The 144,179-nt window shown below is 42.9% G+C and overlaps 1 protein-coding gene across 4 annotated transcripts; it reads left to right on the top strand.

The window, feature by feature from the left end:
* Positions 1-52,860: 52,860 nt before the first annotated feature.
* Positions 52,861-133,023, top strand: SGK1 (serum/glucocorticoid regulated kinase 1; the record flags this gene model as incomplete). Of its 4 annotated transcripts, XM_081997136.1 has the most annotated exons (14): positions 52,861-52,929; positions 78,621-78,836; positions 104,138-104,213; positions 127,210-127,285; positions 127,729-127,804; positions 128,253-128,357; positions 128,805-128,888; positions 128,992-129,123; positions 129,409-129,521; positions 129,715-129,838; positions 130,198-130,293; positions 130,412-130,567; positions 130,674-130,763; positions 131,505-133,023. In XM_081997136.1, the coding sequence occupies 14 exons, from the start codon at positions 52,861-52,863 to the stop codon at positions 131,670-131,672; spliced, it is 1,581 nt and encodes a 526-aa protein (XP_081853262.1). In that variant the 3' UTR covers positions 131,673-133,023. The 4 variants fall into 4 exon arrangements, with proteins under 4 accessions (XP_081853262.1, XP_081853263.1, XP_081853264.1 ...); XM_081997137.1 differs by lacking the exons at positions 52,861-52,929; positions 78,621-78,836; positions 104,138-104,213 and adding an exon at positions 124,392-124,623; XM_081997138.1 differs by lacking the exons at positions 52,861-52,929; positions 78,621-78,836; positions 104,138-104,213 and adding an exon at positions 127,027-127,105.
* Between the last annotated feature and the right edge of the window lie 11,156 nt (positions 133,024-144,179).

Below are 144,179 nucleotides of genomic sequence, written 5' to 3'. Positions count from 1 at the left end.
ATGAGACTCTACCTCTCACCACATGAGCTTGCATCTGTAATAACTGGTGTCAGTGTATTGATCAGATGAGGTGGCTGGAATAATGTCAGGCTTTACTGCACATGGAAAATCTGACAACAAAGTTTGCGGAGGAGCTGGGCTGGGCTCTGCGGGGCACAGTCAGAGCTGAGTTATGTCCCATGGAAATGCAGCATTGTTTCCCCATGCCATGCAGGGGGTGCGTGGCTAACACACACTCGCTGTGGGAGAGGGAGAATGGGAACATGCTCTGGGACTTGCAGTCTGGCTGCATTGCTGAGGAAAATAAAACAGGCAAAGCAATGGCATAGCTCCTGTGAATGACGGTGCTGAAAGAGTCCTAGTCTGTCTCAGTTACCTGACTGCAGTCCCACATAAACAGCAGAATGAGCGTGCTGGGAAAAGAGATCCCGGTGATCTAATAAAGATGACCGCACAGACGAAATCAAACAGACCCAGGCTGGGATTTAACCATATTATGAAAGCAACCTGCAGCCTGTAAACATCTGAAAACAAGTTTATGCAGGGTTCATGCTGACTTCTGCCAGTGGGGAGTCTGGCAGGAGACCCCGGGGAAGGAGAGCCTGCCTGGGGTTGCCCAGAGGGGTGGCAGGAGCCATCTTCCCTAGCAGCACGCTGTCCAGAAGAAGCGCAGCCCCGGGGCAGGGGAGGGCTCCTCCAGGGCTGCCAGGGGACGTGCTCATTCAGGGTCACCCCTCAGCCCTTTCCTGCCCATCGGTGGGGCTGCCGCAGGGCAGAAATCTCAGCAAAGATCTAACAGCACCATGGTACTACTGTGAAGAGTGACTATGCCTTGAGTGCATGAAGGTGAGATTAGCTCCAGCTCTCTACCCTGCTATTAGTGCATGTGACACCAGACCTGTAGCATACTACAGCAATGTGTTAAGCCTCCATAAGTACTGCACTGGGTGACTCACACATAGCCACTGTATATTCAGTGCATCTCAGAAAAGAGGCTCATTCCTTTGGAGGTTTCTCGGTTGCCATTTTTAGTTTATGATATAAGAATTCAAGGAGAGTCTGACATCAGATCATGAAGGCAACCTCCTTATGCTTTACATGTAAATAAAGGGTGAGGTTTTTCTTTTTAAATACAATTATTTTTATTACTGTAAAATCAGCGTGTTCCTGTTTGTCAGACTTTTGATTAGCATTCTAGAGTATGTTTATAAAAAGTCACATTACTACCACTAATATGACATCGCTGTGATAAATGCTATTAATTGGCCAAGTCACTATGACTTTATACTGCTTGCAGCTTGGAGATTCTTCAGAAAATCTATTCACTACTCATGTCAACACTGCTTGAAAGATCTAAAATAATTAGATGTAGATCAAAGCTCACGTGCCAGCTCAGAACTTACTGGCGATCACTGAGTTTAGTTCATGTTCTTAAAGAAGCACGTTTAGAAATATTTGTCATTTAAAAATGTTTCAAAGTATTAATTCACAATAGGAGTAAAAAAAACATAAAATAATAATGGTGATAAAGAATAATACATTTCCTTTGAAATCTATATTTATACAGTATCTTTTATGTAAAGACTAACCCAAGACTGCTGAATGCTATGATTTAACAAGCAAGAATCACTCTTCCTACAGCCTCGGCATAGTCACCTATGCAGGAGAAGGAAGGAGACCTTTAACAGCATGTCACAGTACTGTGAGTTTGGATGTAAAATACAGGGTCTTTGAAAATGTGAGGGAATACAGACAAAGGGAAACTAATAACCCAAAATAGAATTTGGCCAGGAAATTAGGCGGACTCATTGTCCCAAGAATTATATTGTCTTCTTCTAACTTTTCCTACAAAAGATTAAAATCGAGTGCCTTACAAGACATCTGGTTTTCATTCTCATGATATGCCCTTATCAGGCAGGGAAGTTGGCATTTGAAAGGACTGTCAAACACAGGGCAAAATAAAATGCAAAAAAATTCCAGGAAATATCTATTTCTGTTGTGTCTGTGCCTCGTGTCTCAAGATCAATCCTACTTCCACTTGATGCAATGGTAAAACCAACTCTGATGACAATATTGCAGTGTTGGGCCCTAAGGTTCCTCTTCCCCTATTACTCTGCTGTTGGGAGAAGGGTCCTCTTGAATGGGAGTTGGACTACATGACCTTTAAAGGTCCCTTCCAAACCAAACTATTCTATGATTCTGTGATTCTATGAATGTTTCTGTACAGGGACGTGCACAAAACTACAGATGACAGCGGCAAACACCAAGGTGACTGTGTCACAAATCTTCTTTCAAAAAACATGAATGGCCTGGAGATACATAATCTTCAAAGTTGTTTCCAATACAGCATTCTCTTTCCACATGCCTGTGCACATTGGTTGAAATCTTCCAAGCACTGCCATTGCAAGATGATCTTTATGAACCTTAATTCCATATCTGAATGGCTAATACAGCATTTTGGTCTCTAACAGAGTCCACATCAATGCTGAAAATAGCAATCTTAAAACATGTTATCTTGGAGCCTGTATCTGAATCAATGCAGTGATCCAGTTCATTTGTTTGGAGCATCTTGGTCACTGAGCTGTGAAGCTCTGGCTCCAGCTTCTGATACATTTTTTATTGGAAATTAAATTCACCTTGGAATGTATACACAATTGTGTATAGCGAGAAAGGTTTGCTGTATCTTTATGATGGATGAACAGTGAACAAATGAAACAGTTTATACAGTGTTTCCCTTATTATGATTAACAGAATAATTTAAGCTCATTCATTTGGAAGTGTATTCTCAAAAGTAAATCTGTCTCTAGATTTTTCTTCTAACACAGAAGACTTTGTTGACAGAGACACTAAGACCATTTAAGGCAGGAAGACTGTTAATCTTAGATTTAGTAGCCCAGTTAGATTACCAGAGAGGAAATTGCTCATCTTTGCTTGTGGGGCTCTAGAAATAGCCCAGCCCTGATGCAACTAGTGCTTAAAAATAAAGCTGTTTTCACTGATAGCAGACAAATCGAGTTATCATTAGGAAAGGGGGAACCCCTCTGAGGAATCCCTCACCCTCTATACTTGGTGTGACAGAGGGATTCCCTACACACAGAGTGAAAAGGAGACTCTATGTGGTCCAGCTTGGCTCCTGAGAAACAAGCAATATAAGAACAAGAACTAGCTGAATAAAAATTGCATCAATGGTAGAAGACTATTTCTGTGCAGCATTTGCGGGGGGATTATACTGAAATAGATCAGTTCCTTGCACACTTGCTGCAGAGAGGCTGTTTGCTATCACACCTCTCTCCCAAGGCATCTTCCCCATTACCACAAAAGTCAGCTATTCATGTCATGTCCTTTCATGCCATTTTTTAATCTATTATTTAGTTAAGCCAAATATTTAATTAGAGATTTCAATAGAAATGCAATTAGCAAGCTTCCTATATATAAGCAATAATTATGAAGCAGTTTAATAATAGAAAATGACTAGTGAACAACATTTTGTTGAAATTCTGTTAAAGACTTTTGAGATATGTTTTAAACTGCTGGTTTATTTTTGACCCACCAGACCTGGTTAAAAACAAACAACAAACAAAATCCTCCAAAATCTCTTATTTTGGGTTGCAATTCTTCTTGCTTTGCAAATGCCAGCGTGTCACTTTGCAACACAGTGACATCACAATGAAACAGCATGTGGTGATGGCATCGCATGCCTAAAACATAACATTGCAAAATAAAGTTTTTGTGAGCAAGAAAATAGTTTCCAGGGCATTAAAGCACAATTGCAGGACCCAGGATGTGGACTCGCCTGGGTAAAATCAGGCTGATCCTATGAAAGCTGAGGCTTCAGCCAAAGCACTTATTTGTAGCAGAGTACTTCGTAAGAACAGAACCAGATAAACAGGAAACACTCTCTCTGTCATCTAAATAATAAGCATCCTCACCAGATTTCTATTCGTGTAGAAGTCATCTTGTAATTAATGGATTTATGATTATGGGGTTCAGGTGAGAGGTAAGAGCCACTTTGTCTGACAACTGAGAGGTAAGATTTTGCGGAGTAAAATGAAGAAAGAGGGAGAAGCAGCAGAGTCCCAAGGGAGGGGCAGCTGTGCATGCCTGTGGCTTCTTGTGTCACTGGAACAGCACAGCAAAGCAGCAGGTAAGGAATTCAGCTGTGCGTCATTTACTTTATATCCGGTAGCATCTCAGAAAACTCTCCCCTTGGAAGCAATTTCAAAAAACACTTACAGCATTTGAATGAAGTATCTTAAAGCAATCACAAATACCAACTTATAAAGGAGTTAGTAGACACTCAAAAACCTTCCAAAAATCTGAGATAAGGAAATGCTGGCTATCTTAATTTCATTTCTGCCTCCAGAAATCACCTTCTCCAGCACACAACTGTCCAGTCTGCCAACTGTCCTAACTCCGTTTTCATATTTGTTTTAGCCAAGGGATAGCAAAGAGTTGGAGCAGCCATTTTGTTCCCTCCACAGGGAACAGGAAATATCACCTGAGTCAAAATTATTCAAGGGTATCCATGTGATCAGCAAGACTGGAGACAGATGGAAGCTGGATGCTGTGCTACAAGCCTCCCTGTTGCTGCTGTCCCTTCACCCCTGCCTCCCTCTCTTCCACTCACAAAACTCAGGCATCCCCAGCAAAGTGTGAGAAATGTTCTCCAACAAGGTGGTGAAATACATAAGACCATCACTTTGCCTTTATCTTTGTATACTTCACCACCCATGGATACGTAGCCTGGTTAGGGTGGACCAAGGTCATCTTCACATATACCCTACCCAGTTTTCCCACAAGTAATACCTAGTATCCCAGCTGCTATTATAAAGCGGATTTCTAAAGAAGCTAGAGACAAAGTCTGTCCTTCTGGGCTGATATACTTGATGCTATAAAATAAGAAAATACCGGCTTGTTCCATTCTCAGATGCTCTTTCATTATCACTTTCACAGAAGGGAGCTAGGCAAAACTGAATGTAGGTAAAATGAAGCAGAGGCAGGCAGAAGAGAGAGTCATTTGTATGCCAAATGCTCATGTATCTAAGGTTAACTACATTTGCATGTTATTCTTGGATGGAGTCTTTGTCTGCTACAGCAGAAAACAGCCATTTCTTGTGGTTTTGTGGGAGCTATGCTTGAACAGAGTAGTGGGTCACTTTATCACCATAACATTACTTTCACTTCAGTGCTTTAAGTAATCTGAAAGTCAGATAGGAAAAAAGAATAAATACAAAAATAAATAGTGAAAATTGTAGCCTATTTTATCCTGCACAGAACTTGTTAAGGTATGTGTCCATTCCTGGGTAGTGAGCTTAAGTAAGCTTTGGAAGCAAGACCAAATACCATGGAGTTGCTGTGTGGAACAGGGCTCCTTTCACAGTTTGAGACAAAAATCATAAAAACCCCAGGAACCTTTAACTGGGTTGTGTGTCAGGGCAAGTTGGTATAATTTTCTAATAAAAGACCTAAATCACTTAGAAATCCCTCCTAAGCTTATTGGGGAGAGGATATGTCAGAGGGTCTGGATGTGTCTTGTCAAGCAAATCAGCCTTTTCACCTTCAGAGCTAAATACATAGCTGATATCTCTGATTTGCTCTTCCATAAAACGCTATGGAAATACAAACTAGAAACAAAGACTTCTAAGGAGAACTAAAGGATTTGGTTTTGAAAACTCTTAACTCATAGGAAAGATAAACAAACTAGTGTATTAAGCAGTGGCTGGCTGGTATTAAGCAGTGGCTGGCTGGTAGGTAGGCCGACAATCTGACAGGAAACATTTGCAGTTCAGATCTGTGTATCCAAATTCCAGTGAAAAGGACAGTACAAGCCTGGGGACTATGACAGACTGAGTACTGTAAACAGAGAGAGCATGCTCAGTGCGACTGAGAACACCGAGATCTACAAACTAGGAGAAGCTGCACACCTTAATGTTCTGTTTAATGAAGAGCAACCTGCTGCCTAATCACTAATTTTGGGAAAGCCTGCAATTTCTTCAGAGAAAGAGGAGAACTGATGTAGGGCCAGACACTGCTTCCACTGATATTAATGGCAACACATTTAATTATTTCAGTGGGGAAAGGATCAGGCCCTTAGGTGAAGGCATGAAAATGTATCTACATACTAATGAACCAGCATCAGCAGGAGAGAAAGCCTGTTGTGTCAAAACAGCTAATTGTAAATGCAAGTCCAAAAGACATTCTGCATTTATGTTTGGAAAAAGACAGGCAAGACATGAAAAACAAGCCTTTTAGCCAAGGAAAATGGATATTAATTCAGTTTCCCAGCTAGGGCACCTGTGCAAACAATACCATCCCCAGGCAGTTAAAACATAGAACTCCGTAGCTAATAGGGTAATGTTGATTAACACCTGACCATTTCACAGCGAGAGAAAAATAGATTTGGCAGATTTGCAAAATGAAAGGATGTCACCTAAAAAGCCATTTCACCCTCAATGTTTCTACAAGAACATTCTAGATTTGAATGCTTTTCCTCAGCCAAAGTGGAACTTTTGACTATTTTTGTGAGGTTAGAAAAAAAGTTTTGATTCGGTAATTCTAGATTTCCATGAATATAATTTTTAAACTAACTTTGCTTCTAACCATTTAAAAGTCTGAGAATTTTTGGTGTAAGCCAAGCTAATTTTTTAACTAGAAAAAAATTTTGGCACAAGTCAGTATTTTAATAGTTTAAAAAAATCCTCCTAATGTTTTTCCAAAGTAGAAATTTAATTAAATCAACGCATGCTCATGAGTAATTTCAATATCAACTTTTTTCAGAAGTTCCGTAGAAAGACTTCTCACCCGGGCAAGTCTGCTCCAAAAACTCTAGGACAAGAGGTTTTGACAAAGTTCTGAGAAAATCAGTTACAGAGCCTGGAGACCTCACTGCAGCAGATTATATCACATCAGGATCTCACAGGTGCTATTTGGCTCTTCTTTGGAAGACTAAATTTGGAAGTGACCCCTAGAAAGGGTGAAAGTAGGAAAGTGAGACAATCTCTTTTTTTTCTCTCTTCTTCTCTCTCTCCCCCCCCACCCCCCCACCCCCCCCCGCAGCAATTTTCCTTGTCTAGGAGCTTCCAGTCTGTGGAAAACATGCTTCATTTGTGTTTGCATTCAGCTCTGGTGGTTCAACTTTGGGAGGGAAATGATCATTATGTGCTGACCTCTGATATTAAAAAAAAAATCCAGTATCTAAAAAAATAGCCGAGAGGCCTGTTCTTATCCTATTGCTAGGAAGACTAGAGATTTGTGGGCCCAGAATAGTTTCTCTCTTATATTAAGGTCTGTAACTAGATTGACAGGAGTTAGAGTAATCAGAACCCTTTAGATGTTTTTAGTATCACGCACGTGTATCACCTACCTAGCCTCAGATTGACCTCAGTTTAAGGTTAACTTGAAGTTTATTACAAGTTAATTTAAAAGAAAAAGAAAAACAAACCCCAAACTATTAGGTAACTGCCAACAGCTGAGCAGGGCAGCAGCCTGTCATGCAGACTGGGGCTTTTCTGAGCCTCTGACAGCCAGCTCAAGCCATTCCTTGGCTGCTCAAAGCAGCCTATTCACAGTCCAGCAAAACACAGACAGTTTTTATTTACAGCTTGCTGGTATCATCCAGACCAGCAGCTAATTGTGACAGTACTATTTTCACGCTTGATCTTTGCTGAGCTATAAATATGAGCCCCAAAAAAGTATTTTCACACATACACTTATATAGTGCACCTTATACTTGCACGTCTCAGATTTCCAAGCAATCACTGAACAGTGCCAAAGCTCATTAAAGATTATGGACCACTGAATCATCATGAAATGATTTTTGAGTGACCTAGGAAAGCATTTTATATAGGACACTCTGTGGATTGAGGGGGAAGAACGTAAGCAAGCCCTGTTAGCGCAGGTTTGGACCTAGGTGTAGGACATTAGGATTAAAGCTTGGAAACTATTCGTTTCATAGAATAGAATTATAGAATCATTTAGGTTGGAAAAGACCTTTAAAATCACCAAGTCCAACCAACCATTAACTGATCAATGCCAAGTCCACCAATAAGTGCCACATCTGCATGTCTTTTAAATACCTCCAGGGTTCGTGACTCAACCACTTCCCTGGGCAGCCTGTCCCAATGCTTGGCAACTCTTTTGGTGAAGAAATTTTTCCTAATATCCAATCTAAATCTCCTCTGGCACAACTTGAGGCTGTTTCTTCTTGTCTAATTGCTTGTTACTTGGGAGAAAAGACCAACACCCACCTCGATACAACCCCCTTTCAGGTAGTTGTAGAGAGCGATGAGGTCTCCCCTCTTCTCCAGGCTAAACAACCCCAGCTCCCTCAGCCGTTCCTCATAAGACTTGTGCTCCAGACCCTTCACCAGCTTTGTTGCCCTTCTTTGGACGCACTCCAGCACCTCGATGTCTTTCTTGTAGTGAGGGGCTCAAAATTGAACACAGTATTCAAGGTGCAGCCTCACCAGTGTCAAGCACAGGGGCACGATCCCTTCTCTACTCCTGCTGGCCACACTAGTTCTGATACAAAATTTTGATTTGTTCCAATCCCAGCTTTGCTGGGTGAGCCAGTGAAATGCTGGCAAGCAGCTGTGTGAGAGACTACCCTCACAGCAGATAAGGAAACACTGCAGGACACACTGAATACCTCTATCAATTTGATTTCATCACTGCTTAAAAAAAAAATGCCGTGCAGAAGCCTACCCCAGCTTTTACATGTGCTGATTTCTTGCAGGACTTTGCTGTTAATTAGGTTTGCAGAGTAGGATAGAAGAGAGAATTCATATAAAGCTGTGGATATGGAGATTGAGAAATTTGAATTTGCAGGAGGAAGGAAAGAAAAATAGGAGTGTGGAATGATCATGCTAGAAAGATTGCTATGTAGAGCTACGTAAGGCTGCTAGTGGAAGATAAAAATACAAAACATGTCTAAAGTAAAATAGGCATGGAAGGATCCCGCTATAGGAGGACACAATTATTTTCCTTCATATAGAGAGAGTTTGGGGTGCAAGAATCGTCCTTCTTTACCATGTCCTGTCTAGATGAGTACATTGTCCATTCTATTTACATACTTGTTATTCACGTTGTTAAGGATCAACTGGGCACGGGGATCTACTGTCCTAGGCACCATGTGGATGAAGAGAAGGACACAGGCCGCACCCTGAATTGCTTACAGTCAAAACAAACAAGACAGACAAAAACTAGGGAAAGGAGATAAAACACAGAAATCCATGACAGCAAACACTATGGTACTTTCACAGCCCTGGTTTCACTGGAGGCAGGGACAGGAATGTGATAAGTAAAAGGGAAAGACAAAGCAAAGGAGGGAGAGAGAGAAGGAGGGCAGGGAGCAAGGACGAGAGTGGAATCATCAGGGGAAAGTCCAGGGGGGACCGGCAATGCCTTGGACAAGGCAGGCATCACAGCAAACAGCTGCTTGGCACCAGCTAGTCAAAGCTGTAGAAAAATATTACCAGTGTCCGTGAGGCTCATCTCACGTTCTCTGTGGCTGTTGGCACAAATGCCCAGTTATGCCCCTGAAGGCCACACATTTGGAAAGACAACAGGTCCCAGTCCTACAGACAGGTATGATTTTTCACTTACATGTTTCTAAGCACGGAAAGAATTAGAAATATTTTTGTCTGTGTATCTTATTCTCCAAAAGAAAAGGTTCTTCGGTCAGGCAAAATTGCATGGAAATACTTAGTAAATTAATGAAATTGTTTCAGCTAGGGAAAAAAAAAGGAATTTATTTAAGTTCAATTACTTTACTTTGACATTTTTAAACAAAAAATTACCTGGATTTATTTTTTAAATTAATTAGATTAAACTGTACCTTCATTTAATTGTGTCTCAATTGATTTTTCTTAATATTGACTAAACCTGAAAAGTCATTATGCAGTGTCCTGGATGCAATATGAGCCTAATGCTATTTGCCAGCAAACAGAGGAGTGCAATGGAAACTTTGTAGGTGTGCTAAGCACAGCAGTCAGAATTTATCTTTAGTGCTACCTTTTAACATGTATTTCACATAATACGTTTCTTTTCTTGTTCTTTTTTAAAGATGATCTAGACAAATGTACACCTGATCAGATCCAGAAAATTCTCCTTCTTCATCACTTAGGTATGCTTACTTACCCCACCCTCAAAACACACACACTTAACTTACTTTCAGTTTTTCAGATACTGCACTTTTTCCCTCAAACATAGGAGGAAACAGAACTGGATGTCTGTTACTCCACAGGTTGGCTGGTTCAAGGTGAGAGGAAAGTGAGCTCTGGAGTTGAGCTCTTTCTGTGGAAATTACCTTTCCAGAAACAATCTTGCGTAGAAAATGAAGGCTTCCTATGAAGCATCTCAGCAGTCCTCTATTCCCAAGGTCTCACACAGGCAAAGGGGCAGCCTTTAAGGAGCCATTTCCAGATTTGGTTTAAGTTTAACAGTCAAAGACAATATCCTAATTTGCACCCAGGAATGAAATCGAAACAGGGCATAGCACAGGCTGCATCCTTCAAGAAAGTCTGGCCAGCAAGCCAGCATCAGCACGCCACCTAAGTAATCCTAACCCATAGCCAAACTATGTAGGGCTTAAACTGTGCTCTACACTTGGCACAGTAAATAAGCAATCTAATGGGCAAAGAATTTACAATCTAAATTTAGATATGCTGCTACAATATGAACAATCAACATGGTGATTATGGACTAAAGGAGTATGAGAATCACAGCCTTCATCTCAAAAGGTAACTCCTTAGGTCTGGTGGAAGCAATGTTTTGTTGATGTTTCTCTTAATTTTAAAGATACCATTGAATAAGCTTGATAACAATAGAAACAAATTTTACTGGGCAGTGGAAAGAGGGGAGGACAATACCTCTGTGAGTAAGAATTCAAGAGCACTTCCGCTACGAACAGATTAGGAATGGGAAGGAGGTCACGCATGCTCAGATCAAGGATGCAGTCATTGAGACATAACTGTGAACAAGTACAAGAAGAACTTAAAGTTGCAGTCTAGAGAGTTACAGAAAGACTTTCAAGCCAGTACAAGGAGTTTGAATGTGATATGTGGTCATTAGAAAACCAATGAAGGATTTAAAGAGAAGAGAGGCTTGGATGAAAAAGCTTTTTTTTTTTTTTCCAAACTGAGAGGGAACAATAAGGAAGACCATAGAGGAAACCACTGCAGTAATCATCCAACCACCAATGCATTCCTGCACCATATCCAACATGGTTCCTTGCACAGTCTAATCAGAGAGGCTCCGTGGCAAAAATCCCTTTCCAAACATGGACCTGGGGCAGGAGCTTGGCTCTTGCTGTGCTTGCCATACAGAGACAGCAAACAGAAACAAAAAAAGCCAGTTTGTCTCACTACAAGAACTTTAACAGATTTTTCTGATATTCCCTGCCTGAGAGGAGTCCAATAGAGTGACAAAAAGAGAATGTCTGATGCCACCGAAGCTTCAAACACATTTCCCTCATGGCTTTTCACAGTTGCTGTTTGAGGTGTATATATAATCCTCTTCCTTATCAGACATATGCACATGCTTCTGCCCACACACTTTCAAACTACAGAAGTATTTAGATCAGTGCAAAGATGTAGATGAAGGTGAAAAATGGTTGTAGAAAATGAACAAATTGTGTACAGATTGATTCATTGTGATTCTGTTCATGTTTTGCAGCTTCAGAAACTCAACTTACATAAAAATGTTAGGTTTAGCTACTTCACAGCAGGCTAATGTTCAAAATGGCAGCTGAGAATGAAGTGAATTATTAAAATTAAATTATGGGAAACATAAGTCCAACATAAAAACCAAATACATACTTCCAAATACATAGTACCTACTGGCAGAAATAAATTTTTTTAAGATAGGTCTTCTATTATATAACATGCAGGGTTCCAGTAAAATTAAAAAACCTAAACAAACCGTGGATTACCTCCTCAGGTAGTGCACAGTGGTGTAGCTGTACTCGTCTTTCAATCACGCACAGTGATAAAATGTGTCTAATTATTCCAGAAAGAAAACTAGTTCTCTGGCAAGACAATTGTGAATTACACTCACAAAAATATTTGGTGGGGTATACACCAAATGTGTAGGGGTTCATCATGAAAAGTAAGCAACTGAGAAGTCTTTTTCAAGCGAATGAGCAGCTTCTGCTTTTTCATTTGCCAGTCCTCAGAAATGGTCATTGTGAGTTAAACTGCTATTGCTGGAGTTTTATGTTTTTCAAAGAAGTATCTCTTCTACCTTACTTCTAGCTATCACTTTATTTCACTCTTTCTTTAAGATCAGATTTTGTCTGTCCTCTGAAGGAGTAACAGCCCGGGGGAGCAACATCTGACTTGAGCAAGATATCTACAAATGCTGTCATCTGCATCTGATTCAGTTGTTTTAACTCACCTCAGAGTTAATGGTGAGGAACAGCACTTCCAGAACCTGATTCTCCTCGTCCATATATAGACTTCTAAAAGAGGCCAGATGCATTGTGTCCTCAAGAGTAGGAAAGGGCTCCTTTCTTGCCACTGACTGAAAAAGGGGAGGACAGAGAGACTAGCAAAGAGACAAGAGAGAAGATAATAGTTAAGACACTAAATATTTAAATTGTAGATACAAGACAGAGGCACAATGTCTTGAAAAAACGATTTTCTTCCATGTTTCAGAAGCAGAAATTTTTTTGTCCCTGGCACTGTGTTGTTGGGGGCTTTTTTCTGTTATAATTCCACAGCATTAAAAATTAGACTTCTTTTTTTCTCAGGGAGAACAACTTTCAGGATTTCAAAATGGAGATGAAAAGGTATCCAAAAGGAACAAATCTGAAATAAACAGATGTTCTAATGATATCATTGGGTTGAATAGAGGAAAAACATGATCTAAAGAACATCTAATGACAATCAAAATCACATCTGCAGCATTTTATTCATATATCTGCTAAGCAGAGAGAGAAAACCTGAGTCCCATGAAAAACAAAAGAATTCTTTTCTATTGTCTTTTGTGTAAATTGGATTCGATTCTTGGTGCTTATAACAAAACATCCAGTTTATTAGAATATCATCTAGAGAAAAAAGAAATACAATGGCAACATATGTGCATTTTGTAAAACTGAAAGGCCCTTCCCCTTTCGTTTCAGCCTCAGGGTCTTCACTTTAAATAATGTTATTTACAAGCAATTATAATTCTCCAGGCAACTAACATGTTGCAAGCATTGGCTATTAAATAAAAGTGTCAGAGGACAGAAAAGGGGGAAAAGCAGACAACCTGAATGACAAACCTCTCTTCATTTATCAGGAACCAGAGAAACATTTCTCTGGACTTTGTACGCACTTACCAAATATCTTAATGCAGTTATTAAATACAAGGTCATGACAATATTAAATGTGAAGTGCTATGGTACCACGCCCAGGTGATATCTCTGGCATGTAAAGGTCTCAAGCAATCTGCTGCTTATCAGAGCTTTGAGCAGGGCTGGACACTGATCTGAAGGAGGGGGTGGGGAGCTGCAGGGTGCCTCTTCCAACCCCATGAAAGCCACGTTTACCACCTTGGGCAGCACCACTTGGAAAGAAGATATGAATTCTGATGTCTCTAAACCTTCCTGGTAAATCAAAGCTGCTTTTCTCAAATCTGAGCTTTGTTACCCTGTGACAAATAGCATTTTGGTAAAATTCTCAGTTTGCAGCCAAATAGGTTGTGTAGTATCCTGTCAATGTGTGTTTTTCCAGCTTATCTCAGCAAAGGAAAGTATGGGATGCACTTCTTTAAAGCGTGGAAATTATGGAGATGAACATACAAAAACTTATAATCTGGAAATACATCACTGTGATGCACTGAAGTACAGTCTAATAATCTGCAAGCAGGTTGGTACAGCATGGTGGTGATGTGACATTTTCTAAACATTAATGAATGTAGTCATATTCCTGTAAAGCTCTAATTCTGCATGTGAATTTTAAGATTTTGAAATGGAATGTTCTACTCTGTGGTCGCAGGCCTTTCCAAAAGGACATCTGCTTCCATTTATTGAAAGACAGTCTCTGCTTCCAACCTGAGTATTATAGTTTTATATGGAGAGAGAATGCATCTGGAAAGAGCGGGTGTTTAGATCACAGTTCTTGGCTGAATCACTTTCAGGGTATGGTTCAGAATTTCATTTTAGTTCGGACTGAATAAGGATTAATTTTGTATAGTGTTTTACATGGCTTTGTGGTATTTGTAAGGATCATTCATTCTTATTTCTGGTCTGATAAGACAAGTAGTCTTATGAGATCCTGTCTTCAGATTAACCAGCTGAAGTCATGTATCTTTCACAGTTTGAATAATACATGTCACTAAAGGCACAGGGACAAGTTCTTAGTGTCTTGATGATTTATATTGCTGCACACCACTGTCTTGGCACATTGAAATCTACAGCACACAAAATGTGACAGTTCTGTCTTTCACATACTGATTATTACTTTAAAATTCTGTAAGATAATCAAGGAAGTGTGAGAAGTCATAAGGCTACCTTCTCGTCACATGATACAAATGCCTTTTTTTTTTTTTTAATGTCTTCCTGAATGGTCTGTCCCTGGAGCAATACTTCTCTAACTAAACACTTGATGGAGAAGTGAGAAACTCAAGAGAGTTCTCAGAAGTTTTCATATTACTTGCCGATTTTCCCTGTTTGGAAGACACAAATCTGCTGTTCTACATCAGGTCAGGCCTGCAGCAGGTTTGAACAGCCACCTGTAGCAAAGGTACTGTCTTATATCATGCTCTTTCCCTTCCAGTGCTCTAAGAGGAGACATTGAATGCTTCGTGAGAATATTTCCTAATACTCACACCCTTCATGATTTTTCCCAATTAAATAAATTATTAAATGACTAGCACACATTTTAACCATATGACTAGATTTCTCAAGCATTGGCAGAGGTCTGTGTGCTCATCTGAGTACATCTCGTTAATCAGGAATCACTGAAGTTGTTTGAGGGCTACATGGTACCCCTGTGAAACACCATGTTTGTTGAGCAAATATTCTCTGTTTGACAGCTCATCTTCAGAGTTGTTGCTGGAGTCCAGATCCTTAAGTGCACTGAGGTGCCTGACTTCACTAAACTGAGGATTAGGGTCTAACTGTCTATTCTGGAAGGCGTTTCTAGCCATAAACCAGAGAAGTGGGTGCAGATGGAGAATGAGTTTATCTTCCACTTTTAGAACTAAGCATTTGAGACGAGGAGGGAAGCACACTAAAGTTTCTAAGACATTCTTTTGCACAGCTTAAGGATTTATCTCTCTGCTAGAGAGAGTCTAATGCATTTCACTATGTTCTCAGCAAAACACAGTCTTGGTTTTGTCCTTGTGCACTTTGGGAGCCCATGGCTTCATTTTTTCAAGCCCAGTGATCTGTCTGTATTTCTACCTGAGGCTTCTGATGTGCTTCTGATAAGCTACAATTACAGGTGAACAGGTAAAACAAGAATTCAAGGGCAGTGCTGAAATGCTGGGCTCAGCATCCCTTACTCCTCCCCCTCTACCACCACCTTTGTTTTTCTATGTTAAGAACATAACAGCAGCTGAGAAAAATAAAAATTCATAGACCCATACCATTCTCACTTATCTGGAACTCATGAGAGAATCTGAATACTTTCTATTCACATGAGAAAGAGTAATGTTAAAGTCCATTGAGAAGTGTGAGTTACATAGTAGTAAGATGTATTCAGATGCTACGCTAATGATAGGGAGGGATGGATGGATGCATGGATGCATGGATGTATGGAAGTGATTTCTGCATAGTAAAGTTAGTGTTTCCAATATGAAGCTTTATTTTTCACTCTCATCCCATAAATTTATCCTGAAGACTAGAAAAGGATACATTTTCCTGAGATAATACGTTACAGAAAGGACATATATTTCATGGTCATTTTAAGCCAGAAGTGCACCAGAAAGATACAACCCTGTCTACCCTCACATTCAATTCCTTGTTACCGCATTTTTTCCTTTCTACTGCACCTGCATCCGTGCAGCATGCACTAAACCAAGTCCCACAGGTGATATGGACTAAAACGAACTTGCAGAAAAAGAAAGAATGCCCATCTTTCCCTCACAACTCTGTCCTCCCAATCTAGTTGCGCATAGATCCATAGTGATTTTGCTAGCACTGAATGAGAGGTAGTAGTGGGCAATCAAAAGGCAGAGGAGGATAGATAGGGGAGAATGATTTTTCAAGCTATCTGCCTACATATCTACCTATGGTAGGACCCAGGGAGGGTCCAGCCACAACGCCCACAGTGGGGAGCCTCTTTTCCTGCTCTGCCAGACCTCTGCAATTCTTTTTCTTACAAAGCTAAAATACTGCTTGGTTTCTTTTCGTAGCTGTGTGTGTATATGCCTGTGTGTGGCAGTGCATAAGTGTGTGGACACCTGATATTTCAATAAGGTAAATATTTGTGACCCATACCTGGTGAGAAGTTCATTCCAGTACCTCAACACGGTTGTTTGAGAGATTAACTAGTCATTGCTGAAATATGAGGGCCATTGCCAACTGTTCTGAAAGTAGGTGCTTTCCCCAGGAAAGCTGGGGTCATCATGATACCAAATGTTAGAGTGATGCAGATCTAGAACACAAACATGAGGGCTCTTGCCCTTTTCTGCCCCCAGCCTGCTTTGCACACATATTCCCTGTCACACGATGTGGCAGTTTTGTAACAGCACAGCTTTCTTCTCCCCCACATCCACACTCAGGTTTCACTGAGGTCTGTAATCTCCATCTCCACCAGGACACAAAAGGTGAAAAAAATGCAAGGTCAGCTACAATGGTAGTCCCAAACCAGCTGACTTATAAAATAACATAAAATGGGAGCCTGCAGAGCTCAGTCCATTCTGTCTCATGAATTCCAAAGGAAGAGTCATTAGGGGGACTATCAGGGTTCATTTCATTGTCACCTTTGGTGTCTTTTCATATAAGACTGGAGTTTAGCTGATTTCTGAAAACTCCAGCCACAGCTGACAGGCCCGCAGCTCCTTCCAGGGGAAGATACCAACGTCATTGTGAAAGCCTGCCTTATGTGCACTACTCCTCAAAGGCTGAAAGCAAAGTATACCTGCATGCAAACAGCAGCACTGAAAAAGTTCAGATGATGCTGACTGATTGCTTTCAGCTAAATGATCCCAGGCAGGGTGTCCTGGTAGCACTTATTCTTGCCCTTCTAAGTCAGAAAAGAAAGCCAGAAAGAGCCTTTTTTAACAGCCTGTGCCTCTGCTTGGTGTTTGAAGTGATGAGAGCTCTGAAATGTATTCCTGCTACAGGTAGGAATCAGCAAGAGATCAAGCATGCCCAAAACTATTCATTCAGTGACATGAAATTCATGCAACAATTCTTGTTGCTACCCTTCTGGATAGGCTGATACACTATGTGAATAGGCAGGCAGCTTGAAAGAGCAGACATTGATATACACACGTGTATATATACATCTATCTAAAGTTTGTACTTACTGCAAACAGAGCTCAACAAATCATTTGCACTAAGTGCTTTTCAATGAGTATTATTCTTATCTTCTGTTCACTGCTTACCCATTAATGCTTTTGCTATGTGTTTCCTAAATTCTTCAGTTTTTGGACGAATGATGTCTACTCAACACTTACATTGTGCTACTTCCTTGGAGCTGCATGGACAAGCTACCCGTTCATCCTCTGAACCAAACAAGAGACAGACAAATGACCAGGACTCCAGATATAAGGCTGTCTGCAGGAGACAATTCTTCAATGGGGAGGACAGAGAGCAGTAGTAAACCGATGCTCAGATGAAGCCATCTTCCTATTCAGCCCCCTACTTACTTGCTTTCTCAAATCCAGAATCAGACAAGGAAGATATCCTCTACCTTAAGACATGAGGAATCCAAATAGTGGCTTTCATTTCTTGTTGCCAGGTGGGCTGGGGGAAAACTTAAGTTTAAGAAGCTGACGATTGTAAGAAAGAGGAAATGCAATCTATTTGTTTTAAAAAATCAAACAATGACTACTGAAGAAAAAAATTGTAGTGTTTCCTCAGGTCTGTTTTCAAGTGCAGTCTCACTGACGGACTTGGTTACAGCACAGGCCACTCCCTGTACTCTTAAAGAGCATTTAGGTCATTACCTCATCTGAAGTGCAAGAGCTTCTTGAAGCAGTTTCAACAGCAATCTCATTGTCCGATCACGATGTCAGCTCCATTTCCAGAACTCAAGAGGCTGTAGAAACTGCCCGCATGTACTGTTGGATACTTCATGATTAATCAATGTTACTGAGATGACCTAAGTCAGCTTGCAATCTGCAAAATCACACAAAGAACAGAAAGAAAAAAATAACAGTGTTTACAGTAAGAGAAATAATCCCTAGATATTGCCCTACAGTTGCCAGCACTAGCCAGGGAGTTTTCCACACAGTCCTCAGTTTACTTCCCTCCAGCCAGCTCTGCAGTTTACCCTTTGTGCAGCCCCACAGACTTCCCCCAAACCTTGTATCACTTCTCTCCCAACCGCAGGTGTGGTCCACAGTCCACCTCTGATGAGTCCACCACCTTTCCACACAGTCCTACAATCCACTTTATCCCATTCCTATGATCAACTCTACAGTTCATCTCACGCCTTGAATGTATCCTTAGCATATTTCCCCTTCAGTACATGCACAACTCTCTGCAAAGCTCAGCACCCTGTCTCCCCAAGTCCTACCTCCTCCACAGTCCTCTTTCCAGTCATGTCATTGCCACAGCAACAGCTAGGTGCCAGGATATTGGGGGCTGTGTATGGCCGGCCCTTTTTTGAAGTCCATGATTTCTAGGCGCTTGGTTTCTGTGTTGCCAATTGAACAAGCCTCCAATGAGTGCTCCGGGGATGCTCAGACAAAGCATTTAAAGGCATCCTTAACTTTTAAAAGCAGAAGTAATGGTATTAATGGCAACAGAACTATTCACACACCTACATATATTTGCACCACTGCTTTTCCAGACTGGGGCTGATTTCATTTGAAAACCAGCCTCGCAGACGAAGCCCTTAATGTCTGAACCTTTCTCCTGCTGTTTTTAATAGAAAATGTCCTCATTTAGAAACAGGTTTTTCCCATGCACACCACAGGGAAAAGTAATTATATGTGATAGAAGTCATGACTTCTAAGAGGAGATATAAGGTATCTGATTCCTGCCGCCTTTATAGACTTATGCTTAGATCATTGCTGGTTTAGTTAACTCTTGAATTTTAATTAACCTGTGGACTATAGATCTAAATAAATGATCTGATGAACAAAAGTTAGCTTTTAGGTCAGCATAACAAAACTATTTTTAACATAAGAAGGAGAAATTGCTTAATTTAACTACACATTCTCAAATCCCACTTGTCTGCTTTGACTATCTGATTTCATTAAAAGCCAGAGCAGCTCCCAGTGAAACAAGCCACACGCTCAGGGTGAAGGGAGATACATGACTCTTGTGGACCTTCCTGCAGGACCTGTATCGTCACAGTCCCTATGTAATAATGCTGCCAACAACTGTCAGGTCTCACATGCTGAACGTGGGACTGGAAAAGCAGATGTTTTTTGCTTTGCCTTTTCTCCCCTTTCCCCTCTTTTCCCTTCTCCCAAATGCCCTGTATCACTAACATTTTGCTGCGCAGCAGCACCCTGCTGTTGTGATCCCACCCACCAGCTGCAGCTGGTCAGTGGATCACAGATCAGGTTGACCAGCTGCCTACAGCGTGGGCAGCTGGGATGTGTAGGAGAGGCCTTGGCAGCTGGGGATTTGCCATCTGAGAGACCATGTGCCCCTGGGACTTTGCAGGAGGTGGAACCTGCCAGCCACCGCCTTGCCTGATGTGACATGGCTTCACCATCCTGGGGTGATCCATGGGGCCAGCTGCTTTCCCCTTCGGGGTGCTCCAGGATGGAGCAGCCCTGGACTCCTTGGGGCAGTGGTATTTCCCTGATTCCCTTTTCATACCAGTGTCATCCCACTGGTCAGCAGAGCACAAAACCAACAGAAGGAAGCTGCAGTCAAATCTATTGTCTTCTCCTGTACCATATATATTTATCCTGTCTGTATTAATTTCTGAGCAGAATGAATTAAATAAATAGAAAGAAATGAACCCCATGTACTAAATGTGTCCAGGAATTTAGCAACCCAGCTTGTGCTTCCAGTGAGATTCTGAGATACTAAAATTGTAAGCGTTTTGATATACCTGCCTTAAGACCCTACAGAAAAAGCTGAAACCAAAATTAAAAAAAAAAAAAACTTTAAAAAGAAGAGGAAGTCTTTTTAAAAGTGTCTTTTCTTAAATGGGTTTCTAGAGACATATGAGGAAGAACAGGCTGCATTCAGCTGAGATGTGAGTGGCAGTGGCAGATAGCCTGTTGAGGTGATGGAGGCAAGAGGCATGAGGCTACGTTTGGTGCTGATAATCTCACAGGGAAAGATAAACAGGTGCAAGTGGGTTGAAGTAGAAAACTAGTGTGACTTCCTTCAGATTTGGTATGCAGGGGTGTGTGCAAACCAGGACAGCTTATGCATTCAGGGACAGGCAGGTCAAGGAAAAAGACTTTGACAGGACAGAAAAACTGTCTGCTACACATATTTGAGTCTTCTTTTTGCCTTGCCCAGCATCCCTTGATGGCAGCTTCACATGCTAACCATACACAGAGGCACAGCACGATGTAGTGTAAGAGCTGGCCGAGGACTCTGGCCATCATGGCTGTCCAGAGCAGCCATGCCTGTGTAGGTGACCTATGCACAGGCCAGCATTTCCTGACAAAATGCTGAAAGCTAGGCAATTTTTCACAAGTCACCTGTTTCCAGCAGTGTCACCCTTGGTGAAGTCTTGATGAGTTCACCGGGAGCTGGGAGTGCTCACTACTAATGCAAACCTGTCCACTTTTGTATGAATGTGTCTGTCTCAAAAAAGAAACCCTGCTCAAAGACATTCATAAGATATGGCTGTCAGTTCCATAAATAATTTTGCTGGGGTGATTCAGTTAGCCTAAGAGAAGATGAAAATTAGGGCTGGGATCCCTCTTGCAGCTTTGCACACAGCTGCTGCATGCCTCTGCATCCAAGACTCGCCTTGACTGTAAGGGAGAGAAATGATTGCTCCCAGGACATGACTCCCCTCGGCCCCGAGCAGATGAGGATGAGGAGGTGCCATCAGCCTCTCAGCTGTCCCCATCCCTGCAGAGACCCGGGTGGAGTGGCAGGGGCACCTGAGCTCAGCCCCTCAGATAACACTCGCTATTACCTCCCACTGGATCACAGCGCTTTTATCTGATTGAAGAGGCCAGGCTGCTAAGAATGCCACCGGTTCCCAAGATGGCTAATTGAGGCCATACCCAGCCGCCTCCCTGCTCCCCCCCCACCACCACCCACCATTGACAGCCCCCATGCTCCCTCCTGTCCCTGCCATGGGGATGCTGAGGGAAGCAGATGCCCCCCAGCAGGGCAACTTGCACTCACGCTGTGCCACGCAGGCCTGGGCAGCCATGGACTGGCCCACAGCACAGGCTGCCACCACGTGGGGTGCAGGGTGGTTTGGGCAGGCCAAGGTGGGTGCCAGGCCCTTGGGTGCAGATGCAGGGCCAGCCTGGGGGAAGGCCCTCCCTGCTGGAGCAGCTAGGAGAGGGGTCATTGCTGCAGGGGGTCAAAAAAGCCACATAGAGCCGGCCGGACCCACTGCTGGGCTTCCCGCCGGTGTGCCGTTGTAGAGTGCAGCTGTGCAGCCTCCCTGCACGCCTAGCAGCACCTCCTTGGCCCTCCGAAGCACTGTGGAGGAGAAGGCAGCCCTGACGGGCCTTGAGCTGCTGCCGACTCCCCTCGGCCAAATGCTTCTTTTTAATAGCTGAACTAGTTGAATTCTAGCTAAAATCACTGTGACCAGGGGCAGAGATAAACTGATGGGCAAGTGATCAAGTGATTAAGACCAGAAAACAAAGCCGGGCCTGCAGCACTTTGGGACAAGTCACCGGCAGCCCGACAAGTTGCTCTTTGTGCTCTGCCAGGCAGCACCATCAGCAACCCTGCCATGCCGCGGCGGAGCTGCCGTGTGCTGAGATCTCCAAAAAACAAACCTCTGCCTGGGGGTCGCAGCTTTGGGTTTTATTAGAGCATGCTGGTATTTCTATGGAGGCTTCTCTTCTCTTCTTCCTCCTAGTTCATGTCCATGGCTCCCCGCTGAGCTGCACGGCGCGCAGGCGGCACAGCAGCCCGGTAGCCTCACCTGCCAGCCCCAGCAGCTACGAATTTACCTCCCAGGCTGCCCACAACCTGTCAGCAGCGCGGCTCCTCACTTTTGGTAAGTTCCAGCTTTTCAGCATTGCAACTTTATTAGCTCAGTCTGCCAGAGAGGCTCGTGATCAGTAAAAGGAACAGCTTTTATTGCAGTTGTCTGTCCTTTACTCGTAAAAATCTTCTCGCTGTGCTGCTTGTCATGTTGCTGGTCAGGGAGTGAAGGAAATGCCTACTTAGATGTCAGGGAAGGTGGCATGGCTGTCAAATATGCAGGCAGTTCAACATCATGGGGAGCCACAGGCTGGCTACAAAGACAGAGGGAAGTGTGGATGCATTGTGCCAAAAGTAATATTCCAGCAGTTCAGAGCAAAATGTTAAATTGATTTAAATTAAATTGAGTTAATCACTGTGGAACTGCTGTACTGCCATGTACACTCACCTTTCTTCATACTTGCTCACAGTCCTTGCCTGTTGCTGCAGCACTGAGGATCTCCTCTGAGGTCAGGGGTTTCCCAGACAGGAATACAGCATTGCAAAGCATCTGTGCGGAGTCTGATCCATCTGCTGTGTTTGCGTACTTGCTCTGCGTACTTGCTCTACCGTGAGTCAGACCTAGCAGTAAATCCAACATGCCAGCATATACATGACTACTGTGCGTGCAGAGATGATCTGTGCTGCATGTGTGCACTTGCAGGGATATCATCATCATCTGCATGAAAACATGCAGATATTATTGACCAAATCTAGATATGTAGATTACAATCACATAGCTCAGGAAGTGTGAAGGGATTCAGAGGATAGAATATGAAAAAACTGTACTCAGTTTAAGGCTTCTTTTCCCTGCCTTACCAGTGTAGAAAGCCATTAGTGTAAATGTAAATAGAGCCTGCAGAAATTTCCTCAGCAGTCTAATAGCACACTGCAGTCAGACACACTCCTGAGCAAACGCTTCATGCCTTAGCTGACATGTGGCACCGAGCTAACGTAAGTTATGCAATTACCCACCAAATCATTATCACTGAACCGATAGCTTGTACAGTAGTAGCTTTCATGGATAATAACTGAAAATAGAATTGGACCTCACATGAAGTGTGTAACTGTGCACTTTTTAATATGAATTTCTGTTACATGGTAGGATAGGTTATATTTACATCACAGAAGCAGATACCAAACATAATTTTTGTGAAAATAAAATTATTATAATTATTTTGATTGTGTTGCCTAGAAAATGAGAGTTTTCATTTTTGTAAGATCTTAAGCGTTTTTGAAATACTTAAGGGCACAGAAAAATTGGATAAAAAGAACAAATGTGCCTTTTTTAATGAATGGTCATTGGCCATCATGAATGAATAGGTTCAGTTACAAGATTCTCACCCTGCAATGTTGGACAGAAAAGTTAATTATCACTTTGCAGCATCTTAAATATGTCTGTAATATTCATACAGTCAGGATATAGTGATCTCTATGTATGATAGCATGTTGCAGATGTTCCTCTCCCATGCCTCTCCACATGCTGATCAAATGACGCTTGCTGTCCTGGAACTATATTTCATCCATATGTTCCCTCCATCCTCACCCACTCTTCTCAAGAACAACAACAGAGCACTCTGCATGGATATATTAACAGTGAGAAAGTGATGACTGGTTACATGAGTCTGGACTTGCTCAGGCTCACAGCTGGCCAAACAAACCTCCCTGCATGCTGTAGCCCGCTCTTCTATTGATGAATCACAAGCAGCAATTGAAGCATTTAAAAGCAATAAACTAGTTTCTACTAGCCCGCGTTTCAACCTGCTATTTTAAGGGGGATATGTTGGATTGGGTAAAGTAGCCTGAACCCTTGTTCCCCTTTCATGAGTTCTGGCTGGTATCAAGCGGTTTGTTCATGGCTGCAGGGCTGATGATAAGCTTTCCCATTTCTATCGGGACTGCACCCTGCATATATTTTCCTCTCCAGTAGTCACAGAACTTGTTGGCTGATTTGAACCAAATTTGACAACCTTTCAAATATATTGTTCCTGCAAAGTTCCTGCAAGGGTCACAAGAACAGGCAACTATTGGAGGGATTTATAAGTGAGGCTCAGACCTTCAGAAACTATGGATATTATCTGCAGAAAGAAAAAGTCAGATAAAAGCAATGAGTACAAAACATGAAATCAGGTTTCTTATAGGACTGTGTCTCTTGGCTGATGTAACAGACCAATATTAAGATTTTCTGTCCTCTCTCCAGATTCCTCTGCACTTTTTCACCTTCCAGCTCCCCTCCAGAATAATGTTCTGGCAGTAAAAACTTTTGAGGAATTATTTAATTTTTTTATTTGGTCTTATCTCGAATTTGATTCAAATCAATGAATAGGTTCAAATGCTAAGGGGAAACAGAGTTACATATACAGACAGATCATTTAGCTGTGTTTCCATTTTTAAAAAAAGGATAAAAATGTGAATGAAAGAAGCATGCCAATAATCCTTGTTTTACACCATTTTTTTTTCTTCTGCTCGCAGAATAACTTCATTTGTGACAAAAGGTTTTGTAAAAGCACTGGTATGTCTCATGGGCAGTTTACAGAAGTGACCATATACTGAAAATAGTTTTAGGTTTCTTCTTCTGGCATAGCTTTTGTCTGTTTCTCTCTTATCTGCATGGAAATTCCAGAAATCTTTAAGCTTCACGTTCACAGAAGGACTACCGTGCATAGGCTCATTGCTATTTGCTAGTCCTGGGATAAGTTCCTCATACAGTGCAGGGGAGTACTGCATGCCACGGAGTGGATAAAGCAGGAGGGAAGACAAGCTGATGGGGCACTCTGACAACAAGGCTAAAACACCTGTATTCCACTTCTCCTTGCAGGCCGGTATCTGAGTACTTTCACTTAGCATTCCCAGGCCTTCATTTACATTCAAAAGGATATGTCAGTGCTCTTCCTTCAAATACACTGAGTAGACATTATACTTTTCTTCAAAACCATGACTGATGTTGGTGTTTACCTGCTTGTAAAATGTCCTTTTAACTAGAGTGCTCAAGGGAGTGCCAGAAGCAAATCTTTCTTCCTCTGGAAATCTGGGGTTTAAATTCCCCCAGGCAGAGAAAGGACAATTAAATCTGTGTCAACTGACCATAAATTGGCTGGGAATTTTCACCCTTTACCAGGTACATTAAGACCTTCTCCTTCTCCAGCTGTGTTTTAAAAGCAACTGTCATTGTATTTTGAATGCAGCGTACTTAGTTTGGGATCTTCTCAGAACACCTGAGATTAAGTTATTAAGGGAAGATGAACAGAAAGAGTTCTAGTCTATTGATCCTGATGGGGAACAGAAATGAGACAGGCTTCAAGCTGCTCATGGCTGCCAGCCTGGGGGACTTGCCTGAGGAGTTTGGGAATTGCCAGGACAGGCCAGTGGCTGAGAAGGACTTTCTGGGATTTTGTTTTAAATGCCTAACTTAGGTAGTGATGTCCTTTTACTGGCCTGAGAGAATTGTTTGAATTCCTCCATCTCCCAAAGGCTACAGTTATACTAAGTGTTTCAGCTCTTGTGAGAAAAAGCTCTGCACCAGGTGCAAAGAAGAGACAACCAAGTATCTGCACCCTGAAGGCTCCTGGGACAATGGTGAATTCCAGCCTGCAAACTGTACTCCTTGCTGAAGATAAAGGAAAAAAACTCTCAAGATCCCTGCCTGACCGTCTTTCGGAGTAAAATACTTGTCTTACCCCATATCTGGCCATTCTTGTGACTCTGAGCATCAGAGGATATCAGAAGATACACAAAGCAGAAAACTGAGACTATGTAGTGCCTTCTGTCAGTGATCTCACCCCGCAGCTGTCCCATTTCCAACCGGTGACCAAGGTCTGATACTTTATAAATCGGTAGGTGGCTAGGGAAGTAATCAAAATATACCTTGGAGGCAGAGAGAAGGAATTCTTTCATAGCCTGAATGCAATCATGTGAGGTCCTCACCACTGATTGCATGCTGTGATTTGGAGTTTCTCCCACCGGAGGACATTTATCAGTGATTGGATCTTGTTGTGCCTTTGTCAGTAAAAGTTTAAAAGCTGTCTACTCTCAGATATCCATCCCATGTGCTAACCCTAATACAAAACACCCAAATCACCTCAGGCTTCTTTTTTTCAGTAACTGAATAAATTGTGGTCCTTATGTCTCCCCTCCTACAGTCTGCTTGGCAGCCCACAAGTCAGCTTTGTGGCTCCCTTTTGAAACCTCTGTAGCATTTCCTCAGCCTCCCTTAACCAGCAGGGACCAGAAATGTAAGCCAGCTTCTTGCAGTGGGTAACTAAAGCCATACGCTCACATCTCTACTTCTGCTTTCTAAATAACTATTAAACACTTATGACGGAGTGCTTAAAGCACTCCTTATAGCAGCAATAGTGTTCCTGAAGGTAACCTCCACTGCACTCGCAGTTACTCACCCAGGATTCAGTAGGTGCCGGGGTTCAAAAGCTGGGTTTGGCACAGGCCTCTTGGGCAATCTTAAGCAATGAATGTGACTTTTCTGTGTTGCCATCACTCTTACCTCATCCCCATTTCTGTAGGACATGTACAATACTTGCACTGCTCTGTTTCCACCTGGTTTATCTGCAGGCACATCTATACAGACGATAGCTCTGCCTGCACTCTGAGTCAGCCGAGTGAAAGCCTTCTCCAGGCTAGAAGCTGTTTAGACGTGTTACTCAAGGATGTGTTCATGTTAATGTTTCCTGCTCCCCCATGGAAGCACGTCAAGGAGTTGAATTTACTGTTGTGGGTCTCTTCAAGTGTAAAAATCACTAGTGCTTTCCAGCACACTGGGAGATGCAGAACCCTGGTGCTGAAGCAGTCTCTGGTCTCCCGTTTCTTCTGTCCAGCATCTAATTCCCCCCTGTTTGGGCTCAGCCTGCTTTCCTCCCTCAGCTTCTCCCCAGCCCTCCTGGAGCCACACAAAGGTTGTGTTACTGAAGACAGATCAAGATACCAAAAACCAAACGGGCTGGCAGAGGCAACCCCTCCCGTCAGTGACCCCACACTAGAGGAGAAAGCACTTCATCTCCCCAGGAGCTGGGAACATGCTGTCCCTGTGTCGCTGCAGGGGAATGCTGTCGTGACACAGCAGCATGGAGATTCCTCGAGTGGTGTAGCCGCTGGATCAGGTATCCCCTGCGTGCCCGGCTGCCCTGAAGCTCTCCTGAGAGCCACAGCTACTGCAAAGAACCAAACCTCTCATACACTGTCCCTCGCCCTGCATTTGCAAACTTTTACCTTGTAGTGAGTTTAGGGTGAAGTGTTGTGCATACTCATTCTATAAAATTGCAATTAATTACATGATCCACTGGCAGTGTTGTGGATTTATTAAAGCTAGGTAATAAAATGGTTATCTGTAGGTGGAAAGTGTTAAAAGCAATCAGCCTTTCTCCTAAAGCCTTCGTCTTTACAAATAATAAATAATAACGGTGTGAACTACAAACCCTCTTCTCCTTCCATCAGCACTAGTGGTGGAACAATGTTAAATTTATGTCTTTAATTTTACTAATGTTAAAATGATAGCTAAAATTCCTGACATATCTGACTTAAAATAGCCATAGGAGATTCATGATAATCTTTCAAATTGTGGGTATATCACATAATGCCTCCTATGACTTGCTGTGACTTCCCTGCACTCTCCCTGCGTGGACTTCTGAGCCTGGGATAGCATTACAACAGGGTTATGTCCCTGCAGCAGAGGGGATGATAATTAAAATGGTAAACTGGCGACAGGACATGTAAACTAGTAAAATGCTAGGGAGAAGATTTCAGTATTGTTCCTGAAGCATGGCCTAAACTCATTTATTCCTTCATTTATCTATTTAGTGATTTATTTCTAAGGTTTAAGCCTGGGATTTTCCTGTTTAATTCCTCTAAGCAGTCAGCCATCAAACAGTCTCTATGATGCTTGTTGTTATAAATATATGTCTAGACATAATTTAGATTAATTCACCATTACGATGCTGTCAGTTTGAATATATTACAATGCAAGTGCATAATGTGCAGTTGAAATGTAAACTCCAAACAAGCTTTGCTCTGACCTGTCTGGTGTGTCTTAATATACTGTAATTATTCTAGTAGGAAAAGAAACAGGGAGCATGTTCTTCCCTCAGTTAGAAGGGGAAGCATTTACTGAGTTGTGTGGAGTTTAATGAGCTCAGACCATACACGTTCAGGGGCTGATCCTACAGTGTTGCATGGCTTCCCCTTTAATAACCACAGATCCTCTTTGATTCTTCTTTTCAGAGGTGTTATTGAGAAAAAGCAGTGAACATCTCTTTGGTACTCATCTTCAAGAGATGCTCAAGACAAGTCATCTTCTTGTGCAGGCGTGACAGCCTGAGACCGTATAGCTTCCTATCCCAATCTTCAATAGTTTTTTCACCACTTAAGACTTGTCCCTGGGTGCTTGGCTTGAAAGCAGCATGTAGGGAGTGATTGCTTTAGAAGGCACCCTATCATGGTATGTTTATACATAACTGAACATTTCAGAGGTCCTTTTCCATGACATTTTCAGAAAAGTCTCTGTGTAGGGTCTAACCCTCTTTACTGAATTGGTCTGAATGTGTGTCTCTGAATTTCTTCCTCCTTCTGCTATTATTTAACAAAAATAAGATCACATAAGGACAGTGAGTTACTTTGAATCAACTTGAGTGAGAGCCAGGCCAGGCCCTGTGTCTGAGAAAATTATAATCTATAAAGTATTTTAGTGTACCTTTTAATGATTTTTTGATGCTTGTGTCAAACTTATTGTTACAGAATGTAAGAAAGTATTATAGCTTATTATGTATGGGTAGTTCCCATCTAAAGATAATTTAATTGCCATACAACCAGAGACTGTATTCAACCCGCCACATGTGCAAGACACATTTATGACTGAGCGGAAGAGACAATTAAAGCCCTTTGTAGTAAGAGAGAATGGGAGTTTCTAGCAGTTGCTGCCCTGGGCAACTAGTCACATGGCAAACCATGGCCACAGCCAAGACACATGGTCTGAGAGGTCTCCTTATACCTCTTGAAAGCTGTAGTACCAGAGGCTGCGAAAGAAGAAAACAGATGGTAAGGAAAGTGTAGTCACCTTGATCTGGGGTTGAAAGTCAGAGCTTCTTATAGCAACAACTGTCTGGAAAAGCAATCCTGGGAAATGGAGGGCAGGGAAAGGGCTGGCTGTTCTTTGCTCCTACTGTACTTAAGGGGATAAGCTTCATATACGTTCTCTGACAATGACTGGGATTGCAAGGAAGGGAAATGTCTGATTTATATAGTCATTTCATACCCATAGCTAGAACAATTCTGCCTGAATGTTAGCTGGTTTATAGAATCATAGAATTATTTAGGTTTATCAGGCTAATTGGCTGATATGTGTACATAGACGTGTATATATGCATGTGTGTATGTCTGTCTACACTGACTGCTCTATAGTATGATTTGATTCTCTGGGCTCTCCCAAGAGATGTTCAGTTCCCTCTGCTGCCACTTCAGTTAGTGGAAGATGTGGCTGCTTGGCATCTCCCAGAACTATGTCCATCCCAACTTACACCTTAGGAACTGATAATTTCAAAGTGTGATACAAGCAGTGATGAAGAGAAGCTACGAGCCCCCTCTTGTCCATACTACATGTCCTGTCCTAGAGTAAAAGTAAGTTTTAATATCAGCTACCTACTCGGGAGATGAACAAATTTTACAATATCAGAGAAAATGAATCTGAGGCACATAAGAAGGTAGATGACAAGCTCCAGGCCACACAGGATCTCTGTGCTAGATACAGACAAAGAATCTAGGAACTGGGAGTCTGGTCTTATGCTTTGACCAAAGTCCTTCAATGCCCTTTTGACATCCTCCTTGAAAGCATATGGTTCAAAAGGTGTGAAGGTTAAAGAAAGAACAAGTCTAACCTCCCCCAGGAGGGTTTCTCACAAATTATCTGTCTTGAAAAGAGCAAATAAATCTGGTCCAAATTCAGTCTGATGGCACGAAATCACTACTGGCTTTGCAGGTATGAATCTAAATAAGCAGTGCATGCAAACCCTGCACTACTGCAGATTTCTCACATGCCTGCCTACATAAAACCCTGCAGGTAAAAGAGTTGCTTTACCCAGAACATTTTGTAAACCATTAATCTAACTTATCCTTGCATGAAAGGTTAGTCTTACAAATGCTCTTCCCTTCACCTTTCCAACAATGAGCAAACCACCCTACTAACTAGCTGCTTTCAGGTACTTGAAAGACATAGTCCTCTTCCACATTTTGTTGAACTTCTCAAAAATACTAGCTAGTTTTCGTACAGTTGTCCTCAACTTTTCCCTCCAAGTAGTCCAGTAATTGTGGAACAATACTAGAACATGAGTGCATTAGGAATTCTACAAGAAATCGAAGAGCTATATTATTACACATTATATTATACATAAAGTGCAGGCTTGGTCTAATCAGATTACCACAGAGCCATTTGGTTATATTCTTTGCTCTGTTTTTTGAGACATAGGGCACTACCACAGTCTAAATCTTTTGGCTGTCACAGTCTGAATCCAATAGAATACTTCTGAGCGGTCTAAATTCTGGAGATCACTTCTGAGCAATTATTTTGCGTAAATACAATTTAGCATGAAATTTTATACAAGCCTTCTTTTGTTCAAAATGAGAAACAGGGAATTATTGGGGATGCTTACTAACAGGAGAAGATGGAGGGATCCATGGGGTCCAGGGAGTGAGCTGTAATCAGCTAATGTATTTTGTAAATGTGCAACCCTCTCTTACCAAATTCAAGTTTGTAGAGAAAAAAAAGAGATGGAAAAAATTGCATTAAAATTAAAACTCGTTTGGGTTTTTTTAGTCATCTATTCTTTTTAAGTTCTTAAACACCTGGCAAGCACTACCAGAAGTAAAACTTCTTTCTTTTCTAGACGTTTCCTTCACTAGGACAACTTTACAATTAAATGAAACAAGGCTTATATGCTCTGGTCCTTCTTATAGCTGGGCAACTAAGCTATCGAACATTAAGCTAAAGATATTTATAACAACAGTTCTTGCCCGGTTTTCCACGGCTCTTTCTACCTCTCTCTCCTCACACAAGACACTTGACAGAATAATTACCAAGCATGACAACATATCAGATTGATAGTCATCGTTTTCCACATCTCTTGGCATGCCAACTCAACAGAAAACGCACTGGCAAGCAGCAGTGCCAGCACTCTGTGTGCCAGAGGCCTTCCCATAGACAGAGTTTGTACCAGACCACTCAAAGGGTTAAAAACCGCACCATAATCTCTCCATACTATCACAGGCAGTTAACCTTACTTAAAGGAACACATTTTGCCTGTAGACATTATAGCCTTGGGGTGTGACTGGGAGAAGAGAACAAGAGTGGCCAGAGGCGCTTTGCTAGTGCAGGGCACAAGCGAAACGCCTGGGAGATAGCTGCCTGCTGCCTCCCCAGGCAGGGACACAGCTCCTGGTGACCTCCTCACCCAGGTAAGGAAAGGAGCACCTGACGCTGTCCCCACAGACCTCACCGCTCTCCCCCTGCACAGTGTAAGTGAAGCCAGTTCCCCTGGCTGGGGGAGTGGCTGTCAAAATGCCCACGGCTTCAGTGAGACCAGGATTTCACCAGTGTTTCTCAAAGAGGAGGAATGTAGTCTGCTGCAGGGAACTGATGCTGGTGCCTCCTGGTAATGGTTTAGAGCCCCCCACCCTGCAACCTTCCTTCTGATGATACAAGAACTATTTACACTACGATGCCTGCAAAATCAGCCTGAGTGTTACAGAGAGATTTCATTCTCTAGAAGGTGATTATGAAGTACTTGCTAATTATAGGAAATGCATTAAAGTGTTCTGAAAGAATATATCAGCATAAGGGCAGAGAAAGCTATTCCCAAGAAGTAACATATAAGGCTACTGGGCTTTTCATTTTTTCTGCTTGCTGAGCATCCTCCAGCAATATGCATTTACTTTAAAATTATTTATCTGAATGCATTTGAATTGATTATTGTTAGTATACTTCTATCATAGTGAATTATCATGCATAATTGTAACTCAAGCTGTGCTGCCTGGTTAGAAGAGGTCAGACAAGATGAAGATTTTATTCCCTGAGTGAAGAATGTAAGTATTTCCATAGCAAAGCATCCATGTTTAAAGTAAAGTCTCCTTGAGTGTGGGTGTTTATAATTCAAAATTCCTTTAGACCAAATATTTGTGGCTATAAAATTAATTTGCAAAAGATTTGACAGGATGTGTGCAGAAAATAAAGGTCAAAACCATAAAAATGTACTGAAAAGAATAAAAGTCCTTGAAGCGTGGTGTGTGAGTGTTGGTGTGCGTATGTTACAGGTATGGACTATTTTGAAAAAATAACTGTACCTGTGTGGATATAAACGTGCAGTTCAGAAAATACATGCATTTTAGGTTGCTTCTTCCATAGGCCATAGTGAGCATGTGTGTGCGCACGTGCACATGTGCATAAAGGCGAGGGAGAGGGAGAATGAGGGGGAGAGTGGGAGGAAGATAGGTATAGAGCCAAAATCCTGTTTTTTTCTCCCATCAAGATGATTATAGTGTCCTTAGAAATTGGAGGGCTCTACTGAAGATTTTCACTTCAAAGAGAAGTTCTCAGTGAAAATTTATTCTCTCCTTCTCTTGTTAGCAGGCAGAGAAGTCTTTAACATAATTGATGATCTAGCATAAAAAAGCAGATGATTGTATTTCCCTCCCAAGTCAGGCAAAACATTTCACAGGTATGTGACTGTCTGAAGTTAAAGAAGAAAAAGAAATAGCAAGACTTGCAGAACACTATAAACACAGTCGTGCAAATATTAATGCAACTTGGAGATACTTCTGACTATTTGGGAGTAACCTTTAGTATAAGACTCCTGTGGTAATTTCATTTCTAGTGCCAGTGTCATGTTTTCTCTTACCAAATGTTTTTGGGTTGGCTTTTTTCCTTAAATCTGCATTTTAATCCCCCAAATAGACTGGCTGTGTGTGAGAGGGAAAATCTCTTTTATCTGCCTGTGTCTAGATGTTGATGGTGGCTCTATGTGCTCCGTTGTGCCCCAAAAGCTCCCAGTCATCTGCTGAACATGCCTGCAGCTTTGGCACACCTTCTGCAGTTGCAGGCGTGCACTGAGGCAGATCTCACAGCTGCCCACCACTTATCCGTGGGATCTGCGTTGAATCCATCCTGCACCCTCAGTGTGTGGTGAGGAAGATGCACATCTGAGCAATTTAAAAGAAACACGAAAAATGCTGAGCTCCTCAACCTAGTTTATCAAATCACATCCAGCAGCTCTCACTTCTATAGTGCTTATGAATGATTGAATCCTATTGCAAATTAAATGAATCCATGTTGAATAAATATTATAATGATTTTAATTATCCTACTCATGTAGGGCCAAGTCATAACCTAAGAGGTTTGCTTTGTTCAATACATCAGAGCCTAGAGAATTTCCATAGCCTATTGAATCTTATCTAAGAGATTCCACTGGTCAAGTTTTATTAATTTCTCCAGTTACTCTTGCTCTTTTCCTTTTAATATGCTGTGCACACTGATTTTGTGGCAGCTTCCTTTTCAGCACTGAATATTTTACAATCCCTGGATTATTTGAGCTGCATTTCCGTGTTATAACACAGAGGTAGAAGCTACAATTTAGTGACAACAACAAAAATAAAGGTTAAAGAAAGTAAAAAAAAAACCAAAACCCTATTTTCTTCTCCCCCTTCAAGGAAGACTCAGCTAGCACAAAGGGGAGTTGCAGGTCCTTTTACTGCCACAGCCAAGAGCATAAATCAGACACTGATGCTGACATAATGAGTAATTCTGTACACTTGGGAAACTATCATTCAGCTAGTTTGCATTACAAAAGAGTTGAAGTTATTTAATGGACAAATATGGGTTGAGAGATGCTAGGTCTAAGGCACTACTAATCTGTGTCAAATATGAAATCAGCTGTTTAATACCAGATGACAAGTCTCCTAGCATAAAGCAGTGTGAATATGGGAAGACACTTTTCCCTGTTTTCCAATATCATCCCTGCAGTTGCCAAAATATGTATGAACTGTAGAAATGTTATGTGCCAGAACAGAAGAATGAGGAAGGACAGATTGATTTACTGCCTGTAGTAAGCTAACAGATGTATGGAATGCACTTTTATGAAATATAACAAGAAAATGTATGACATAATTTTTACAAAGCCAAGTGTCTTGTAAACATGCTGTCATTCCTAACCTATAGTGCCCCACCTTTTGCAGCTCCTTTGTCAATCATATCACAAATGTAAGCTGCATGCTTACTAGTTTTGTATCTTCCCTAGTTAGTATCTGAAATGGTATCAGGTCAGAACAGTAACAATTTACACCTGTTTTAGTCCAAATGCAAAGCTACAAGGATGGGACAAAGCAAAAAACCTTGTGAATTGGACACACCAAGTGTTTTTTAAGAAGTTCTTTACTGCATTTGCTTTTTGGTTTGTACGAATAAATGCAAACAAGCTTTCTGCTGTAAATCCATAAAAAAAATTTTCTTTCAGTTCACTGTGGTACATGAGAAATCCTCAGTGTGAGTAATGCCATGAGTTAACTTATCCATAGGCAAACTCTTGAGGTTTCTACCACTTAAATCCAAGACTCACTAGTAGCAGATATGTCAGCATATTTACACTGCATTAATTTAGCAATTCTGATTTAGCCTAGAAGAGGGAAATGATACCTCTGTCCAGTCACCGGTCCTTTACTGTAATAAATTATGGATCTTTGACAGTTACCAAAATATTCCTTAAAGACTGATGAAATAAATGCAATAAAATTAAAATAACAAAATGTAAATTGTCTTAATTCTTCTGAAGTCATATAGGACTCATAGGAAACTATATATTTATTTCATTTCAAGTCTGCAAAGTTGAATAGCAGGGCTGGCTGAATAAAAAAGGAGTATTTTGAAAAACATAGCATATAAAATGTAGTTTCATTTGGAGTGGATCAATTTCTGCAGGACTGCAATGCCTTATTTCACTTGGTACCGTTTCGTAGCTCCAAAAACAGGGGAGAATTTTAAAGGTATGACGTAGAATGGCAAAAAGAAAATGTAGTAAAAGAGGATAAGTGAAATACAGGCAAGATTTTTTCTACCTGTATTTTTTCATTTCGGTCAGTGGTAAAAAAAGATAACATAAAATGGGAGGAGGAGAGGTATTAAGTCCTTTCCTGCCAGAATAATTCACAGAATCACAGAATCACAGAATCACAGAATCACAGAATCACTAAGGTTGGAAAGGACCTTCAAGATCATCAAGTCCAACCATTAATCCAGTGCCACCGTGTTCCCTAAACCATGTCCTGAAGCGCCACATCCACACATTTTTTGAACACTTCCAGAGATGGTGACTTCACCACCTCCCTGGGCAGCCTGTTCCAATGCTTGACCACTCTCTCGGTGAAAAAATTTTTCCTAATATCCAATCTAAACCTTCCCTGGTGCAACTTGAGGCCATTTCCTCTCATCCTATCACTAGTTAGTTGGGAGAGGAGACCAACACTCACCTCACCACAACCCCCTTTCAGGTAGTTGTAGAGAGCGATAAGGTCTCCCCTCAGCCTCCTCTTCTCCAGACTAAACAATCCCAGTTCCCTCAGCCACTCCTCATACGACCTGTGCTCCAGCCCCCTCACCAGCTTCGTTGCCCATCTCTGGACATGCTCAAGCACCTCAGCATCCTTCTTGTAGTGAGGGGCCCAAAACTGAACACAGGATTCAAGGTGCGGCCTCACCAGGGCCGAGTACAGGGGCACAATCACTTCCCTGCTCCTGCTGGCCACACTATTTCTGATAGAAGCCAGGATGCTGTTGGCCTTCTTGGCCACCTGGGCACAGTGCCGGCTCATGTTCAGCCAGCTGTCAACCAGCACCCCCAGGTCCCTTTCCACCAGGCAGCTCTCCAGCCACTCCTCCCCAAGCCTGTAGCGTTGCATGGGGTTGTTGTGACCCAAGTGCAGGACCCTGCACTTGACCTTATTAAACCTCATACAGTTGGCCTCTGCCCATCGATCCAGCCTGTCCAGATCCCTCTGCAGAGCCCTCCTACCCTCCAGCAGATCAACACTCCCACCCAGCTTGGTGTCATCTGCAAACTTACTGAGGGAGCACTCGATCCCCTCATCCAGATCATCTATAAAGATATTGAACAAGAACGGCCCCAGAACCGAGCCCTTGTGATCGATCGCCAGCCGGATTTAACGCCATTCACCACGTCTCTCTGGGCTCGACCGTCCAGCCAGTTCCTCACCTAGCGAAGAGCAAACCTAAGCCACAAGCTGCCAGTTTCTCCAGGAGAATGCTGTGGGAGACGCTGTCAAAGGCTTTACTAAAGTCCAGGTAGACAACATCCACAGCCTTTCCTTCATCCACTAGGTGGTCACCTGGTCATAGAAGGAGATCAGGTTGGTCAAGCAGGACCTGCCTTTCATGAACCCATGCTGGCTGGACCTGATCCTTTGGTTGTCCTTCATATGCCCTGTGAGCACTCTCAAGACGAGCCGCTCCATGATCTTCCCCGGTATGGAGGTCAGGCTGACAGGCCTGTAGTTCCCGGAATCCTCCTTCCGGCCTTTCTTGTAGATGGGCGTCACATTGGCAAGCCTCCAGTCTTCTGGGACATCCCCTGTTAACCAGGACTGCTGATAGATGATGGAGAGTGGCTTGGCAAGCTCCTCTGCCAGCTCTCTCAGTACTCTCGGGTGGATCCCATCAGGCCCCATAGACTTGTGGGTGTCCAGGTGGCTTAACAGGTCCTTAACTGCTTCCTCCTGGATTATGGGTGGGTTAATTGTGCTCTCCATCCCCATCTTCCAGCTCAGGAGGCTGAATACCCTGTGGATACCTGTACTGACTATTAAAGACTGAGGCAAAGAAGGCATTAAGTACCTCAACCTTGTCCTCGTCCTTGGAGACAATGTTCCCTGCCATATCCAGTAAGGGATGGAGTTTTTCCTTGCCTCTCTTTTTGTTGTTAATATATTTAGAGAAGCATTTTTTATTATCCTTTACAACTGTGGCCAGACTGAGCTCTAGCTGGGCTTTTGCCTTTCTAATTTTGTCCCTGTTTGACCTAACGAGATCCTTGTACTCTTCGTGAGTTGCCTGTGCCTTCTTCCAGAGGTGATAAACTCTCCTCTTTTCCCTGAGTCCCAGCAAAATCTCCCTGTTCAGCCAGGCCGGTCGCCTTCCCCGCCAGCTCTTCTTACAGCACATGGGGACCACCTGCTCCTGCGCCTTTAAGAGTTCCTTCTTGAAGACTGTCCAGCCTTCCTGGACTCCTTTGTCCTTCCGGACTGTCTCCCAAGGGAAATACCACATAATACCAATACCACATTCAATACCACATAAGCACTGATATGAGGATTTTTTTAAATTTGCAGCCAAAAGCCCCTCAGAAAAGGTAACCCTATCCCAAAACTTTCAAAAGCCCAAGCAGATCAAAGACAGAGAGACCACTGGGAGAGGGTAAGACTCTTTGCCAGCTGGAGTGGCTCCCAGGTCATGGGGTGATCCCGGTCCCCGCTCCTTCACCCATCTGCCTCCCCCCTGACGGGCGGAAGCGCCATCCCCTGGAGCACTGCCTGCTGGGCAATGCCATGGGGAAGGGACCCTGCCCTTCAGGCAGCGGCTGGCATCAGGTCAGTGAGCACCATGGGGCAGCGAGCAGCTGAGCACATCTGCACTTCCTTTTGTCTCTCTCGCCCGCAGAGTAGTTGCTCTCGCTAAGCTCCCTTATTCGCTCTTACTTATGAATGTGACCTTCTCAGGGTTCAGCTCATAATTGCTTCCATTGAATTTCCGTAAAGATGGGCAATGATCGAGACTTCATTTTTCATGTAGCTCCCGGGGGAGTGTCTAAAATTGACATTGAAGCTAAGTACACTAGATAAAAGAAACAGCAGTACGTAGTAAGTCCTGAGTCACATTGTTGTAACTGAAAACAAGAAAACTTTCTTGAACTCTGCAGAAGTTTATGGTTCAGTATTTATCATCACTAGGTGGAATTTTCATGCATAATGACAGGAGGCAGCCAAACTTCAGTATATTTCACCCAACCACATATAGAATTTGGATTGTATTAAACATAATACAGCATAACACAATGTCTGTTCTGGATGAAGCATGAACAGTTGCTGATATTTTCTGCTATTGGTTTTTTGATCCTTGTGGCTCCTGCTTGCCCTGACATCTGGATCTGTATCAGGTGGCAAACTCCCTTTTTCACTACAAGGTTGATCTGGCCTTCTTTGACCCAAATTTTGGATGCACAGTCCTGAGGCTGGTGTGATAAGGTTTAACCTTTAAACACTGAGCACCATCTAATGCTAGATAGTTATCTAGCTAGATAGTTATCTAGCATTAACCTGAGATATACCAAACTTTCTTACCCCTTCACCTTGTATTTCAGAGAAGACAGTACTGAGCAAAGGCCAGATAGATCCATATCAAAATTCAGGGGTAGAAGGTGGGTGGCGACTTTCAGTCAGAACCCTCTTTGCTTGGACATCTTTCAGATGAACCTGCTTGGAAACTGATGTATGGATGTGCACACTAAGCCTCTAACAGCTCCTATGCAGGTACATGCTTGAAATAATTTTCTTATGTCTAACATAACCTCAAGGCCATGGCCAAACTTGTGTAAAAGAGTCGTCTGTGTTGAGTGTAGCTTAAGTGTAAGGGTGCAAAATCCTAGCTCCCGTAATAGCAAGCTGGCTAGCTGGAGGTGGGCCTTAGTACTACTTATGGTAGGGCAAGAAGACATCTGCCTTTGGATTTAGTTGTTAATGTGTTGCTGCTGAATGAGCTTCTAAATTATTGCTGTCCTTAACTCTGTCATGAAGATGTCATTGTAGCTGCATGTTCTCCTTTACACTCAGCTTTATCTCATTAAGATAAATGTCAATGTATTTTGATTTTATTTTTTGCCTGATTTCCTAGCTGGTGGGACAAGGAATATTAAAAACAGCAACTGTAGAGCTGCGAAAGGCATTAGAATATTTTTGGCCAAAAACTGGGTGCTTGTAATCTGAAGGAGGCTGTTGTGGTGCCTCTTTCTAGGAAACAGTATACTGAAAGTGTGAAACTTTTTACATAGAGCCATTCCTTTTCTGAGAAATTAAGTTGAGAATACAGTGTGTTAGGAATCCATGTAGCATTCAGGGCAGTTCAGGGTCCCTTTACAGGCCATCAGAAAAAAGTCCAGGATGATGAACTGGATGGTTGTTCTTCTAACAGCAGATAAGCAACTATGGGATTTCCTTCTTGCGTATGCTACACAATCAATTGATTTTAGTTATTTTTAATTTATTTCTGAGAAAAGTGAAGCAAGATTGGGACGTACTGGGTTTTGGTTTATCCTGTATAGTGGCAGCCAGAGTCTGAGCAACTGCATTAACTTGGACATGAACATCCCCCCGAGCTACACATCATCCTGTGTCTTCCCTGCCCTGTACTTGTCCATCTGCACTCAGAAGAGATGGAGGTCACCTGTTACTGATTTTGTTAATAATTCTCATCAGCTGTTACAGTGCCAAGAGGGCATTTCTCTCCCTCAGGAGTGACTTGCAGGAAGATTTGGAAGGTTATTTAGTGGGCGGGAGTATTTTAGCATAAATTCTATGTAGCCCCCATTCAAGCCTGCCCAGATCCTGCAGAAAACTCAATCAGACTTGAATACTTTCAGATTAAGTCTGAGGTTTCCACTATGAGTGATAGAACCAGAGACCTTGGTCAAAGTCAGAGTTAGGTTCATTCAGCTAAGTGTAGCCATTGGTAGGATCTGTCAGCAAGTGACAAGGTGGCCCTTATTGGTTCTCAGTAGGATGAAAGACTGATGATTTGAAGGCTTTGCTCCTTTCCTTGTTAAAGGTCTGAGAGGGTCAGAGTTTGCCTTAAGAGCACTCTCATGTGGCATGTGTCCTCTCAACTGTCCTGTTGAACATGGATGTGAGTCTTACTCCATTAATAAGTGGTAGATACATAGCAGTATGTTAACGATTCCTGGCTCCGCATGTCATCTCCTCTGACCCATGCCACACACCAAATAACATGGTGCCTGCACGGATTTAGCGTCTGCCCTGCAAGCACTAGATGGCTGAACCCCCCCTCTAGATAAAGCATGAGTAACATTACGGATTTGGTGGGACAACTGTTGATAGTTTCACTGTGTCGCTGGTCCAGAGGCACCAGCGTTTGCATTTAGTGTCTGGTTCTTTTATACTTACGAGGATCTTTGCAGCTGCTGGTTGTGAAAGGGGTACAAGCCCTCCTTACAGTCACTTTGGATAGGTCTACATGGCATACAGGGAGATTACTTTGTCTGCGCTTTAAATAAACCAAACACAGCCGTGCACTCATGGAGCTCAAAGCCAAGATGTTGCACTGGATAACAGTGCTGGTCCAGAGCCTCCAGGTGTCTGCCAGCCATTAACCCTGAACATGGTTGTATCTTGCCTGAACACACAGTATAGGTGTTGCCTCACTCACCAAAAGTCTTTGGGAACAGGTTGCTCTTGGGCTCACGACAAAAACCTGCCGTCTAATTCCCTGCGAACTTGAAGCTGATGAGAAGATATCTGCCTCTGACTCAAGTCTTAGTACATTGAACTAGTGCTTTGACGCTGAGGTTTGGCTGATGATAAGGATCCGTGTGAAGGTTATTTTTGCTTTTATCATATAGTCCCTGCACTCATTTCAGAGCTGTTGCTGAAGAAGCAGTTTCTCTTTGGCTATGATGACACCATAGTCTTAACTAAAGACATTCAAGTAAACAGTGAATAAGGCGAGAAGCTACCTGCATGGATATTATTTTTAAAATTATGTTTGAATGTACCTAATCCCAGATTTGCTGTCCTGCTAAACATTATATGAATTTTAACATTCCTCTTAGCACATGAGAGAGCAGAGGTCAAAAAGTGGTATATTAAATGCTTTTATGTAGAAAACTCGGTCAATTACTTGTAGTTACAAATTAATTTATTTAACATCAAAGGAACTGCATCTAAAGAATCATGGAACCAGCAATGGAAGTGTATAACAGAAAATGAAATGATTTGCACATGAAATACACACTGATGGATCAACTGTCTATCTCTGGATGATAGAGAAAGGCCTAACATCACGCAATAGCTATTTATATCATGTAATAAGTTTGAGGGGGAAAGAAGAGTGCAAAATTGTAAGCATTTAAAACTTATACCTGTCTGAAAAGACACGCTGAAAAAAATATGCCCCCAAATAAGGAATTCGGAAGTTTGTGTAGGTTTCACATTGCTGACATTGTCTCATGACTCCTAACTAAAACCAATGGTACAGTATGCTGAGATAATCAAATGCTGACATGTATACAAGAGCTGAATGCAAAGCAGGTTTTTGACCTGTAGGAATATTTGAGATTTCAAAGCTCACTCAGGAAAAAGAGAAAAAAAGTTCTGTGTGATGTCATAATAATGAAAAAGACTTTCAATCAAAACATGATTTTTTTCTGATAACTGACTTTTATTTTTTAAAGCTTTTTCATGATATATTAATGAAAATTGCTGAAGACAAAAGGAATTTTATGCCAAAAAAGAACACTTTTCCTTTAAAGAGCCAAAAAGAGGTATTTTGACAATTTGGAATTTAAATTATCCTGACACTTACTAAAATCAACCCTTTTCTGTGAATAGTTTCAGTTTTGACACAGGGAACTTTGTAATGAAAAGTGCTTTTTACTGGAAATGCTTTAATTAGTTTTACCTTTCTTTCCCTTCATGGCACTGTCTGGCTTATGACACTCTAACGTAATAAGAATTCTCTTTAAATTCCTAAAGCATTATCTGAATCATTTTCCATATGTTAATTTGGTTTATGACAGATTACAATCAAATTTGCTAATTATATTTTTCCAGCATCATCAGACATCTTTGTATGTTTGATCAAGAATGCAATTTGACATAATCAATTGCGGGATGTGCCTCAGCACTAATGTTAATTGTTAATGGATATTTTTGACATCATCTGAACCAAGTCATTTATTATAACTGATCAAAAGCGCTTTTTAGTCTACCTGGAACTCCATGACATACTGAGAGATGCAGATGTATTTACCATAAATTCAGCCTCTATGAATGAAAGATTACTGAAATTTCAAGGAAATAAATAACAGATTGCTGAAAAACCTTCAGAGAAAAACAGAAATCACAAGAAGAAATTTGAAGACAGATTTTTTGATGGCACCAGGCTCCCATTATTTAGATTTTCAGAAGACTACAGGTCCTATGTAGGGGTGAACAGACTCACAGAAGTACCATTTTCTCCAGCTGAGAACCCCAAGATCTTCTAAAACATCTTGTTCAGTGCTCTGCTCAAATATATAGAAGGGAATGCCTATGTCATGTGGACGATTTATAACATAAGTAGTGAAACATGTCATTAGTATTTATAAAATGTAAGCATAGGAAATGATTCTAAGTAATTCAGGTTAAAATGGTTCCACTCTTCAGTGCTAATACTGTAGTTTTTCCATCCAGAGGTGTGTCACGCATGACAATTCATTAGTAATGCCAGATAAATGCTAAAGCATATTGCTGCTGATGCCTACAGTTGTTACTCAGAAAAGTGTAAATCTTATTGTGGAAGAGTGTTTAATATGAAAAGGCTGAAGTCATCTGGCAAAACAGCTTCATTTGGGGTGTTAATTTTCTCATACCTTGGAAATCTGTTTCATTTTCACAAAAGGATGCCCAAAAAGTGGCCTGGCACATTTTCCTCCCACTTTCAGACTACAGAGAGTTGACCTTGAGGAAATTGAATGCTTCTCACTCCGGTGATGTGAATATTCACTTCACGTTCAATCCTGGTATCAATGACATGGAAACAACACCCTTGGTCTCAGCTGCAAGTCTCCCTGCTTTGGGCCACAGTTACATGGTGTTGTCAGTCACTTCATGCCCCTATCTGTTGACATTAATTACAAATACTTCTTCACTGTGCTATGTGTAACTACCCTAGGGTTTCTATGGAACTAGAGGTGTAGATTTGTTCCCCTCCTACGCCACCCAAAAGCTACAGTATTCCTTTGCAACAGGAGAGGACGTTGGGAAAGTTGTAAAGGAAACACAGTTGATAAATTTCAGGTTATTATTATTATGTATTATTCTATAAAGCTCTCAGGCCTGTATACACTGGACACAGAAATCCAAGAAAATTAGATCCCTGCTACAAACAGTTCAGAGTCCTAAACCACTGTCTCACCAGTGCAAACATACAGGAGGAATACCAGCAACTGTAACATCCAAAGTTATACCAATAACCACCTTGGCGGTGATCTTCGTGAATAATTGTGAAGCAAAACATGTTACAGGAGGGAGATGGTCATGAGGAATATGATTTATGCATTTAATTACCTTAGGAACAAGTTCATGAAGGTCTTTCCAATGATGTTTTTTCATTCCAGATGTTCAGTGCAGACAAGCTCATACTTTGTAGACAATTACTAGATAAGCTCTGGTAGAAAGTGGCAGAAGCACCTTCTGCAAGGGAACAGTGTCTTTATGTATGAGGAAAAGCATTAGAGGACATGTAAAGTGCGGAAGTGTGCCGAGCAAAGTAAAAACCATGAGTTGATATTTCCCTGGGATTCTGCACAGGACAGTCAGGCCTTATCAGGCTATCCAAAACACTGCATTTCTGTTTGCTTTTCCACCTAAAGGAGAGTGTTTCTGCTGAGTTTGTCTGGATTTTGTGAATCAGGCAAGATGAATCACAATTCTGGGAAAGCCTAAAGAGGTGTGATTGCACGATGCTAGACAAGGAATATAAAAACTACTGCAGACACGGACACAGTCTGAAAACACAGCAGAAGCCTCTGCAAATGAAGTCATTTTTCTGCCAGAACAATTATGGTGTAATCAAAGTTTCATTATAAATGAAACTACAATTCCCACATTGCACATATGAAACAATTAGTGACTTTAATTTGCTTTTCTATAAATGGAGGTTTGCTATAGCTGGTTTACTGCGAAAATAGAGTCAGGTAATTCAGTCATAATGTTATCTGAATGTCTTCAAATTGCCTGCACACAAATATTTTCTGGTATAAGCCTCTTTTGTCTTTAAACCACCAAAAGCATAGTCTTCTGGAGAGGCAACTTATCCCCCTTTCTTCCTGAGAATATATCAAGTGTTCATGTGGACCCCACTGCTACTCAGCCGGGGTCTTCAAAGCAGACAAACGCTGGCAGACCTGGCAATATAATGCAAAAATCAGACAAAATTGCCACTCAGTTTGCCCTTTTGAAGGGCTAGATGATAATTTGGATTATCAGAATGTGTGTGTCAGTGTTACACTGCGCCTTGGAGAAATACCATTTGCAAACACTCCTACACAGACAGCTCATACCTTGGGTCTGACCGCAATGGGAGTCAGCAAAGCTACAAGTTTGGGGGGGAAGCGATGGAGGCAGGGTGGATCTTGGCTCTGTCTCCCCTACACAGCAGCCACTGTAACTGAACTGAGTGTGGGTTGTTGCAATTTTTAGATGTTATGAGCCAATATTAATAAGCTCTTTCTCCATGTCCCCCTCCCCAACGAACTGAAGGAGCAAATGAGTAATTGTGACTCATCTGATACTTCTGAGGGATCAGCTTTCTTGGGACTATTTCGAAATTGGTGTTGGTCCTATCAGAGTCTTTTCCTCATCTGTGTGCCAAAGAGTCATAAGCATGCCATTTTAGATGGACTACATGCTATTGGCTACGTGCTGTTGGGTTTGTACCTTTTGGGTATTTGTCTTGTTTCCATAAGGCAAGGCAGAGTGAAACAAAGGAATTTTAGGTCCCAAATTAAATGTAGTTATTTACTTGACTGGAGTAGCTGGAAAACTTCCATTCTAGTTAATTGCTTTTTTAAATAAACAGGGGAAAATTTGCTACAGTACAGGGAGTGTGGAGGCACTGACCTAGAATACACTGTGAAGAGGAATCAAGAGGGACATGTCAAGAGGTACTCCCCCCGAGGGCTGGCTGGCAAGGGAGGGGAGGCAGGAAAAGCTGAGCGTGGTAGTCACTGGGTTTCGTAAGGGCAATCCAGTACAGTTCATGGCTAATGGCTCTGTGGTATGAGTTAAAAAGGCGATGGGGCTGAAACAACGCCCTGAAAAGTGAGCAGGTGATAATACTAGCCGACCTGCAGACAAAGAAATCCCCCCAAAAGTGAAGGACAATGAGAGCTCACACATAAGTACTGTGACAATCGGTAGATTTTTTTTGGCCGAGACGGATGGTTGCTATAATTTTTTTCTCCACCTGCTAGTCAGAGCGAGCAGATTTCCACAGCATGAGTACTCAAGCATGTGTGCTGAGCCTGCTGAGGAAAACGAACAGCATCTCCACGTAGGACCTGTGTATACCTGCCCATAAAACTGCCCTTGACAGCACTGGAAAATGTCCTAGGTAAGTGTATGTCCTGTGATTTTTTTTTTTTTTTAAGGAAAAGACACACATTTGAATAAACCTGTAGTAGAAAGCTTAGGCTACCAAACCTGTGCAAAATGACCGTGTCCTCCACACAGCTTGCTTATTTTCAGCATCATCAGAAAACACTAATGATTCCACGTTCAAAATGTCGGTAGTGGAAATGGAGACCAAGTCTTTTGTGGGTAACTAGGTATTATTCATGATTTCAGTCCTCTCAAATAAACAGGGCGGCTGCTAACCCACCCACAACACCATGGATTTGTTTAAATCTGTCCCAGCTTGGACGTTTATCAATGTCTGTCTACTGAGGACACACAGCTCCTAAACCCCCATCCCTACAGATGTTACGGCACGGCCCTATCCTGACAGATAGCAGGGGAATTAACGCGTGAGGGAAACAGTCATGATAAGACCTTTATTTCAATATCAGTGCTTTTTTATTTATAATTTGCAAAGGTATTTTGTAGGGGCTTTACTTCCCTGCCGGCCTCCTTCCCCCCGCCAAGCTCTACCGCTCAGCCGGGGTCGCAGGGCCAGCAGCGCTTCGCTGGCAGCGGGGAAAACCCCGCTGAGGCCGGGCCGTGCCGGGCCGTGCCGCGCCTGCGCCGGGCCGTGCGCCGCGGGAGGGCGGGGGGGAGCGGCAGGGCGCGCGGGCACAGAGGGCTCGCTCAGCCGCGGCGCCGGCGCGGGCAGGCTCTGCCGTGAAGGCGCTGCTGGGGCTGAAGGGAGGTTTCGCTCTGTGAATGGATTCAAGGAGTGAAAAAAAAGGAGCCAGGGAAAATTATTGACTCGATAAGGTTTCCATAAAATTCAATTTTTCCCCCTAACGCTTTTTGGCTCCCTATCTCTAAGAACCCTACAGATCAATCAAGATACAGTTAGGAAATCAAATTCAGTGCCTGTGGTAATAATGATGACCTTCCTCTATCCTGTTTTTTTCTAGATAGGACTTTTCTGGAAAAAACAGTCCTGGCACAAAGAAAGCATCTCTTTTCTGGCTCTTCCAGTGAAATTTTGCTTGCTTTAGAATCAATCTCCTCTTTTGCTCTCTTTTGTGAATGTCAGTTTTATTTTATTTCATGGTTTCATGTGTCATTTTATTTTCATCCCTCCTCTAAGTAATACTTGAGGAAATGAGATGCCTGAAATAATCAAACAGCAAAAGTCAAGTATGCAGAAATTAAAAACCAGATACACACTTAGGCTCTTTAGCTAAACTGACTGATCTTGGTCATGGAAATTTTCATAGTTTGAATTCTGCTCAGGTCAGCAGCAAGCAAAACTCATTATTTTCTGGTGATTGTTTTGTGGCCTATAGGATATAGATGGATGTTTTCTTCCTGTGGAAGAGGTTTTGTATCTCCAGCTCTCTGTAGGCTAGAAATGGGAGCTACATGCGGCTGCAACAGAAGGATGTTTCAGCTCACCTGTGAAATACAGAATAATCGCTTCCAGGCCTGGAAGGGTGTCAGACTATCAGACCTTCAAATTGCTTCTGATACTGTGTATGAATAAAAATTGTTGTATGCCATTTTTAAGAAGTTTGAACGCCTGGAGCGTGGCTACATCTCCTTTCCTTTTCAGCCAGCACAGGCCGGCATAGGCAGGCGAAGGAAGGGCTGGAGTGCTCTGGCAGAGACCAGCCCCGTGGCCCTGCATCCTTCTGAGCAGCACTCTTCAGAAGGATCTCTCTTCATCTCTCACAGCTGAGGAAATCCCCATACTCTCTTCCTTCTGCCTTCCTACAGTACTGTGGTTGTTATGCTACCGCAGGAAAGTACCGTAACTTCCCTAGGGTCCCATCATGTTTTCATTTTTCCCTAAATAAAACCAAGTTTGACCATCACAAAGTTTTGTCAGCACTGTGAAGAGCCCTTCAAAATAACTCTCAAAGAAGAGGGCTGAAACACCAAAAGTGGATACAGTGCTAGTTTTGAGCAAGCTTCCAAAGTGTTAAACACGTTTTTCTTTCTTCACAACAGCTTTATCTATGTTAGTCTTTCATTGCTAGGCATCACGTCACCAGCTTTAATTTCTGGTGTGTGAACATGGTGATTGCATGCTGGGGCTGTTACTGCGTCACTCCCTTCCCCATTCCTCGCAGTGACTGGGAGAGTGAGGAGCAAGCACAGATGAAGAACTGCAGGAAAACCTGGCCAACAAGCAGCAGCATGGAGTCCATATGGTCTCGAGTTGCATATGGTCAGGAGCAGGGGTGGCAATGTAGCACAGTGGCAAACACAAATAGGAGCTGGGGGACAAGTGCTGCTTGTGAGTGATACAAGATGCAGACCACACGAGAGCTGGCGTAAGGGAGGTGTCCACACAACAGGGTCACAAGGTAGATGCTGGCAAGGCTGGTAGCTAGAGGAGCAACCAAGGAAGTGTCAAGAACGGCAGAGCTGAGATGAAAGCCATATGGAGACTCAACTAGTTTCATTTCTGGAGATAGAATAAGGACTGGAAGGGTCAAATGCTCATTCTTCTCTCTTCAGTTTTCGTTCTTACTCTCTGAGCGGTTCCAGTGGTACTCCATGAAACGAGCTGTCTCCTTCTTTGTCGTTGGATACCAGGGTAAGATGTCAGAGCCATAGTTGCTGGAACCTATCCACCTTTTCCTGCCCACAAAGGAAGGGCATGGAGGTGCACTTGCTGACTGAGCAGCTACCTAAGAACCCATAACTGGCAAGACACTAGACATTTTCTGCAAGACATTTAGGCTCAAGCCAGAGGTGTAGGCAACTTTGAAAGCACAACAAAAGGAACCACACAAAGGGCTCTGATACTAAAACCTGAGACTTCACATTGAACATTCTTCTTAGGCAAGGGGAGAAGAAGATGATTTAGGTGGTTAAGGCTGTAGCTGATCAAACTCAACCATATAATTTACTTGTTCCCTGATATACCCTGGGCTATCTGTTACATTGTGCTTGTAAGCATTTAAAGGCAACACCAATTATTGGGATGCTGCATTTGTAAAAAGCGTGGCAGAGTAAGATTTCTGGTCTGTGCTTAGACCCCTCTGCATACTATGTGAATTGAAGTTTATACTACTCCTTCAAGAAGATCATGCTCTCCTGTGGGGCTGCCTCAACAGGGATTCAAATATTACTGTGTGCTTTGCAGCTCTCCAAAATTTTGCAGCTAGAATATTTGTGCATTTGTTTCCTGACTGCCCTAATAAAAAACTTATTTTATCATTGGGTGAGTATATAATAGTTTAATGGAAACTGCTAAAGGCCGTTAAAGCATGAAGTACCTGTAGGACTTGTTTAAAGTGCTTAGTACATCTGGCAGGCCACCAAGTTGATGAAAGCCCTTGGTGTTTCATGACAGTCACAATAAAGCACTGCTGAGGGGGTTGGCTTGGCTCAACTTCTTATTGTCCAACTCAATTTTTATGCCTTTTGATTGCAGTTAAATGTAGTGAACATGAAGCTTTACGCTTATTTCAGGTTTAATTATGAAGCTATATTTTTGGCACCATAATAAAGTAGAACACTTTTCCTTAGGAAAATCTCTCTGGCAGTAGGTAGCTGCTCTCTCTTAGGTAGCTGCTCAGTCAGCAAGTGCACCTCCATGCCCTTCCTTTGTGGGCAGGAAAAGGTGGATAGGTTCCAGCAACTATGGCTCTGACATCTTACCCTGGTATCCAACGACAAAGAAGGAGACAGCTCATTTCATGGAGTACCACTGGAACCGCTCAGAGAGTAAGAACGAAAACTGAAGAGAGAAGAATGAGCATTTGACGTTTGATTGATCTACAGGTGTAGCAACAGATATGTAGGGTTCCCTTTCTGCTCCTCTTGAAGGTTTTTGACCCCTTGTGCTAGATACAGGCTCCACAGCCATCAAGTCACACTTCTGATTTCTGTGGCAAAAAAAAATTTCAAATAAAATCCTTTGAGGTCACAAAGCCAAAGGGATTTCAGCTGAGAAGAATTCTTACCAAAATATGGATACCTTGGAGAGGCCACCTGCATGATGCAAGGATAGTGTCCTAGCTCATTCCCCTCGCAGTAATGCACCTGCCTCAAAAAACAAATCCTACAGTACTTTACAATTATCAGGCTTCTTTAAAAACAGTTGGAGTTTTTTTTCTTTCTAATGGAAATACGCTTAAGTGCATAGTTTGTCCAGCTGAAAAGAGGACAACACCCAAATAAAATAAATAGCAAAAAAGGTCTGGAGGCCAAGGCCCTGGCACCAGGACCCATGAGATGATACATTCACAGGGGCAGTTGCCACCACCAGCAGCACCCAGGGTGCCAGGTTTAGAAAGCTGGAAGGAGAACAGCGTTTCAGCCAGCAGTCTGGAAACCTTATGGAGGAGATAGAGGCAAGACAAATGCTTTTGTGAAAGAAAAGATAGTGCTGAGCCCTCAGGAGAAATATCTGAGTCTGAGAGACAGATCAAAGCTGTGGCTGAATAGATCAAAGATCTAAAAAATAAAAGTGCGTGCACAGCAAGCTGCCTGGTTTGCCTGAGCACAAGCCATTTTTCAACAATAGTTTCCTTGCATATCAGATTAGCCAACAAAGCACATGGTGCTCAGAATAGACTACTGGGAGATGCCACCAGTAAAAATTGGACTCTCACCATTATCTACTTTACTATCTATAAGCACCAGAATATAGGTCTGATGGCTCTAAAGCTCAGGAGAGGATTAATGAGAGATTTTTCCAAAATGGCTGGAGACCATGGAGGTCTCCATGGTCTCCAGAAAATGGAGGGATGGGCTGCAGGGTGGAGGAGGAGGTGCTCAGTTCAGGGAGGTCTGGCTGAGGCATGTTGAGAATTCCAGATTTTCTGAAAATCCCTTCAACGTGCCTCTAGCTGCGCACTCTGAATTGCTGGTCATTTTTCAGAAACTGGGCTGCTCTGCTCTTTGGTGAAATCCATTACCCCCAGACAGAGGAGCAGAAAGGGAAATTCCCTCTCTCCTTGCTCCAGTGACAATTAGTTATACAAAGTGGAACAATTCAGATGAGATATTGTGTCTTCAGCCCACTGCTTTGGACAGTCCTCTAAGAACACCCAAACTCAAAATTATGTCTTTTGTGAGGCTTGGACCTTGAATTTGCAGCTTCCCAAGGGAATATTCTGATTTCTGACCCAGGATGGGGCTGTACCTTCCCCCTGCAGTTTTGACCAGAATTTTCATCCTAGACCCAAGAAATATTCTTCTATGAAGCTGTTATTGTGACAGCTGCAACTGCTGCAAGTAAAGACAGAGGAGAGGAGAGGAGAGGAGAGGAGAGGAGAGGAGAGGAGAGGAGAGGAGAGGAGAGGAGAGGAGAGGAGAGGAGAGGAGAGGAAAAAGGAAAGGAAGTTTTGAATGAATGACATGACACTTACTGAGAGGATTGTTTCCTTAAGAAATTCCAAGTCTAATACGAGTGCGGCCAAATTAAATTGTTTACAAACAGTGAATGAGGGCTAGAGGCGCAAAATGGGGAAATACATGTTGCTGACTTGAAAAAGGTCACAGCCTATAAGTGCCTTGACATGGGGTCTCGGTGAGGTGCACGGGTTGGAAGACCAATGGGATTCTCTGGGGAATAGCCATAGCGGTAGGTGTAAGTTCATAGTTTCACCTCTACAAGCAATGAGGAGAAACCTGTGCTGGGGTAGGATATACAACGTAGGTGCTCTTATTTTTCAAGTATCTTCAAAAAAAGGATGAAAGGGGCAGGGAAGAGTGACAGAATCTCTTCAAGGACTAGTGAAAATGGTTTCCACTGAAAAATGTGAAATGCTCTGTCTATTTACCTAACCATAGAGATGCTTGAAAAGTAGCTGATTTACAGTAGACCAGTATCCTCAAATGGGATAAAATTCTTTGCACTACAGGGCTGACTAATCTCACAGAGGAAGGCTGGACAGGACACTCTGGCTAGAACCAGAAGACAGATCAGTATTAGAAATAAGGTCCTTTCCTGAAACCGAGGTTTATTAACCTGGAACATAGGATGAGAAGTGATGAAGTCTCCATTTTATTTTCCAGACCTTGCTGGAAAATACAGCTTAATTGAAAGATATTTTACAGTTTAGTGAAACACATGTTATTGGATTCACTGGACTCGGTGAGATTTAACTCAATTGAATTTCATGAAAAGGAGGTTAGACAAGGTGTCCTTTCAAGATCCCTTTCAGCCCTGTTTTTCTGTAATGCCTTTCTAGTTTTAAAAGCTATATACCTATGTTTCTAGGGGAGGGAAGGGGGGAAATACCTGAACAAATTTGCCTGTGTCTGCTTGCTTTACATTTATCTGCATCACATGTGGTAAATGTACTTTATTAGGAACTCTGGTTTCCTTTAAGTTTGTTGAACTTCACAATGAAGCTCCAGTGCTTCTCTGTCTACAACATGTCCTGTCATATAACCCTGTGTTGCTGATCATCAGATGGGCTTTTTTCCAAAGTACCACTGTCTAAATTGTTGCAAGGAGAGCAGCATAAGAAAAACATTTTTGTAATTGACCTGTGTCTCTCTTCTTTTTACTAAAAGACTGCCTGCATATAAAACAAGAGGTATCGCTGTCACTCTCCCAAGGGAAACATATTGCCTTTCAGCACTTCTTTCCCCGAGCCTTCCTCCTATCCTTTGTATGGTTATTTGTGCTCGGCTGCTCTGCCTGTGCATCTCTCTCTCCCTCTCTCTCTGCTGCTGCCGAACTGCAGCTCCCACTGGAATTTGCACAATCAAAACCAGTTCTCATCTCAAACAGCAGTGAATCACACCACCTGAAGAAGAAGAACAGCAAATCGAGCACAGTAGCCTCACTGCTTATATAGCAAGAGGTACCAGTAACACCCACACGATGGAAGGACCTGGGTTTATGTGAGACCCGCTTAGCCTGAGATCTGCTGCCTGTGATCTGAAAGCTGTCACAGGGTTTTATAGGAGTGCACGCATTTAGGGGACGTTTTTAAGAAGCTAATAGCCTGCTGCATCTGAAAGCTGGAAAAGGCTGCTGTTTGCTGCTGCTGCTGCAGTAGCTGGTGCAGCAGGATGAATGTCTAAGGGACAGCTGCCCGAGCCGTGCCGGTGAGCCTCCCCGTCCTGCTCCGTCTTCATTAACTGAAGGGATACAGAAGAAAACAGATGCACTAAGCAAGTGCCACACTGGATCTATCACTGTGTACCCTTCACTGTGGAAAATGGTCAACAAAGACATGAATGGATTTCCAGTCAAGAAGTGCTCAGCCTTTCAGTTTTTTAAAAAGAGGGTAAGATTTTCCTTTAATTCTTTCTTTTCACTTTCTTTTTCTGTTGTTGCTGTATTTGTTAATGTGCCGGAGCAAAGAGAAAGTCATTGAAGAAGGAAGGTGTTTTAATACTAGTCTCCTACTGTAACGAGCCCATGGCATGGGCAGTTCTACCGACCACCAAGGGCAATAGCACCACAGGCGAAGGGGAGCTGGGGAGGGGGCAAGGGTGGGGGACCGAAAGGCATTACGTCAGCAGTCTTTGCTGTGGAATGTATACCTCAATCACAGCTGACCACAAGGCTTGACGCAATACAACCAGCTCTTCAGATTGGGATAATGCACTCCAAAGCAGAGTGCAGGGTTGTTGCAGCTTGTCTCTGACTCCCTCCTCACACCCGCCTAGGGGTATGAGCCCCCCCGCACCTTTCATTCACTTGCCTGAAGTGCGGCATTACCCATGGCCATTCAATGTCTCACAGAGGGGGGAAAAAAGAGAACAAAGAGGCATTTGTGAGCTCAGCAAAATATTTCACAGCTTGTAATTTGCCTGTAATCACAATTAATGCAGGAGAAAAGAATAAAGCTGAGGTACACCTGCATTTGATTTTCTTTTATATTCTTTAACTTAGGCAGATATTTCAGGATTTAGAAAAGATCTGCTATGTATTATATTTGACTGATGATTTCCTTTAGGAGACATAAATGTAATGCTCTACCTCATCACTTGAGTTAAGTCCTTTCTGTTTCTTTGACTCTTTTATAGTGACGGTGCAGCACACTCTCTATTTAACTTGAGCAACAAAGTCATTTCCATGTGGCAGCAGGACAGGTATTCCGAGTATGTCTGGGTAGACCCAGGCAGGAGAAAGCATCAGAAAGAGATTGGCAGCAAGGGCTCCCCTATGCAAAGGATTTCCTGAATGATTAAAATGACAACCCTCTCTTTAAACAGACTGGAGTAGGAGCAGATAAGCTGCTCCATTCACTTGTTCGTTCATTCATTCATTCATTCATCCCCATTCATTGTCCCTCTTCATTATGCCAAGAATATGGTCAGTCCACTTAACCCTTCAGGCAAAGAAAGTAAAGCTACACTAGCTACTAATCTGAAAGCCAGGGTCAACCCTTTTTGGGCACTGAGATGATGGATTTAAGGGCAGACCTGGAAAATACTAGCAGGGTCACTCAGAGGAAAAAAGTGCAGTGTTTGCTGGCATTTTTGAAAACCATTGTTTCCAAGGTGGTTTGTGGAAGCCTCAGATAGATAGCCCAAATACCATGTAAACTCAGCCCATAAAAACGGTTCTCACCTCAAGCTGCTTCTCATTTAAGTGTATTACTATTGGCACATGTATGTTTGATATTCAGCTCACCAGAAGGGTTTATCTGTTTTTCAAAACTGCTTGAAGGTTTGAATACAAATGTATACTTAAAGACGAAACAAAATAGCTTGCAATTCCTGTATGAGGTTAATAATTGGCAATTGTCTTCCGTCTCTGTTTAGAGGAAAGACAAGTTATCACAAGCATCTATATCATTGTGCTCTAGAAGCAGGGAAAATTGGTTTTCTTCAGTGCTATAATGATGATCAGTGAACTTGTCATTGGAAAAGATTGTTAATTGTAGTCATATTTGAAGAAACTGGCATAGTGTTACAGTCCTGGACAGCGGATCAGGACAAATAGCCATTTTTAGTGTCTGAGGGTTTTTATTTTATCAGATGTTGCCTTTTTGCTATTGTGATGAAGATAGATGAAATCAGTACAACCAATTTAGAGACACAAAAGAAGGAAATTCCCTCCTTATACCTTTCTGTCAATAGATATATATGTTCATTGACATTTCTCTTACCCCCATTATCTTCCTCCCAGAAAATCCTCTGCATTTAAACATTAACCACATTGTTCCTACATCAGTGTTTGAAACATGTACAAACAAGAAAAGCTACATATTCATAATGTGTTGCTGGCTCCCAGCAATGTATCTTGCATTTGCTGGACCGGTGACATGCTGCATTTAACCACTGGGAGGATGGGGAGGGACAGTTAAAGACAGTCAATTTGGTTCCCTAACAACGCTCTGGACACTCTTGTCTGAACAACCACCAAAATGCTGTACAGAACTTAGCTGCTAGGTTTCTTGATTAGAGTCTAGTGTGTGATGTTGTTGTTTGACAGTTTGCATCACCACGGCACCAGCACGGCATAACCAACACCAGCACCCTACTGGTTGCATCCTGCATTCGTAGTGAGGTAAGTCTTGCCCTGCAGAGCCCAGCAGACCTGACTGCAGGGTGAAGCATTGCTATCCCCACGTTACTGGCAGGTGACTGAAACCCAGATTTGTTGTCTGTGCGCTGCATAGGCTTCTCCCAGATCACCAACAGGGTCTGTGATGAATCAAGGGATGGACTCCGACCTCTCCAGTTTAAAATCACTGTGTCTGTCTCCTCAAAAAGGTCACATATCTAGCACAGGTGCTTTTCAAGTCTAATTCTAAAAAATCCATATCAATCTAGATTAAAACACCAAAAAAATTCAGGAAATGCTACTATTTTTTCAACTTGGTTAGGTTTTTTTTGGAAGAAAGTACCAGATGTATCTATCTTCATTGTTTTCATTTTCTATTGAGCCTTATGTTTTCATTAAATTGCAATCCTCTTTGTTGCTCTGGCCAAGAGTGCAGAAAGGACTGGCAGAGTTCTGTGGATTTAGGCTAGGCTGAAAGTGCATTCAAACATTGACTTGAATTTGAGGACCAGATTTTTTTTACGCCTGGTTTATTCTCTGATGACAAAGCACTGACCCTCTGGGATGCTGCCTGCTGTGTCAGATGATTCAGGGTATGGGCTAATCACGTCTGGAGGTCAGAGAACAGGAAGGAAACACTGAAATTAAAAGGCAACACACTTAAATGAAATAAAAGGGAAAGCAGAAACTATTGGTTTTGCAGAATAGCCTGTAGCACTCACTGCTGGCAGGGTTGGAACAAACAGGCAGGGACTTCGTCCACTTAAAACCAGTGCAGTTTGAAAGAAAACCAAATGATGGTTTAAAAAGAGGTGTAATGACTAATTGCATGTAGGATCAGGATGATATTTTAATAATTAAATATTGTTTTTTAATTAGTGATGACACTAATCTGAAAAGGGGAGAAAAGGAGATGGGACCTATATAGGCACAAGGAGGGAATCTGAAGTTACTCCAATGAGAATAAATTATAAAAAATATTGTTCACATAATCTTAGGTCATGGCATAAAAAGATCACCTTCTGACAAGGCTGGGAAATTAAAAGACATTATCATCTCATATCATGCAATTACCTTCATTTTTGTACCATCCCTTTCCCTGTCCACTGGTGTTATATACTGGATACCAATATAAATAGACCATTGACTTGGTTTGGCTACAAATGGCTGGGAAATCTCTCTTTTTCATATACTCACAGCATTTTTACTCTCCCAAAGCTCAATTAAAAGGTTTCGTTAATTGGCAGAAATCACATCCCTCTGTTGTAAGGAGCTCACAGGTCTCATCCTTCAGAGCTGTGCAGGATTAACCACAGAAATGAACCGTACCGATTTGAAAGATCACTGAATGTGGTAAACCTGCAAATATGCTATTGCTCTTCAGCCAACAGCATATCCCAGGGCAGAGGGGCCTTTCATTGCCACCTACTGCCACCCCTGCCAGATGGTTTTGGGAGGTTTGTGGTATTTGCATTGCCGCCTTCTGCTGCATTTGCCTCACTTATAAAGACTTTTAGATAACATTTTGCAATACATGACCTCCCTCATCTTGAAATAACATACCATGTCATATAACACAGCACAACCAACATGGTTAAAGCAGGACGAATGATGAAATGCCTATGCTACTTAAAAGCTGGCTGATGATATGGTAATCTCAGTGAACATGGAAATTCATTGCCCTCTTATGTCTGGACCAAGACCAAATACAAATTTATTCAGAAAGAAGATAAATGACTGATAAATGGGAAAAGAAATAGCTGTCTTCCATAAAAGGAAAAAAAAAAGAAACAGGACATGTCTTAGAGAGGAAGTTTATTGCAGGGATTAAGGATTTGCCAGTCTGAAACCTGATAAGGGAAATAATATCCATAATCTTTTTTCACTGAGAAAATTTACATTAATTAGCAATTTAGGTCAAGCTAAAGTGAATGCGCAAGAAGGAAGAGAAAATCCCTATTTTTGCTTCTATGCAGTTTTTCCAAATACGTAGTTTGTGGAAACCATGCCCTTCTTTCTAGGTTGATATTTTATGGCACTACACACCAGCAGCTTTCTCCAAGCTGAAGAGGCTAACTCATAAACATCATCATGCATGAAGGTGACAACTTAGACTGCATTAGAGTTCAAGGCAACGAGTGGCTGAGGGGACTGCAGAATTACCTGAATACCATTTCTAGGATTACAGTCATTTAGTGATACAGAAAGCCCCTGAAATCAGTACTTCCACCTGACCTCCTACAGATTATGTTCCTTCTGGTAGATTGTGCTGTGGGGGGTGCTTCTCCCTGCTCTGCCACTTTTACAGGTCTAGAAGTCCATTTCAGAACTGGAGTTACCATTTTTTTTAGGGTAATCAGGAGTTTACCTAGAAGAAAATAAGTGAGTGCCAAATCTGACTGTTACCTTAGGAAAATGCCAGCTTTATTTGGGATGACTGCTGCTTTTCTTAGCCGCTCAGGTCAATGTCACAGAAGTACATAGATTTTAAAGATCATTTCCAGAGACAGGGATGATGGCTGACTGCAAGCAAGACAAAGTTTTGCTGCAGTAGAGACTTCTTTCCCATCCCACTTCTGTGTGGAGAGGTGCTGAGCATCCATGGCTCTTCTTGGCATTGGCCAAAGCTGTAAGCACTCGACCTTGCCCAGCACAACCCCAGATGCCTTTATCAGGCTATAACTTGAGTGTTGTGGACCACAACAGCCACAGGGCCTTAATGTAACCAAGATGAAAGTGGCCCTATATCTCAGTCGGGCTTCAAACATGCTACGGACATTCATTGAGCTGACAAATAATTTTCTCACTTTCTGTTTCTCAATCCCATTACAAAAAAAGCCTATTAATTAAACACAAGGGACGAAATATGAGAGTTGATGAGAAACTGTGTAAGGCCCAAGTGCTGGTTTTCCATAAAGAACTTTGCTTTCCTCTGTCTTCCCATTAAACCAAAGTGTACTTTGGGTTGGGATCACTGCTAGTATTTTCCTTCTCAGCTGGCACACAGAAAAGGACTCATGAGGCAAAACTGGCAACACCTAAACAAGAAAACATTTGTGAGTCCCTTGTTCAAACCTAAAATATACGCGCATTGTTAGAACTTAAGTATAAGAGCTTGGAATAAAATTAATAAAAAAGAAAAGAAAGAAGGAAGGATGGAGTGATGGCAGAATGAGAGAAAAGGAAAGAAAGAAAAAAGAAAAAGAGAAAGGAAAGTCTTATTCCTTTCTCCCTTCCCTAACCTCTTACTTCCTCTTTCATAAAAATGTAAGACTAGAAGGTACGTCCAGACTCTTTAAGCTTGATCTCTTTTCCTAAACATGCCTCATAATTCCTGCCACAAATTTTTCAAGCTGCTGCTTGAAATTGTCCAGGTCTCTTTCACTTTGGGGAAAATCATCCTGTTTAAAAATTTAGGAATCCTCTCATTCTCAACTTAATTTTACACATCACCTAATTTTATTCCCATTTGGACTTGTACCAACATAAAGCAACAACTTAAATAACTCTTGCCCTTCCCTCATATGTACAACCACTGGTGTATTTATAGTGAGCAGTCATTTCTTCTCTCGGCTGTATTTGGCTAGGCTAAATAAGCCAACTTCTTTTAGACTCTTCTTTTAGGATAGACTTTCCATTCCCCAGTCACCCTAGCAAAGGCAGCTGTCACATTTGCTGGCCTGGAGATCTCTTTGGGGTTACCAAAGCATCCATATATTCCTCTTTTGCTATTCTTTCTCACGGAGTCCACATCACACTTCCAACCTCCATCCCACACCTTTTCTCCCACCCTGGTCCTCTTCTGCTGAGCAGGTCTCCTATGTGCCACTGGCAAATTTTATGAGCACAAGATTAGGTTCTATATCAAACCCATCTCCAGTACTAACCTTCCTCTTGTCAATACACTTTTAGCTAGTTCCTTTGTCTCATAATTATTTTTATAGTAGTACCCTTATTTTCCATTTTAACTAATGAATTCCGATGTGTTATCACTGTCTTACTGAGTTACCGAAGACCATATGAATTAGTTTATCTGCATTTGCCTCATCAAAGGAAGACATCAGGCAAGTCTGGCACACTGGTAAATGCATGTTGCATGTTATCTCGTTTTCTACCGAACTCTTTAAAATTTGCTCTCTCTTCAGATGTGGTAAGTTTTGTTTCTGTACACATAGTCCCATAAGGCTTTTTCTCCTATGCTGTACATCACTCTTCTCCTGGAAAATGCAGACCACAGAATTCATCTGAAGATTTACTTTTTATATCAGGTCAATCCTTCTGAGAAACAGACTCCTTTTTTCCTCTTTTTTTTTAATTTCAGAATCTGACTGTTTTTTTCCAGACCCACTCACAGCTGTTCTACCAATTTCAGGTCCTCGTTATCCACCATCACTAATTAAGTAGCAATGGGGGGAGGTTCCTTTGAGAGCCTGCTCTGGCTCATTCTTTTCAAGATCAGATTAGATACTGCTTGAGCCTGAATGGTGTTTCGGTCTCTTTATTACACGCTTTCAGAGTTGAGCATGGCTTCTATTTGAGAAAGGGCTAGCCATGAGATCTCTGAGTCTTCTGCCTTTTAAAGGCCACAGAGTCTGGAGTTAAATTCTTAGAGCAATCCTACCCCAAACACAATGATGTCACTGCTATCATAACTCAGCTCAGCAGCCTCAGTATCATTTACCCTCAGTCTGAACATCCAAATTATCCAAAAAACATCGTGATGCAAGAAACCGCCAGAAAGAAGAACAGCGCAAAGGGTTTTGGACACCCTTGGCTGTGTGGGAAGAGGTGATGCAAACCGAAATACTGAGAAAGCAGACAGCTGTGTCTGCTGAAAAATCAATGTGGTTCCTCCGCCAAATGGGGAGAGTGATAAATATGATCTGCAGGGGCAGGGGAGGACTAAGAATTTGGAGCAACTCAGTCTATATGTTACCCTATCTACTAATTAAAGACATGGTTTTGATCAGGGTTATGGGCTCAGGGGAGGTCAGGGGTTGTGTCCATGGAGAAAGGAATCAGGAATTCAAAGCAAGGGAAAAGCTTATATCCTTCTAACAAATGGGCTGATGTAGAGAAGGTGAAAACAGGAGGACAGCAACCATCTCTGCAGAAAAGCATTTAAACAGAGATGCTAAAGCAATGGGAAAATAAGCAAGATCTGAAACCACAAAAGAGGCTTGCAAAATCAAATCAATAACACAGAAGTTTTTTTCTAAATAGCAGGTTATCACAAAATAATTGTTAGTGGTTGTTATTTACAACAGTTACTTTTACAGCAAGATGATAAATATTGGGAGTAAGAAAACAATAAATAGCTCTGAGAGCAATAAATTGTAATGTTTATTGAAGTCTCTGCACTGACAGATTTCCAAATCAACTTATAAGCAATTAACCGAGTCTCAAAATATCCTGATAAGGTAGAAAAATCATTCCCATTTCACAGATAAGTGGACAAAGAGAAAATAGGTAATTAAATCAGTTAGACAAGTTATTATACAAGATAAAAGTTACTCTTTTTTCCTTACCCTTACTGTAACTTTCCCTCACTAAAAAAAAAAAGATGTTTCCTTCTCTTGAAACAGCAGCAGCAAACATCTGCTAGGGTTTGCTCTGGCTGGAAGTTATTCTGGAGTTTTAAGCAGCTCGATAACACAGGCACCAAAATTTTTATTTTTTTCCAAATGGTGGGGAGAAGTGCCTGACACAGTCTTGCTCACATCCAGTGATGCCAGAAGATGCTAGATACTGCGCTAAGCTTGAAAAGCTATTATTTCCAGTCTACTCAGCTCATTAAGAAATCACTGAAGAAAAAAGTATGACAAATAGAGATTCTGCCTTCCCTACGAAGGCAAGAGTGTCAAGGGGCGTGTTTGTATTATAAGTGTCTTCCAGACACAGGCCAGAGCCCGTTCCATACTGCGACGCATCTGGAAACGGCAGAAGAGGTGGCAGCCTGAGGCCGGAGCCCGCTGTGCCCCGCATCCCAGTGCCCATTTCACTGCTCTTGTGTCTCCCGCAGGCAGCCCCCGAATACGCAAACTTCTGCATAACGTCAGAAGCAGAGATGGTGAGCTGTGCCCGGGGCGGGGGCTGCCTCTTTTTACTGTAGATATGGGCAGATATTCATTTGATGTGCACCACCACCAGCGGTAACCGATTTTACTTCCCAGCTCCAGTGAAGGAGGAACCGTGCATGTGGTCAGGTGCTGCAGCTCAGTAGCCAAGGGGCCACTAGTTCAGATGCCAACAACATACTTGCTTCTGTCATTCTGGGCCAGTTCAATATACTGTACAAAGCATGCAGCGGGGGTTCAGCTGTCTTCTGAAAAGACCCAGAGGACTACACGTAGTGAAGCATCTGCCAGTTAGGTAGTACACATCAGGGCTTTCCTCAAAACACTCAAAGGTCTATGCTAAAAGGGGGAGGGTGAACCACGTGCCCGCTGCCCCACTGCCAGCTGCCTACAGATGTGATATGGGGCTGGAACATGCTCCTGAGGTCCACATTATGGAAAAGCTCCACTCTCACCTACCCCCAGCAGCATGCTTCCAGCATCCCAGTGGGCTTGGACCTTTTCAGGTGGCATTTTTAAGGAGCTACCTTGTACCAATACTGGTTGCTAGTACAAAGGGGTACTCAGGAGAACAGACTTCCCATTGCAACTCCGATTCTGGTGTGGTTTGACTGTGGGAAGCCACCTCAGCTATCCTAACAGGCATCCTTCATCCACCTGTTTAGAGTGCAAGCTCTTCAGGATAGAGGAAAAGAGACTGAGTTTCCACACCACCTAAACAAGTCAGGTTCAAATCTCAGTTGAGGCTTCATGAACACTAACAATATAGTGAAAATCACTGGCTATTGTTGCTATAAAAATCATTTTTTTGTATGGCTGATTGGGAGATTGTTGAGGTTTTTTGCAACTACAGATGGGAAAGATATCTTTTATTTTATTTTTCACTCTGTTTTTACTAGATATTTGCTAGACTGTCTTGCTTCAGTCTGTTCCTATGTATGCTTTTTACTGGAGTGGTTAAAGGTCTTCAGTGTATAGCAGAAATAAGTAAAAAAGGTTATTAAGCCAAACACTTGAACTGCAGGTCAGCAATAAAATCTGCAGATGTGTTGCAAAAAATTTCACCCAAGAATAGATCACTAAAATGGCTTGAAATTCTTTCCATTTTAAGTAATTACAGATTAGTGAAAAAATATATAGTTCTTTCAGTATCTTTTGTCTTCCTAAAAGATCCCTGCATTTACCTAATGAAATACTGTTAAACTTTAACAACTTCACTGTAAGTAGGTTGGAATTTGATTAATGATAATTTATTTCTTGCTTTAAAATTAATGACATTTTGAAGCACATTGTCATTATTTGACACGCTCTGATTCATGCAAAACTACGGACCCCTCACTCCTGAGAGGTCAACTTAAAGGAGTGCTTCTTACAAGAACAGCCATTGTAACATCAACTTTTCTTGTTGGAGTGTTGGACTAAACCTCTGTGCTATGGGAACAAAATCGCTGTGGGAATCCTCTGTGTAAAAACTTTCTGACTAACTGCTAGTCTGTGATGCAAAGAAGAGCTATAAGAAAAGGCATCTGAAGGGAAGAGAATGGAAAGTAATGTTGGAGGAGGACAGCCTGTGATATAAAAACCTATAATAAAGTTAATGGCTATGCTGCTGCTGAAGCTATGTAGTTGGGAGAATGCCCAGTATTAGGAACTTAGAACCTGCAGCTAATGATTACAAACTGTGATTCATTTCTTGTTTGAACTCTTGTAAAATTGCCTTCTATTGTTCCCCTGTAAGAATCCCTGAAATTAAAGGTTATGTAGACTATTTTAATAAAAAATGCAATTACGGTGATAATAATTTAGAGCACAATGCTCAAAATGTCATCTCTGCTGCTCAAATAAAGTGATATCTCTGTGATCTGCAAGGATATATGTTCTGAGGCCTGATCTCTTATTAGGAAAAGGTCCATGAAATCAACAAAAATGTATCAGATTCTCAGGACTTTTATCTTCTGGTCAGATTCTTAGGATTATCGCCCACATACTGTGATCAAGAAGAAATGCTGAAATGTTTTCCTAACTATTTTTTAAACTCATAATACTTCATTCTGTTACATGTTACATCAAACTTGCTGCCTGTCCACATAACCAGGACCTCACCCTATTGCACGGTAACTGAGAAAGGAGCAAGACATATGTCTATTTATGTGCCTAAAATGTCCAGGTATCTTGGTCTGAACTGGCTTTGGCGAGAAAGCTCAGCTGTGATACAGAACTAATTATTCCAAAGTACCAACTAGTTCAGAGCATGCATGGAGCAGAGGGAAGCTATAGGCATTATCTAATCCCTCTGCCAGAAGTACCTTCAGAGATCTGTTCAGGTATTTCAGCTCATATTCAACCCCAGGGCCCAAAACCAAAGCAATCTTTAGCTCAGTAGCATAGCCTTTTCTTCTTGTGCCAGGAGAATGGAGATGTGATGAAAAGCATGTCCGCTGTTGTTCCCAGGCTGTGTGTTTAGTTTGCATCCTGGCTCCATGTTGTCATCTCTCTTGCTCCATGAACACTCTGTCCCTTTCTACAGTGATATCACTGACTTCAGCCTGATTTCTTGTTTGTCTAGGAAACCAGTAGACAAAGCTAATGAATAACCAAGCCTTTTTATTTAGGACTAGTAGTCAGGGCTGATCTTGTACTCTCAAAACATAGATTAACATAAATGTTGCTCAATGCTCAGCAGCTCTGTGGATGTGCATCCTAAAGATGCAGCCTTCAACCATAGTGTTCATTGGTCACCAGGCTCACAAGATCTGACATGGAGCAACTGTACTCCCTTCCACATTGAGTAAGGCTCAGTCGGCATGTGGTTGGGCCAGCATTGTCCGTACTGCTTTAAAGGCTTGGAACTTTCAGAGAATCAAACAATGCCAGTATTCCCATTGCCTCTCTAAAAACTGGGCTTTTGACCCATTCATAACTCACATTTCCACAGTCACTTCTCTGTCAAGTTTGTTATTCCTCTTCTGGTTCATTCTTCCTGGCTCTGCTTCAAATGAAACAACCAGGTTCCTCAAACAAATGGATTTTGCTGAACACATCTCTGTGTAGTAGGGCAGAAAAGACCCTCCTGCTGTCCTGGCACCATTGGTGCCATCGCTTCAATGTTATTGCTGCAACCAAATCCTTGGCTGCATTGAGATGATGTTAGTTGCTGCATCTCTGACCATCACTTGCCTAAGTGTGTATAGAGAATGCAAAGTAGTTGCTGCTCCATTGATCCTTGGCCAAGAGCCTTCTCCAGTTTAGAACAATCATGCAGTGAAAGTGGAATTTGTGCAGGTGTTATTTTTAAAAAAGGACAGACCCCATTATAAATTTTCATGCACTGGCCTACAGGTCAATCGAAGTATATGAGAAGACCAGGAACAGGTCTGCTAGATTTGGTATAGACCCATCTTTTGGGTACCATCAAGGCAACTGACTAGCATCCTCAGTGCTGTTCTACTGAAGTTCCCCAATTAGGCTTGAAGATTTTCTTCTGCACTTCTCAAAATATTTCCAGACAAAAAAAAACAACTCACTGAATTTTCCGAAGGGGCCCAAGTTCTAGAGCTACCCGTATATGTACATGCACGTTAACATAGCGCATGCATACATATATATGAGTATATGTATATAGGCATACATTGTTTTATCACCACTTATCTTCCTGCCCCATGAAACAGGGTGAGTTTTGATACCACACCGTAAGCATTTCTATGGTGGGTCTCTATTTTTATTTGAACAAGCCCATATTCCCACACAAGACGCTGTGGACAGACAAGTTCTGTGCTATGTCGCTGCCTGACTAAAAGAAAAAAGGATGCATAAGCCTTTCTTAAAATTCCTTTTTTTATGGTTGTTTTAGGTATAATATTTCATGCGGCATGTCAGACAAAATCATTTCTTAGCTCAAGGTCTCTGACACCACCAAACCCTTTGGAGAGATGGACAGGCAAGAAGCAACACAGTCCTCAGGAGGGGACTCCATTCATCACCCTGGCTCTGACACTTCTCTTTTAGCTCCTACATTTCAGTTTGACAGTGTCTCCCCAGTGCATAATATCAGGAGTTACAATGCACTTGGAGGAGATGGGAGATCTATGTTTTTGATAAGGAGATTGTGAGATTTGATTCATACTGTCAGAAGCGTCCATTAGTGCCCATTCCTCCCTAAGCCCATGGTTTCCATGCATACACTCTCTGCATCAGCCCCCTGTGAGAGGAACAGGTCTCATTTCAGATCCAAAAGTTTATTTTTTATGGCTCTTCTTTTGTCCTGCATTTTTGAGTACAGCGCTGAGGAAGCAAAGGTGACTGCTCTGGGATATCTTGCCTGCACTAAATAAATTCTTTCCTTCTTTATTTAAGATTAATTAAGCAATGCTGAAGGGAAAAAAAGATCAGAGCTACTCTAAGATTGTTCATTCCATCCCCCAATTATTCAGTATATACTAAGCCTGAAAGAGCTGTAATTAGATATCAGAAAAGCCTGATGAGGTTCTCTTTCTGTATAGTTCCAAGTATGCTGGCAGTCCTCCAGAAGTTAAATATAGAAATAAATCTTCTTCTTTTCACCAGATTTCTACTGTTCATCATACTTCTCCCTTTTTTCCCTCCAAGGCCTAACTCACCTGGACCTTCCCCATTTAGTAGCCTGTGTGCTGAACAGGCCCATACAGAAATGAAGAGAGATTGCTGCTTCTCCATTGCAAGCTGCTAGAGAGTCCAGCCTAGCACTATGCTTTATGAAGCTCTTGGAGGAACTTGTGTGAGCTTTGGAAAACCCCAGCAGCTTCTGCACCCAAATATCTTTGCAGATTTGTGCATTAATATGAGATCCAGACACCCATGTTGGGTTTCTCTGGTGTAGGTATGCCACCTAAAAATTAGTCCCCTTGCACTAGCAGGTCACTTGAAGGCAGGTGTGGCAAATGCCCAGGTTCTCCACACTGCCAGTGAGTGGGGCAAGTCACAGGGACTGCAAGGAGCCAAGAGTCTGGTGCATTTGCTGCTTTTGAAAATGTTTTTAACAAAGGAGTCACTGGCCAAGTCCACAAGGTTAGGCTATGGTCTGATGTCCCTTATTTCATGGTCACATTACTAGAAAAACTATTCAGTCCATTTAAAAACATGGCTAACCTGTCTCAGACATTTCTTCCTTCTACTTCCCTTCTTCAATTTCTGTTTGCTTTAAACTAAGGCAATTCTTTAAGCAAAGTTCTATATCTTTCTCTGTTGAACTCATTCTTTGACACAGTAATTTACACTGGTGAGTAGGAGCCCTGTAAAAGGATTTACGTGCCAAACTGAAACCATGTAGATCCTCCTACCTGTGGGTTATTTTAAACAGTAGATACTGTTCTCTGATGTCATACTTATTGTTTAACCAGATCAGTCTTGAACCCTCAAAAAAGGTTGGCTTGCTCAGAGGAAAAATGCGTTAGCTTCCAATAGCTTTTACCCAAAATGACTTCAGTTTGTTTTTTTTTTTTTGCAAGAATTAGGCAAAAGAAAACCCACACACAACCAAGCATGTGGAATAAGAGACTCAAAACAAGCTGCTTCAGTCACAGGCTTCCCAAAACCAACAACCTTCACAAGTGGGAGACTCCAGCCCTCAAGCTCATGAGTCAGTATTGGTGACTTACCCTTCAGCTTGTGTTTCTAAAACAGAAATCTTTATTGCCATCATCTTGTAATAAACTGAAGACCATGAAAATGTGCTGGGCAATATGTTTCTTGTGCATGTGAGCATGTCCCTGGAAAAATACTAAGCTAAGGGAAATAATGTAAACGGCAGAAAGAAAGCCTCCCTTGTTTCCATACTTCTTGAACGTGTCTGGTTTGCATCTGTTGCTACATTTTTCACTGAAGAACTTTTATTTCTTTTATACATATGAATGACTGTTTATTACTGGCAGTTTGAAAATGTGGCTTTGCTCTGATTAACTTTACTTTTTGCCTGTACTTAGCCCTTTTTAAGAGCGTATTTCTCAAGCTATGTTAAAACATGAGCAAACCAACACATGGAACAATTTATTGAAATGCCAGGCAGGTTTGACAGGTGCAGGAGAAATTGCTCAGTTTCACAAATTGAAACAGCTGCAGTTTTATAGGTGATGAAATTGCTATGGAATGGGGTTTCACATTTGTTAGTTCATCTTGTGTTTGCTGTTTTGTTTTTGAAGCATTGAGTCATTTCCCGCTCTCCAAGGGGGACTCTAAGACCTATTCCTCAAGTGGATGAGGCATCTAGTCTCCACAGAGTGAGGGGAAGCTTGGTAAAAATTCAAACAAATTTCAGAGTAGACTGAAATGTAACTAGAAAATAATAGTTTTTTCCTCACAGGACTATAAATAAATGTCATTTGCAGCTTTGGGAGCAGGAAATGCCATGAATGTTAGGTCCACCTTTCAAATAGACTGAGCTAGGTTTCATGACATACCTTAAAAGAATATCATGCAGAGAAAGTTTTGAATCATTAACCAACAAATGTTAACCTCGTAAGAGTCTCTTGTGTTAAGGAGTTTTACTTTCACTCTGTGCAATTGCTACAGGAAGATGTATGTTTTCTTTTCAAATTACTCAGGACCATATGTTTTCCTATAGTGACAGGGTATGTATCAAATTATGGTGCTCCCCATAAGTTCGTTTTTATCATCCTTGCTGGGAAGAATTAAGAGAAAAATCAATGAAAGATCTTAAAAGAATTGGTCACATTTGCCACTAGATTAATTTGTCAAAACACTTGAATTATAATATCTTCTCCAAGCTTAAATCCCCACTGAAGATGGTGGTATAATACAAAAATTCTTGTGTAGCTCAGAATAACATAATCTTTTAAAACCTGATTGAAATATATCAGTGCCTCACACCGTGCTATGCACAGCATCTTAGCTGGGATGCCATTTTAAAATGGCTAATTTGAGTGGTCGGGACTTTTTGTTTCTCCTCAAACAGTATTCTTAGCAACTCAACAGCAAGGGCAAATTGGCCACCAGAAGAAGCTAGGAAGAGAAATGGTGGATATTTTCCTGGAAGACATTTGCTTTTGAGCAAACGCGTCTCCTTTGACTCGGGAACAGAAGAACAAAGGCATCGCCCTTGTCTGTGTTACCCAGAGGTCTGCTAGATGAGAGGACCACCCCAGAACTCCTGAGTGCTCAAGTGGGGTTCCTGACCAGGGGCTGTGCCACCATGCCACACTGCAGGTGAGCCCGCGTGGGCTGCTGGGGTCCCTGTTGCGGGTTGCAGCCCAGCCTTGGCTTGCAAAGGGGCTGACCTGTGCAGAGCCACTGCCATCTCCCACCTGGAGCCCCTCCAGGAATAGTGCAGCTTTTCTGTCTCGCGGCTCTGTGAATGTTTTGGCATGTCTATCTCTCAGGGCCAGAAGGACTGGGCACCTTAAATCAGCTCACCTAATGGTCCTGGCTGCCTTAAAGATCAATAAAAAATTAGGATGGCGTGCAGTATTGTACAACAAACTCCAAGGGTCACCTTCTGCCAAATCAAAAGGAGATTAGTGAAGTGCAGTATCAGGCTCAAATTAGGAATAAGAAATTTATTAATTTCAGGCTGCACAAAGTGTGCTTCACTGCTCTGAACAGTATGAAGCTTTTGACTGAATAGCTAAGGATAACTACTGAATGGGGCTTGGTGCTGTATCCAGTCATCCATTGCGTTCTGCCACTGCAGCCATTATTCTTGTCCTGCAGTAAAGCTTTATAATGCTGTGATATTTCAGCCCAGGCTACTGAAGGATGCAAAATAATTATTGCGTCAGAAAACTGGAAGGGAGAAGAAGTACACTGAGATACCTTTGTTTGGCTTGGGATTTTTTTCATTCAGTTACGTTTGCAGCCCATCCACAACCAAACGTGTATTCCCTGGCTCCTGTGTCTGACTCAGAAGTTCATAGTACCCTGCACACTGCTTTGAGGCTTTGACTGATAGATACGGGATGCGGTGTTTATCAGAGCAGGAGTTAAAATAAGCGTTGCCTAGGTTTACTGGCAATTAGCTTTGCTCACACAAAATAGAGAGAAGAGAGGAGATATGAGCGAGCAGCCTCAGACTATTTGGATAGGATTTGGGGATGTACTGTTCGCGTTGTTTTTATTTGATCTAGATGAAAAGCTTTTTTAACTTGGTAGCCTGGAAAGATTAGACTTGCACATACACAATAAATCCCATTTTGTTTTGTTTTCCTCTTTGACATAACACACAGAGAGAGGGTGTTTATACACCAGTGTGGACAATGAATCTATTGTCTCATCTACTGTAGAAACAAGTGCCATCAGTTCTTACAACTGATCCAAGAGCTCTTACCTGATTCCAACACATCAGTTATTTATTTATTCACAGAGAAAAGAATCCCATGAGACTAACAATTGTTATCAAGGGCAAAGTGGGAGGAAGGAAGAGAGGAAAACCCTAAGTGGTGCCTGTTTGGTTGTTTAGATTTTTTTTGTGCCACATTTCAAACAAATCAGCCAGTCAATAGGGGAACACAGCAAAAGCTAATTTAACTATCAATGTGAGATGTGGGGTTTAGAGACTTTCTCTTGCACCATTGGAGTTGGCAAGAGTTTTCCCATTGAGTGGAACAGGAAAATCAGCCAGGCAGCTGTCTGTGTGCTCATTAACACTCCTTATTGGCACTGCTGGTGTGCCTAAGTTTTCTGCTACTCTTCATGCCTTCTCTTCCATGGATGCAACTTGCTTAGCAGGAATATTTAAACACATGCTGAGAGGATCCCAAATTCCTCAAGTCATTTTGGTACCCATCATCTTTTGGGATTGGTGCCTGACTGTGGTCACATGCTGACTTTTTATTTTTTTAAGAATCTCGCCTTTGCTGACTTGCTACTGTGGCCTGGAGGAGACATGTCATTCACACTTAAGATCATAAAAATCTACCTTATTTACTTCAAGTGTTAACTCTGCAACTGATAACAACAATAAATATAGAAACATTTACTATGCTTCTGCTTTGATTTCTGCCAGATGCTGTTATGGCAGGTGAAATACTTTGGTGTGGGAAAGTGTGTGTGTGCAAATAGCAATAAAGTACTGACTAAAAACCCTGAGAAAAACCCTGAGATGCTCATCACAACATGATGCACCTGAGCAGATATGTGGCACAGAACACGTCAAATTCTTGGCATGAACCAGGAGTGTACCTGGGTCTTGGGGATCCACAAACACTTGCCAGCCCTCAGACTCAGGTACGTGCCCCAGCCCCTGTTATGCTGGGACAACTGCGTCCTCCTCTCTCTGCACTGGTTTCCATGGGATGAAACGTGGAGACATGAGCTGAAGGGTAACCAGGTGTTAAGCTTGGTGGAGTGATGGACATTTACACTAGACCGGTTTTCCCAGTGGCTGTATGGCATAAGTCTATCTAGCTGGAGGCAGATGGAGACTGTAGAAGGTTATTCCAAATGAAAAAAAAACAGAACTAGGATAGGTCAATCCTCTAATCCAGCCCTTATGGTTTCAGCAATTGCTGAGATGCTGGGAAGGTCATAAAAGATATCAAGTTAAGACCATCACATATACCTTCATACATTCCTCTTTGTGATATTTATTAGAGTCACGCCTACAGGCAGCCACAAAGGTGGAGGCTCTCCACAAAGCTTTGTTAAAGAATTTATCGTGAAACAACAAAAGAAGAGAAGGATGGGAGAAGAAACCGAACCCCAGAGAACTGACACAGCTTTCCCAGGTCATATTGCAGCAAGAATTGCATTTCCTCGACTTGCAATACCTGGTGCCCATGACCAAAGTGTACTGGGTCTCCTATAAACCACCTCACCACTCCCTGCACCCCTCCACCCTGAGCTGCAGCCGGTTTCCCTCACAACCTTTCCCCTGGCACACTTGGAGGGCTGAACTCTCCATGGATCAAGGTCATGTTCATCCAGGCCTGGGTGGAAACAATGTGCTCAGTTATTTGGCCTCAGCCTGCTTTTTAGTGAGCAGCTTCTTGGCTTGCAGAGAAAGTGGCAAATGATGACTGTGCAGTGAGTTGTCCTTCACTTTCCTTTTATTAAAAAAAAAAAAGTGATTATTAAGCAACAAAGTGATGTCTCAGGGTTCTGGAGAGTAAAAAAAAACCTTGAGGTGATTTGACAAACTGATTCTTTTGCTGTGCTGCATTTCCCATGGGACGTGACAAATGCAATGTCAAAGCCAGCTAGAGAGCAGTGATATATCTCAGTCCGGGCATTAATCAGCCTGCTTCTCATTTACCACTTTCCATTTAAGTAGATGACTGTACACAATTTGAACAATGGAGCTTTTCATTCCATAATCTCCCTAATTGTAATTTAAATAGGTTTCCTGACAGTTGCCCTCAAGGCTTTGGGGAGAAGATTTCAAGAGCTCCATGTCCACCTAGGGTTTACATAATGGATGAAAATTCAAATCCTGGTCCGAGGTGCAATTAGATAACACCACAAGAAGGAAAGAAGGGATCGGATGAACTGCAATCAGAGAAGAAGCAAAGTACACTTGATATCACTGGGAGGCAGAACTAAAACACATGCACATGCACTGACCTAGATCACAGTCGAGGTATTTGATACTGTCTGGTAGGGAAATGAATACCCAGAGACCTTGCAATGCAACATGTAAAGTAAATAGAAGCTGACTGAGAGCCATAAAAACCCATGAACTGATGCAAACAGGAACATTCATGAAGAGTGGAAATTTCAGCACAGAATAGCTCGAGCACACAGAGTCATTTATTCCAATCCCCCACAAAAATAGGAAAAAATCCTCTCCAAAGTTTCAGAGGAAGAAAATGCTGCTGTACAGAGCATATGGTTGCACAGGCCGTCAGATTAAATTCAATACTGTTGTGCTGATGGGTGTGATGTTTCACTGAGAACTGACAGATTATACTGGACCTCCAAGAAGATTTCCACGCTTTCCCTTAAGCCATTCCAGTATTCAATTTACCCTCAGTCCTCAGCAAATGTTCGCAATTTTAGATATCTAATGGGCTATCCAATATATTTACAAACTGATGCCCTCCTTCATTCACATTAATATCTACTGCTCCAAAATATGTGTTTTCACACTGTGTTGCTAAATGCTACTCAAATCAGTAGTCTGCACCAGGCACTAGTGCAGTAAAGTGACTCTCACATCTACAAAGGGCCTAATACTGCAGGACGTTAGGTCCCTGCGTAAGGTGCCTTTTCCTTTCCAGAGTATCCAGCACCCATGAGAGTCAAGCCTTCAGCTGGGAAGCCAGCAGACAAGCCGTTGGTGTCCTGAGAAGCACCGGGCTTTCCGGTGTCTCCAAAGCCAGGGAGAACACCCCAGGATGGCCACTTGGTGCCATCGGCTCATGCCTCCCTCCAGCAAAAGCCACATCTGCATCGGTGGCGGCCCCAGAGAACAGGCAGATGTTTCTCTCATGGAAAATATTGCTCATGCCTACAGTGATGAGGACTGGCTTATGAATACCTGATTAAAGTACAAAATGTGCTGAGTCGACTGATGCTATTGACAGCTGAGCCATATGAAATTAAAAGCCGTATCTGTTTGCTATTACATAAGAGGAAAAGCCAGGAGTGGAAAAAAACCCTGGAACTTGGCAAATCTCATTTAATCACATCTGGCAATTTTCTAGTCTGAGTGATTATCGCTGTTGGATATCATGTTTTTAGAAAGTAAAGCAAGCAAAGAAAATAGAGCAAACAAGGTTCAGAAAATAGCCTTTAAAAAAAAACTTGTGCATCTTTCAGCAATATTATAGGCCATGCTTGGGAAAAGGGTATTTAAAGGGCTTCTCTAAGAACAGTCACATTTCAATTTAGTTTAGGATTAGTGACAGATGACTACATACTAGAAGGGTGTACGACACTCCTTTGAACCCACGTATCTTGAAGGAATAGGGAAAATTTTAGTCAATATTCTTTGAGGTCATTGCAAGAAATACAAGAAATACCAAACAACTTTGGCTAACTGCAAAGGTCCTTTGGTGGTCCAACAAAACCAGAAGTACAAAAAAATCCTAAAATGTGACAGGGTAGAAAGGTATAATTAAGTTTATTCCCAGCCATGAAGGTCTGTGAGTGTGAGGTTGACTGCCTTTGTTCCAAAGAAATTGCTCTGTCTCAAGGCTAAAAAAAATAAAACATTATTTGACTTGAAAATGTGAAACTTTTACACTTGGAAAAGTTGAAATTAGTTGCTCTGACATCTTCAAAACTCTTTCTTTTCAGAAATTATTCAGTAGTAGATACACTAAACCTGATCATGTTTCACAGATAATTTTGGTAAACTATCTTTTTCTTGCTTTGAAATTTTTTCTCTCCAAACAAGACAAGGTGAGGGTTCCCTGAAACATTTTTAATCAACTGCTAGCTAATAGCAGTAAGGTAATACTTGACAAATCTCAAGCCTGTCTGCATGGGTGGGTACAGACGATCTCTTGCTCAGCCTTCGAAAACAGCAAGGGACACTCGCCCTGCGCGTGACGGGATGCTGACGTGCAGCTACTGCGCTACGGCCGACCGGCAGCTGCGCAGCTCACACCACCGGCAGAGCAGACCCGTGTCCACCTGCCCAGGCAGTGGGAGCCGCGTGGGAACAGTGAACCTCATAAATGCAGTTATAGCTTAACTAGAAGCTGTTGGGCGCTCCACAGCAGGCACGTAATAGAAGCAATTTCTTGTGGGTATGTGTTGTTGGTGAGAAAAAGGCATAACGAACCCACAGTCATGATGGGGCAAGAGAAACTGGGAGCTCCTTTCTGTTCTGCTCAGTCCTATTTGGATTATTTCAGACATACTTAAAGAGTCAGCTGCTTATACTCTCTAACGGTGGATGAAGTTGCCTGTGGAGTTTAAAAAGCCTTGCTTTGGAAATGAAAGTACGGAAATCTTCAGAAGCAGTTCAGAACAGAATTGCTTCCTGCAGCTCTGGTTTATTTACTGGAAGATGGGTATCATGGCAAGAATAAAAAAATAATATATTTGAATAATCAAACAGTCCTTACATTGCCATGAAGAATGATGCACCTAGCACTGTGGCATCTGAGCATTATACAATGCCCTAAATAACAAACTATCATCTGCTCCTTGTTAATCTGTCTTTGTCAGTCAGGGAAGAAACTGTAAGAAATGTCTTGAAAATTCTTTTTTTTTGTGCGTGCAATTCACTGCGTGAGTTTTTTTAGCGAAGTGAATTCCAAAGAAATGAAGGTTTGCACTTTGAAATCTATAGTGACATTTAAGGTAGCCCAAGTCAAACTGAGCTATAGATCTAAGGCACTTGCCTAGTGTAAATGTAAATAGTAAACACACAGAAATCTTTGAAGTGTGCCAAAGTTAAAGCTAGACAAAAACCTATAGCGTGGACTTACATTTCAATGACTAGTATATACACATTTCGCTAAACTTAACTGAGTCACTCTGAAAAGTAATATACAACCTAGAAATGGCAATGGAAACCTGAGGCCCGCATAGCTGAGCCCAGGAAAGTTGTTTTTCTTCAGAAGTCTGCTCTTGGCCTCGCTGCTATGAAGGTGCTGCCAATTCATACTTCCAGTTTAAAACCAATATTTTCAATGCTTTTGGATATGGATACATGTTGAAAGTCAGAGTATGGGTAACAATTACCACACTCTTCTGTGCACGTTACTCGGCGTTATCTATGGATTTCAACAGGCAACTGTAGAGTTTGTCTGCAGAGGGATACTGAGGGACATCAGTCTGAATTCGCTGGAGATGTGAAACTGGAGGAGGTTAGTTAAATGTCATTAAAATCCTCATGGACTTTTCAATTCAGAATAAAACCTGAAATTTTAACTTAGGCAAATGAAACAAAATGTCTACAGAATGAATTAAGCCCATCTTAATTCTGAACAGAGGCATCCATACAAGATTTTACTGTCTGCTTACCCAATTCACGCTTGGGCCAGCGGTGTGCTAACGTAGCTATGTAGGCAAGCTCTAAAACTAACAAACATGTCGGCTCTCAACGTAACGCGTTGGCACCCACTGAAGTGGCAGCCCCTGCTCGGATCCCCTGGCGTGGCCGCCGGGAGGCCGGGGCACGGACGGGCGGCGTGGGGCCCAGGCTTGATGCCTTGGTGAATTTCGCTGGGTCAGCACAATGTCGTGGGCTGGGCAGACAGGGCTAGGTGTATACGAACCTGAACTTTGCGCGATCCAACGAAGGAAAACTAGAATTGTTTTAAACCTTTTCTCTGCCAGTGCGTTGGAACTGTGGGTGTGCTAACCTATTTGAACTGGTCCCAACCACTAAAAAAAAAAGTCCTGCTAGTGGATTCAATCTCAAAGCTGGGTGCTCCTGAAATTGTCCCACCTTAGTTTCCCCAAAACCCTGTTGCATTAAACAGAACAATATGACCAGATCACTGTTCTCAATCATACTTCTTTTTCATCTCTCAGTACAGGCTGTAATGTATAAATACTATGGACCTATCATATGCAAACATGGGGTTAATCCAACATTTTTAAGCAGCAAAAAGTCATTCAGAGAAAAAGGTGTGTACCTGTGTTAAAACCAGGAGTCAGCCTGGAATAAACAATAGTAAGAAAAATTGTTTCGGATTCACCCTGAACTCAGGGAGCACTTGCTGATGCTACAGCCAGAAGATGCCACCAACCCTCGGTGGTTGCGGCTTCATAAAATGCAGGCCCTGTTACTTTGTCTCATCGTTACCATGTACAGAAGTTAAAGCACCGGTGGTAATTTTTAAGTTATGAGCATTATGCTGCTGAATGTATATTTCATTGCCATTAAAAGCTGCAGCTACGAGATCATTTGATACAGACAGATTTTGCTGTATCAGGAGTACTCAGGTCACATTTTGAAGGCTTGTTAACACACAGGCAGGCTAGAGATCTGTAAATGGAAACACAAGACAGTGAAACAACAGGTGAAGCTACAACAGAAATTATTGATTAACTCCGTCACTGCAAATGCCCTGAATTTGAAACCATAAAACCAAACATCATTGAGTCTTAACGCAACCTCAGACCCAGATTTGCATTTGAATTCCTGCCTGAGTCGATGCTGTATGCAATCGAGCATCTTGAGCAGAAGACTGGGCCATGTCCCTTGGCTTTTTAAGAAAAAACGAACCTGTGCCTCATTGCAGCCTAGGCCCCTCTCTGCTGTCAGTTTGGTTCTTCTTCATGCACACTTTTGCAAGCTGTCTGCACCCATAATGATGTGACTGAAGATGCAGGACGTCAGGGAAGAAAGGCAGAACCAGGTCAGAAAACACTTAACTGATCACCAGATCTAACTTAAAAAGGACAAAATGAACCGTCATTTACTCCTCTCAGAATCACATTAAATCCATTGTATGCTTCCTGTAATAAAACTACACTGGAAAATCAAGCATGGTTTTTTGACCAGGAATATAATTATTCTTTTCAACATACCAAGTTCTGGAATTAGATCAAGACACACAACCATGAATTTACTTGGGGAGAGTAATATATTTAATGATGTGCTTAACAATCATGGACCCAATTATGCTTGGCAAAAATAACTGTGTTTAAAATCTGCCAGAGTCAAAAGATCAGTTTCAAAATATGCTTATTGAAATGAAATCTGAAAAAATAAACCCTCCCCCTACAACTTCAACCCACCAATCTGAAGTTTAAAAAGTCTGGATAAGGAAAATTGTGAGCCAACAATTGTTCTATACTAGCAGAGAATTTAGGAATTATAAAAGCAGAGAAGTTCAATAAAAAATATACACTGGTTTTAACATCCTAGAAAAATGATCCTGCATAACTTTTAGCATTCGGCTTTCAATTCTGCAAAATTTGTTGCAAAAGCATGCAGGCATGGCACCTGCCAGCTACAGCATCCAAGAACTATAGTGAGCAAAAAGGGGGCTGACATTGTAGGAATGCCCCAGAGCATGGAAGTAGGGGCTCATATCATCCACATGAACTGATGTTGCTGAAAAAATGCAAATGGGGAATGCAGTGGGAAGTGGCTCATTTGCCCCCAAAAGGATATCTCTCTGGTTGCCATGAAGAGGAAAGAGAAATTTTCCTAACCTTGAGATTTGCGGCAGGTCAGCACAGCAGGGCAGTGGCGGGTGTATCGCCCACGGAGGAGTCAGCAGCAGAAGGCTGGCTGGAGATGTTTCGTTCTGTTTGTTTATCGTATGTGATCCTGGTAACCAGTTGCTGCGATATAGACTTCCACTGTTAAGCAAACACTCATGACTAACGTAACGTAAAATGTTTATTTTCCTGATGTAAAGCATCCCCTAACAGCAAAGACCAGCTCCTAATGAAGCACGGCAATGCTGAGGCCAAGCTTTTTCTGGCTTCCCGCTGCAGCCCTGCCCCGCTCCCCTGCACGGACGGGAGGTTCCGCTCGCACGTCTCCCGGCCGTAGGAGGCTGGTCGGGCTTTCAGCTCTGGCTGTCTCAGCCTTCCGCCTCTGTGCTGGTAAAACATACCCTCATACGTCCCTACCTGTCCTTCGCTCTCAAATGAGAGCGTTTTGATCGGATTGAGTGCAAGTATAGCACAGCTCATACAGTGGTCTCTCCGCTTCACGGTACAAAATGACTTGGAAAAAGAGCTCAGAAACGTCTCTGACTCCTCACCTACCTTGTTAGAAAATCCAATACTTTTGATTCACGTGGCAGAAAACAGACAGTCACAGAAGTGAAAGGAAGAGCAAACAAAGTGCACGTGGCTGACATCACGCCTTGCAAGTGCAGCGGATTATGCTCCAAAATTGTGTCCTCCCTGCAGTAGCGCACCAGGTCCTAGCCCTGGAGCTGCAGAGGCAGGGAAAATGCAGGGGTGGGCAGATTAGAGCAGTCAGGGTCAAAATTCAGTGCAGGTCAACATGAGAAACGGACTCTTGAAGGTAGTGACGGGAGGCACAGAAAAGGCTGAGATCGTATATGAAGTCAGAGGTGAAACAAAAGATACTGCTGTTGAAAAAGGACTGCAGAAAGTTTACAGTATTACACTTGTATACCTGCAAAAACAGTCTGCTTTTTCTCCACAGGGGGTATTGAGCTGTCTAAGCTGGCAATACTTGCTTTGGGGAGCTGTCTTTCTATTCTTAGCAGTCTATTATATATTTTAATATCTTTACAAAGCCTGGAAACTTTGTATTGTGGCTGGACGTATGGCAGACTTGCACAAAGCAGCAGATGATTCTCAGCATAAAGAGCCCGACTATGGTGTGTGCTCACACCCTGACATAGCCTACCACTTTCTCCTGTAGAAAACTGATCCTGACCCTATAGGGTATCTGATTATTTTCCTCAATCTGTGCCTTTATCTGCATCCGAAGCCCTGCTGCGCCATCCCAGCTGCTGCCATAAAGCAAAAGGGAGTCCATAACCTCTTTCCGTGTTGGCAGGTACGAAGGTGGATTAAGAGCCCGATGGTCAGCGTGGAAAAGCACCCACACGCCAGCCTCAAATACCCGGGGTCCACTGTGATGCATTTACCTCCAGGGGATTCGGAGCTCGAGCCCCCGCTGTGCCAGACCTGCCTGAGCGACCACCCTTTCCAGCGAGGGATCGCTCCTCAGGAGGCCGAGTCCTGCTCCTGGGAGAGCCAGAGAAGCAGCAAAGTAAGCCGCTCTTTCCTCCCCCGTACGATGTTTACATGTATCACACTGATAACGGGCCTGTATTTACAAGATTGTGCTGCCCTCGGAGGGAGGGGATTCTCCCAAATCCGAAACTCTGCTGACGAAGGCTGTTGTGCCCATCTGGGCTCTGCTTTCTACCTTGAACTTTGACTTTGACAGCATGAGAAACAAAGGGTTCTTCACAAAAGTGCTTTGATGTAGTCTTTCAGTATCTGAACAGATTACTAGTAACACCGAGTAGTATTTCCCTGTTTTACAGAAACTGAGGTGCAGAGAGGTGACGCTATCCTTCCAAGATAACGAAAAGGACCAGGACTTGTTAGTTTTTTCCCTTCTGCCCCACAATTACAAGACCTCCCTTCTTCCCCCAGCCCCACACCATATCTAGCTTTCTCTTTAGAAATAAGAATTGGGCTCAGGGAGTTTTCCTGAGCAGGAGATGAACGATTCAGTGGGTCTTTTGGGTGGAAGGGAAACCCTGGTTTGCCTGGAGTCATGCCGGTATGTTATGAATGACAGCATCATTCTGTGTGTAGTGCTGGGCAGTTGCACACAGATGTGAAGGTGACAGAGCTGCAAGGGCTGAGACGAAATGGTCAGGAAGGGGCTTTTCCGAGGCAGACTTCAGACCTTTCATTCATCCTTCATCTCCACCTAATCCCTGTGGAAAAAAACCAAACACAGAACAGAAAGTTTTGCTCAGAGCCCGTCATCACTGACAGAACCATCACTGCCTGGAAATGGCACACAAAAAAAAGGAGAGAATTGTAGAAACATAAAAGCAAACAAATAAGACTCTTTCCAAGTACAAAGCAGAGCAAATGTGACAAGGCATTTATCAGAGCCTTAGCACACAGCTCACAGCAGAACCATTTTTTCATGCTACATCTGCTGCATTTTTAAACAGGGAAATTCAAACAGCAGGTAAAAATGGAAGTCCTGTGCACTTCAGAAACCCAGCAAAGGCATTTTGGTGAAACATATGCACAAGCGGAGGAGCTAATTACTCCTCCATTTTACTTCATTAAGAAGATTAACTTTGTTCAGGCTGAAGCATTAAAAAATGAAAGCACCAAAGACGGAGGATTCTGCAAATCCTTTGCCTTGCCGTAAATCACATGTACTCCTATACAGCTGTAGGGCTTCATGACCGATTTCCATTAGGTTTTACATGCATATGGGATAGATTTGGCTGCACACAGATTCCCCCAGACCTCTCTCTCAGTCTCCTTTCTGCAGGCAGTGGAGAGCCTGCTTAGTCAGCAGCTGGAGTCTGCGGCAAGAGGGATATTTTGCACGCCGCTTTAAAAGTAATGTCGTCTGGCGAAAGGCTGCTTGGATAAAGCTGTGCTGCATAAGGAGTCTTTTAAGTAAGTTAAAGCACAGAGGTTTTGATGTGATTAAATGTAAGGTCACCGCCTCTTTCTCTACAGTGAAATCAGGCAGGAAGCTTTTAATAATAAAGGCTGAAGGAGCTCCGTGTCTGACCTTTTCCAGGTTTAAAGAGAGTTGCCGGGCGAGATTCTGTTCAGGGGTTACAAATGGCTCAGGCTGCATGGACGTGAAACGGCTCCCTTCACTTTTAACCAACGAACTTGAATGGAGGCGGTTCCTATTTCAAGGAGAAGTGGTCTCTGTTAAGTCAGAGGGAGCTTGGGGTGTGCCACTTGTCTCTCCTGGCTGATTCCTGTCTCTTTTCCCCCCATTATTCTTTCTTCTCTGATGATTTCAGTACTGCAGCCAGCTACTGGTTCAGTGATTACAGCTCCTTTGCACTAGGCCCAAGGCCAACACGTACAAGGGTCCTACTGACCCTGTCCTTTTGCTCAAGGGCAAGTTAATTCATAAAGAAATCAGCCGTGAAATATTATTAAAGGCCTACTCTTCAAGCTTTCTCTGACATGTTTCAGGTTGTTCTGATCAGTTTGAAAAATACCATATAAAAAACAATCCGATTAAACCACATCACCCAAGGGAACACGCGTCTGAATTTCTATTATTATTTCCAAAACAAAAACAGGGGAAAAAATCATTACTGTTTGTTTACTGTGATGGCAATTATGTAGTGGAGTCTTTAAAAATTGACTTAACGTAAATAAGATTATATTGAAACTGAAAGTATTTTAAATGAGATTTTTTTCTTATAATATGCTTCCATTTCAACCTCCCCAGGCTCTTCCATTAAGGCATGTGTCAGCTGGAGTTTATAAATAATTATTGATGTAAACTCTACTAAGTCTCCTCTATTATTTGTATGATAGTGTGTTATCTCTGTATTTTTATGACATTTTTCCACATTGTATACGTTGGACTAGATAATCTTCAAGCATTGCCGGAAAACCATGCTAATTGTCACAAGACTGACTTACATAGGTGTATTATTGGGTTTTGTAACCAATGTGGATTAGTTCTGTGGAAGCTTATATCTGCTCCACCAGTGTAACAGCTGAAGCCCTAAGGGCTCTGGACCACTGCCAGGGTAATGATTTACGATAACCATTCCTGGCTTTTCCATCTCTATCTGCATACTTCAGGTTGCGTAAAACTCACCAGCTTGACGAAGAGGGTAAATTCCCTTTTGAAATAAATTGCTGCGCTGTACATTGAATACACCATATAAATAACCTGGCTTTGAAAGAGCGAGCAAACCACCTTTTAGACCTGCTTAGCCGTCTACTAAATGGGGAGAGGGGCACCTGGTGAAAATCGTGTGTTATTTAAATCTCTCAGGTGAGGGTTTACCAAGCTGACTTATAAGAGGTGAATCATACACACACACACAAATCCTTCATACTCTGCATGATCTGTATATGACGCTTACACTGTGTTGGTACGCCCTTGTTTCAGACCTTTCTCTAAATAAGCAAAAGATAACAGACCTTGTTAGCGAGCTCAAAATATCTTCTTTTTTTCTCAGAGCCAACAGCTAGGTTCAGGGCTTGTTCTGTTCTTTCCTCTTTGTCTAAAAAAGCTCCCGCTGCCCTATCTATCAGCTGGCATATGTCCTGAAGCACCATGGACACATCTCTATCTAGAAGACCAAAAGCCCTGAATTTTTAGAGATGTCTTTTCTTTCCAAAGCTAAACAAAAAACCCCCGTGCTGCTCCTAGCTAAGGGATGAGAGGAGGGAAAGAACAAACTAGTGTGTTTACCCCATTTGAGCAACGTGACTATTAAATTGCCAGGAGCACCTCTGTGCGTTGGGCGCAGCCACCGCTGCGTGACTGGGGGCTCAGGGGTGCTGAGTGGGGTGCTGAGCCCCATCAGCCCCAGGAGGGATCTGTCCCTATGTCAGCTGCGTGGGTCTGGCAAAGGGTTTTGGTCTTTTCATCCTCTCTCACCACTTCTGTGGGGCTGGTGGTGAAAAAGAGATGGAGGCTACTGAGGGAGTTGCCCCGTCTTCCTCCACCCTCTCGCGGTACATCCACGCCCGGTGTCTTTTGTGAAGGAGCGTCAGGAAAGTCTTGCTTAGGGCTGCAGGGAACTTTTTGGACAAGTCCTTTGAAGCTTATTGGGAAGTTAATTACTATCAAAGACACTTTTGGATCATTCTGTTAGGTTGATAGCAGGAATTTATTTTACTATTAAAAACTATTCAAAGGTTTTTTAATATATAAAAATCTATTTTAATATGATATATAACATAACATAATATAATATAATATAACATAATATGTTTATACAATATATATAGTATAGAAGAGCTCTTGATTTCAGTCAGATTTCAGCACTTCACCATCTTTCAAGTCTTGCTTCAGAGATGAGGAATGCTGAAAAAAACGTACCCAAGCCAAAGGTTGGGCAATTATTTGAGATAGTTCTACTTATGAATCTCTTCTATAAATAACATACAACTTCTAGAAACCTACATTTGAAATGGGGTAAGAATATGTTTCAGATTAAATACATTGTGTAAAGGGGCATCATAAAAATAAATGTCTTTTAATGGACTAGGAAAATGTGGAGATGAGAAAAAGAAATATCTGACTAGGTCCCCATAAAGAAAGAGTTTGGTGATGGATACGATTGGGTCGTTTAGGGAAGGATGGTTTTCTCACACATTTTGGATAAAAAGCTTTCCTACTTTTAATAATCTGCATTGGCAGTGAGGCACCATGTGATTTAAACCCTGATAAATGCTAGTTAATACACAAACATATGCACATACACAATAGAAGAAATGGAAATCCTGAAAGCCCAGTATGGGACAATTAATCCTGGAATATATGTGAAAAGTGCTGCAATAAAACATAAATAGGAAAAGAAAAGTAGGTGAAAAAAAGACGTTTGCGTAACAGAAATGTTCAGTGAAATCAAATCTGGAGATGACTTGAATGCCTCTAATAGGCAAATTAATAACCTGATGGCAGATTACACTTGATAGAGACAAACACGGTAATGCACTTTGATGGAATAATTAGAACTACTCAGTACACACTGCAGGGTCTTAAATTAACCATGATTATTCCAGAAGGCAGCCCTGGGTGCCATGGAGAGTATCTTACAGAAGACCTCAGCTCAGGGTAGCTCAGAAGGTCAATCCCACATACAGCAAGGCAGACCCTGCACCCATTTGTTGAGGGGTACAGCCCTCCTTTCACTGAATTTACTTCTGCCCCATATAGAGACACAGGGAGAAGGATATGAAATAAATATACCTAGGGTGGGTGAGGACAGATCAGCAATACCGGGGCAACAAACATCTGGGAAAGGCCTTGCCAAAGGCCAAACGGTATCATTCATTCCCTTCTTCTGTATGACAAGATCCACTCTGAAGTAGCTGGTAGAGGCCCTGGTAAGCAGGATCCTTTGGGAAGAGATTGCCAAGGAGCAAAGGACAGACAAAGAGGCCAGTGGTCCCATGAGCCTGCAGCTCAGGCTGACATTTGTTGTGAGAAACCTTGTCATCTGGCACATGCTAGAATCTCCACACAGGGATTCAAGAAACACTTATGATGAACATCTCAATGAGTTTTGTTTTCCCTTTTGTCCCTTCTTGCAAACAGGAAAAGCTGTTAGTAAGAAAATAACCATGTTCTTCAACGCAATCTGGAAAAAATATGGCCCTTTATTTGCCTGCTCCATTGCAACAATGAAATAGTAGGGATAGGTCTGGAAAGAAAACAGGAAAACAAATGAAAAGTTTCTATTTAAGCTAACATATAGCATAGATACAATGAGAAAATCTTGTAGATGCTATAAAAGACAACATTATAAGCAGACTTTAAATGTAAGAGTTACAGGGATCTGGAACTGCCTGTCAAAACAGAAGAGTCAAACTTATTTACAGCTGCAGTTTAATACATTCATGTGTAGAATGTTCTTGCCTTTACTCTTGATTACTCCAGGTTTCAGAGTATATTTTGCTACGCCCCCTCAGACTGGAGGATGGGGTCCTATTCTACTGAGTTTGGGAACTGTTCCTTGTACTCATAAGAGTGGCATACAGAGAAATAATCTGTTGGGCAGCCCTGTTTTCAATGCTCCATGTTGTATTGACAGGGATGCTTCCAACATAATCCAAACAAAAAAGATGTTAAAGCCAGTAAAGCATATATTTGTATACTACATGTAATTTGACTTGGGAATCCACAATCACTGGCACTCCATAGCTTCTCTTTGACTGTTTTTCTTATACAAGTAAACCCAATCATCATATTCTGCTTCAGAAATTTATAATAGTCTGAAAACTAGAGTTTTAGAGAAGCAAGTGGTTCGATATGAGCAATTAGAACAGTAAAAAAGGTATTTTGTACGTCTCTCTATTCAGCAACTTCTGGCTGCGGAAAGCCTATATTTTCTGGATCATCACAAGTCAAACTTGTAGCTTAATCCTGCAAGTTGACAGTCATAAATGCAAAACTCATTTTCACCAGCATAGCTTGCAGCTATTTCCTAAATAGTTGTTTCTAGCTGACTGCAGTAAAGCTCTTTTAGCTATTGATATAAATGTGTCACTAATGAGTTTTTGATGGAATTTGGAATTGAGTACATTTGAATACATATCTCCACCCATAAGCGCAGGCTTATGTATCTGCCAATAGGTGTCTGTACTTCGGGAATTTGATCATGTGTATATCCGAAGACCAGTGACTCAAGTGTGATTTTATTGCAGATCTTTTAGCTTCAGCAAGATGAAAAGCAATCTTACATTTCTCTGCTGCTCAGATTTCTCAGCAGCTGTGAGAATCAGCTGTGAAAGCAACATGCGAGTGAGGTGGGAACAGGCTTTGTTTCAGGGATTAAATCTAAATGCAGCACGTACTTTCATGGTTTTGTAATGGATTGATATAGGGTTATTATGGATAATATTTATTTAGACGAGTCAAAAATGTTTAACACAAAAGCGTTTTCAAATGGAAATGGCAAAGCACAGTTTGCAAATGCACAGGCTAAAATTATGTGTAATTTCAGTGAATGGCAAAGACTGAATAGCAGACAATTGCCTGTGGGGGTTTTTATGGTCCCAACTGACAAAGTGCATGTCTATATAGCACAGAGCATATAAATCAGTTCCATAACTCAAAGAAAAGATGTGATACATCAATCATCTGCTGTACAAATATGCAGTGAGGCACTCAGTCATTTGTACATCCATCACAGGTCTGTTCAAGTGCCATACATTTAGTAAATTAATTGGACAAGTCAATATCTAAAACCAAAAACATGCTCTTGTCCTTTTTGAATGCTAGTTCAAGACTACTGAAAATAATTAAAATATCCCTTATTTTAAAGAAACTAATTGTCAAGGGTTTTCCCTGAAGACTTCTGCAGCTGGAAAGTGATTTATTGTACTTCCCACAGGGTTTCCGTAATACCTGGACTGGAAATGACATCTCTTTATCTCTCTTTTTTTAAAAATTATTTTTAATATGGTGTTTATCTAGCACCTTTCCCATTCAGAGATCCAAATGACTTTGCTGACAGTCATAGTGATCAGACGAGAGTATCAATTTCTACATTGGTGGTAGTAACCAGCAAATACCCAGTGCAATGAGTGTGAGGAGTTTGGGCTAGACACAGTAGACCAAATCTGTGTTTGGTTTTATCCTGTCATAGAGGACAGACAAGGCTCATTTTTTGTTAGAAAGTAGTCAGACACATACGGTCAAGAGATTTGCTTACTAGAATGGAACAATGTTCTCTGTTTCTCCAGAATCCTGCTTCTGGCAATATTTAGTACGTGATGTCAAAGGAGGTGGGAAAAAAAACAGTCAAAAAGCACCTTGTTTGAAAAGAATATATTTTTTATAGCCTAAAGCTGTGTTAGATCCATTTGGTCTTCAAAGGTTGCATTTAGCAGGGACAACTGCAGTTGTTCTCCTATTGGAGTTTTATTTTAATCTGTTTATTGCCCATCTTGTAATCATTGCTTCAGCTCATTTTGAAGATAATTCAGTGCTTCATAGTAGATAAATAAAGGAGTCTGTTGCATTGTGTGACAAGGTCATAAAAACAATCTGACAGGCAGTTAATACTCCTCTTAAAGACTAACAGCACTGAAGATAAAACAACTCTCTCACATACCTGTGCGTAAGACCGTACACAGACAGCTAAAGGCTAGGTCTGTAAAATAGCTCAGTACAACTTAAAACCAAATTCAAGCCCATCCACCAAGGGAGCAATAAGCCATGTTATAACATGGTCAGGGAGTGCAGGGCTGCACAAAGATGGGGGGATGCGGAGGGCAGGAGCGGTGGCAGGGCCACTTCTGCCACCTGGCCAGGGCCAGAAGCAGTCACCAGCAGGACGGCATGGAGCAGAGGCGTGAGCTGAAAACTCTTTGACCTTCCCATTGATAAAGAGTTGCTCCCCTGGAGGAAGGAGTTTGTGTCCCCTCCTCCCCACCAAACGTCGTTTCATGGCCTGCCTAGACTGTGCTTTTGAGGATCGGCAAGAGTTAGTCTTCTATGTCATTTCCCTCTAAAGAAATGCACCTCTGACCCAAAAACATGTTCCATAAAGAAAAGTTGGTTTGTTCCTCGGGCTACTCTGTATGCACTGGTCTGTCTACCCCAAGAAGCCACAGATATCACAAGACATCCCAAGTGTCTTGGTCAGTACGAGTAACATTGAGTAATCTTGTTCTCATCTTAGCATTGTAGCTGTTGCATTTCTTTGCAATTTATAAATAAGTATCACTATTTTTCTGTCTAGAACTTCCAGATAACCTTTTATGTAGAATTTTCCTCTTTGCACAAAGAGGTTATAATTGGCTAAGACCTTCATAGTAAAGTCATGCATTCTGTAAATCCGATTATAATGTTAGTTAATACAGTGCATGCTGCTCATTTAAGGTAATTTAATGCAATTCCCAGATCCCAGGACTCCTCAGTGTCTCCTGTCTTAATACAGTGTACTTGCTCTGTATCCAATTATACCTTTTCCATTTTGTGAAACCTTTCGCCCCCTCTGAATAGTCAGCACAGGATGTTGTAAAAGAGTTTCTGTAATGCACTCTCTGGATTTTAGAGGTGCATGATAAGTTGACTTTTTTGACCATCTGCATTAATGGAAAGATAATTATTTACAAAGAGCAGTGCAGCTGCACAAAGAGTTTGTTTGTTTGTATCACACCATATTGACATTACCATTAAAACAAAAAAACCCTGCTCAGTCTCTTAACAGTTACACTGTTTTGAAATTATTTTGGAGCCTTACTGGCAAAGAAGGCACTGGTTTTAACATCCTTTGCTAGTTTTGTGTAAATTGGGGAATGATTTTTGGAGGAAACGAATTATCATATTTTCCTGATAGAGAGCTGGGGGGAAGGGTGGGATAATCCCATATGACATCTATAAAAGGCACTTGAGTCTTGAAGAAGAGGGAGTCAGGCCCATGGGACTTCTATAGATTAGGAATGACCAGTTTTAAGGAACTGAAATTGAATCCAAATCCTTCTTATTAAGAAATCCTTAGCAGTAAGTTGTCATGTGAAACCATGTGGGTTTTGCTTTCCTATGCAACAAAGAATTTTTTTTCTTTTTGCAGATAAATGGATTTACAGACACATTTAAAACAACAATAAACAAATGTGATAAACCCAGTAAACATTTTAAGAGGGGTATGATGGCACTGGAGGACAACACCTGTCTCTGGAGCAGAATCCATTGCCTACAGTTAAATACTGGACTAAACATTAGGAAGCATTTCTGTACCAAGAGGGTGGTCAAACACTGGAAAAGGCTTCCTAGAGAGGCAGTTGATGCCTCAAGCCTGTCAGTGTTTAAGACGCATTTGGACAATGCCCTTAACAACAGGCTTTAACTTTTGGTCAGCCTTGAATTGATCAGGCAGTTGGACTTGATCATCCTTGTAGATCCCTTCCAACTGAACTATTCTAGTCAGTTCTGCTCTGTTCTGTTCTATTCTAGTCTATTCTGTCCTTACAGAATTAAGTGCTACAGAATAGTGCTTAGCAAGCAAGTAGAAAACACAAAAAGGGGCTAGATGTATTTCTCTAAACCATGAAGAAGGATTAGCATGCAAGAATGGTTTTTGAGAATGCCATAGGATCCACTCTTGCCCTTGAAAGATAAGATGAAGAGCTGCTAAGAGTGGGTACTTCCCATGTATTATTGCTGAAAGTGTGAAGTGGAAGTCTGAGGAGAGCAGAGACTGCAATTTAGATAGATAGATACCTTTTCAAATCTATTAGGTGGGGAAAACCAACACCTCCCCACTCCCAAAGCATCTCCTAACTACTATTCCATAACTATCTTCTTTAGGTGAAAGTGGAGGATACTGTGAATGCCTCTTTTTGCAACTGCATTGCTCTGTAAGAGCACACACAAAACCTGGTAGCCTGCTCAAACCCTGGGTAGCCTGCCTGAGCACCCTTCCAGGTTAGATAATTCCTGGTCTCTATTCACTGCTGCAAGGACTATTTGTGTGTTAAGGAGTTGCGGGATGAAGCACAGCTGTCTGCTTCCTAAGGTCTGATTCTTCAGAGCGGCCAAGTTTTACCATTAGGCATGCAACTCTATTTCAGGCAGCCTCATGGAAAGCAGGAGAAAGACATTTGATTTCTCTAGGTTGGAAAGCCATTAAACCAAGGCCTGTCAACCGGAGCACTTGTTGTCAGGCCTCAGCTATTAGATAAAAACAGGGATTGATGTCCTTGAGATGCTTTTCAAAAATCACTCTTAAATGGAAGGAGTTAGATAGCTAATGCTAACATGTTTCCCCCTCTATTGTCAGCATTCTGGCTGTTCTAACTGTTATTATGAAGCATTTAGCACTGCTAAAGAGGTACCTGTGGAGGTACCTATACACCAAGAGTTACAGGTTTTACCCTAGAAAACAGATGTCTAAAAGCCAGCATTATTAAGATGATGACATCTAGTATCTTAAGGGTTTCTTTTTTTTTAATCTAGCCCACAGGATCTAAAGCTCTTTGAGAGATAAAGATATTTTGGCTTAAAAAGCAGCCCTTTCATCAAAACAATTCCCCAAGCCCCAAGATACATCTACTGAAAGAAAAATATAGCTCCGTGCAAAGCCAAATGCATACAGAAATACAACACAATCCTTTTTTCTACAAAATAAATGACAGCTACTGAGGGAATGGCTACATATGAAAAGAACAAACTTGCTTTCTCTTCAAAGCACCAAAGGGAAATGCATGAAACAATGAAACTGTTGAGTAAGACTCTGTCAAGATAAATATTATATATCTGAAAAGAAAAGTATCTTTAAAATCCAATTACTCTAACTGGAAGAATTTCAGAAATCTGTGTACTTTACTTAAATCACCAGTTGTTTTTCTCAGAATTGAAAGTCTGGAGTTTCCACTCTATTTCTGTTTAGCTTTGTTTTCATATTGCCATACATCACCTACAGGTTACAAGGCTTTCAGTCCCAGCTGTATCTGAAGGCCAAGAAGGCCAACAGCGTCCTGGCCTGTATCAGAACTAGTGTGGCCAGCAGCAGTAGGGAAGTGATCGTGCCCCTGTACTCGGCACTGGTGAGGCCGCAGCTTGAATCCTGTGTTCAGTTTTGGGCCCCTCACTACAAGAAGGACGTTTAGGTGCTGGAGCGTGTCCAGAGAAGGGCAACGAAGCTGGTGAGGGGTCTGGAGCACAAGTCTTATGAGGAGCGGCTGAGGGAACTGGGGTTGTTCAGTCTGGAGAAGAGGAGGCTGAGGGGAGACCTCATCGCTCTCTACAACTACCTGAAAGGGGGTTTTGGTGAATTGGGTGTTGGTCTCTTCTCCCAACTAACTAGCAATAGGACAAGAGGAAATGTCCTCAAGTTGCGCCAGGGGAGGTTTAGATTGGATATTCGGAAAAAATTTCTTCACTGAGAGGGTGGTCAGGCATTGGAACAGGCTGCCCAGGGAGGTGGTGGAGTCGCCATCCCTAGAAGAGTTCACAAAACGTGTGGATGTGGCACTTCAAGACATGGTTTAGGGAACATGGTGGCGCTGGATTAATGGTTGGACTTGATGATCTTGAAGGTCCTTTCCAACCTTAGTGATTCTGTGATTCTGTGATTATGTCTCGTAATACCCACTTTTTAAAAAGTGGAATTGAAGCTATTCAGCAGTGACCTTCAGGGATGAGAAATATTAAAAGGAAATACTCTCTCTGTATCATCCCCTCTCTAGGAGCATATAAGGCATTACTATGAAAAGGGAGCATCTGTCCTAAACTTAAGTTACTTAATTATAACTATTTTTCACTGTCTTCTTTTGGTTAATATTCCCTTCAGATAATATAGCAACTGCATGGGGGCGGAATTTAAAAGTCTTTAACTTTGATCAATGCACTTTTGTCCTGAAGAGGAAATAGGAAAATTTCTGCCAATACTGTGTCAATCAGTGTGATCGGCAGAGCGGAAGCTGCATGCATGCTCCACGTGCAAGAAGACCAGAGTTTTGTTACCACATCTGAAAGCCACGTGAAATGGGGCTGACATAACAATGCAGCAAGTGAAGTTCTTATCACAGGTTATATGGTTGTTGACACATCGCACATTCAGGATATCACTTCACACATGAACTGCAGAGTAACCTTCCGCCCTGATAAGTGCTACTTAATACTTTCCACACTCTACAGTTTTGGGAGGACTCTTTGAAAATAAGTAACTGGACATTAATCCCTGTATCCCATGAATACACCATAAAAGACTGTTATGCTCAGGTAGTTCCTCCTTCACAATGTGCCTCTTTGTAGGATCCTGCAATTACAGGCACAACTGGAACATGAAAACCACTGCAAACCAGCCATTTCCTGAGCTAGTTACAGCACAGTCCCATGGGTCCAGGGCTTTGCCTCCACATTTGAAGGGGCGTTTCACACCCAATTCAGAAGATACTCTACCAACAGATCTGGCTCCTCCTTGTCCTCCCAGGCTTGCCTGTGGTGGCAATGTTTGCAATTTTTGGCCCTTTGTCCTCTAAACAGCTACAGGATTGTTGCTGTAGCTGTGAATCTGTGTTTTTACATTAGCACATGTTGAAGACTGTGCTGAACCTACCACTTGCCCCAGCCTATAACTGGAGGAGGACAGGAAAAAGGCAATTTGGACACTCTCCAAGTCTCTTGCTGCAAAACTCAGATTGTATTAGTGCCACTAGCAGCCTGATTCTTCCTCACATTTCATTCCCACAATACTGAGAAGAGTGGAAATAAGACCTATAGGAACATTCGTAGAAACATCTCTATACTAGTTTCCTTAACCAACTGTCAGACTATCTTTAGAAGATGTTTTCCTTTTCTAAGTTTTGCAAAGAACTTTAAGGGAAAAAAAAAATGTGCCAGTGCCTCCATAGAACATTTGTCAATATTTCTTTTTCTTTCAGTGAAACTGCTGTGTATACTTAGTTTTGAATCTTCTGTGTCTTGGCAGCAGCCTTGTGGTGAGACTGATGGTAACAGACTTATTCAATTCTGTCACAACCTCAAAATCTGTTTGGCCCCAGCTTGATTGTTGCCAATTTTGGGTGGGTTAGGAACATATTCTATCATTTTACTAAGAATGCTGTTTCAGTTACTTTGGGGGAGAAACATAGGCTCTTCTTGGCCCAAAGCCACAGTTCATAAATCAATTAATCCTGCTGACGGCCTCAGTGATAATGATGGAAGACTGGTTATGCTACATCTGCTTTAAAGTTTTGTGGACAGCTGTAAAGAAGGCACCATGCTGTACACACCTTTTGAAGGAATGGAAAAGCTGAATCTCGGCCTCTGTAAGCACAACTGGGAGCTTTCATCAGGGAAACACATAGCTATGAAAGTGCACACAGTCAACCAGCATTCCCATATCTGATTAGGTAACTCTGAATGCAAGCGAATACTTGCACTGTGAAGAAAGGAGGAACTGCCTTCCAGAGTTGCAGACTGTTTACGCTTAGCAGTGTGTTAAATATTTTCCAATTTAACAAGTCCTCTTTTTCTTGATGCTATGACTAGAGATGAAGTGAGTTGGAAAAGAAAGTAAAAACACATCCAAAAGACCTGTTTTGGTGCTTTTATGATTTGCAATAAACAGTGAAATGTCTCTTGTTCTTCCCTTACACCTCAAGACTCATGGCTAGAGACAGTCCACAGCAGCAGAGGCTAAGGACCAACATATATTCCCAGTAGACATGCAAGTAGTTGCATATTAAACAGTACTGAACCTTTATGTTGAACCTTTGAACACAATGTGCCAGCCAATTTGTGCAAGATTGAGTCTTGTTAATAATCACACCATCAGACTGTGAAATGTTCAGAAATAAGACCCTTTGCAAACACAAAGCCAGTCTGCAAGGACCACACAGGCCCTGTTCATTCCTTCCTTAAAGCCCATCTTGTGGGTAGGAACTGGAGCAAAGAAACTGAATTTAAATCTGATTTAAACAAGGTTCCAGACAAACTGGATATTGCTGCATGGCTGACTAGTGTAAACAACATCAATCCAGATAAGAACTATGTTTGTATAAGAACTTTACAGCTTAAGTCCCTTAATTAATTTCTTGGGTAGAATGAAGAATTTTGAGTTTATCTACACCAGCAATATCCCCAAGTCATATCTTAACGTCAACATGTATGTTTATACCAACATATGTATGTGTTGTGTTGGAACCAGGGTGGCTGACAGCAAGAGCATGGAGGTGATAGGATGTTGGGCACCTACGCTGCCTGGCTATTCAAATTCAGGAAAGTGTCAGAAAATGATCCCAGTATTGCTAATGCTGGGTGAGCCCATACTGAAGTCACTCACAGGGTACTACAAGTGCTTTTGTGTCCACATACTCAAATCATGAGAGATTTTCTGTCACAGTGCTGAGAGCACACCATCCCATTATGCTCCCCAGGGCTGGGGTCTTCCTCAGGACCAAGCCATTGTTATGCAGGTGGGGGTTATCTCTTTGGCTCTGATGCTGTGGACGTATGTTGCATAGAGTTCATCTAACCTACATGAGTGACTGAGCCACTTCTGACTCTTGTCATGAGAGCCAGAATATACCCACTGACAAGGGCTAATCACACCCCTGACGTAGCCAAAACGTATCTGTTCGAGTTATTTCAGTTTCTGTTCCTGTTTCCAAATGGCAAACAACAATCACTGTCCTCATTATTGAGCCAGTATCACTCCACCTCCACCACCTCTTGCAAAATGTGGGTGTAGAATAACATGGGCTCGTAGTAGTTGCATACAATTCCATTTCAAGTTTTGCACATGCACACCAGACAGCGATGGCATTATGTAGACATCCATTTATATCCCCTACACAGCTCAACTGTAACGACAGAAATAAAGCTTTGTTTCATTTCTTCCTCTGAACACGCATGCAAGTAAGATTGCAACCTTAAATGAACCTGAGTGAAAAAGGACACATTTTGCTAATTTGCTTTCTTTCCCTGCAGATGTTTGTAACAGAGGTCAGGTAGCTAAAATGTCAATTATTTTTCACATTCTCTGTGAATGAAACTATTGCCTATGCCAGCTAGAATGTGTCTTTTCATTTTTCTTTTCCCCAAGAGGTGATCTTTCTAACACTGAAAACAGAGTGATATTTTTCATTGTCCTAAACAGTGAGCAGGATCAGTTCCTTGCTATGTCATTGAGCTGTCAGAAATTAATGGAAATATGATTTAAAGTATAGCAGAAGTAGACAGTGGCTCTCCAAAAACTCTGCTTCAAACCAGCCTCATTTCCTTTTTCTTTTCAGGTCAAATGATTTCTTAGCAGGGAAAATGAAAGGGAGAACAATCGGGTACCAATAAAAGAAGGATCCAACCTAAGTACAGCATGTTAATTCATGCACAACAGATAGTCTTTTCTTATAAAAATACCTGCTTGACCTTGCTCTCGTGACAGTGAACTACAATCTTATGACAATATCAACGCCTCAAAGTTAATAGGACATCGAAGCTGTCCGTATAGCAAAAGCCGTTTGGCATCCTCAGGATATATAACTCTCAGAAAATGTAAATGGAAGTCTTGATGCAGCAGGACAGTCGATGGGTCTTGCTACTGGTGGGTCAAGGTACTTGTCTGCTCTTCCATCACCCTCACCTGTTCTTCAGTCAAGCATATCTGCTCCTGTTCCTGTATAAATACATTTGTGTTTCAGAGAAGATTAAGGGTCCTTGTACACAGGGATCCGGACGTCTGTAGAGAGCTCCCCACCACTGCTAGCGTAGACACTGCACAGGGCTAGGGGTCATAAAAGGGTTAGACTATGGTGGCATTTCAAGACAGAACTGAAAACCTAGTCAGTACCAGTTCAAGGAAGACCAACAGGAGTCACAGCACCCCTCAGATAACTCGCTCCTGTTTCTCCCAACAGCTGCAAATCACAGCTGGCTCAGTGTGGGCCCTACAGACAATCAGAGCCGTTATCCTTCACCTCCTCCCACCAAGCTGCAAAGACCTGGAGTTCTGCTACAACAGAAGTAATCATTCAGAAACAAATTTAGCTCTGTTCCTGAGTAATTCATCCCTGTTTCTGAGCAAACTCCATATACATGATGTCTCTAGGGTGTACATCTAGGCTTGTTAGTCCTGTCGGTGGGATTTGAGAGATCCACTGTCTCTCTTAACTGTGTTCAGTCTCTTCATATTTGAATACATGGCAAAACCACAGGCCTTGGAAAAAAGGATCCCCAAGTGCTTGATGAACATCAAGAAAATATGCAGAAAAAAGGGCTTCTCCATTGGTATAAAACCCACTGTATGTGTAAGCTGATTGTCATACTTATGTAAGAATGTATTACGGGATATCACTTCATCATGAAAATTAATTAGAAGATTGGGAGCTAGAGTATATTCCAGATACTTTGAACTGAGATTTAAGTTTGAACAAGTTTTCAATTTCTTTTTATTTAGATTTTACATCTGTAAAATGAAGATTATTATGCAATTAAGCCATAGTCTCAGTACTTCAAGATGCCATGAATTATCAGTTGTTTCTGGCCTGTGGAAGGCATCAATTATTTCATGAGCAGTCACTGCTTTTGTTTCTTCCCCTGTACAGAAGAACAGAACAATACAATATTGCAACTACTTTTCTATACTAGTACCTAGGACAGATTGAGGATACAGTCTACAGTGTCAGTAAACTGCCGATAAGTCAAGTGCACTTAGTATCTGAAGCAAAATCCAGTAACGTCTTCTCCCTGGCAATATGTGCTATGTGGCTGAACGGCCAGAGAACAGCAACTGTCACCATAGGTACGTTTTTGCTGATGAGACATCTCACCAGCTTATCCACGGAAAAATGCTCCTTGCTCAGGCCCGAAGCAGTTCAAAGCAAGCTGGGAGCACGCGAGGGTCAACGATTGTTTCTGAGGCTTTAACACCCACGAGAGAGAACTAGTTCAGGCAAAGTGAGAACTGACCCCAACCTTTGCCCAAATCTTAAACCAAACTTGAAGTAAATTCAGTTAACATTCATTTCCATTGTTTGTGGATGAGAGTGGGATAATGTACAACTGAATTACTCTGCTCTGGTTAGAGCCAGCAAGGACCAAAAAATTCAGTCTTACGACATTTCCAGGCCGATTCCTGAAAAAAAGGGAGTATTTTGTGAGCCTCAGAAAATAACCACAGCTCTGACAGATCCTGCAACCATGGGAAAGCTCTGTCCTCTCCAGTTAATACACCTCATTCATTGCAAGCCTTGTGTCAGCTCTGCATACAGCTACTTTTTTACTCCACTGTGCTACTGAAGAGAGTTACACTCCACATTCAAAATTATTTCAGGTGCAGTTTATCACTTTTATTACAGGATATCATGCATTCGTTTGTGATAGTTAAATTGTAGTCTTTAGACTGATCCGCTAAAATCTACATAAAAAGAGGTAAATGGCAATAAATCCTATTTTCGATAGTCTAGACACAAGCTCCATTTCTGTAACACTTTTTCTGATTTTGGAAAACAGATAATATTAATTAAAGGATTTTTTTTCCTGAACTTGATTAGGATGTAGGTACATGTTGTTATGAGGCAACTGCTAGGACTCAAATTTATATATCCGTTTGCTACTTTGTAGGAACTTTGTGTGTTCTTTCCCTGTGCTAAATCCAAGATTGTTTAACCCTCACTGAAAGATGTTAAGGACTATGATGACTTCATCAACAATGAGTTTGAGAAGCAACTTGACCATGGCCTACAGATATCACGCTGGTGGAGCAGATATTTTTAACACAAAGCTCTTCAAAGAAAAGGCATAAAAGTATCCTGGGATTGGAAGATCAAGCAAAAGCAATGAACAAGAAAAAAAGTGAAACAAATGTTGAACAAATAATTAAAATAAAGGAAGAGTGAATTTTCCATCACTGCAAATCTTGAACTCAAAACCAGATATGAAATTTTGCCAGAGGTGAGGGGGGTGAGGTAGCAATAAACCTGGCAAGATTCTGTAGCCATGTTATGCAGAATGTTGGACAAGATCATTGTACCGGCCACTTCTTACTCTACACTCATTGTGACTGTAACTCCAAATCCACACACGCACCTGAATTTCCTCTCTGTTTGGCATGTTTTGGCCTCTGGATTCCTATTTAGCCCCATGGAGCAAAACACAGATATGAATCTGAATCCTAATTCAAACTCTTTCCAAATCTGAGGTAAGAAGTCTTGGATCTAATATTCTGTCCTTAATGAATTTTTAAACTAAGAGTTTATCAGAGAAAAATGTGGCTTTTTTTTTTATTTTCTATTCAACACTCTCTTATTTCTACCACTTGACCATAAGAAAAGCTGTTGGCTGGTTTATAATGAGCAATCCTAAAGGTCTTTACTGCGCAAATAACATTTATATGCATTGTGTGGACTGGTGCAGTTCTATTGTAGATAAAGCAGGTGAAATTTCATGTAAGTGTAGGGAAGGAAAGTGCTGATTTTCACTGCTGCTCCTCCATGACTTTGTTTATTCAAGAGGAAGGACTCTTTCAGGTGGCGTAGCTACAGAGTGCTGTACATCCATAATGAATTGGTATCTGTTTGATGCAGCATTTACATTGCACTGCAGGTTCGCAGTTTCATTGTCCCTGGGTGCCTGTCCCACGAGCCACAACACAGTTCTTCAGCACGTTTCATTCACAGACCTGTCTCCCAACATCATAAATCACAGCTCCGTTTTTGCACTCTTGAAGGCAATGAATCACAAAAGCTGTGATTCACAAAGTGTTGTTCAGTTATGTCCCTGAGCTTGGCTTCGGGCTGCAATATGGTCCACTTGGTTCAGAAGTGGAAAATACAGTTAACCCAGTCTGTCCTTCTGCAGACAGATGCATTTTTCAGTAGGCAATGGTGAAGGAAGCTCTGGAAGAGGGTTACGTTTTTGCAGGTTAGATGAGAGATACTCACAAACAACTTGGACCTGTACTGATGAGCTGCAAGTTTTACAAAATCTTACACAATTAGTAATTATTCTACTGGATCCAATGTCAACCTTTTATGCTCCATTTGAACTGAGATTTTAGGGCAGCAATAATATCTGGTTCTCCCTTCCCTGATAATGTTAGTAGAAAAAGACATTGTCACAAATAGAAAAGGCTTCCACAATTTGACAATTGTCACAGCAAATCCAAGATCTTGGAAAATTAAAAGTCACAGCCTGCATAAAAGATTCCTTTCATGAATGGAGGACATTTTGTCCAATAACAAGCACTTGTGCCAAATACTTTTTTGTTATATAGCAAAGATGTCAAAGGAAATTATTTTAATAAATCAGTAATGCAGTTGAAGAACATTATTCTTGTCACTCTTTGTGCTTCTCGTTGGAAGAGAATCCTTCAGATCTCACTGGGGCATCTATATTGTGGCTGTTCTGGAGAAAAAAGGTATTTTGCAAAGCTAGGCAACCCTTTTCTCCTGAGAGATAAATAAAGCCACCTCCTGCCTATGCTGTTTTAGTCCAGATTTCCTTTTTCATACAGTTGTCTGCAGTCTTATCTCCAGGTCTTGAAAAATTGCACCTCCTGTAAAAGGAAGATCAGCCCATCTGCAAAGCAGTGCAGCAGGAGAGAAGTTGAAGGGTGAGGGGATGGAATGAGATTAAAAATAATGACCAAAAGAAGTGGTAAGAATAAATCATGCTCTTTTCATCCATGGAACAGTATAGGGGCAAGTGAGGCTTATGGCTTCAGTCGTCCTGGCTGCAAATCATCTGACACCAGGAGATGTCTGTCTGCAAAGCATATAGTTTCTGACCCTTATAACACAAACATGGGACTTTGTGAAGGCTGAGCCCTTCTGAGGCCCAGAAAAGGAGAACAAAAATGTAGACAGGCATCTTAAATAGCACGTGTTGAGTTTTTATGGCAGTAACAGCCTGGAGAGCTGTGCTTGCAGCTATGGGATCCTGCAGTCTATTGTGCCTAGGACTGGGGCCCCTTGCAGAGATGCTGTGTAGGGGTGCAGAGTGCTGTGTGGAGAAACACAGTGGCTGGATAAATAGTATTACAGCACATGAATGCAGAGAATGGCCTTCTCTCAGCTTTGCAGCTCACTTAATTATGGCCCTTCAAGTTGACTTGATCACAGTATAATCAATCCCACTGCAAGTTACAGTTGTTCCGCAGAGGTCTGCATGACTGATTCTTCCACCCGTACGCAGAGCCTGGAGTCCCTATGCAAACCTCTGAATATTCTTTCCCAGCCAGCCTGGGTGAACCTGCCAGTAAGAAGTTGCAAGAGCCATGTCTAACAACCTTCGGATTTCAGACTCACCTAGGGTTCCTGCTGTGAACACTGGCACAAGGCAGTCCAGTCTACTCTCATTTCAGAAGCTGCAGCCGACCGCAGCCACCAGAAGTGGTGGCAGCCCCTCCTGGGCACTAAGCATGGTGGTGGTGTTTTGGCAGCTGCTTAGGACCTTGGGTCCAGAAACAGCAGCCTGAGGAGGACAATACTGCTGAGACTTCAGCAGTGCTGAAGCAGTCCCACCAAAAGAAATGTGGGTGGCTCCCATTCTTTTTAATGGATAACTAGCTTTCAAGCCTGATTATAGACATTTTTGTGCCACCAACTTTATGAATCTTTTCACTTTAGGTGAACATTTCACAAACACAGAGCTAATGTATGCTCAGCTCTATCCCATACTGGCTTTGTCTTCATTGGTAGAGATTGTCTCCAGGAATGAACTCATAAATTTGAATATGTTAAGTGTCATAAAGAATTCAGTGACTTATTTGGATAATTGAGAACCTCAAGTGAAAAGGAGATATTCATTGTCATTCCAGTAGCAAAAATACGTTGGATCCCAAGGCTGTGTCTTGCTGCATAAGGTAGATCCTCTATAGGGCTCCACAAAACAGCAGAGAAGGCAGATAGCTTTAATAAATTAGTATAAATTGGTATCTGTGGGCAACATCTTTTCTTTTTAATACAAAGTGGCTATGGCATTTAGTCTAGATAATGTATTCTGCTTCCACTGTTGATATTGATGTCCTTTCAAGTGAACAGAATATGCAGTCATTAATGAGCTTTTTCTGTTAAGATGTTCAGCAATGAAATAAACAATGTTGATGTGTAAATTAGGCTTCAGAGTTTAAATTGCCTTCGCAAAGAATGAGGAAGATCACATTTCTCTGGCTCTTGGTTCAGCAGAGCAGGTCAGGACTGGTTAAATGCTAAACACAGCAGTAGTCCCATTAAAAGCACATGCATTAGAGTCTTAGGTCATTTCTAGACCAGAAATATGACCTGCCTTACTAACATTGTTATTCAAAGTCTAACAGGCCTTCTTTATGCTGACTCCTTTTTCCCTTTTTGGCGGGGGGGGGGGGGGGGTGGCCCTCATGGCATCTTGCTGTGTACAGTGGAGGAACGTGGACCCCACATTACAGCAATGGAGGAAGCGATTCTCCCAGGTCCCAGCTGCTATGTGGCTCCCACAACAGGACAGAGGAACTTTTATGAATGCCTGGATGCCCTCAACCTTCCCCATGCTGGATGCCATGAGGAAGATGAGCATTTTCAGAGTATCTCACCAAATACTTGAATCTCAACAGCCTTTCCCATCCCCTGGCCCACACCAGCCTTTGCAAGAACAGGCAGCCAGTCTGTCTACTGTGTCTCTTTTCCAGTCTTTCTTTTACAAACAGCCTCTAGGTTGAGGACACACCAAGAGGTGCTGCAGCTGAAGAGAACTGTGTGCCTAGGTCAAAAGGAGTAGAGAAGGAAGGAAGTGATGTAGCTGCTACTTTATTAAGTGTTTCTCAAGACTGCTGTCTTTTTACTGTTTCTGAAACATGAAAAAGCAGGATCATGCAAGTATCATTACATTTGTACAAAATATACAAAGCACTGGATTTTAGCAAAAATCAGTATTTCAAGTCAAGCGTTGCTTGCACTGACATATGAACTTCTGACTTCTACTTCCCTTTATCTTCTCCCAGTGGCACTAAGATCTGAGTAATCCCAAAACATAGTTTAGTGCCTTCAAACTCTGCTTCAGAGATAGATCCTCTAACACAGTTTACCTCTTGCAAACAGGAGGCTGTAGTTTTCCACAGCTGACTCCTAGGGCAAGGCTTAGCAGGAGCAGTCCCACTCACCAGGGCCACTGGCCTTTTGGGGTGACATTTTCAGAATACAAGAAACGTAGGAAGGGAGAAATTGTGCTTCTTGGGATGAAAGAATGTGCCGTTTTCTACACTGAGTCACTATTGTATGGATATTGTTTTAAAATATTTGACCTGCTGAGGTCTTATCTGCTGTGGCTTAAGTGTACTCAGCTTGCACAAAGACTTGTCCACTAGCATTAAACTATTTGTCTCCTTTCCCTTCATTGAACTTCAGGCTTGAGCAATGTCAGCTAGAAACAGACTTAATCCAGCATTTTACAAGCACCATGATAAGCATATTCACTGTCACAAATGAAAAGCAAAACTTCTTCAGCGCAAATACTATAAAGGGGAAAAATAACTTTAAAAAAAAGTACACCTGAAAACCACTTTTTATTCTGTGGATATGGTGGCCTTGTATCTTTTCTCACATGTTAAGACAAGAGAAACAACAACACCTATTCTTCATTTGAAATTCCCATATTCAGAGAATGAATTATTCAGTTGAATGGGTAGTATGTGAAAATAATCCAGGAAAACATACAAAAGAAAAAACCTGCATACAATAACAAGTGGCGTCACAGAATCACAGAATCGCAGAATCACTAAGTCTCCTTAAGGATGCCCCACTTTTTGAGAAACTCAATTGAAATGGCAGCATAGACATAAAAATGGAAGGCATGATTAAAGTGCCACTGTAAACATAGATAATTGTGGAGTAATTAAAGTAGAAAAAAGACGGAAGAGCAAAATTATTGGAATGTATGTATTTGTTAGTAATATCATATACTATTAAAGTGGGCATACTTAGTGCTATAGGAGCTCCACAAGCTATTTCCTACCTGTTTGTGTGACTTCTGTAACTGGTGTTCTCTGTGTTTCACAAGATATAATGCTTTTACCTTCCCACCACTGCTGTGAGATACAGAAGTGTTACTGACTGCGGTCCTGCAGGCTGGTACACTCTGGAGTGCGGTGAGGTTGTTGTCAGCTCTGCGACTTACTGGCATTAACCTGGGATGAGACACACAAGGGTGATGCTGCTGCAATGTCAGCGCACTCCTGGGCTTCTGCTGGGAACCCTCCGTTGGCGGGTACAAATGTCTGCCTTCACTCTGACCCAGTGCTACTCTTGGCTGATGGATAAACTGGTGTTTCAGGCCCCTTGATAAAAGCCTCCAGTGCCCTTACTTGCACATGCAGTGTCCTGCATGTGCATGAGGTGAGGGAGGGACGTGCGTGTGATTCTCCTGGGAGTCATTGCTTTTAGTAACAGTGGCCTCCCTTCTCTAGTACCTGTTTAGCATAAATTTTCTTCCTTGGGACTTGTTGGCCTGTCTGTACAACTTCCAAGACCCTTACAGAATCACAGAATCATTAAGGTTGGAAAAGACCTTCAAGATCATCAAGTCCAACCATCAACCCAACACCATCATGCTCACTAAACAATATCTTGAAGTGCCACGTTTACACGTTTTTTGAACAGTTTATCTTTGCAGAACTCTGACTGCGATGCCCCTTGTTTCACGACGGAGTGACCGAGAGTTTCTCTTTTTACTGGACTCCATTAAGGAACAGAGTTCAGGGTTTGCAGCTTTCAGCATGCAGCCTTTTATTGCTCATGGGCATTGTGGACATTACACTTCTGTCCTTGACGTGGTGTCTTTGCCATATATTGTTTTGCACATACATAAATATGTGCTTTTCTGTAGGGATAGATCCATGTCTAGTGTGTGCTTTTTATTAAATGTTTTTCCCTGTGTTTTCTGAGCTTGTATTCTCCTGGGCATAATCACAGTTCTGCCTGGAATGCATCAAACTAAGCACTTTCCTTCCTTCCTTCCTTCCTTCCTTCCCTTCATCCCACACTTACTTTCTATTCCCATGCTGCTTCCCTTACAGTCCCTTTGGCTCTTTAATCACAGAGTTTGCAGTAGCTAGAACAGTGGCTGCCCTGAATGCCTGTTTCTTTCTTATTATCCATCATGTGCTTAATCTCCAGAATACAGACAGTCAGAAATACGCTGTCAGAAAAGTGAGCCACGTTTCAAAGCTTTGCAATCTCGGGCATCCTCCAGCCAGCTTCACACCTGTTTGGAGTGTGTGTAATGGTGGGTGCAGTTGCCTTTTGAGTTGGGAAACTTTTGAATGAAAACTTTTCTTAAAGTAAAATCATGAAGAACATCAGAGTTGAAAACCCTACTCACCAGAGCTCCAGACTCATATTGACAAGCTCTTTAATCCTTCAGGACTGCAGACTTTGAGAACAATGCATTTGTATGAAGAGGCACTTAAGTTTTGATGTTAGCAAGAAAATTCTTTCTGTCTTTGGACACCAGAACCTTTTACTAAAGCCTGTGCAGTGATTCTAGTGGGAATTCTTTATCTTGTTCTTCTGCAGCACCTTATTTGCCATTTGACTGCTGCTTCCCATCCTGATGCTGAACGCAGTGTTTCAATTGGATGGAGAGCTTGGGAAGTATCCTTTGGGATAGTCGGGTTAGCAAATGTGCAATCCTGCTGACTGACTTCACTCTCACACCCAGTTTATCAGCCAGAAGCAGCACCACTGAGGCCAGCAGCTGGTACCCCTATGGAAGTGGTGCCAGAGGACCGTCACACTCTCAGCTCTCCCGAATTCTTGCACAGCTCTTATCAAAGCTTCTTGTGTGAATAAGAGAGGTCCAGAGGGCAAGCAGTTGGTGTGCCATTATAGCAGGGATGAGGATGAAGTGTTAATCAGGGAGGGGAATAGGGGTCCGTAGCTCCCCCACTGGTGATTCCCAAGGATATGTGAAGGGGTTACACCCATGCATCCGCTACCCCAAACCCCATCCCCATGAAGGCTGTCCCTGCCCTGGGTGAAAGAGTGGGCCAAGTGGCTCTCCACAAACAGCCCCACGTCAGAAGACAGCCCCGCTGGGACCATGCCTGCCATTTCCTTTCCCTTTCTCCCCCTCAGCAGGGCCAAGGGCAGAGAACGGGGCTAACCATCTGGTCCACGGGTGTAAGACCATCACGCTCGCTTTGAATGGAAAATACAGTTCAAAATACAGTAAAAGCACAGAGTCCTTTTCTCTTCTAGAAGACCGCAGTACCTGGCACCTCATAAGTTTGCCCCTGATTACGGAAGCAGCCGGAGAGGAGCCTTGCACTGCTGCCTGGCACATTTTCTTCGGACGGAAAATAATTGTGGTCTTAAGTGTTGTAAAATAATAACCCGGCACAATAGGAAGCTCTCGTGACCTGATGTGTTCCCTCTGTTTTACAGACGAAGGAGCCCCACAGCAAAGGAGACTCGCTGCCCAAGCCCGAGCCCAGGCCCCTCTGGGGCGGCGAGGAGGCAGGTACGGGCAGCGCGCGGCAGGGCGGGCAGCAGGGCCGGGGTGGTGCGGGGGCCGAGCGGGCAGAGCTCTCTGCGGGAGGCTGCTTCTGATGTGCCTTTATTCGGGGCTGAAGTACTTTGTCCCCAACCCAAGTTTAACTGAAGGGTGTTTTTCATGTCCAAATGCGACGCAGGCTCTCACGCGCTGAGCGTTTGCTGGACGACGACGACAGCAGCAGCAGCAACTCACTTGCAGGATGGCCGCAGTGCACAATGTGCTGCACAGAGGCCCCTGAGGAATGATGCCATGGCATAGTCAGGCGAAACGAAAGTATTATAACAGGTCTGTTTAATAAGCCGTCAGCCACGTTTCGGCATTGGTCTGCTATGGGAGCAGAGCTCTCGTTAGCTACCAAGCAAGAGTCCTGCCAATATGTCCGAGGGCAAGAGCGGCCACTCGGTGACCCCTGGTCTGTGCGCAGCAGGACCGAGGACACGAGCGCTGTGCACATGAGGAGCTTCGTTAGTTTTACGAGGAGGAAGAAAGTGCAGCAGAGACAGCATAAACGCCGTATGTCGAGTTCACACACACCCTTCTTACTCTGTCTCCTTTCTGTCTTGGGGTTTTGCTTTTGGGGGGGCATGCGGGGGGTTTTGTGCTTTGTTTGTCTTTACTTTTCTCAGTCTTATCATAAGCTTAGATTTTATTTACAAAAGAAAAGTGTACCAGATTAATTTAGACTGTTGGTGCCGTGGTTGGACGACATGCCAGAACCGCGTTTAAGCCAAGAAAAGAAATGCCCCCACAATGCTGTGGCTACATGGTGCAAACGTCCCAGTAAACACAAACTGCTCCTAGCATGACAAGTAGCTGTCAGATCCTGAGGCAGATTTCACTTGAATGGCTTGAGGATTTTCCTCCTGCTCTCTTTGCCATTTTTGCAACCGTCCCCCTGGGAAACATCCCAGGAGCCTCTGTCCCCGTTAGGAGGAAATCTTTCACTTCCTCACTTTGATTTTGAATGCTTAATGCTCCTGGTTAATTCCCCTGACCTATAACCAGTCTTGACTTCTGTGCATAGAGTTTAAATGTTAATCTAGATGATAAACTTTTATGAAACAAGTTTAGAAATACATTTAATTAACCAAACACTCTCACCCCTTTGTGAGATCTTACTGTGGTGTGTGAATGTTGCAGGTTACACTGATTCCTAAGCAATGTTTAGCTATAGCCATAATATATTTTTTCTAAAATATGGGAGTCAAGACAGGGTAGCTCTACTGATTTAACTAATTTGGGGGGTGCTTTCTTCTGCCTGAAGCACAGTAGGCCACCGACTTGCCTCACCCCTCTCCCAGCTGCACAGGCAGCGTGCGGGTTCTCAGTGTCCTTCCCGCTTGCTCCTGCCCTCTCTTCTCTACCAGAAGTTACCGTCCTCTCAGCTAGGTCAAGAGCTGCCTACATGTGAAACCAGATCTGGAGAATGACCTGGTTAAAAACACAGTATTTAAGGGCCATTTCTTGGTGGTGGCGATGGATAGGGTGCTGTTCTTTTTTTCACCTGGGTCGATTAGGTATCCAGGGTAATTTCAGTTAAAGCAGGAACAGTGCTCACGGTTTACCGCTTTGGGACCTAGTCCCAGGGTGGCTGAACTTTAAGGGCTCTTCTGCCATGACACAACTGCCCTAAATGGTTCTTTCAATGTGAGATTGCACTGGCTGGCTGGGCAGGGACCCTTAGGATAACATCTTAACTCACCTTTGATTTTTAAATGTTTTCAGTGGTTCTACCTAAGAAGAATTTAACAACTGCTTCACCGTATCAGTTAATTGAACGTGATTAAAACCCAGTTGCTTCACTATAGCACACTTCATAGCCAATTCTTAGGCATTTGCAAAAATGCCATTAGAGGGCTAAAGCAGTGTTTCTTCCTAGGTTTCTACAACAGCAATCAAAGGTAATCTTGTTTAGCACCTCAGTCAGTACTCAAGCAGTGTGTTTGTATTCTAGTTACGTACTGGCTCTTGATTATGGCAGAGGACTTAAACCGCTTTGAGGCAGCAGCTTGACCCCTTGGGTTCCCAGCCCAAAGCAGAGTGAGTCTTATGACTCAGACATTTTGTGCTTTGTTTACATGACAAAATTGGGTGTCCCTGGGGATGATTGCAGCAAGCAAAATAATTCCTTCGTCAGAGGATGAGGAACAAGAAAAGACAGGATATAACCATGAGAAAGCAATTTTCAAATTATTTCTCTAAATGATCTTTAAAAGCTCTATCAAAGATGTGTCTGTCTGAATGAAGGAGCAGTTGTCCTAAGCCTACTGTGACCTTTGAAAGAAGTGTATGGTCTACAGACTCAAACCACAGCTAACATTTATAGAATTATCCCATTATTTATCTTACATAAATACATATAATATATCTCTTGGGCTTGCAGAGTAAATGGAAACAGAAACAAAGGCCTGACATCTATGGTTTCTACCATTGGATAATGTGGAATCGCTGGGCATAACATTAAACAGTTGCACAGCAAAAAAGACATTGCTGTCCATTCTTCATGGGTGGCTCTGCCTTCACCTGAGCTCCACCAGCTCTTAAACCATGGAGGTGAAATGCTCTCCCTGAACCAGTGCCAATGCAACAGGCAAATCACAGGAGGTGGGAAACCATCCCTACAATGCTTTACATTGCCACTCATTCATTGAGCTCAAAGATATATTGCTAGCAAGAAGCAGCTCTTACTCTTCTACATCATTTATTCTTAATAATTTGGATCTAAAGTGCCTGTTAAATAAAGCTAAAAAATGTGTGATACTTAATGTCTCTAGTTTGCAGTGCCAGACTTACAGCAGTCTTGCCAATTCTTGCAACTTGATGATCAGTCTCATGATATTTCAAGTTTCCTACCTGCTTGACCTAGGAGACTGGGAATGGTGTTTAGATACTTAATATTTGTGGCTGAAGGGAAAATGTAAGACTGTGAAGCACATGGAAGCTCTGAAACCAGAAAGCAAGAAGAACAAATTTACAATTTATTATTTTTATTTTAAAATGGTGTGCAAACAAATTTTATAACTTGGGGCAGTGTCTGGACTTGTGATTTTGGAATGATTTAGGTTTGCAACACCACTCAAGTTAGCAGCCATTTCATTTTCAGTCCTCCCTGCCTACTCAATTCAATTCACTACAGCGTTTCACAACTGAGCTGGCAGTGCCACTTGCCTATCCAGCACAGGATTGCTGTAGTATGAGCTGTGAGCACTTACTTGTGCCACGCACTGCTCACACCAGCTGTATCTAACCCAAAATACTACAGTTCAAGAGCTCAGCTCTGTGTGATTTTTGACCTTCATACTGAATAGGTCTATATTAATGACTTTCATCATGATAATGAGACCTACAGTGTTTACTCAAACAGTTTTACCAAAGCTATTTGGGATCTTTCCCAGTCATTTTGTCTGCAGGCTACAAAACAGGGAATTTCTCTAAATCTAGTCTGCTTCCCAAATACTGTTGCTCATTGTTACATCTATAGCACTCATTCAAACCAGCATTTTGACATTAGACATAATATTACCATCTCAGACTTTCAACAGTAATAAGGTAACCTGCTCGCTCTCTCCTCTGTCTTCCTCCCTTCCTCCCCACACTTGAACTTCAAAATGGTGGAATTTTTATTTTAATTTGAGGCTTTAGAGTTTGCTTGGATCACATTTCACCATAAGGACTGGAAACTCACCACTGTGAGAGAAAGAGAGAGAGCAAGAAAAGAAAGGGGGGGGGGAGAGAGAGAGAAAGGGAAGGATGGAAGGACAGAAGGACGGAAGGATAGGAGAAAGGAAGAAAGGAAGGGAGGGAGGAAGGGAGAGAAGGAGGGAGGAAGGAAGAAAGGAAGGGAAGGAGGGAGGGAGAGAGGGAGGGAAAGGCAGGAAGGAAGAAAAGGGAAATTTTTATGAGACTGAGATCCCACAATCTTTTCCATGTATTTGCACCTGCTGGGGCTGATTTTCTGCTGCCTAACTCAAAGCTCTGCAGAATGCTACTGCTTAGATTTGATATCATTTTGCACCTACCATGGTATTCACTCTGGCAGATATCAGTGGTTACCCAAGAAGCAAACCAACAGATAATCAGTCTGCTGGGTTTCCAGGCTTAAAGCACTTGATAACATTGGTAATTTAATGCTCTCAACCACACTTTGAAGTTAAAGGCTCCTTGAACAGACTGGGGAAAGAGGTGTAGAAGGCTGAGGTGTAGGTTCCATTTTTGACAGTTTATCTACAGAGCATATGCATGGAGAAATCTACTTTTGCAGTGGAAATTAATGGACTATCCCTTTCTGCATGAGAATATACGGTGCCTCAAGGGAACAGCAGACAGAGAGACAGAAATGTCATAATTGGGGCATTTGCTGGAAATTTTCCCTAGGTGCTGCACCTTATCTTGCAGCTCTATACATTTCAGCAGATTGTACTGCAAACCGTGATATGTGGTATGACTGAAAACAGCTTATACAGTCAAAGAGCAGAGAGAAGAAAAATAAATAAATAAATGAATGAATGAATGAAAAATAATCCTGAAGGGACAGTAAAAGCCATTCTTTCTCCTTACTCCCCCTTGAGAAGTCAAAAAAAGCCTCCATGAGACCTGTTGCTTACTCGACTGGCAGGACGCTATTCCACAGCTCAGTGTAAATGTCAAGCCCAAGAACGGTCCTCCAAAGCCCTGTATGAATAATCTTGTTTGGGAGTGCCAGAAAGCTCCCCTTTGCACTCGTGCAACTCGCCCTGAAGAAAACTGGGCGTGTGCCCCCCGTTCGGGAGCACACGGCCCTCAGTTCTGTGCTCTTTGCTCTCTTGTGAGGACTGGAAGCAGAAACGTAATTCCTAAAGACACCTGCGTTCAGGATGCAGCAGCGCGGCGCCTCTCCCGAGCAAAGCTCCCTGAGGTCCCCTCACCTGGGCTCGAGAGAGCGCATCGCCCCGCTGGCCCAGCCCTCCTCCCCATCGCCCTGTGCTTCGGGTACGCAGCGGTACAGTCAGTCGGTGCCTCTCTGCGAGGGAACCCTCAGCCTGGTTCAGCTGGCTGCGGAAACGGAGAGTTTGTTTTTCACACTGATTATCAGGATGGTCATTTTTTTCTCACTTTCCCGCATCAGCTGACCAAGCATACTTGGCTAACTTTGTCCTTGCAACACAACATGCTTTTAAATTGATCTCCAAACCAGCCTTGGTATTTTTCCTGCCAATGTGTGTCTCTTTGAGAAAACTAAGGTTTTACTCCCCAAAACCTAACAATTTGGTAATTTGATTTCCTAGTACACTTGTTTTAAAGATTACAGTTTCAAGCCCATGGCATTTCTCAGTTCAATGAAACATCAGCTTTTGTTCTACTTTTCCCTCATCCTTTCCAATAATGCTCTTTTTCCTGACACAAAAGCCAGCACAATTAAAAATGTGATGAAACTGGTCTAAAGGCACAGCTTGAAATTCAGCTTTGCAACTTACAGAAGATAATTATTTCACGTTTTATTTCTCTTGTGATGTATTCATTTATACACTACAACATGGTAGCAGATCAAAGGTCTAATAGAGCTTAATTGCAGTTAATATAAATGTCTCTCTATGTGTCATACTGAACTTGCACTAAAAAAGAAATATAACAGTCTGGGTTGAAGGCATGTGAAGTCGTTCCAGATTTACCTGCAGGACAGCCTCACAGCCACCAGTGCCAGGCAGCAAGCAGGGCTCCATGGCAGCTCGGATGCTGCAATTTGGAAGGTCTCTGGTGACCACCCATTCTAAATTTTTCGTGAAAAATTGTGTTCCCAGTGTTTGTAGCTCCAAAGAGTTTTTTCTCAAATACAGACCAAACCCATAATCTCACCTTTCTTCAAACCTCTGCAAAGGTGGTTGGTGGTGTCACAGGTTGTCACTTTCTGAGGAGGAGAAGAATCAGTCCCTATCTGTGTCCTTTTCTCTCTCCTGACTATGAATGAACGCTAGATGAGCTGTGTTTAACTTAAAAAACCTTCAGTGGTGGGGATTCCTCAATACCCCTCTACTCCTTTCTTTCCTGTTCCAAGCATTATCTTATTGTCCTTTGAGTCCCATTTTCTCAGAGAGCCTGTGTAGATATAACACAAAGCTAAGTACCTGTATTTTTTAGTTGTTTTTGGTTTTGTTTTTTTTTAATTTGCTTCTTATTCTGTTGAGTTATAAATCTGGCATCTGGCATACCATAGAATATGGTGAAGGAGACCAGCACCAAATTAGCCAAGCCCAGGCCCTGGAAGGCTTCCTTCTGGAGGGACTGATACATTGGTGCAGTGCTGGGGGATGAAGGTAAGGGAGGGGAAGAGGACAGAAAAAACTCCACTGGAGAAAAAAGCAGTGATGAGGAGAAACCACATCCATTGCTCTCCCAAGTGCCAGAAGGATATCCAGATCTGACCTTTTCTCTTACCCTAACATTTCCTTCACCACCATGTATTTTCCAGCCGCATGTTTTCCCAGCAGGGATCCATATCTTGGCTGGCAAAATCTAATGGAAAGCCCTTTTACCTGAAGTCTTGACAGTGAAAAGAACACCAGGCTTTATAAGAAAGTGTTATATTATTGAAGAGCAGTACAAGGGGCATCATCCACAACCCTTTTGTGCAGTTATTCAGCTAAGCAATAAATCACACAGAAGCATGGGTTGTTGCAAGATTAATAGCGAAAAGCTCTAGGAGGATGTGTCACGGAAGAGAAGCTGAGTATCAGGAGTCATCTGGATTGCTTGGCTCCTGCCCAAGGAGAACTACTGCTATATATTCTATAGGCATCAAAATAAACTTAAAGTGGTTATACAAAAAAACACAAACCATTAAACAGGCCATATTGAATGATGGCCCCACAGAAAAATTAAAATTCTCAGCTGCTATAATTTTTCTGTACTTTTTTGCTGTTGTTTCTAAAGGTGACCTTGAAATTGGGAACATGCCCATGTTGCTTCCTTAAAAAGTAAAAAGACAATATTTTGGTTTTTGTAATGCAAGTGCAAGGTCTCTCTGTATTGTATTTTTCTGCAATATATTTTGCAAGAGAAATCTGTGTGACCGCACTCCTCGGTGGGTGAGGGTTGTCGAGGAAGGGGGAACCCTAACCAAGGTAGGGTACCACATAGTGGCACGTCTGGATTCATCAAGCCCTTACTATCACACAGCAGAAATAGATCTCATAACAGAACAACCTGACCGAGGAGACACTTAATTCTTTTCACACCGATGCAAATACTCCGAGGTAAATGTGTTTTAGAAGACAGAAGGGCTAACTAAGGCTTGCTATTCATTATCCCCTAATTACCTTTCAAGGCCCAAGGCAGAGAGCTGGCTGTCCCCAGACTGATTGCTTTAGAAAAGAGGAGAAAGCTTCCTCAAATAAACCTACTGCTTTTCCAGCTCCTACACAGGTGATAGAAGGCTTCTGTCCACGTGAAGAAATAAACTATGTTGTAAACTTTTCCATGTAAGGTGTAGCAATGACCGATGTCTATGACTGCATTAAAGACGCAAAAACCTTCCCGCTGCTCAGCAACCAGGGGAGTAAGGAGCGTGATCCGAATCACCGGTGTGAAAAAGGATTCATTTTAAATGATGTCAACAGTCATATCCGTCCCTGGATACCCTCCGTAGTCTCAAGGAGATACTTATATCCGCTTTGTCACTGTACACCTCAGAAGGCAATTTGTGAACATCCGTTCAGTGGTTAGGGAAATTAATTCAAAACCTTTTGTTATAATCAGACTTTAATATGTTGGAACAAAATTGCTTAGTTTACCTGAGATATGCTATCATTTTCATTTAGCCTACCACATCATTCAAACAGCATTGTTTGGAGATAATTACTGAAGAAAACAATCTCTTGTCTGCCTAAAACACAGCAGCATAAACTCATTTACTGCAGATATAAGACAGATGGAAAATTGCTGTTGCCTTTAATATGGATGCACAAAAAAATACGTTTGCAAGTATGTTAAAAGTAATTGTAGCAAATGCAAGATTGTGGCTCACAACCGATGTCCTAAGCAAAGTATTTCAAGCACCCCAGTAAAAATAAGTTAATTTATTCATAAGAAGGAATTGGAAACTGTAAAAGAAATACCTCTCCACAAAAAACATTGGATGCCTGTGGACAGTCCCAAGGGGGGAAAAAAAAAAACCAACATTGAACAAAGATTTCATTAGAATAACTCAGAGAAAAGTCATAAATATTGAAACAACAAATAAAGAACTTTTATTCTATAAACACATGTATGCATCATCACATGGACGTGAATCATCCCACTAAAACTAAGGAGGCTACTTGCCTACCTAAAAATAAATACACTGCTTTGTAGCACTGAGAGTATACGTTCTAATACAAGGTGACCTACCATGCCCTGGGGTCCATACATATCCTTTAAGATGAAATATAACATCATCTGCAGGACTACTTTAGAATCAGACTGTAGCTCAGGAGCAGCCTGACTGGGAGTTAGAGATACTTCTCGGTCTGCACAGACTTTTTCCTCTTACCTCTGTTGTTACATGACAGATGTATCAGAATTGCAACAGAGTTTTAACCACAGAAATGGCAGGTTCTGCTCTGCTGGGCACATGTTTGCTAGGCTCCCAGCACTGAGCTTTGCCTGCATGTCTTCCAGCACCCTCAAGAATGCAGAGTTTTGAAGGGCGGTGAAAACTGAAGGCACACTGTCTGCATGAAATACATTCAGTTTAAAGCAGGAGTTAGAGGTATTCACCAATATTTCACTTATGCCAGAATTACCATAACTGTCAGGCTGGTTTATATTATCCTTCCCTTAAAAAAAAAAAAAGAATAAAAATTCCTCCTCCTCCAGTTCAGGAGGGACTGGCTAACTGAGGGACAGCATGGCAAATTCTACACTAAGTGTTTTGAGAGAACAAGTGCACGATTTTGCAGTGATACAGTGCTGTTTAGAGGAGCCCTGTGGGTCACCCATCCCACCCCGAGGCCAGACCATGGCCAGCACTGGAGCAGGTCAGTGTGGCATTGCCTGGTTGAGGCTTGGAAGCCTCCAGGGACAGGGTTTCCTCCAACTCTGAAGGAAGCCCGTTCCCAAGCTGTACTACCTTCCCGATGGGCATTTTATTTCCTAATGTCCAAGCTGAACACTCATCTTGCTGCCATTGCCACCTTTTAAGCCTTCTGTTACCACTGAGAAGAGTTTGGCTCTGGTGTCATTGTAGCTTCTCATCATGAAGTCATAGGCTGCTGTTCAACTGCCTTTGTCCTCCTCTTCATCAGATTATACATGTCCAGCTCATCAGCTTCTCTTCAGTGGTCCTGTGTGCTAGACCCCTGACCATCCTGGTAGCCCTCCACACTGGCTCTTTGCAGTTTCTTGACATCCTTCTTGAAGTGAGTGGCCAAAACTGTGCACAGTTTCCCATATTCTATTTGACTCCACCCTATGAAATAAAAACATGAGAAAGGGATCGCTTTCACTTGCAATAATTTTGAAAATGAGCTCATGATGATGTTCCCCTGAAGGTGACCGTAGCTGGTGATGTTGCTTCCAGAGTGATGGCTTCGACACGAAGCAGCCAGGAAGCAAGAAAGGCCTGAGAGAGAAGAGAAAGAGAAATGCAGGAGCAGATTAAGGAAAAAAGATCACTCCAAGGAGCAGTGGAAAGGATGTAAAGAAGACAGAGGAAAAACAAGGCTGAAAAAGAAGAGCAAGGCAGCAGTGCAGAAAATTATGCCCTGTCGCTATTGTTACACTGTGATCCAGGACAAATGTAGACTAATATGAACTACTTAGTAAATGGGATGGGTCACGTTTGAAATAATTTAAGCTAACAAGTTTCATTCTCCGGAGAGGGAAAGCCAATGAGAGAGAGTCCTCCAAATAATTGCCTCGCTCTACATCTCCCTGAGTATATTGCTCAGGAGCTTTACCATGACAGCCCTTGAAATACATCTTTCATTTATTTCAGTCCCTTTATAACTCTGTAGGAGTATTAAATTTCTGTTTTGGAGAGGGAAGTCCAAAATACCCTCTGTCAGGGGTTTTGTCTCAGCTTTCTGTGCTGCCCACTTGCACCAGCATATCCAGGCTTGCCTCTGCCTCCCAACCAGCTGAGGAATGACTGAATAAGGTAAATCAAATCTGGAATTTGAATTGTCCCTCCTGGAAATGCTATTTGAAGTCTTCCAAAACAATGAATAAATTGTCCATACAAGGATTTCCTCTAAAAATTACTTCATTGCATTGAGGGCAGTACGCTACCCTCCCCACAACTCTGCAAAGATCTGACTAACAATGGGTTGCTCAAGAGCCAGTGCATAAGCAGAAATTCACTTTACACAAGAAAAACGGTCATATTTTCAGACTTGGTTTCTGGAAAAAAATTAAATTTAAAAGTCACATGACAAAACCAAAGGAGCTAACAGCCCTGACATCACGAGGGTTGGCAGTGCACCCCAGACCAGCCAATGTTTATGGAAAGATGAGGGCTAAACTTCTCTCCTGTCAAACCTGTGCATGGTAAAGAAGTGTCTTCCCAGGCAGAATCAGAAAGGGCTTTCATCGTGTTCGCATCTTGTTGCCTTGCATACTTCCCCAGAGTGCTTGCGGCAGGGATGGGACTGTATCCCAGCGTTTTTGGAGGCAGAAGAGAACCAACTCCTGTCAGAAAAGACAACCTGGAAAATAGCTTTCTCTTTTTATAGAAGTCAGAGCGTTGTTTGTGATTCTCGCAGCCCAGCATGGCTCTACAACCCTCTGTAGTTTCATCGGGACGTTGTGTTGTGCGTGACCTGCCTTCAGCTGTTGTGCCGTGTTGCTATGTGCTCATGCTGACAGCTGTTGTGTTTCGCTCCAAATTAGTGCCTGCCTTTTGCTCCGCAGTGAAGTAATACCTCCACGCAGGGCCAGATTCCAGTTCACTATGGAAATGCCCCCAAAACAAGTGAAAATACTACCAAAACAGAGGCTTTGTACCCATTTCCTGATCAGTCACACAATACTTCCTCTTCCTATACGGAGCTCCCCACACACTCCCACACCAGTTCCCTTTTTTTTTTTTCTTCATTCCTAGCAGTCTAAACATTTCGTGTTGTGAAAAGAATTCAGCATCTCAGTGGTTCAACATTTCTTGTAAGCCGGCCCTGCAGAAGTGCCAGGATGCTGAGCCACGCTCATGAATGATGGCGTACAGCCTGGAAGCCTGTTTTTCTTCCTGCGGAGCCAATTCAAAGTAAAATGTGATTTTGAAATCTATTTAAAGATCTTCCAGGAAAATGATAGTGAGTGATGAAAGAGGACCTTTTACAAGTTAATAGCTGTAATATATTGATAAAATAGTTTTTAATCAGTTTAGCATTCCTAAATTTAAGAAGCATTTGAATTGCCACTTTGGGCCAATCAGAGGTCTGCTTGGCCCAGGGTTTCATCTCCAGTAATGGCCAGTGTCAGAGGTGTTTCTCAACCTGTGGCAATATTGGTAGTCCATTAAACACCAGATGGTAACCTGAAAAATAGTCACAACTTTTTTTCTAAAAGTAATCAGTCAAGCAGAACACAGAAATAAAAGTAATAATGTTCTAGAAACATTCTTGAAAAAAGGCAAGTAAGTGAACACTCAAAGCTTAGCTTCGTTATAGTTGCTTGTGAATTTAAGCCTTATAGCTGTGTTGTACAAGGTGGTCCATGGGTAGTTTTCCAAAAACCTAAGCGATCCATGGATTAATGGGATTTGAGAGACACTGTTAAAGGGGAAGGCACAAGATACTCAGAAATGCTCAGAGAAGTTTATTTCCTATCCTGACAGCCACAAATAGGCTTATAAAACATAGTGGGACCTGATGTCTCAGGCTCATAATACTCTTCAATATTTAAAAACACCACATCTGAGAATAAAAATGCATATAAAGAGAAAATACTCATTATATTAATGAATTAATGTTGGTTCTCACAGTTTCTAACATCATAACAGCCTTCCCCCCCAAGAACAAATCACATTTTCCTATTAAGCTGTCTTTAACAAATGTGTTCACTAGTTCATTAGTCATCACTGTACACATAAGTATGTTCCAGTGAGCACAAATGCACAAACAGAAGTCCTTTTATATTATTCTGTGACTCAGCTCACACAGTCAAAGTGACTTGGAAGTTTACTAGTTGCGGTTGCAGCACCTGAAGGCAAATATACTTGAAATAACCAGGGTGAATGCTCTGGGGCTTGAGTGATTACAGATCTTTCATCAGTGTGACCTGAGACTAGATGAAAAAGTTATAAGTTCTGTGTATGCTGTTCAAATTATAAAAGTTAGACAAGATAAAGTAAATATATATTAAATGAAAAACACGATCACAGCCATAAATACATATGTATACATAATACTAAAGATGCAAAAAACGTGGTCTGTAAAAATTACTTCCCAGAGTGCTATCTCCAGACAAAGCTGAGCATACTTTACTACCATGTTCTATCCATTCGGAAGCAGGTGTAGTGAAATCAAAAAATTATTATGCAGATACAGAGTTACTACTCAGAGGAATCTGGCATATGCAGCTCATTCTGTATTTCATACTTTCATATCTCAAACACTAGCACAAACAGATTTTTTTTCTTTCTGAGAAATTCCCTTCCTTTCTCTGCTCCTTGTCTGCCTATGCGTCATTTCTGTGAAAAGCACAAAGTATCTCAAAATTGCAGAACAGGTCAAAACTAGAGTGTTATTTGCAAACCTCATGGAACTTGGGAGAAGGCAGCATTTGATTTTGATTTAGAGTCCAATAGCTGTGATTTAAACCACTGTCTTGAGTCAGTCAGTCTGCGTCAGTCACTAAATGAGCAAAGCTGTTGTCAAGTTTGGCCTTGTAGGAGGTGGGCTATATGTCCAATGAGTTGAGCATGGGATTGAAAGTCACAAGGCCTCGGAAATGTTTATTCTATTTGAGGCTCATCATATGACAATGACCCAAGTCATCCAACTTCCCCACCTCTTCATTCTTTAAAATGTCACTGCTAATATTTGCCTTTGTGAGGGCTTAAAGAGCTCTGGATAAAAACATAAGTGAAAATCATGAATAATAGCACTAGTAACGCAGTTCCCTATAACTGTAGAGAAGTCCTCAGTGCTATGCTCTGCAAGTCATTAAAACTGCCATTGGTAGCTACGCTGTATATAGCCTTTATGTATTTAAACTGTGTATTTGCCCTCAGTGATTCATCTATCTACACAAGTGGTACAACACAAGAGGCCAAAAGTCTCATTTTCAATCCTCTGTCTTACTGGACGGTACCTTGCTTGACCTCTTTATGCTTTAGTTCCTTCACCTGGAACTTTATCTGTATTTCTGAAGAACTCCACTGTCAACAAAATAAGAACTGCTTAGTAATGTTTCCTATACTGCAGCAGGCTGAGACATGTTTGCAACATGCCAGAGTTCCAGGAAGTTAATTTTTCTGATGCTCTGTTATAAATACATGCTGGTGATTGATTCTCTTTCTCCTTTTTTTTTGCCCCGAAAAAAATATTCTACAGCATTATTAAGCCTGTCTTCTACGAAAGATCAGTGCGTGATATTCAGCTAGGCAGAGAGGTGTTGCGTTTGTCTCACTGCAGGTATAGAGATTAGTGTCACGCTGAGAATTATGTACCAGTGACACTGCATTCATCAGTAATCCAATATGCTAGACCTGCTCTTCCCCATTCCTGTATGCGAGTGTTTTCCGGAAAAAAAGCACAGTCTTATCAGGTTCTGATGGGAAGCGTTACAGAGGTATCAGCAACTACTTGGAGCGTGGCACGCTTCCAAACCTGTACTCCTTTTCTGACGAGCTTAAAATGAGAGTGCAGCCCAGGTGTGTAAGACGCTGCTTACCGCTTGCCTCGGGCACCGAGGAAGCGGGCTGGGACACACGCCTGCCCCCAGCTCCAGCTGTGCCAGCTGCAGAGGCTGTGCCCAGCTGCGCATCACCTGGCTGACTAATGCCGGCTAGTGGGAGCTCCCACACGGAGATCTGCCAGCTGATCCAAGGGCTGGTAACACCCGCCGCGTGGGTGCTGACGAGCAGCTGCAGACGCACTGGGGCAAGGAAGCCCTTGCTGAAGGCTGGGAAGGTCATATACTCGCAGCCTGTGGTCTGTTGCATGATTACGCATGGGTGGGTGTCTGTGCTTGTCAAAACCTCCTGATTCTTAGCCTTGAACTGGATGAAAACTTTGAGATAGTCAAGCTTGAGTTAAGAGGAAGAGACAAGAAACCTCTGAGGTGAAGTTGTTGGACCTGATATACGTAGCAGCAAATGCAAGCCTGTGTTATGCAGACAGCCGGGCTAGATGTTCTAGCAGCTCCTTTTGGTCCTGAAGTCTAGTAAGCCTATGGCCAAAACATTTGACCTTAGCTGCCTGAAGTTAAGCTCTTCTTTGTGGAATCACGTAAAGCATTTACAAAACAGAAAAGGCAGCTTCTATCAAAGTAAATGAAATCCATACCAAAGGCTGCCAATTCACTTCAGGGCTTAAGGTGTTAAAAAAATTTGGACTAATTGGAATGCTACAAAGAGATTCACAGTGCAGTGAATGACTGAAGAGGTTTGAAAATAGCATCTGGAAGTGAAAAAAAGAAATTCATGCTGCAGATGTTTGTGGCTTTTTCTTTCTGTGTCTGCCTGTGAAACAGCTGTGGGACTTTTTAGTCTTACAGTAATATTCTTTGGGGTGATCATGTGCTGTGGGAAAAGCACTTTCCTGTGATTTCCAAGATGTTGGACAGTGGCAGGTGACACTACCAGCCGGCAGTTCAGTGTGGATACAGTTGTACTTCCTTCCCTTCTCCACAAATCTGGATTCAGGTCCTTTCTTGAATCACAACCTTTTAGGTGTCAGCGTTTCCGAGTCCCACATCTTTCACTGTGATTGGTAGCTCTGGCTGAGAAGGGAAGCAGGGCTATAGTAATATCAGATATCTAGGTAGGGTTCCACCAAGGTACAGCCTGCTCTGGCTCTTGCTATCCTAAGTTGTCTGTTTACAATGCATGTAATTACGTGAACGAGGTTGGCAGATACTGTGGTACAGTAATGTTAATCCAGTTATTAGCATGGGAGAAAGTTAACTTTGCATTTAATTTTTGGTTCTGCCACAGACTTCCCTCAGATGAGACACATTGTCTACCCTGTGGTTTAATTCCCACTTTTATAACACAGAACTAATACTTTCACATCTCTCTGAGATGATATCAGGCACAGTGCAAGGCAAGATAACGTCAACTAATTTCAAGAAAGCTGGTATGCCTTACCCATCCAGCACAATACAGAACCACGAAGGGCTACTAGCCGGAAAACAAGATGTGTATTTCATCCTTGAGCAGCGCTATGGCACATATACCAATGTTACAAGTCCTCTTCCAGGTCCATAGCTAGACTGGAATGAGCCAGGTCAGGAATCCCTACCTATCATGTATGGTATTTAAACTTGCCCTAAGATTGTATCTTTTTATCTAAATATATCTAAATCAGGAAAGAAATGACCAGCTCTCTCAGGGTATGTTGACAATATGACCCTCTAAAGGGATTCCACATCTTTTACACGTGAAGCTTCAGAAATAAGGAAAAAAATCACCTGTAATTCAAAAAAGCCTCTACCTATCTGTGGGTTTCAGGCCCAAATTCCTTCAACTAAACATTAGCAACTGCCTGATTCAGGCCACAGATGTACTGAGTTGCCTCCAGGGTGCTTATTTGTCTCTTCGGACCAAGGAGGGTGCCTTTGTTGACTATATGCCTAACTCAAATGCCAAAGCTTAAGAAGGGCAAATATATTATGAATGACTAATATTTTTACTCCATTTTGGACCAGTTATCTAGGGCAAAATTAACACTTCCTCCCTCACCCTCTAGCTTAGACTAATTAGTCTACCCTCAGAAATACTGTAATAACCCCCCTGAAAACAATGGACCCAGATAACTGTGGCAAATACGTCCTAAAATTATAGATCACTAGAGAAAAATCCCTATAGATAAAGCCGTGTTTAGCATGCATGTTTTGCATCCGTCTGCCCAGGAGACCTCTTACACATCCCCAAAGACAATCTCCTAGAAATAATAAGGAATATTAAAGCAGACAACATAACAGAAAGAGACATGGTTGTATAACCAAGAGGAAAAGCATTAAGACCTGACAGTGTGAGGCTCCCTTTAGCAGGCCTCTGTTTTCATATCCAACTCATCTCCGAGAATCCAAGTTGCTTTTTTGAGTTAGCAGCCAGCTGAACCTCTCTCTAGCAAAAATTCCTCTCTTTGACTAATTTGCTCACTATTTACAGCATTTGGTGCCTTAACTCCAGTGTTGCTGCAGGGCTTACAGGCCTAAAGAGATCTTTCTTTTAAGATAATGAGCTACAATGGTGATGACGGTGGTTTTGTATATACATGAAAGGCATTGAGATATCATGGTAGCAAACACCTCGTGGAACACTAGATGAAGAGATAAGGGAAAGAGAGATGACCTGATAGCTAGGTTAGATCAGCTATCATTTGTATTTTAGCACATATGTTCAAGAGAGTAGTACGGGGAAACTTGTTCAGATTGTGCCCTTGACAGAAAATGACTAAATCCATCTCTGCTATTATCCTTCAAAAGCTAAAGTTTTGGAAGGAAAATGAGTGCCAGAGTCAGCAGACAGTGTGTGCTTATGCTATTCGTTCTGGAGCACGTACCAGCTCCTCACATTAGGCTGCCTTGTCACCAAAGGAGACCAGCAGACTGAATTCATAGCATCACTAAGAATCTTCATTTTTCTCACAAGCCTTTTTTTATCACTTTTCCGTCTTATGCTTTTTCCTCCTCTACCATCCTAGCATTACTCAGTTCTGATAAGACCAAACTCTGTGCAGTCACAGCATATTATTTTAAGTTAGTAACGACAATAATAAATTCAAGTATCTGTCATCCAACATGGTGTTATGAGGAATCTAAGCGAGAGAGGCTACACAATATTGCCAGGATTTACAATAATCGGGGGGGGGGGGGGCACACTCAGAAGAAGGCATACAAATGTGCTGCTCCTGCAGTCACCCCTCTCTGACTGCTACAGGCTGAAATACCTGCAACATTTGCTCATAAAGTTCCAGTGACAACAACTCCGTTAGACTCAAATCAGTGTGCTGGAATGAAAATGGAAGTTAGGGCATCGTTTATCAGCTACTTTAACCAGAGGTCAGTGCATCTAAAGGATGCTGTAATTTTCCACTGCCTTCTACAAGGACGGGAATTACTTTTTTCTCAGTACAGCCCTGCATCGCTCTGTGATCCTGTGAGCGTAATCCCTTGGCACTAAAGCCTCTTATTGACAGTGCAGTAAACCTGCTCCGTAAGCATCAGAAAAAGGAAATAAAAGGTGTTCTAAATTTGTGTTTGGCAAACTATGACACTGAAATCAATTAGATGTTTCCAGATCGATAGGGGCTTCAGTCAATAAACTTCCTGTCAGAACAATGTCTAGCAGACCTGTTGACAGCATTCGAAAGCTCCTGATTTAAAATCTCTGTTGGGGTTGTTATTAAAGCTGTTATTCAGTTCCTTATCTATTTGCTGCTACTTGTAGACATCATTTGTGGGGGCAGCCTGAAGGTCTTGACTGAAAGTTTTGGCTGTTGCACATGAAACTTAATTACAAGGTCAGAAACAAGAACTTGTTTGTTGGGGATTTACAGGAGGAAAAGAAAAGCTTTTGAGATTTTGCTTCAGAAGACAGATGCTGTTAGGAGTGCCAGCGCCTTTTGCATTTGTGGGCTATGTCATTCCTGCAGTCCAAGGCTTGAACTCCATCTTTGTTTAATTAACCCAAAGCCAAATACTGATGAAAATATTTGCAGAATTTGGGGAAGCTTCCTTCCAGAGTCAGCCAAGTAACTCTAGGAACAGTTCAACCTGCTGCATCCTAAAGTCTTGATTCAGCAAGATAAGTAAGCAGGAATTCATTCATTCAGCATTTGAATTCATTACCAAACTGAAGTTCAGAAGCTATCAGAGAATCTAATTCCTGAAGGATGGAGACACTGAATTACATTCATAAATCTTCCTCCGCAGCAGACAATGAGGACCAGGACAGAATCAGAGGAAGAGAGCTCGCAAATTCCAGTTACCATGTGGGCTGCTGAAGCCTCTGACCTTCCTGAAGGGCAAGAGGGAAAAGTTTCTGTGTGCCTCGTAAACAGTCAGGCAGGACTAACATCTGTCTGTCCACCACAGACGAAGAAACCCTCCAAACAGCAAAACCTCTTGAGGGAGACAAATTTCCACAGTCCAGCTATTGCTGAAGGTGCTTTGAACTGCATCAGCCAACACAGGCCCACACTAGTGATGTATGTGTGTTCGTTCTTTAAGATAAATGGAATCACATCCCTCCTGGCTTTACATTGGGCATGTCTCTGTGTCAGCAGGACCTTGGGTTTACTCACACCAGTAAGTCAGCATGTCGTGCCTGCTCTGCCCTTATGCCTAAGTCGCCCACAATTCCAGCAGAGTCCGTGTCTCTCTGCATTGCTCACACTCCAGCAGGGGGGCCCCGGGTTGGATGCTGGATTGGTGAAGAGCTTGATGAACATTTGTTTACCTAGTGCTCCTTTTACATGGAATACAGTTATCTGACAGAGTCAAATGCTTCACACTAGGTTGCAGATCAAACCGGTTCTCCTTCTTCTTGCCAGTAAGCAGCAGCTCCTGAGGTTTTGAGAGTTGGTTAAACTCTGTGACTAAAAAAACAGTATCACGCCACTCAGAAGTGCAATATAAGACTATCAGAATGAAGGTACGGGCCCAAGGTCCATGTAGGTCAGTCTGGGTTACCAGCACCAGCCAACAGTGCACTGCTAAGGGAGAGGGCAGGAACAGGCAACTATGCAGTGATTTGCCCCCAAAACAGCCCTGGCTCCCAGGAATTTGTGGTCCAGGAACATTCCAGGTCAGACACACCACCTTCGTAGTCAAATTTTTCTTTTTTTTTTTCCTATTGATTTGTCCGGCCGTTCTTGAACCCGTCCAAATCTTTGGTGTGCACACATCCTGTGGCAAGGAGTTCTAAAACTTTTAATATTCCTTGCGTGGAGTCTCCCTTTTTATTTTCAGTGTCCACCTTTTACTTTATTTTTATTCATTTTGCTTTGAAAAAGTATTAATTTAGAACTTCAAGACAATCTGTCAAAATTCTAGCCAGAGGGAGAAAAATAACGTGAGCGTGAAACATCACTGTAATTTTTCGATTCTTCTCTTGTGTTTATTTTTTAGCAGTACACTCCTAACCCACCGACTATACAAATTCTTGATGCAAACCTTTGCAATTTATTGGGATTTTCACAATGCTCGATGCTTTTCTGTAAGACTTGGCTTTCAAATTAAGTGGCACTCTGGGTACCTTTTCCTTGTTTGCCTTCTCTCGCTCGTTAAGGTGTTTAACACTGTTAAGGTGTTTGCTGCTATTGTTGTAGAAAAAAAGTTTTAACACGCAACCTGAGGAGACTCAGGCTGTTAAAGCCAAACCCTGGGCTCCTGAGAACCCGGTGCACGGCTTTAAAACGCCGCCGGAATTACAAGTAACAGCAGTTCATCCCTCGGGAAGAATTCCTGCCTTCCACGTTAAAAACGCCTGTGCCGTGAAGCGCCGGCTGCCGGGCCGCAGCCGGCAGGTGGGTGCCGGATGGACGGACGGACGGACAGCTCGGCGCCGGGCCGGGCCGGGCCGGGCCGGGCGGGGGAGCGGGCGGGGGGCGCCGCCGGGCCGCTGCCGGCGGAAGGCGCTGGGTGCGGGGGGGAGCGGGGCGCCGGGCCCGCCCCGGCGCTATCCGGCCGCCGCCTGCCGCCGCCGCCGCCCGCCTCTGCCCGTCCTGGCGCGGAGCCCCCGGGGGGGTGGGGGGAGCGCCGCGCAGGACCCGCGCCGTGGGTGCGCGGCAGCTCGCAGCGCGCCGGGGGGGGGGGGGGGGGGAGCGTGGGCAGCGCCTCCTTCCGTTAGGCAGGGTTAGCCGCTGCCGGCGGGTCAATTGGGGCCGGAGTGCCCCCCCCCGCGCCGCTTGCCGGTGCGTGTGCGTGCGTGTGCGCGCTGATTACAGTAATTTTGAGGGCGATGTTGCAAGGGGGCAGAGTGTGCGGGGCGGCCCGTGCTGAACTTTATAACGCTCCTGCATGTCAGCCGCCCTCGCTATTGCGGCCGTAAACGGGTCAGCGGGCACGGCGGCCGGCCTGGCCGCCCTCGCCGCCCCCCGCCTGCCCACGGGCCGCCCGGCCGGGGAGGGGAATCACCCGGGACTGCGGCGGCGGCCGGGAGCCGCGCCGCTGCCTCCGCGGTGCCGCGCCGCCGCCGGGCTCTCGGCAGGGAGCGAGATGAGGGGCAAGGAGGAGAAGTCGTCGCTGAAAGGTGGGTCCACCGCCCCGCCGGCCGGACAGTGTGCCCCAGCAGGAAAATTGCTCCCCACGGGGGGAATAACACAGCGGCCGCGGAGCGGGGTGCGGGGAGTACAGCCGGGGCAGCGTTTGGCACGGAAAGCGGCCAAGCGCCTTGTCAAGAGCGGCGGAGCCCTTGCAAAAAGCCCGGTGCCGAGCAGGGGCGAGGGCCGTGGGGTCACCAGCCAAAGCGGGGGCTGCGTCGTGGGCATCTGCCGGCAGCGTGGGGGGCCGGGGCGGGGAGGAGGGAGCGGGTTGCAGCCCGTGGCAGGTTGTGCAGAAGAGCGGGGGGGAGGGGGGGGGAGGGGGCCGTGCCGGAGCCTGCCCGGGGGCTGGGGGACGCCTGCTGTGCGCCTGCCGGGAAGGCCGCGCCGCCGGCCCGGCTGCGGGGGCGCCGTCGGAGCGCCCGGAGGGAGATGCCGGTGGAGCAGCGAGCGGGGGCCGGGAGCTCCGGTTACCCTCAAAACTGCGTGTGTTGAGTAGTTTTTTACAAAAAACTGCTCTGAAAGGAGTCCAGAGGGGGCAGAGGAAACTAGGAAACTCCTATTCCAATCTATCCAAGTTTTTGGGGTGGTTTAGTTTTTTATACGGTTTGATTGTTTGGGGTTGTTTTTTCGGTCTCCGCTGCCATTTTTGCAAAGTAACTGAAGCGGGAGAAGCTAGAGCCCCGCCAGCCGCAGCCAGCTTTTCCTTGCTTCTCCCGTCGCCCTTTCCCACCCTGGCGCCGGCTGCCTTGCGCTCCCCAGCTCCACGGCGGCGGCGGGGCCGGGCGGGACCCCCGCCGCTCCGGGCAGGGTACCGGCGGTTCGCTGGGGAGACCAGCGCAGCCGACAGCCACCCCTCTTTGCTCGCTCGCTGTGAAGCCTTTGCAGCGCTTTTTAAGACCTGTGCCCGCCTGGCCGGGGGGTTCTCTCGCTACTCCCAAATCATCCGGGGGTGAGGGGGGCCTGCAGCCGTCGACGGCTGCTGTGCTGCCGTCGCCCCCCTCCGCTCCGAGGCAGACGATGCAGACAGCTGCCAAGGGATGCCGCCCAGCGGCCGGCTGAGCTTGCGGGGGGAGGCAGCAGCGGCGGGTGCAGAGAATAAAAAAAAAGGAAAAGAAAAAAAATAAGACAAAAAAATAAAAAAGGGCTCCGGGCGGGGGGAGGATGGGGGCACGCTGCAGCTGGAGCCGCTGGCCGCAGCCCAGCGCCCTTCGCTCGGAGAGCAAGGCGAGACGCGCGCGTGGAATAACGCCCCGTCGCGTGGAAAGTTCCACCCGCCTGTAGCGCGCAGGAGCCGGCACCCCCCCGACCGCGCCTGCCACCTGCGAGGGCTACAAGGGGGCATGAGCCCCTGGGGTCGTGGGGGGCATGTGAGTGGGAATTAGGGGAAGGTCGTGCTACCCTTCGCCCCCCCGGGCGGGGGTCCCCGGCAGCATCGTTTCGCCTTGTCCTTTGCGCTTGCAGCAGCAGGACGCGGCCGGGCAGGGAAGTCCCGGGTACACGGTGTTCCCAAGTGACCGTGTACAGTGGAAACAAAAACTGCGAAGCGGGGCTGTTTTTTGGTTTGGTTTTGGTTTTGGTTTTTTTCTCACTTTTGCACTTGTCCAGTGCTCGGTCATCTCCCCACCTTTTCTAGAAACAGATCCCTGCCGTCTCCTCCAAGTTCAGGGGGCTGGGGTGTTGTTGTTTTTCGTCCCTCGTTTCCCTTTTTGGCATTAAAAAAAGACGCTTTTTTCTCCCCCCCCCCCCTTCCCTTTCAGTAATGTCCCAGTCGGGATCAGGGCAGTGCACAGAAGGGACATTTGTTTATTTTATTGAAAACCGGGCAGGAAATCGCGTTCTCCTGAGTCACTGCGGCTCCTTCAAGGAAACGCCAGCGTCCCTTATCGCCGCTCACCCGGGGCCAGGGGCTGCGGGGGGGGCACACACTTTAGGAAGAGCTCCTCGCCCAGGACAGAGCCAGATTTCAACTTTATATAACCGCGAAAACTCTAAAGAAAAGCCAGGAAAAGAAAGGGGGGGGAGGGGCCGGCGCAGACAGATCAGGCTGCGGGAGTTTGCAAAAAAAAAAAAAACCAGCGTTGATGCCTTTTCTCTTGTATTTGCACGGTGGGGGTGCTGGGGGGGCCCCCAAAGTAAGGCGGTGGCAAGGTCGGCGACGCTCGTCCCGGCCCCCCCCCCCACAACGCCCTCGGCCATCGGCCGCCTCCGAGGACGTCGGCGGGGGGGACGGGGGACGGGACGAGCGTCGCCGCCCCGCCCCGATCCCGCCCATCACCGTCGCCTCTTAAACACGGTCGGGTGCTTCACCGACTCAGTGCGGTGCTGGGAGCCGGTAGTATTGTACGCTAGTTAGTTATTTCACCGTCACACGCGCCCCTCCTTGCTCCAAAATGACTGTGAAAGCAGCCGAGGCGTCGGGTCCCACCTTGACCTACTCGAAGATGAGAGGGATGGTGGCCATCCTCATCGGTGAGCGGCTGGGGGGAGCTTCTCCGAGGATGCTCGGGGGGTTGTGGCTGTGATTTTTCTCGCAGGATGGCTTAACGATTTTATTTCACCTTTGTCCTTTATAGCTTTCATGAAGCAGAGAAGAATGGGGCTAAACGACTTCATTCAGAAGATAGCCACCAACTCCTATGCTTGCAAGCAGTAAGTATCAGAAATTTCGGCCGGATTTCAGTCACAAATATCACTACGTATTGGGAGATGTATTTAAAAAAAAATAATGTTTGTTTACTGTAATGCCTCTGGCATGACTGTTACGGAAGAGTTAATTGATCTTCTTGAGGAATTACTCACCCTGCAACAAATCTTCCATGAGATGGGTTTGGGAGAAATCAGTTGGATGGGATTTCTAGAGCCCCACCCCTATTTTGAACTGTGTAGTATATAGTGTAAATATATTTCTCTTTTTTTGTGACGGGATTGACATTCTCTAGATGAATTTTATTCCTTAAATCGAATAGATTGTTTCAGTTGCCTTCAGTAATAGCCCAAACTCATCTTTCGCGATACGTGTGTGCCCTCTGGTGGAAAGATCTGCCTGAGGCTTCTGGTAACTATTCTAATCATGCATGCTCTTATCCTTGCAGCCCTGAAGTTCAGTCTATCTTGAAAATCTCCCAGCCTCAAGAGCCTGAACTTATGAATGCTAATCCTTCTCCTCCGGTAAGTAGATTTTACTCCGTGAATCATTTTTAGAACACGAAATCTTCCGGTAATAGAAGTGTAGCATAATTAGCATCACGGCTAGTTCATTAGCTTTAGTTCAGCTCATAGCATGCTGATGTAACTGGGAGAAAGAGTTATCAAGTTAGACAAACTTTAGCCCGTCATGGAGAAAAAATTTTCAAAATAAGCTTCAATGGTTGTTAGTTCGTTATGGAAGGTGGCCAAGACCTCAAGAACTTTTAAGTATACTGTTACACTCTTCTTAGGCAGTACCTAATAGTTTAAGATACCTGGCAGAAGTCAAGATTAAATTTTTATTGATAAGAAGAGTGCTAATCTCGCTTTCAAGGTCACTTTATTTATATTTTTTAAAAAGAGGCATTGCTGAGACTCTCACCACCAAACTGTTTTAATAAATGTGGTTTCTGTCTGTTTATTTTTCTAGCCCAGTCCTTCACAGCAGATCAATCTTGGTCCGTCATCCAACCCACATGCCAAACCATCAGACTTCCATTTCTTAAAAGTGATTGGAAAAGGCAGTTTTGGGAAGGTAAATCTAACTCCTTTTTGCTGTAATTTATTTACACTTCAGCTCCTGTATGTAATGCCCGGGGGTCGGGTTTGTACTTGCTTGATAAATGGCGGTCATTTAAACCAGACCTGCCCAGTGCCTGGCTCCCTGCCTGCATGCAGGGAGAGGGAGCAGGGTGCTGCATTTGAAAGAGTCACAAAAGAGCCAGGGAGTGCAGAGGCAGTGGTGCTGGGAAGAAGAGATACTTTGCTTTTGGAGGGGAAGGGAACTAAACATAAAAACTTCGGGCTAGATTTATCTCCAGAGTGGTAATAGCTCCAGGCATTTCCAGCGAAGGGCTTGCACATTGAACCAGAGGGATGCAGCAGTGCTCAGCAGTTAATATAGAGGATTGTTTCCACTTGGGTTTACAAGCTGTTCTGTATTTCAGTGTTGCTCAGTTCTGTGATTTTTATCCTTTTTCAGGTTCTCCTTGCACGACATAAGGCAGAAGAGCAATTCTATGCTGTTAAAGTCCTGCAGAAAAAAGCAATCCTGAAGAAGAAGGAGGTAAGCTGCTTCTTCATGATGCCATTGCGATGTCCATCCAGTATATTTTCACTGCTATTGCTAAGCAGTTGTACTAAACGTCGATGATTTCTCATCTTTCCAGGAGAAGCACATCATGTCAGAGCGCAATGTCCTGCTGAAGAATGTGAAACACCCCTTCCTGGTCGGGCTTCACTTTTCCTTCCAAACTGCAGACAAATTGTATTTTGTCCTAGACTACATCAATGGTGGAGAGGTAAGCAGTAAGAAAATGAAATGGTATTTCCTATCATGCGCATGGTGGCACGGTAGACTTTTTCACCCTTCCTTTTAAATAAAAAAAGAGTTGCAAGAGGAAAAGTCATGGGGGAAAAGTTACTAGATTGAATGTTTCCAACCTGCCAAGTTTTGAGCTGCCAAAGGATCGTTAGGCCATTTCCCGCTATTGTTCTCGCTAGCTATATATGTTGAGTCTAATTAAGCGCATTGTTAACAGGCTTTGGCGCCGTTAACACAACTTTGTTCTCTCTGTCTCCTGTAGTTGTTCTACCATCTCCAGAGGGAGCGTTGCTTCCTGGAGCCGAGAGCCCGGTTTTACGCTGCTGAAATTGCCAGTGCACTGGGCTACCTGCACTCCCTGAACATTGTTTATCGGTAAGCAACCTTGTTCGGTTTGTTGGACTAAAATAAAAAAAATCACATGCTTTGTTGAGGAAGCACTGAAAAGTTGATCTCGATATGAGCTCAGAATTGCTGAATTGCAGAAGTTCTGTAAACAATTGCAGCTAAAATAGTCTCACTGTAGCTCTTCTAACGAACGCTTGTCTTCCTTCATCTCTTCCTACAGCGACTTGAAGCCGGAGAATATCCTGCTTGATTCGCAGGGGCACATTGTCTTGACTGACTTTGGACTCTGCAAAGAAAACATAGAGCACAATGGCACGACCTCCACCTTCTGCGGCACACCAGAGGTACGGCCAGCCCTCAGCCCACCGCTCGCAGAGTGGCAGCAAGTGCTGTCCTCGTCAGTGAAAACTGATATCTCCCATGTATATTTACGGCTGGTTAGACAAGCAGGGTGTTGTGGTTTAACCCGTTTTGTTATGGGTCTTGAATACTAGGCTGGCAGTGAGGACGTGTAGGACACGTAAAGCTTGTTGAGCAGGAGGGAACAGCTCTTGAGCCGTCTCCCTGTATAAAGAGCTTGCAGCTTTCCAGTAGCTTAGGTATTGCTGGGATTCAGTAAGCTGCTTTCATTCAAGAATGGGGAGGCTTTCCTAATTATAAAGATCCCTGTGGCCAATGCAGCTCTCTTCCTTCTCTTACACAGTATCTTGCTCCTGAAGTTCTTCATAAGCAGCCCTATGACCGGACTGTGGACTGGTGGTGCCTTGGAGCAGTCCTGTATGAGATGCTTTATGGCCTGGTAAGCAGCAAATCCTTCGTGGCAGATCAAACTAGCTTACGTGTCCTTCCCCCGCGAGAAACCCCGTGCCCGCCTGTCAGCCTCATTAACCTGGGCCTCTCTTCTGCCGTTCCCACAGCCGCCCTTCTACAGCAGGAACACGGCAGAAATGTACGACAACATCTTGAACAAACCCTTGCAGCTCAAGCCGAATATTACCAACTCGGCTAGACATCTCCTGGAGGGCCTCTTGCAGAAGGATAGGACAAAGAGGCTTGGCGCCAAGGAGGACTTTGTAAGTGCAAACCCGCCACTGCCTGCAGGCAGCACAGGAGGATGACTAGGCCATACTGCTTACATTAGCCTGGGCCTGAATTAATCTATTTTTCTCTCTGTAACAGATGGAGATTAAGAATCACATCTTCTTCTCCCCAATTAACTGGGATGATCTCATTAATAAGAAGATTACACCCCCTTTTAACCCAAATGTGGTATGTATCACTTCTAATTATAGAATGTATGGAGAGTGTCTTTTCCCCCCCCTTGCCTTTGTGGGGTGTCCAGGGGCGGGGGGAACTGGCTGGATGGCTGTGTTTGGGGAACACAGCTTTTCCTTCTCCTCTGGCTCTCTAGGCAAGGTTAAAAATAAGCGGTAGCTGACTTTTTGCTGATGGACAATCTAAATTTAGCTGGGTTTTTTGGCCTTTCACGTGCTTCATTTGCATGGCTATTTTAAAATAATCCCCAGCATCCCTGTTTTACCAAAGGGGAAGGTTAAGGTATAGAAAGCAAATAGCTTCCTAAGGGCAGAGTTACATTTGGCTTGCCAGATCCTAACGTCTGAAGAGAGGGATCTGGTTGTGGAGGTTGTTCTTTTTCAGTGCCTAAGTGTTTTACAAACTAAATTTATTAATTAGCCCAGAGATCAAAGTCCTCCCCTGCAAACGGCTGCATGGCAGAGTGGCGTGTTTGCATTTGGCTTCTGTTGCATGAGCTTAGTTGGAGGGTAGTGTATTAAATTGAATCATCCTGGTTTTAGTGAGACAGTATGCAGCAGGATGCAAAGAAAGGTCAAACTGAAACTAGCAAAGGCTGTTTAAACAGTGGGCCCGAGGTGATAACACTATGAGACTCCACAGCAAGGGTGCCCGTCCTCATTTTGAATTGCACTGTGCACTCACAAAACATTTGAGTCTAAATGTTGCATTTTTCCTTTTCTGCCCTTTCCACAGAGTGGCCCCAGTGACCTGCGACACTTCGATCCGGAGTTTACAGATGAGCCAGTCCCCAACTCCATTGGCCAGTCCCCGGACAGCATCCTCATCACTGCCAGCGTCAAAGAAGCCGCTGAGGCTTTTTTGGGCTTCTCATATGCCCCACCCGTGGACTCTTTCTTGTGAACATGTTTCTTTCTTTCTTTCTTTTTTAATAATAATAACAACTATTATTTTTATTTTTGTTTGGCCTTCTGGTGGAACTGCCAGTTGACCAGTCATCTTGAAAGAGAATTTGCACATTTCCACCATGGCAGCTTTGCAGCCTTAATTTCAACTACACTGTTTGCTGGAAGCTTTTTTGAAGAGCACATCACTCTCTAAATGAGCTTTACAGGCTTTTCATTTCCATTTGTTCTTCCCCCAAAGTGGTGCTGTCTCCTTGGGGAAAAAAAAACAAGCGTGACTGCTGCCATAGACTGCGACGGCAGATCGTAGGAGTAAGAACAAGCTGTTTTTGAAATCGTGCTCCGAAAAGCCTTGCCTGAAGATCTATCTGAACGTGATAAGGATTTTATGAAATGTGCCTTTTTCTGATGAGATCTTGTGAGCTCCAAAGCTTCCCCTGTTGCAGAGTGTGTTTCTCAGTTCATTTATGTGGGTTTACTATGTGAACAAATGGTATGCGTGTGGTCTGCGTACTACAGATGGACTTAGTTTAAAGCATCAGTGTGACACTTGCAGGATACCACAATGTGGGGCATTGTTTGTTTCTTCCATATTTGGAAGATAAATTAAGTGTAATTTTGAAATTTCTTTTGTAATCTATACAGTCAACTAAAATTATTGAAATGGGCTCACAATTACTAGTATCCAAATGCTTGAAGAAAGCATTGCTGCTATGAAAAAAGATTTCTATTTTTAGAAAGGGTTTTTATGGACCAAAATGCCCCAGCTGCAGTCGGTCAAAGCTGTTGGTTTCTTTTTTTTCTTTTTTCTTTTTTTCTTGTTTAGTTTAAGAGATGTCATCTGTAAAATGGGCATTATTTATGGTTTTGGGGTTTGGGGGTTTTTCATTCCTGATTGTATGTATTGTAAAAAAGATCTGTACATTCAGTTGTAACTCTAGATGTATATTTAAACTTACAGACTTACTTGTAATGTATACCACCATTGTAATGTAATATAATTAACATGGTTATATGTATCATATTTTTTGTGACCAAACCCATTGGTTTGCAGTAAAATCCTGAAAAATACTTCCATAAACTCTTGTCATTTTTTCTTTAAAAAAAAAAATTTTGCTCTGAAAAATTTTAGCCACCTTTTAAAACAACCAACAAACCTGAGCTGCCCCTCGGCCAGTTTTGTTCAGGTGTGTGATGATTATCTTGTGAAACTGCACCTGTACAAGTCTTGTCATGGATACACCTTGGCAAAATACTTGGTCTTCCTGCTGTGGGTGTTCCAGCGGGTGTGTATCAACGTGGGTGCTCTTACCTGATACAAAGGTTCACACTTCCTCAAAATGAGTTTCTCTACTTCTAGCAAAGTGAAGGTACTGCTCTCTGGTGTGGAAAAAGCATAACTACACTTGAAGAATTAAGTCCTTAGGTCAGTTGTGTAACAAAAGACTTGAGCTGTTTTAGCACCATGCTGCAGACAGATGCTAAAATCAGGTTGTCATAAGGCCGATGGAAACTCGCCACCCGTTGCTGCTGTGACATGGGGCAGTGTAACACACCCTGGGTTTACCAGGGCGCCAAAATCTGTATTGGGGAGGCAGATTTCACCAACGATCATATGCTTACCTGGATGGGGTAAAACTGACTATTCATCTAAAACAGCTGTTAAATACAGGTTTGTATGACTGAGTACTACTCAGTGGCCTGCAAGAGGGACTTTCAGCCAGGAATTAAGAATTAAGCCAGGAATTAAGATAACCACTACTTCTGGGGTGATCCATTCAATTTCTTCTGCATGGTGATGGCTTCTATGAGGGACTGGGTGCCTGCGCCTTACTTACAGCTCCCATTATCCACTGGTTACTGCAGTTGGTGGTCTTAGCAATTCAGAGAATCAAAATGAGCAGTTGCTGAGAAAAACCTGGACAGAGTCAACTGCTGCTCGGGCCACTGTGATAACAGCAGTGTAAGCAAAGCTCTCATAGGGGTGATACTTCTGTTCGTTATATTTCCGAGATAAAAGCATGCAGTAACTTTCCATCTTTTATTATCCGTTAGATTTAGGAACAAAAAACCCTCTATGGCTTCAGCTATAAACTGTGCCTGGGAGACCACACTCAGAGCTGAAAATGCTAATTTATAGCAGCCAAGAAGCCTCTCAGATCATGTTAATATATGAAAAAGATGCATCCACCTCCCCCTCAAACTCCAACAATCCCAAATTCATGCGTTCAATAACTCATTGAATACTGTACTAACAGGCATTGCAAAGTCTTCCAGTTCTACAATGTGCCTGAAACAGCTTTTGTGTTGAGGACAGAGGCTAGAGATGTTAAAATATATAGTGCTAATTTGCTCCTATAGAAAATGAAGCTGCACTTGCTGAGGGACTAAGTTTTGTGATACGCATTATCTTTGCCTCACATTTCCCAGGCATTAGCAAGGTGCTACGTGCAGATATGCGAGCAGAGAACTGCAGCCCTAGGGTAACAAAATATTAAATACTATCTATCGTTTTCAAGAAAAAAACCACTGGAGTCATTAATAATGAAGAAGTATGGAACTTCAGCGACTCAGAGGTGTACCTTGGGTGCCTTTCATCTTCGCCAAGATGTAGGGTATTATTTTAATGGGTTACTTTTAAAAAACAATGTCTGTAATTTTAACTGTTCTACCATGCATAGGCTCATTATGTGGCTGCTGCTTTGTGCAGAAGTCTGCAACTGCTAGCGATGAATATTCAACACGTCGCCTCAATGTTTTAGTGTAGAAAAGTTGAAAAAATTGTCCATGTTTTTAATCTCCACGAGTTTGATATTTTACAGTCATGCCTGAAGGGAGTGAGTCTATGGCAGTTAGCTGCTTTGGGGGGTTGTTTGGCTCTTGTTTTGTTTGTTTTACATAATTCGCTGTCTGTAAGGTTTATTTTCTCTTCAAAGAAAAGTCTCTGACTGAGAAGCAAAGGGCTAGGACTCCTAAAATCCCAGCTGACATAGGTATTATATGTTATTTTGACTAAGAGCTGAATCTGTGGTTTAATTTCACCCATTTATAAAATGGAAGTAATCATCCAAATTTACTGCTGGTGGCAGTATTGTAACTGCCACCAGCTTGGGTAGCTTTACTTAGCACAACAGTCGACCCAATGAACCTTAAAACATTCATTATATTTTATTTTGTATGGTGAGTGTGCCTGGGCTTTCATACACCCCTTGGAGTGTATTGATGATATACACATAAACATTTAAATACATAAATTCAGACATTTTACATGGTTTAGCCTGTATTACTTATCTCTGTGTACCATAAGCCACGTACCGTTTCATGAGCCTTATGAAGATAAGTGAAACTTCTTAGTATTTTTCTTGTGCTCCCTCTACACTCAACAGGCAGTTACTTCTGGAGAGCAGTCTGGATCTTAAGCAAGTTAAACAGGAGATGCCATTTTCTCCCCCAAAAGGTTTTCAAAATGCAGTCTATGCCCGTCGTCTGTACAATTCTCATAAAAAGCCTGTAGAAATTAAGAAAACCAAGACATTTGTACAGCCTCACACCTCCAGTGAAACATATCTACAGAGAGCTGAAAAAAATGAGGGACACTGCTCAAAGAAGAGCTTTGGGTGGTGGGCATCTTACCTGGCGTACCTAAAGGTAGGTGAGATGAATCCTAGCCCATCTGTACTCTTCTAAGATGTGAAATGAAATATTCCACAACACTACTCTCCTGTTTAACTGCAGTACCAGCTCTACAGATGTTTATGTGATACCAGGTGGCTATACTTATCCCGGTAGAGCTAGGAAGATGGCTTATAATAAAGACGGTTTCTGACACTCCCAACATTTAAAGTTTCTGCTATCAAGACCAACGTGGAAAGATTGAGAGAAAATTTTCCATGCTGGCTGGAACTGTCTATGGAAAGTTACTGCAAAAATGCTTCTAAAGCTACTTTCCAAAAAATTAAGGGGAAAAAACCAAGTTTGCTGTTTGAAAAAGAAAACTTTAATCAGATAAGTACTGCGTTTATGTTTTGGATCAGAGGCAATTTGGCCAGCATATGGCTTTAGTGTTGGGTAAGGCTCTAAATGAAAGTTCTCTTCTTTGAGAGACTGCAAGTCAGTAGCTTGTGGCTTTGCTGTACAGGTACGGGCACTACAGCAGCAATATGTGATCACGACACGGTTGTGTTGGGTCACCTGCGGTTGTGTGAAGTGAGTTTTCCAGCTTTGGGTGTTTGCAAGCCCTGGAGAGAGCCGGCGTCTGTCCTGAGTAAACACTCAGGACCTTCCTGCTGCTCCACCTGCTGGAGTAAAAGAAAAGAGGGGAAAAGAAAAAAAAGAGTGGAGACCTCTGTGCGTGGGGGTGAAGCACGGAGAGCCTCGGCGGTGAGCCTGCTGGCCTTTGCCCTGACGCCGACGGGCCGCAGCCGGACTCCACATCCCCGCGCCGTCCCTCTCTGCCCTCGGTACGTGGCACCACTGACCCAGCGCAGCGGTGGAAGCCCCGTCCTGTGTGAGGGCCCGCCTGGACGCGGGCAGGAACCCCCTTGAGCTGTTTCGCCAGCCGTGCCTGTATGTGGCCGCGGGAGGGCTCCGAAGGGCGGCCGCCGCCCGCCGGGCCGCCCAGCTCGGCTCCCTCCCGGCCGCGGGGCGCTGCCCACGGCGGCAGGCGTCCGGCTGGGCCAAGGCTGACCCCCCGTGGTCACCGCCGTGCAGGCCTCAGCGTCCCCCAGGGGCAGGGCGACGCCGGAGTGGCCGCAAAAAAATCGGAAATATGAGGGCGTGGAAGCTCCTGCGCCTGGAAAATGATGTCCCTTTACGCCTGGAATAGCAATTGGTTTAAGCTGCTAAGTGAGCGACAGGGACGACCTCACAGCCCCAGCTCCTCTTCCTCACAGGCGTCACCTCCCGGCCGTGGAGGCTGTTTCTTTCCTGAAGCTGTGCAGGCCTTGGTCGGCCCAGACAAACCCTTCCTTCTCTCAGGTGCAGCCTCCTCTCCCACATCCCTCTCTGCATCCACCTGCCTTTGAGATGCACCCAGCTAACGCAAGGGTTTCCCAGCTAACGCAAGTATTTTTTTTTTCCTGGTGTGTTGATTGTTGACTGCTACAAAAAACAGTGTTTCCTTGCTGCCTCCCTCCCTGTCCTCTAGCAGGGACAAGCAGCACCAGATGAGCAGCAACAGGCAAGACCAACATTGCACCATGTCCATGGGCTCCTTCGGTCGTTCCTTATTCGGGAAGATTGAGCTGTGTAGTGAATGGTCCACAGCCTTGGCCTGTTTATTCGGTAAGGGTCTGCTCACTGAAGCAGCTCTCCTTACCATGAGGGAGGATCTGAGGAACTCGGTACTCTGTGAACGGTCTCTCACACGCTGGTGAAGAGCAGATATCCCACAGTTCAGGCCATCTTTTATGAATGTAATATATGAAGCACACAAATAAGTGGTTTATAGGATAAGACCTAAGCCTTCTTAGACTTTATCCTTCTTTCTTGCTACTCATAAACATCCTTCCTTCTGCACTTTAGAGTCTACACTGATGAGTGTTCTCTGGTGGTTGGATAGTGAGATTCGCTGTACTGGTATAGAAAATACCTGTATCTTTACTTTTGTAAAGATGTAACCTGAAAGAGAGGGGGGCGGGGAGAGAGAGAGATAAAATATACATCTCCACACCAGACAGTGGAGTAGAGATCTAGTACAGAGTCCGCTATGGCTTCAAAAATATATTATAAGTCAGTCAGTTACCATTTTTCCTCTTCCCAGGGAAATCAGCTCATTAGTTCAGGTAAATGCACACACTACTCTGAAGATAGCTGTGCAGCTAATGTCTCCCCAAGTACAAAGTGTATGCCATACAGAGATGTTTCCTCATGAGAACTGTGCTATATCAATTCAGTTACATATGCTAAAAATAGCCTTTGTATGGATTTGAACAGAAGTAATACATGCTGTACAACTGCAGTTCATGACTGACTGTGCTGAGGTACACTGAAATAAGAAATAGGGATGATATGTGGGTATACAGCTTTTCCAAAGGGACAAAATAACACATTTGTTTCTTTTAAGTGGTGACCACGCAACAAGCTGTGGGACATGCTTTATTGACTAATGGTAAAGAGGGTCTCAGATATGACTTATGCTTCCAGTTTGGGGTCTGAATTTTCTCTGCACTCCAGAATCACTCAGCTTCAGGGATCACATGCATATCCCTGGCTAGACACCATCCTTAAACTCAAGAAGCAGAGGTTATAATTTACTGGTGTGTTTTGAATTATGAATTTGCAGACTTGGACCAAACCTCATGAGAACCATTTCTGCTTAATAAATGATTATCCAAGTACTATTTTACTCAACCCTGAATATAGGATATCATCTCACTGAGATACCTTGAGCCACACTTCAGCAAACAGTCTATGGCTAAGTTAATTAAATCATATTGCTTTATAAATATGGGTCTAACCTGAGGCAGCCACCTAGTCTCCCTTTACAGTGACTTTACAGAGAGAAGCAGGTACCCAGGGAGAACAATTGATCTCACTTGTCTTAGAGATGGTGGGCCCTCTGGAGGAGATGGTTACTTTCCATTGCCTATAAAGGGAGTTTTCACTGACTAGTAAATGCAGCAAGCTAAAACAGATTCACAGCCCTCCCCCCCCACGAAGTGATCATTTAGCATGTGCATATTTTGCTCAGCGTAGATGTGTGTTTAGCAGATCACATTTTAGGCACATGGGACTGATATCAAGAGGATGTAGAACTAACTGGAAATCGTGCAGCTCACTAGGGAGTTGAAGTATTTTACCTTTGCAGATGCTGATAAGCCCTGCAAGCAATTAAAAACATTTTAGCAAAGAAAAACTGTTATTTGTTTAAAACATCACTGCAAGCCACCAGAAGGCTTATCAGATGTGATGATTAACATACTTCCAAAGCATGGATTTTTAAATTATGGTTTACAGATGACTAGTGATATACTGCTCCTTATTTTTTTTGTGGTCACTAAAAAGAAATATTTCAGCAACTGAGAACAAGGAGAGAAGAAGAACAAGCAGCCTGTAAAATAAAAAGTGATGGAGAATAAGAAATGCAAAAAGAAAAAAAAAATGTTTTATTTTTTCTAAAGCACCTATCACTTTGGCTATCTGCCCTGAAACATGCATGATATATTAACAATTATTAACATGACATTGCATTTCTTGGCATGTTGCCATTGTGCAAAATATTGTGACAGGTAATGGCAGAGAGCTGGAAATAGATAAGATACTAGGACACTCCATTAGAAATTAATTTGCAGAAGAGTAGTTCTTGTGTGAAACAGTGCCAAAATCTATAGAGAGTTATACTAAATCACATAAACCTGTAAAACATTTTTTCATACACATGAGAGCATGATTAGCGGACCCATTCAGCTAGCATGAATCAAACCAAACATTTGATGAGGGCCTGTTACCATCTGGGTCAAAAATAATTCACCAACTGTTCATGATAAAATACCATAGTTAGTCACTCTGAGGCAGATTATAGAACCTTCCAACACACAACATGCACAGCATATTCACTCCAGTTCTCACTTTGGCTTTGGTGGGACTGTTTACATGAATAAAAGTTAACACCGGTGAGTACCTGCCCTACCACTGGCGTGTACTCTAGCTCTTGCTGATATATTCAGATGAGTATTTTTTCATGTGATTTACTGTTTTCCTTCACTCCAACTATGCATCTTCTGTTGCAACAAGGCAGGCCAGACATACAGTCGCTATTGGTTTCCATGTCACCTTGATTGGAGCAGCCTGGCAAGAAAGAGTGGTAGCAGAGCTTGTGAGTTCCCTTGCCTTAATGAGCCATTGCCCACCAGCTGGGGCACCCGCTGTCCCTGCTGGAGGCTGCAAAGTAAAACGTACAGGGTTAAGCTACCTAAAGCCTGTTTGACTCCACACCTGCATTAGGCCAACAGTGATGTTGTGTTTTCACAGGCCACTGAGCCAAAATAGCAGACCATTTAACCAAAACAGGAGGGTTCCATAACCCCCTTTCCTTTCCTTTCTGTCCTGCCCTGGGACTGGCACAGAATAAGGATGCAGCACAGAGGATGGGAAGCTGGGGCGGGGGGAGCTGGACCCCACCATTTTGGCAAAAGCAAGACTTTAGTTTGGCTCAGTACTCTCATGCCCGTGCCAGAGCCACTGACGGTCATTCAGGTGGGCTATGGCAAATCGATCCCTTTGAGTCGTGTGATTGTAACCAGAGGTTATAGGTGGTGACTCGCGGCTGCAGGTGGGTGGTTAGCTGTGGGCAGCAGGACCTTCGCTGGTGTTTTGCCTGTGTATAACCCCATGTATTAGGAGGGTTATTAGGCCCAGGGCTATGGGTCACAACAGCAATGCTCCAGCATACGCTTGTGATGCTCATGGACTGTGCAGCATTTTTTAAAGGTTCCTATGTTTGGACTATAGTGGTCACATGAAGGCTCTGAGAGAAGCAGTGTCATCTTCCAGATAAGCATAAATTGAATCCCGATAACCTTCTCTTCACATACCTGGGGTTTTTTTCTTCCCACTATATAGTCAGGTCTCCAGTCACTTTGGAAATCCAAGAATGCTCAACTTAAGTGTCTGAATGCAGTTCATGCATTTTAACTTGGTAAATTTGATAAATATAATTTGCTAAAATTTTTTTCAAAGATAAACTCATTGTGAGGTAAGTAAAAATGGAGTGAGCTTGATTCCCACTTCTCTCTCTGTTAGCTTGATTCCGGCACAGCAAGGTTAACTCTACTGAAATTAGTCTGAGCTTCTGCTGTGCAATTAAAAAAAATTAGTCCCACAACTCTTTTAAAATTACAAGCAGGTTTTTATAGTGAGAATAATTTTTGACAGTATATCCTTACCTTTTTCTGCTAGGGACAGTTTTATATGACAGCTCTACATGAGACAAATCCGAAATATCTACAAAGTGTAAGGAATTGCAAACAGGTTATTTGCATCTATCCTCTGGCATTTTATGCGTGCACATGAACCAAGCAGTGGATATTTTTCCCATGTGTAGCTGAGTATATGGTCTCTATACAGTGCTTCCATTTCAGCTAAGCTCTTTCATCTGTTGCAGCAAATACACTTTTATATTATCATGTCATGCTGTAAGTCCTCTTTGAGTAAAAAAATAAAAATGCTGCATGGGTCCCAGAATTGCCTTTTTGAAGAGACCATTTAAAAATAGAGATCAATACCCTTCCTTGGACGAGAATTCAAGAACTCAGTTTCCAGTGCTCTTGTACTCCTGGCACAGTGCTCATTGCTGATGGATGACACTTAGGTATTAGTCATACAGGCACATGCAGTACCCAAACCCATTACACGTGGAGGTAAAATACACATTGCTTATAGTTTAAAATCCAGCAGCTATCTGTGTAACCACATATTAAAAATAGGATCTATTATACCTCTCTATTTATCCATCACTGAGTAGCAAACTGTAATTGCAATTTGGTTTCATGAAGATGACGGCTGAAAACCCATCACCCCAGTTGCCTGTGACCCATTCTGCTTGTCTGCCCTTTGTCACACCCCTGTCGCTGCGTCCCTGTCAGTTTTGGACAAGGATATTTTCTCTGTGACCAGGCAATCTCACATCTTCTCTTTTCCCACCACAGACGGTGCCTTAGTTTCCTATACAAGGCACTGAAGTGCACCCTTGACAGCTTTCTTTCCAAGTCTTTTGATTCAGGTTCTGCCCTGATCATGGCACAGCAAGCCCCAACAGTCTGACCCCAATTTTTAAAATTGTAGACAACATCTCTAACAATGTGCTATCAGATCTAAAAAGTAAGGACTCGCACATCTCGGCTTTTCCTGCCTCTATTGTCCACTTTTTGTTTTCAGGAAAGCTTTTATCCTACCTGAGATTTTGAATTCATCGACTCACAAGATACTTGTTGCAGCATAATTAGGTTCCACATTAGTCCTGGAGGCTCTAAATCCAAACAGGAATTTATTCCTATTTGAAAGACTGCAAACTTTGTTTCAGACCTTTTTAAACTGGCCAGTTTTCAAAAAGGGTAATATTTAAAATAACTTTAAAAAAATGGGAAAAAATCTGCTGTTATTTATGTCAACATAAATTACAGTAAGGCCAAAGAGTCGTATGGGTTTTCATAGTCAAAACTGAAAGCAAAATTTGGGCATCATGGTTATTACTACTAAATAGGCGGGTCCTGCTAAAGAACCAAATAACTTGACGGTAATCTGTTCCCGCAATGCTATCCAGTTTCCTTTTTAGCTCTAAGGACAATACTTTCCATTACCCTTCCTAAATTTAGACTGTCTGTCTTTACAGGTTTAGATTCTCCTCTTACATTTGCCATAAACCGGGAGTCCTCTGCAACAGCTCTAAATAAGGTGGGGCACTAATGTCAAATTACTTGCTGGCTAAGGACAAAAATACACTGATTACACCATCAAAATATAAAAAGGATGTTAAGAAGCTTGTGAGTTCAAATGTGGTATTATTTCCAGGAAGCTTAGTTCTCTATAAATGTGCCCTTTTTTTTTTTTTTAATTTATTATTGAAATCTACACTCTGAAAAGGCAGCTGGAAAAGTGCAGTTACTACAATGAAGAGTCACTTCAGAAGCTAGCTGATTACATCAAATGCAAAACTTACTCCCCTTCCCTCCTTTAAATATAGTATGAGCTTGCCAATATATTCCAGAGCTAGGATTATAAGTCTTTCATGCTATAAATTCTTCATCAGAAAAGCATTTTAATTCCATTTGTTTTAAAAAATCTGTACTGATTTCCCAAAAATAAGCTAATTAATGACATGTCCTTAATTTCTTGAATGACAAGTTAATTTACGCTCCAAATATAGCAAAAGAGAATTTGTAGACACACAAACCCAAACACTGATAGCAGGTGCATCTTGAAATTAGCAGAGGTGTATCCTGATATTTTCTCATTCTACGTGTATTATTTCTATCTTCAGCCTTTTGCCTAAACTGACTGAGAGCACAATAGGATAGGTTTTCTACCCTCCAGGTAAGTGATATAAGCAGCTCTTCCCATCTGGATTAATCCAAAACCACATGATAGAAGTACCAGTTTGCCGTGCTTAGCAATTCAGGAGGAGGCGTGGTGTTGCATCTCAGAAGGAAGAAATCCCATTTCCTAAACCTGCCCCTGGGAGGATGCACACCCTGCAGCCAGGCTGTGCCTGCGTGAATGCACAGGCCTCCCTGAACTAGGTTTAAGTTACCTATAGGCTGCTCTCCCAAAGGAGCTGATGAGAAAATCCCCAGCCCTATGCGGGGGGCTGCTAGCAGGGAGCTTGGCTGGTCAAATATGTATTGTGCTTCTTAGCTAGGTTTGGTAATCCCACACTCAATTCTGCTGCGGGAACATCATTAGCTTGATCGATGCTTATCCTAGTTAACTCCGACAGCAACAGCAAGCAAGACGTGTCAGCCAGGCTTTCAGTCCAGGCTCAGCAGACCCACAGGGACTCACTGAGCAGTGAGCCTGTGCAGAAACCACACGTACGATGTTCTTCACTACTGCGTCTATTCCAGTTAGCCAGGTTAAGGTGTGACCAAGCCCATTTCCCTGCCCTGTCATCACACCTTCTGGTGGCAACAGAATTCCCACCTTTCCTGATATCTAAGAGAAAAGTGTCAGTTCATATGCCACAGGTCATGTCTTCTCCATCAGTTCCTGCTGTGGGAGGACAGCAGTGGCACTTGACTACGGCCATGGACTATCTCTTCTCCCAGATCTTTCTTCTATCTCTCTTCTCCTTGATGACCTAGAACTACTGTATTAAGAGGATGGTGAATGATTAAACCCTGCTCACTCTCACAATGCCACACATGATTTAGAAGACAGTCAGCCAGAGAAGAGAAAAAGCAATTACCAAGGGGGCAAACATCCACAATTTAGTGAAAGGCCAACTTTATTCCATCCCAGAGTCTTACTTAAGATTTTTTTTTGATCCTGAACAGGAAAGGGCAAAAGTGGTGTTGGCAAGGACCAAGAGCAGAACTGGAGGAGCATCATGCTCTTCCTAAACTACACAGACTTTGCTGCAGTGATAAGGCTGCTGAGAGGCACTATCTGCCATGGATTAAAGGCAATTGATGCTTGTCAAGTGCCACGAGGAATAAAATCCTTCACATATACAGTGTTCCTTCCAAAAACGTGGTATATGTAATATACATGGTACACAGAAATTGGTAAGCACTGCAAACTGGTACTTTTATCATGTGGTTTTGGGTTAATCCAAATGGGAAGAGCTGCTTATATCACCTTCCAGTGGAGCACTGGAGGGAGCCTGCTTCGGTTCCTGCTCCAGCCACCCCAAATGTGAGCAGCCCAGCTAAGCAGGTGGGGGGGGTTGCTGCCTCTGATCCTTCTAAACTTCTACTTGCTGCCAGAAACATTTGGAAGTTTTGCAGCCATCTTCTCTAGCTCTCAGACGTGCTCCCCCACATCTGGGTGTTGCAAGGGGTGACATTTG

This window comes from Phaethon aethereus, assembly GCF_964289735.1.
Source record: "Phaethon aethereus genome assembly, chromosome: 3".
NCBI classification, from domain to species: domain Eukaryota; kingdom Metazoa; phylum Chordata; class Aves; order Phaethontiformes; family Phaethontidae; genus Phaethon; species Phaethon aethereus.
The sequence above is the reverse complement of the archived record's forward strand: the minus strand, read 5'-3'. Positions and strand labels throughout refer to the sequence as shown.